Consider the following 144,179-nt stretch of genomic DNA (forward strand, 5'->3'; position numbering starts at 1 on the left):
AACAAGTTGTAGATTCATTTTATAGAGGTACAGATAAGATTTCTACTTCTAAGACAGTATAGAAATAACTTAATAGGAATGGATGACTAAACATTCTTTTGTAAAGACTTCTCATTAAAAAGTTTTAGTCTTTTCAACCAGAAGAGGCTGCAGAGTAGAGGTTAAAAGCTTGGGCTCTGGAGTCATGGAGCTTAGGTTCAAACCCCAGTTCCATCATTCAGTGGGACAGTGGACAAGTTACTTATGGCCTCTGTGGTTTAGTCTCCTCACCCATAAAATGAAGGCAATAATATCTTGTGTTGCATAGAATTGTGGTAAGAATTAAATATATTGAGTACTTAGAACAATGCCCAGATATATGCTATCATGATTATAACCATGTAGGAATTTTCCTTAAGGTAGGGGAGCTATTTTATTTACTTCTCTTCAGTGCTTACTACTATCCCTTGCACATAGAAAATATCAATAAATCATTATAGAATGAATGACAGGATTAATTAATCTGAGGAAAGAAATTAAAATGAGAACTACATAGTAACTAACACAAAAATTAGAAGATTTTGTGGACTGCCACATGTGAACTCTCAAATATGAACTCTGTCAATATTTCTCTTTGGTTCATTACCAAGAGCTTTGGGAAGAGGAACCCACTTCTAATTTTTCACTGTAAACTCTAGAGATTTTACTGAGGGTACACAGATAAGAAACAAATTTAGAATGTTTATTAGCCAGGTCTCTCTATGAAAGTAACAGAACTCCAATTCTAATTAGTACATGTAAAAGGAAAAAAGATATAAGTGGCTTATTTAGGCATAACATAAGAAAAGAGGTGCTGAAGCTGGCCTTTGGGATACCTACAATAGATGGGTTGGTCGGTCTGCCCAGCTGTTTCCAGATGCATTCTCTCTCTTGTTCTCACTCTTCGCCACTTGTTCTGTATCTCTGTTCCATGTTAGCTTTGTTCTCTCTCAGTGCAGGCACTTTTAGGCAACATGGCTGCCAGCAGCCCTAAACTCACATCCTTAGATCTTCTCAAGCAGAGAAGAAAGAAATCTTGCCCCTTATCTCCTTTTGCAAAACATGCCAGGGAAGGCTGTCATGGGCCCTGTGAAAAAGGCCGTCGTGGCCCCTGCGTGGGCCCTTTTGTCCATCCCTGGACCAATCATTTCTAGGGAGGAGGGTTACATAAAAAAGGTACTGGCAATGGAGGAGCCAAGAAGGTGGCATGAGTAGAGCAGCAGAAATCTCCTCCCAGAAACATATATATTTTTGAAAATACAACAAATACGACTATTCCAAAAAGAGAGACCAGAAGATACAGGACAACAGCCAGACTACATCTACACCTGTGAGAACCCAGTGCCTGGTGAAGGAGGTAATATACAAGCTGTGGCCCAGAGGAACCTGAGTGACCCTCACCCAAGCTCCTGGTGGGAGGTGAAGGGGTTGGAGCGGGGAGGGAGAGGAGGCCCAGGACTGCTAAATACCCAGCCCTAGTCATCCACACTGGGAGCACAGACACACAGTATGTGTGTGGGGTGCTGTAAACTAGGGAAACAGGAAAGTAAGACCTGTGAGTGGGTCCCCAGAGCCAGCGCCCCTGGAACAAAGAAAAGCGAGCATTTTTTCAAAGTCTTTAAGGGACAGGGACCCTACTGCTGGATGGAGGCGTCCCGGCAAATCAGCTCAGCAGCTGGGAACCTGGGGAACTCTGGGTGCCCTAACCCCCTGGGCAGCAGCGCAGCTCCAAGGCCCCTCACGGCAATAAACAGCCTCCTGCCCTTTCCTGCTCCTGTGCAGCCCCACCATAGCTGAGCAGCAGGCTGAGAGCAGCCATGCCCACAGCAACTGCGCACAGAGTTTCCTTCACAGCAGCTGGGCAAGAATCAGAAACCTCGTCTGTGTGCAACTGCCCAGCACAAGCCGCTAGAGGTTGCCATTCTTCCAGGAGAGGAAGGCCACAAACTAGCAAGAAGGGATGTTCTCCCAGCTGACATGTGCCAACTGCCCACAACTATCTCTATCGCCATGAAAAGGCAGAATATTTTGATACACACCAGATTAACCCAGACAGTCTCCCCTGAAAACGAATCTGAGGAGATAGACCTAACCAATCTTCCTGAAAAATAATGTATAATATAAAATTAAAGTCATAACCATGCTGATGGACTTGCAGAGAAATATGCAAGAGCTAAGGAGGGAGAATACAGAAATAAAACAACCTCTGGAAGGATTAAAAAGCAGAATGGATGAGATGCAAGAGGCCATTGATGGATTAGAAACCAGAGAACAGGAACGCATAGAAGCTGACGCAGAGAGAGATAAAAGGATCTCCAGGAATGAAGCAATATTAAGAGAACTGTGCGATCAATCTAAAAGGAACAATATCTGCATTATAGGGGTACCAGAAGAAGAAGAGAGAGAAAAAGGGATAGAAAGTATATTTGAAGAAATAATTGCTGAAAACTTCCCCAAACTGGGGGAGGAAACAGTCGCTCAGACCACAGAAGCACACAGAACTCCCAACACAAGAGACCCAAAGAGGACAACACCAAGACACATAATAGTTAAAATGGTAAAGCTCAAGGACAAGCACAGGATTTTAAAGGCAGCTACAGAGAGGAAAAAGGTCACCTACAAAGGAAAACCCATCAGGCTATCATCAGACTTCTCAACAGAAACCTTACAGGCCAGAAGAGAATGGCATGATATATTTAATGCAATGAACCAGAAGGGCCTTGAACCAAGGATACTGTATCCAGCATGATTATCATTTAAATATGAAGGAGGGATTAAACAATTCCCAGACAAGCAAAACTTGAGGGAATTTGTCTCCCACAAACCACCTCTACAGGGTATTCTAGAGGGACTGTTCTAGACGGGAGCACTCCTAAGACTAAACAGATGTCACCAGAGAAAATAAAATCACAGCAAAGAAAGCAGACCAACCAAATACTAACTAAAGGCAAAAAATAAAATCAACTGCCCACTAAAAGCAGTTAAAAGGAACACGAAAGAGCACAGAATAAAACAACCAACATATAAAGAATGGAGGAGGAGGAATAAGAAGGGAGAGAAAAAAAGAATCTCCAGACAGTGTATATAACAGCTCAATAAGTGAGCTAAGTTAGGCAGTAAGATACTAAAGAAGCTAACCTTGAACCTTTGGTAACCACGAATCTAAAGCCTGCAATGGCAATAAGTACATATCTTTCAATAATCACCCTAAGTGTAAATGGACTGAATGTACCAGTCAAAAGACACAGAGTAATAGAATGGATAAAAAAGCAAGACCCATCTGTATGCTGCTTACAAGAAACTCACCTCAAACCCAAAGACATGCACAGACTAAAAGTCAAGAGATGGAAAAACATATTTCAGGCAAACAACAGAGACAAGAAAGCAGGGGTTGCAGTACTAGTATCAGACAAAATAGACTTCAAAACAAAGAAAGTAACAAGAGACAAAGAAGGACATTACATAATGATAAAAGGCTCAGTCCAACAAGAGGATATAACCATTCTAAGTATATATGCACCCAACACAGGAGCACCAGCATATGTGAAACAAATACTAACAGAACTAAAGGGAGAAATAGAATGCAATGCATTCATTTTAGGAGACTTCAACACGTCACTTACCCCAAATGATAGCTCCACTGGGCAGAAAATAAGTAAGGACACATAGGCACTGAACAACACACTAGAACAGATGGACCTAATAGACATCTATAGAACTCTACATCCAAAAGCAACAGGATATACATTCTTCTCATGTGCACATGGAACATTCTCCAGAATAGACCACATACCAGCTCACAAAAAGAGCCTCAGTAAATTCCAAAAGATTGAAATTCTACCAACCAACTTTTCAGACCACAAAGGTATAAAACTAGAAATAAACTGTACAAAGAAAGTAAAAAGGCCCACAAACACATGGAGGCTTAACAACATGCTCCTAAATAATCAATGGATCAACCACCAAATCAAAATAGAGATCAAGCAATATATGGAAACAAATGACAACAACAACACAAAGTACCAACTTCTGTGGGACACAGGCAAAGCAGTCTTAAGAGGAAAGTATATAGCAATTCAGGCATATTTAAAGAAGGAAGAACAATCCCAAATGAATAGTCTAATGTCACAATTATCGAAATTGGAAAAAGAAGAACAAATGAGGCCTAAGGTCAGCAGAAGGAGGGACATAATAAAGATCAGAGAAGAAATAAATAAAATTGAGAAGAATAAAATAGAAAAAATCAATGAAAGCAAGAGCTGATTCTTTGAGCAAATAAACAAAATAGGTAAGCCTCTACCCAGACTTATTAAGAGAAAAAGAGAATAACACACATCAACAGAATCAGAAATGAGAAAGGAAAAATCACGATGGACCCCACAGAAATACAAAGAATTATTAGAGACTACTTTGAAAACCTATATGCTAACAAGCTGGAAAACCTAGAAGAAATGGACAACTTCCTAGAAAAATACAACCTGCCAAGACCAACCAAGGAAGAAACAGAAAATCTAAACAAACCAATTACCAGCAAAGAAATTGAAGCGGTAATCAAAAAACTACCCAAGAACAAAACCCCCAGGCCAGATGGATTTACCTCAGAATTTTATCAGACATACAGAGAAGACATAATACCCATTCTCCTTAAAGTTTTCCAAAAAACAGAAGAGGAGGGAATACTACCAAACTCATTCTATGAAGCCGACATCACCCTAATACCAAAACCAGGCAAAGACAACACCAAAAAAGAAAACTACAGACCAATATCCCTGATGAACATAGATGTAAAAATACTCAACAAAATATTAGCAAACCAAATTCAAAAATCCATCAAAAAGATCATACACCACGACCAAGTGGGATTCATCCCAGGGATGCAAGGATGGTACAACATTCGAAAATCCATCAACATCATCCACCACATCAACAAAAAGAAGGACAAAAACCACATGATCATCTCCATAGATGCTGAAAAAGCATTCGACAAAATTCAACATCCATTCATGATAAAAACTCTCAACAAAATGGGTATAGAGGGCAAGTACCTCAACATAATATAGGCCATATATGATAAGCCCACAGCCAACATCATACTGAACAGCTAGAAGCTGAAAGCTGGTCCTCTGAGATCAGGTACACTCTCCCCACTGTTATTCAACACAGTACTGGAGGTCATAGCCACGGCAATTAGACAAAACAAAGAAATACAAGGAATCCAGATTGGTAAAGAAGTTAAACTGTCACTATTTGCAGATGACATGATATTGTACATAAAAAACCCTAAAAGCTCCACTCCAAAACTACTAGAACTAATACTGGAATTCAGCAAAGTTGCAGGATACAAAATTAACACACAGAAATCTGTGGCTTTCCTATACACTAACAAAGAACTACTAGAAAGAGAAATCAGGAAAACAATTCCATTCACAATAGCATCAAAAAGAATTAAATAGCTAGGAATAAACCTAACCAAGGCAATTGAAAGACCTGTATCCTGAAAACTATAAGACACTCTTAAGAGAAATTAAAGAGGACACTAACAAATGGAAACTCATCCCATGCTCTTGGCTAGGAAGAATATCATCAAAATGGCCATCCTGCCCAAAGCAATATACAGATTTGATGCAATCCCTATCAAATTACCAACAGCATTCTTCAACAACCTGGAACAAATAGTTCAAAAATTCATATGGAAACACCAAAGACCCCAAATAGCCAAAGCAATCCTGAGAAGGAAGAATAAAGTGGGGGGGATCTCGCTCCCCAACTTCAAGCTCTACTACAAAGCCACAGTAATCAAGACAATTTGGTACTGGCACAAGAACAGAGCCACAGACCAGTGGAACAGAATAGAGACTCCAGACATTAACCCAAACATATATGGTCCATTAATATACAATAAAGGAGTCATAGACATACAATGGGGAAATGACAGTCTCTGCAACAGATGGTGCTGGCAAAACTGGACAGCTACATGTAACAGAATGAAACTGGATCACTGTCTAACCCCATACACAAAAGTAAATTCGAAATGGGTCAAAGACCTGAATGTAAGTCATGAAACCATAAAATTCTTAGAAATAAACATAGGCAAAAATCTCTTGGACATAAACATGATTGACTTCTTCATGAACATATCTCCCCAGGCAAGGGAAAATTAAGCAAAAATGAACAAGTGGGACTATATCCAGCTGAAAAGCTTCTGTACAGCAAAGGAAATGTATGCTACAGTATAGGAGAATATATTCATAAATGACAGATCCGATAAAGGGTTGACATCCAAAATATATAAAGAGCTCACACACCTCAGCAAACAAAAAGCAAATAATCCAGTTAAAAAATGGGCAGAGGAGATGAACAGACAGTTCTCCAAAGAAGAAATTCAGATGGCCAACAGACATATGAAAAGATGCTCCACGTTGCTAGTCATCAGAGAAATGCAAATTAAAACCACAATGAGATATCATCTCACAACAGTAAGGATCGCCACCATCCAAAAGACAAACAACAACAAAAGTTGGTGAGGATGCAGAGAAAAGGGAACCCTCCTACACTGCTGGTGGGAATGTAAATTAGTTCAACCATTGTGGGAAGCAGTATAGAGGTTCCTCAAAAAGCCCAAAATAGAAATACCATTTCACCCAGGAATTCCACATCTAGGAATTTACCCTAAAAATGCAGCAGCTCAGTTTGTAAAAGACAGATGCACCCCTATGTTTATCGCAGCACTATTTACAATAGTCAAAAAATCGAAGCAACCTAAGTATCCATCAGTAGATGAATGGATAAAGAAGATGTGGTACATATACACATGAAATATTATTCAGCCATAAGAAGAAAACAAATCCTACCATTTGCGACAACATGGATGGAGCTAGAGGGTATTATGCTCAGTGAAATAAGCCAGGAGGAGAAAGACAAGTATCAAATGATTTCACTCATATGTGGAGTATAAAAACAAAGAAAAACTGAAGGAACAAAACAGCAGCAGAATCACAGAACCCAAGAATGAACTAACAGTTACCAAAGGGAAAGGGACTGTGCAGGATGGGTGGGAAGGGAGGGATAAGAGCAGGAAAAAAGAAAGGGGGCATTATGATTAGCATGTATAATGTGGAGGGGGGCATGGGGAGAGCTGTACAACACAGAGAAGACAAGTAGTGATTCTACAGCATCTTACTATGCTGATGGACAGTGACTGTAATAGGGATTGTGGGGGGGACTTGGTGAAGGGGGGAGCCTAGTAAACATAATGTTCTGCATGTAACTGTAAATTAATGATGACAAAATAAATATAGTCAGTCAAAGCTTTACCCAGAGGTGAAGTAATAGCCTTAAATATTTCACTTCTTTGGGGAAATAAAGAATAACTACAAATGAATTAAAAGTAAAAGTCTGGAAATTAAGCAAATAATAAAACCATAAGGAGTAAGTAATAGAGATAAAAACACTGAAAGAATCTGAAACCTAAAAGTGGTAAAAGTAATCAATCATCTCTAGACATCATAAAAAACTTTATCATATAAATTATATTTATATATTATCTAATGTGTTTATATAACAATAAATCATTAATTAATTTTAAAAAAAGGTACTGGCCTCCTGATTTTGGGACTTACAATGTTATTTGCTCATTTATGTGAACTGGTTGGATTATTTTAGTGAATTCTATATTCCTCAAGTGTTAAGCCTCTGATGTTGTGCCTCATGGAACACATGTCAAGAGGGAATGCCTATGCTTACTCTTTCCATGACCACATCCATCTGTTAGGACTCACTAATGACAAGAGGTGGAGAAGTGACTCCTCCACAGCCTGGTAGACAGGTAGCCCAGACAAACTGCTAAAGGAATGCCAGATACCAGACAACTATCTCAATTTGTATCTACCATATGAAATAGCTTAAGAGATTTAAGTGACTATATTAAATTTTGGAATGCATTACTAAAGTAGGATATAGACCTTTAACTGAAAATATTCCAAAGTAGGAATGTCTCAGCTCTCTGTGAGGGTTAGGTACAGGATTAATACGATCAGTTAAGCTTTCCCACTTCTTTAAGTTCAATGGTTACAGTTACAGTACACTATATGGAAAGGACTTAAAGCCCAACAATATTGCAAAGATCATTTATTATTCCTTATTTTCTACTAAAGCATAATATATATTATTTTTCCATCAATGCAAAACATAGAAATAAGTGCTTTTAATCTCTCTCTGGTTCTTATGAGTCTTCTTGTATTAGGTGGGGAAGCATAAAGAAGGCTTGGAATAATTATTATGTGAAGCATGGTAAGAAGCAATGTACTAAAAAATTTCTAAGTCACGATGAAGACCAATTGAAACTGGGTAGCTTAAACTGGAGGCAATCCAAGACTAATAGCCTTTTCATTCTTTATTTAAATTCACAATAGTAAAGGTTCAGTACTATTAATGCATATATACATATTTCTGTGTACACCAGAACTCTTTATGTATATAATGTTTGAATTCACACCAGAACTCTTTCACATAAAGGTTTAAAATAATGGCCCCAGAAGCTTAGATATTCACAGTGTACTAGCATGTACTGTACATTGCATAGATCCTGTTTATACTGAAAACTTCATGGCTACAGAAGCTACCTGTTTACTAATCAGATAATAGTTGATCAATTTCCTAGTTAGATGGATAGGTCTAGTTTTATCCACAATTTAGTATTTTAAACTAAACTCTTGACTTTTACTTTAAACTCTGTCAATGATTAAAATCCAACATCTAGATGGAAAATAATAGTTTCATACCAAAGATATTTTTCTTATTTATGAAAATTATCTTAAAATCTGTAGCTTTAATTAAAATTGCCAATGTTCTTTGGTCCATCATTTCCACTACCAGGAATAAGCAAATTATCATGGACTTAGAAAAAAATCTAGCTCCAAGAGTATTCATTACAGTGTGGTTTACAGCAGCAAAAAAATTGGAAATAAGCTAACTGTAAAATGAAAGTAAGTTTAAAAATATAGTATAGCATATCCATGCACCAGAATATTATACATTCAGTAAAAATTATGTTATAGAAGAAACATATGATAATATAAAAAGATATTCTAAGTATATCATGTTTTAAAGGGCAGTTACAGAATAGTATAATCCCATTATTTAAAATGTATATGTACATTTCATATGTATGTAAATGAAGAAGGAATGAAGAATAAACATGATATGCACCAAAATATTAATAATGTTGTCTGAGTCTAGGTAGTAAATATGGATTATTTTCTGTTTTGTATCTTATGTTTCCTAAATTTTCTGTTATAAATATTATATTTATGTGCCAAAAAATAATAAAAATTATTATCCACTACTGAGGCTTTATGTATTAAAACACTTTAATATTAGTAGTGAGTATTATAAGGAAACAAATGCCATTAACAAATTACCTGTACTCCTTTGCAGTGATTTCTCAGCAAATTTTCACACAATTTCTTAGTGTTGTCCCGGCTGTTATCAAAATCCATGGACACACTTGATCTAAATGAAAATTAACAGAAATCTTCAAAAGAGCAATGGGGCACAAAAGAGCACACTGCTTTTGTGAATAGTGGGCCAGCACCCTGGGGACAGACACTACTTCCTCTTTCTCATTTTAGATTTCACTGCTGGGCTTAATGGTGATCTGCTCTAACCAGTGCTCAGTCATTGATTGACTCAATGTTGAATAAATGTTAAACTTCTTGAAGTCCTTCCTAGTTGCTGAAAGCACCCCACAGGGTTTGCTATGAGTTGTACATAAATTGTAACCTGGCAAAATGAGAACTCAGAGCTGATCTGGGGGTATAATTAAGGACAGCTACCTTCTTTGTTGCTCTGAATTAGATTTAAAATAAACAGTGTTGATCCAAAAATGTAATGTGTGTAAAGAGTTCACATTTGTCCTATCTTATTTGGTATTTTGCAGTAAGATTGTAATAAGGCCCTCCATTTTTATCTCATTTGCTATGATCCAATGCAACTACAGTAATAATAGGTTGGATAAACTATAATTCTCTTTGAAGAATGGAGCAGTGCAGAACAACTGTCATGTGTTTAAAGTGAATCCTTTTGCCCAGCCCTCTGTCCAAACGTATTTCAACTGCAGACATACTTCTAAATCAAATTTATGTTTGATCTGTTTGCTGTGCACAGGAGTCCTTATCTTTAGGCATGCTTTTGCCTACCACTGCAGTAATTTAAATCACCCACACAAGTTTAAAGAAAGTACTGTGAACATAACAAGTCCTTAACCAAGTCCAGTGCATATTGTTCATCTAGTTTACTGCCTTACCATCTGCCCTTCACATCTGAAGGACTTGCAATAAAGCAGGAGCCAAAGTAAATGCAGATACCCCACTGCTATCTATTTAACTTTCATTAAGTGAGTTGGTGCAGTGCTCAGGCGCCTTCTCAAAACCAGCCCATCATCTAAGAGTATTTACATAAGACTCTTTGCATTATATGCCGACCTCTGCAACATTAGTATTAACTACTGACATCTGCCAAGTCTGACTGGTAAGTGCTTTACAGTATCAATTCATCCCAAGCAAAAAGCATTTCTGAGTGCTGCAGTGCTCTTGTTAATGCCAATAAGAAGTATCAAGGCTCATATGACACCTAGCAGAAATTAGTACCCACATTCAGAGAAAAGTCTTTGTTATTTCCTAGAGTATTATGTGGACTTTATTGAGATGACTGCATCTGACACCTGCTGTAATATAAAATGCAGCTATAATTAGCCAACTGATGCTCACTGCAGTTTAGGTCGAATCCCTTCTGTGGGAATTATGCTTTAAAATATTCAGAACTCCAAGTGGCTCTCATTACACTTAATTTTAACTTAGAATTAGGTGGTCTAGAAAAAAATTTAGGATTGTAATAGCCCCCTGCTGAATGCCACACAGCAACGTGAAAACCCATAGGAGTTTTTTTCCCCTCCAAATTAAAAAAAAAAAAAAATAGAACAGCAGACTACACTAGAGCCTTCAATTGAAGTCTGGCTTTGCTTAATTGTACTTTTTGCACTCATCAGTCTCTCCTCTTCAGAGCAAGCTACAAAAATTGCCTGAATAGCCAAAGAAAAGTTTCCCACAGTCACTGGCCAGAGAAAAACACTATTGTCCTTCCTCACAGTTTGATGGACAACATTTCTATAAATGGGTAGCCAGGCTGTCAATGGTACCCTTGCTGAAAAGGCAAAAGAAGAGAACAGATTCTGCCAATATCTGACAAAGCATGTTAACACATAATCAGGCATTCACTAGTCAGGCAGCTGCCCCTGGGACCTTCATCACACAGGTGCCTTTAAGCCATTTCCTATTCATAGATAAAGGAAAAAGCAGGAGATACCTGGGAAAGGAGCATTCTATTATGGATTGCCAAATGTCCATCTTCTGGGCTGTGAGTGTGAAAGTATAAAAAAAATAAATTATACTTGTAACTGAAAAAAATTATAAAACAGCATTTACTGTCATTTAAGTTGTGGTATTATTTTCCTTTCCTTTTCTCTTTACTTTTTTTGCAGGGTTGGATTTTTTGTTTGCATGACACAGCAGCATTCATGTCTAATAACAAAGGTGTTTTTTCCTCAGTGGCTTATCAAATGCATTTACCCAAAAGCCCCTTTTGCTGAAATACTTACCTGGTCCAACTAAGTCACAAAGAATTTACTTTGACACCTTAAGCGGTATTTTCCTACATATATATACAGACACATAGACATGCAATCCATTTCAAAATCTATGATCAGTAATGCCAAAATGGTGATGGGGTGGATGATTCTACACTGAAGGAGAAACTCTGGACCATCTCTAGAGGAACCACCAAAATAAATACTTCAGGAGAATGATAACCATTGTTCATTTCTTCACATTTGTTTCAACTAAGAATGTTAGTTCCACACTGTGCTGATTCACCTAGTCAGAGTATCAAACCTCAATACTCGATTAAGTCAGTGGTCCCATTAGTATATAGGACAGTTTCAATTAAAGAAATTAAAATTTCATGAACACTACCTTAAGGTTATTAAATATTAATTTCTATTTTATTTCTTCATATTTGTTGTACTTATTACCATACTTTCAGATCTCCTACAGTCAAAGTATGAAGCAAATATGAAGAAAGAACCAGGAATACAACTGATGTGATTAATTCCTCAGGGACCTTAGATTGTTTAAATATGGTCCTTGGGATACAATCTGAAGATGGACACACTCATAACCATAACTTTTCCTCTTAACAGGAAAGCTACATAAAAGTACTGAGGAACAACAAAATCAACACAGTGATATGAACCAAATGCGATGAATTAAAGTGTTACTTTTTCAGCTCACTTCTTCAGTGCTTCCTATTTGGTGTAGCTTCCTCATCTGTAAAAAAGGAGTGCACTGCTCACTGCAAACAGTTCTGGGGAATGGTCACCGCTAAAAGTTACTGCACGTGAGGTGGGAAGAGAGAACATCTGCCCAGTGGAACAAAACCAACCAAGGATCAGAAACACTTTAGAAATATCGCATTCTCTGACTTCAACTTTATTTTCTTCTTTATTTCTTTTTAAAATTTTATTTCTTATTATTTATTTTTATTTATTCCTAGAATAAAAATAAAATTATGGGGTTGGCTTTACTTAGTATTCCATTAATAAATTAGGACCTATTCATTTCATAATTCTTATAAAGATAGGAAATTTTCCTTAAATTTAATTCAATTGAGTAATACTTAGTAATTGCTTATACATGATCATTACTATTATTGCTACCATGCTTATTATATGCTAGGTACTTTATCTACATTTTATTGTTTAATCTTCATAACAACTCTCTGACGCAAATATAATTATTATTGCCATTTCATAGGTGAGGACACTGAAGATTTAGAAGATTGTTTAATCTTCCCTACTTCTCTACTAAGTTACAGAGCTTGTGTTTGAACCCAAATCTCCTACAGACTATACTTTTCCTATGAAACTAATGTTCATGTTTCAATTAATAGAACCAAATTTTTATTTATGATTTGGAAACATGCTCTTTTGTTAGGTAGCATATATATATATTTATACATTATATGTGTGGGATTTTTTTTATTTTTTGTTTTTACACAAGTTAAATCAACCTCTTGTCTCCAGGTAGAATAATCAAAAGTTTCTTGGATAGTTGAATTAAAGTTTTATTTTTCTTGCTATTTCTAGGGAAAGAGTTTCCATCACTGACCACACTTACATTTGAAAAATTTAACCAAAGACTGCTTTTACCTCAAAGGCATGGCCCATCTCCCCAACAAATTGAAACTCCTTAAAATCTAGGAGGAACCCTCTCTTCAGCTTTCTCAAGATTTTTTGGTGACAAAACATAATCTCAGGAATTTCTTCTTTAGGTGTATCCTAAAAACTACTACAACTAAACATTCTTTTATTCTGACTTTGGTTGAATTGACAGTTTCTTACTGTTGCCCAACAAGTCAAATATAAATGTTTTAGCCTGGCGTTTAAGTTCATAGAAAACTGATCCTAAAATGTCACTTCAACCTCTGTCATCCTTTACACTAGCTGAAATCTCATCTCTGCTTCTTCCTTGCTCACTACCATTTTTAGCCTCTTAGTTGCAGTGTTTCTTATAAATACCCTCATTCTTTCTTTCTGTCAAACTGAACCTAATATTTTATGTCCATTTAATGGACCTTCAGGGAAATTTCCTTAATTCACTCCACTCAGCATGACTCTTTCACTTAATTTCATTTGACCTTCTTTATTACATAACCTATCACCATTCACTTGAATGATATGATAGTCGGCCTCACCCTCCAAACGTTTCATGGAGCCTACACTTAGGCTCCGCACCAAATTATAGCCAACTTAGGTGCAAAAGAGACTGTGTCTTTGCAGGTACAGCTACAAAATGATATGCATATTTTTGGCATTATTTTGCTATTGATATTGTCTGGGAAGTCAAAATAAGAAATCACTGATCTCGCTTTATTTCTATACTTAAGAGTTGCTTTTACCTAATATATGCCTATATATTATGGCATAAATACATATTTTTAGAAAATTTTACTCATTATTTTACTTATTAAGGCATAAATATACATTTAAAATTGTATGTTGTTTTCTTATATTTGTTTCAGAAAAGAACATAAAGGTCTGAATATGAAATATGAGAATCTACTGAGTATACTTATTTTGTTTTTACTTTTATTTTTTTATACACCACTATGCTGACAGATACATTCCCTTATGTCTACATTCTTCACCACACCCAAGTACTATATAGTTATGAGTAATGAAATGATTAAAAAGCATAATGAAAGAATGGCACAACTGTTTTTTATTTCTCACTCTTGAGGACTCACTGCAATATTTCCTGCTCTATATTAAATTTGAGAGCTTCTAAGTATTCTTAGAATTCCAGTCTTTTGGAAAGAATAATGATTCAATTAGGGTTTTTTTTAATCATGATGATTACTTTATGATAATGGTCTTACACAGCTAAGATGTTGCACTTATGTCGCACTTAGATGCAGCATTTCATTTTAGCAAATTCCAAGAACCATCCATAAGTATTATTGTACCTGATTTTTACAGGTTCTTTATCCAAGAACCTCTTCATTCTCAGTTGAAATGAGGATGCTATTTGATAAACCACAGTGATAACTAGTACCAGCTAAAAAACATGACAAAATGAAGAATATCAGAACAATGTGGAAGTAAACCAAAAATTGCCATTTGTAGTCCTTAGTAATCCACTCTGGAATTGGTTTTGAAACCAGTCTCTCAGAGGTGTCTTGCAATTCCCTTGAAGTTTCATTGGAGGCATCGAGACTTCAGTAACACATACGATATTATGGCAGTAGTTTCCTCCCGCAATAGAGGCAGAGAACTAAGGCTATATCACCATCACCATTTCTAATAATATCCTGCTAGCTACAGACTGAAGCTAACCAAATTGCCGGTAACTTCATTCATGCAAGTGGCAAGACATGAATAGAGATAGCATTTAAAATGAATTATTAGAGTGATTATGGAAAAAAGTTTATTTTGTAAAACCATTTTTTTTCTTGTGCCATCCCCATCTGTAAATTAAATTAATCAATTTATTAATGCTCATTCAACCAATATTTACTGAACCCAGACAATGTTAGGGAAATTAAACCTGTGGCATTGCATAGAAGTAGAATGCAGTTTAAGATGAATGTCCTAGGAGCAGCAGACAATGTTGGCTCTTTCAAGGAAGCTTCTCCAGTTACAAGGCCCAGAGAAGGCTTCGTGGGAGAGGTAAGTCTTAAGCTGAGTATTAAAAAAATAGGTGAGATTTAAGTTGGTGTAGATGAGAATAAAAAAACCGACAAAATGAATACAAAGGAGCAATACGGGTGGCAAGGAAATGAGTATACTGCAGCAACTGCAGACCACTTATGCAAAAGTAAGTATGCAAATAGGATGTTTATAGTCAGCAGAGTCAGAACTTTAGTTGTTGTTGATGATGGTGATGGATTTTGGTATAGTAAAGTTGTCCTCCTGTGAGAGAGTCAAATCAAGTTCCTGGAGGAAGCAAAAAGGAACGGTAGAGGGTGGTTAGCCTCAGAAACAAAAAACACCTCTTCCTTTGAGACAGAAACCATCCTTCTTCACTACGAAAGAACATCTTAGGTCACAATATATATTGAGTGCTTCCTTATTTACCTCCTCCTCTACCTACAGTATCTCAGCCTCTAGACCCAGCTTTTCATCAATACATACTGTCATTTAAACATTTATTGAGCACCTACTATGTGCCAGGAACTGTGCTGATGTGGTGCCTACAAAGATCAATCAGCTACACCACTTTTGGCATATTATTGCCTAAGTACATTGCTTGGCACTTAGTTGATAATAAATAAAAGTGTGCTACTTTAAGGCAGAGAGAAGGAAAAATGAGAAAGTGCAACTAGCTATATGAGAATTTCTCCGTAACGTAGGATGGATATTATCTGGTGAGTAGGGAATTAGATGTGTGAGCAGAGAGATATGAAGCACCTGCTAAGGGAAGTGTGCTGGAGAATTGTCAAGCAGCAATGAGAACCCAATTGCAGTAGGACAGATTTTGCCATAGACCAGGGGTATACATAGTGGTATGACTTTCTCTAAGATTAACAAACTTCTTTATAGTACAGGAAGAGGAGGAGACACACTTAGGGTATGGTGGTGATTGAAGGTGAGGATAGGCATGGCAGCAAGAGGCTTAATAAATGCAAAGTGATGCTTCTCATTTCACTAATAGCAAGCTTTCTCTCCCTCAAATAAGTTGGTGTGTTACTTGATTTTTCCCTTACATTCTTAACCCATAAAAAATGAATTATTATATTCTAAACTGTCCTATTTTAAAATCACACTCCATCATGACTTCTGAAATAGTTGTATCATGAGGAAATCTGTTTTAGAATTGTTTTATTTGTATGCTCACAGAAGCGTCCTTTTATGACAAACACCTACTTTAAACTTTCATAAAACTATTCAAAGGTTAAGTGCAAGATGTTATAAAATTAATATTAAATAATGTTTACTTTTCCATTGTGAGATTTTGGAAATCCCATAGTACAAACCCTATAAATTCTCTTTTTGGATAGGTGGGAGGACCCTTTCAGAGGACATTAAATCTACACAGGTTAAAGAACAGCGTCTACTAATTTAGCTACTATCATGTCATTTATGCTGCCCATCATCTAGTCAGAATTTACATATCCCATGTGTTTGCATATTTGAAATTACTATAACAAAACACGGCAACACAGCATTAGCTTATTCAGAAATGATATGATCAAATACATCACGATTCTAAAATTCTATGGCAGAATTAGTATCTTTTATTTTAAATTAATTTTCTGACACCTGAGTTTTCCTCAGTTTAGATAGGTTCCTAGTCTTAGATGGAAAGCAGCAGACTGACTTAATTCCTTTTTTTTTGTAAGCCAAGTAGGTGATCCAATATAAGCTGTGATGTAGTGGTCAGGAAAATACCATTCAAGAAGATAAGAACTCAAAAACTCTTCAAGCATATGAAGTGTCTTTTCCTTTGGGAATCCTAACATTCTCAGGTTAGGGCTAGGCTCACACAGACAACTAGAATACTTGTGTGACTGGAATACATAAAACCCAAGGATGGGTCTGTATCTGGCTTGTTCACAGCTGCATCTTCATTGCCTACCAAAGCATCAGACACATAATTAGTGTTGAGGAGGAAGGAAGCCAGGAGGCCCCCAAACAGCTACCTTGGACTATAAGAAATAACATTCTTCTAGGCAGTATCTTGAAAGGGTCAGGCACTGAACAAAACATCTGCACTTTAACAACCATCTTAATAACAGCACATGTTATTAAACACCACAGAACTTTTGGAACTACTCACATTAAAAAAATTTAGAAAATTGCATTCAAATTATAGATAATCTACATATGAGATCACTTGCATTTAACATGCTGCTTAATACACATATATTTGTTGGTGTAAATTTGGTATTTTTCTTTGCCCAAGATTTAACTAATTCATCTTTTAGAGAAAATTGTTGTAAAACTGTATTATAAATCTCAACAGTTTTATCTTTTTCTCTTTGAGGGAAATGATGCTGCTGTTTGGGTGTAAGGATAGGAGGTAAAACCAGCTTAAGAGGCTTTGTTTATTATCATCAATAGTTTTATCATGTAATTATCATGTAGTAGTTCAAAGCAAGAACAAAACAGATAATGCAGCTTATTATCTTCAGGGCTATTTTCCAAGTGTTTTGGAACCCCATTTATATTGACAAAAATACATTAGATGAAATTGATCAAAAAGAGAGCTCTCCATATGAGAGTTCAAAAGATGATTTATATTACCCTTCAGTTATTGATAATAACAATAATTTACCTTACTACTTCAGTTTATAGTTTACAATATGCTTTCATACTGTATCTCAATTGATGTGAGTGACTTGTAAGTTAAGTCATGCAGCTAGTATTAGCCCATTGACTTTTTTCTATTCTATTTTTCAAGCAATTTATAGTCATTGTAGAAAATTTAAATATAGGAAAATATACAGAAGAAGATCACACTAAGCCAATCACACTTAGTATTTTGGTGAATTTCCTTTTAGTCTTTTCTCTGCTCATTTTTTCCAGTATTTGAGTTAACACTTTATACAATTTATTATCTCACCTTTTTCTTCTGACATTACAACAAGCATTTTCCCATTTTATCTGAGCCTTTAAATATCATTTGGATAACTGCATAATATGTTTCCGGCTTTTAAATATATATAAACAGAAAGATATTTTCTGAATCTTCACGTGTGTCTGTATATTTCAGAATACTTTCTTAGGATAGATAACAAGATTACATTTATCAAATACTAGAAGCAGCCACAGGATCAGAAGGGAGTTGATTTTATGTAGTCAATCTTACTGCCTTGAGAACAATCTTATTTTTACAATCCTTAAAAAGCTATAGCATCTCTCTTAAATGTTAAAGACATAAGCTCTCAAATCAGTTTTTACATTTTCTCTTCTCATTATGTTCTCTGATGAAGAAAGAAAATGTCTCATTGCTATCTTAATATTTTAAAAATATTATCAATTTAAATTAACATTTCTTTAAAAAATGTACATGCTAATAATAATGATAGCAGTCAACTCTACTGAGAACTCACTATGTATATGGATGGCACTGTGTGCTAGCATTTTATATGCATTAATTTAATAAAAATAATTTGTTTATGATTGAGAAAAGAGATGAAGAGTAATTACCTAGGAATTGTGAACCAATTTATCAACACAGGAAGTAGATTTAGGATTCCCTGAAATAAATGTAGAATGTAAGAAAAACTGCTGCTAGCTAACCAGGAGATATACCAGGAGGTACTTTCTGATCTTCACGGATGTTGCACAGTCTCTAGAGACCACTAATAATGGGAGAGGAAAATGACTGGGAGAAGGAATGAGTGACATGTGCACTTTTCATTTTTTTTTTAAGTAATAGATGGCTGAAAATAGAAGGAGTAAGGAAGGGAATGTCAATGAAAATCCAAGAAAGGATATAGTTAAATGACTTGAGAAGTGGTAAAAAAAAAAAATAGTAGGCTTATTGTATGTGTTAAACACTGTTCTGAAAATTTTTTTATATGAATTTCATACTCACAACTTTATTAAGTGAGTGGAAATATCACCATAGAAGCCAAGAGTGAAATTGACCAGCAAATACTTGACAGAATATAGAAGTCTAGATTCGAAACATTAAATGAATACATTTAATGTTTTCAAAGAAATAAAGGAGGAAATCAATAGGCACAAAAATAGGTGAGGAAACACACATTAACCTAGTAGTTAAGAAAAACACCCAATTAGACATCTCAGAAAAACTATATTTGAAATAAAAAAAATTCAGAAGATGGGCTAAATAGTGAACAAAATAAAGATGAAAAGCAAATTAATGAGCAGGAAGATGGAACTGAGGAAATCTCCCTGCACCAAGACATGAAAAGATGCAAAATATAAAAGAAATGTTAAGAGACACTTAGGATATATATTTTCAGGAGGGAAGAAGATGAATGGATAAAGATATGGTACATATACATAATGGAATATTATTCAGCCATAAGAAGAAAACAAATCCTACCATATGCAACGACATGGATGGAGCGAGAGGGTATTACGCTCAGTGAAATAAGTCAGGCGGAGAAAGACAAGTACCACATGATTTCACTCATATGTGGAGTATAAAAACAAAGAAAAACTGAAGGAACAAAACAGCAGCAGAATCACAGAACCCAAGAATGGACTAACAGTTACCAAAGGGAAAGGGACTGTGCAGGATGGGTGGGAAGGGAGGGATAAGGGGGAAAAGGGGCATTACGATTAGCACACATAATGTGGGGGGGTGCATGGGGAAGGCAGTATAGCACAGAGAAGACAAGTAGTGATTCTACAGCATCTTACTAGGCTGATGAACAGTTACTGTAATGGGGTGTGTGATGGGGACTTGATAATGGAGGCAATCTTAGTAACCATAATGTTGCTCATGTAAGTGTATATTAAAGATACCAAAATAAATAAATGAAATTCTTTTCTGAAAAAATAGGAAAGAATGGAGAGAATGATGGGTGGGTAATATCTTAAGAGAAAATCACTAACAGTTTCATAGTAAAAAACTTTAAAGACCAAAATCATCAGATTTTAAAAGTTTATCAAATGCTGATCAAAATTAATTTTAAAAACTCATATCTAAACTTACGATAGAGAAGACACAAAATACTGTATGGAATAAGAAAATGTCATTAGATTTCTCATCAGTAACATTAGTTCTAGAAAAAAAAACAGAAAAATACTTTCAAAATACTGAGGAAAAATAAAAGAAACTAAACCTAGAAACTATGACAAGTCCAACTATCATTCAAAAGTAGTCATAAAATAGGGACATTTTCAGACACATGAGAATATAGAACATTTACAGATCTTTGCTTTAAGATGTTTGGAGAATTGGACTTGTAATTGTAGTTCTTGAAGCAAACTTGGTATCAAAACCACTTTTTGAAATGAGGGTATTATGCTAAGTAAAATAAGCTAGGCAGAGAAAGACAAATATCATATGATTTCATTTATTTGTGGAACCTTAAAACAAAACAAAAAATTAACAAAACAACAGCAGACTCATAGACACTAAGAAGTGACTGGTGGTTACCATGGTGGAGGGGTTGGAGTGGGAGGCTGGAGTGGGTGGAGGGGAAAAAGGGACCCAGAATTCTCAATTATAATATAAGTTGGTCATGGGGATGGAAGTGCAGCATGGAGAATATAGCCAATGGTTCTGTTACATCTTTCTATGTTGACAGATAGTAAGTTGCACTAGTTGGGGTGAGGATTTAATAATGTGTGCAACTGTTGAACCACTGTGTTGGATACTTAAAACCAATATAATATTGTGTATCAACTATACTTCAATAAAAAAAAATACACCAAAAAAATAACATAAAAAATAAGTGATGCTAAGTCAGTTAAGGAATGAAGTTTTCAGAACAGTAGAAAATGAGAAGTAGAGCCACTCTCAGGGATATCTTGGAACTTTCTGTGCTTTGCTCAACACCCTTTTCTTACTCTTATGAAAATGTAGTCCTGCTGGTACTAATGGCTTAGCACAAATTTAGCTTTCTCAGTTCTGGAGGATGTTACCTAAGGAGAATGTCATAATCACTGCATGACCCATAAGATAATCAAAGGCCTACTAAAGGCAGTGATAGACCTCTACTTCAAACCAAGATGAGTAACAGGGTCCAAATGGATCCTCCCACTTAAACAACTAGCTAAAAAAAAAGCAAAAACAGAAAAAAGAAGCAACTGTTTTCAGACATTGAACAAAAAGAAGCATAGGGTTTGATTCCTGAGAGAAAAGGAACAGGTTGAGCCCCACAATTACATCAGTTTACAAACTGCCTATATTTGGTTTTCAGTCTGCAGCTCAGTGAGGTGGAATGTATAAGATTTGGTTGTCTCACTAGGTAGAGGAGACAATGATTAGAGTTTGCCAGGCAGCTAGTTTGTGAGATACAGTACCAGAGGAAAGGGAGTTCTGTAGAGAAAGACAGTTCTGCAGATCTGCAGAAGAGTCCCCTTGAGTCTGACTGAGTATTGATCCAGGTACATGGGAGAGAAAACTACCCAAGGCTACAAATGGGCAGAACAGTTTGCATTCTCACCAGTAAGAGTAAGAAACTCTTGCAGTACAAGGGGCATTGATTAGAATACTCAGAATGTGTATGACCTTAGTTGTGGGGCTAAATTAGCCCTGGCCTAAGGCTGCTATGTTTATACCAAACCAAAGCTTAAAAACAAGCCTAAAAGTATCTAGTTCATTATATGTAACGTAATTGCACATAAAAATAAAACCCTATTTATATGAATGATTCAAAATCCAGAAACTAACAATGTAAAATTTACAATGTCTGGCAATCAAACTGTCAAAGACCCATGACCACAAGAAAAATCATTCGGAAGAAAGAGACCCAAAAACAAGAATGATGTCACTAACAAAGATATTTAAATAGTTAATATAGCTCTATATTAACATAGATAAGTTAATATAGTTCAAGAAAATATGAGGAAACACACTATGATGAGGAAAGAAATAGAGGATATAATGAAGATTCAAATGGAACTTTTGGAGAAGTACAATATAAGAACTGAAAATGCAATGGATGGAATTTTAACAGATTAAACACTTCATAAGATAATACCAGTGAACTTAAAGACACAACAAAAACTACCCAAAATGAAGCACCAAGAGAAAAAAAATGAATAAATATCTGGGATAACATCAAGTGGCCTAACATATGTGCAACTGTGGTCCCAAAAGGAAATGGGAGATTTAAAAAATATTTAAAGAAATAAAAGTTAAAATTTTCTGAAACCCAAAGATCCATGAATTTCAAAACTTGCCAAAATTATAAACCCATAGATCCAGGAATCTCAATGAACCCCAAATGAATAAAAAATATAGAAGACTATGCCAAGGCACAGCATAATCAGGATTGCTGAAAACCAGTTAAAAAGAGAGAAATACTAAAGGCAGCCAGAGGAAAAGACACACATACATATATACACAGGACCAAAGATAAGAATTACAGCAGACTTCTCAAGAAACTGTCCAGGCCAAAAGAAAATAGAGACACACTTGATTTACAAGATTTCCCCCCAAAATATTTTTAATATAAGGTAAGCATTTATAAAAATAAATAAGGTGGTTAAAAACTATAATAAAATGAAAGAAGAAATGTAAAATGGGCCTTCTTCCCTTGAATGAACCAGTTTTCCTTTAGTTGGTCTAGATATTCTCTATTAAGATTAGCAATTCACATACTATTTTTCTGTTTTCAGAAAAGAGTGTTGAAGTCTCCAAATTGTGGATTAATATGCTGCTCCTTTTAGTTCTATCAGTTTTTGCTTGAAATATATTGAAGATCTTTGCTGGTGCACAAAGAATATTAAGTCTTTTGGCAAACTGACCCTTTCAACATTACCTACCGTTCTTATGATACCTACATAGTCTCATGATTGAAACAGTCACTCTGGCCGTATTTTTATTGGTACTTGCATAGTGTATTTTTTCCATCTTTAACTTAAGCTATCTCTCTCTGTATTTATATTTAAAGTGGGTTTTCTTTAGTCAGCATATAGGTAGGTCTTTTAATCAATCTGACAATCTGTGTTTAGATCTTCACATTAATATAATTATTGATATGGTTGGATTAAAATCTATTACCTTGTTAGTTATTTTCTGTTTGCCCAAAGAATACAAGCATATTCTTTTTCTTGTTTTCTTTTTACCTCCACAACCCCACCCCTTTTTCTGACTTTTTGAAATTACTTTTATGATTTCTTCATATCCTCATTATTATACTTCTTTTAAAAATATTTTCATAGTTGCCCTAGGGCTTATATTTTACATCTTTATCACAGTATACCTTCAAATAACATTATATTGCTTTATATGCAAGGTAGAAAAACCTTACAGCTATTTACTTTTAATTCCTCCCACCCAATTTTTGTGCTATCGTCACACATTCCTTTTCTATATACTATAAACCTACAATAATTTGCCACTATTTTTACTTTAGACAGGTAATTATCTCTGGAACAAATTAACTAAGAAAAAATATTTTTTTTGAGAAGGCATCTCTCATATTTATTGATCAAATGGTTGTTAACAACAATAAAATTCTGTATAGGGGAGTCAATGCTCAATGCACAATCATTAATCCATCTCAAGCCTAATTCTTGTCAGTCTCCAATCTTCTGAAGCATAACGAACAAGTTCTTATATGGTGAACGAATTCTTACATAGTGAACAAGTTCTTACATGGTGAACAGTACAAGGGCAGTCATCATAGAAACTTTCGGTTTTGATCACGCATTATGAACTATAAACAATCAGGTCAAATATGAATATTCGTTTGATTTTTATACTTGATTTATATGTGGATCCCACATTTCTCCTTTTATTATTATGATTATTTTTAATAAAATGCTGAGGTGGTAGGTAGATGCAAGGTAAAGGTAGAAAACATAGTTTAGTGTTGTAAGAGAGCAACTGTAGATGATCAGGTGTGTGCCTGTAGACTATGTGCTAATGCGAGCTAGACAAGGGCAATAAAACATCCATGGATGCAGAAGCTTTCTCTCAAAACAGGGGGGGTGAGGTTCTAAGCTTCACCACTGTTGTTCCCCAGTTTCTCACCTGATGGCCCCCCTGCGACTGTGCCTGTCTTAGGTTGTTCCTCCCTTGAGGAATCTTACCCGTCTCTGGCTAACCAGTCATCTTCCGGGGCCATACAGGGAGATGTAAAGTTGGTAAGTGAGAGAGAAGCCATATTGTTTGAAAAGGTTAGCTTTTTACTTCTTTGCAGATTTATGCCCTGTGGCTTCTATGCCCAGCACGTGTCTCGAGGTATCTTTACCACCTGGAGGAATTATGATACTCGGTAAATTCGATATGAGGCACGAATTCTATTTAAGGGTTGTAATTAGGAAGGAAGAAGAAAAGCTATAGAGGTAGCAAATGGAAGGAAACATGGAAGGATTGATTATTTCTTTGACATATCTTCTTGTAGAGTAACGTAAGTAAGCATGTATAGGTTTTAAACTACTAACTAAATTGCGCACACATATTAACATAATAGGAATACGGTGACATAAACAAAGCAAATCTATAAGTACCTGCCATCTCCAGTGAAGCCAAGAAAACCAGTTAGGCACCCTAGGCATTTGTGAGAATTTGTCTATGATATGATGGATATTGTCCAACTGTACTTGAACAGTCTGAGAGAAATCAGACAAATTAAAGCAACCCATTTCTGGGATCTGTTCACATCCCATATGTTCTTTTAACCGTAGATAGTCTATAGTCGTAAGATTTTGGAGCGCTATAACTTGCCCCCCTCCCAACTCCTGGTTGAGTTCCAACAGTACAGATCCAGTCAAATTCGTTGTCTCACTGTATGCACATGCCAGCCTAGACATCTCCCTCCTCATTCCAATGGCAAGTCCAGGAAACGGTGGGCTGGATGCAGCCACAACCGCAGCATCGCCCGGATCCCTGTGGAGGCTTTTTGATGATCTTCCCCCGGCACAAGTCCTCCAGAGAGTGCTGATGCCGGAAGCTCCTCCTCATATCGTATCTTAGTTCATTTTCTGGGTAGCCAAGCTTGGCCTTGATATTCTGCATAAAAACAAACAGACCCTTTGCCCACACTTTGACATGCTCTCTATACAACTGTGTAGAACTCATTGGAGGTCAGCACACAGGAACTGCTTTTTTTTTTTTTTTTTTTTATTAAGAGAAAGGAATATTATCAGAAAAGAGTACCTCCATAGCCGATCATCTGACACCCTTTAAGTGATCAAAATTAAGGATATTTAAAGCATGCGTTAATCTTTGATTTACCAATAGTTTTATCCTATCAAGGAGTAATCCCCCTTTTCTTTCTTTCTTTCTTTTTTTTTTAATCTTTCATCTACACTTACATGAAGAATACTATGTTTACTATGCTCTCCCCTATACCAGGTCCCCCCTAAAAACCACATTACAGTCACTGTCCATCAGCATAGCAAAATGTTGTAGAATCACTACTTGTCCTCTCTGTGTTGTACAGCCCTCCCCTTTCTCCCTCCCCCCAATGCATGCTAATCTTAATATCCCCTTTCTTCTTCCCCCCTTTATCCCTCCCTGCCCACCATCCTCCCCAGTTCCTTTCCCTTTGGTACCTGTTAGTCCATTTTTGGGTTCTGTAATTCCGCTGCTGTTTTGTTCCTTCAGTTAGAAAAAATATTTTTTATGTATCACTTAAACCATTTCATAAGATCTTCATTTTGTTATGTTATCTTTCTGGTACCATAGTTCTTTTGTCTGAAAAAACTCCTTTAGCATTTCTTACAGGGTTGGTCCTGCTGGTGAAGAATTATCTTTATTTTATTTTCCTAAAAAAAATTTATCTTCATTTCTCCTTCATATTTGAAATGGAGATATGGAGCCTTATTTACCTCCTCTTGAGTGTGGGCCAGACATAGTAACTTGCTACTAACACACAGAATCAGATGGAAGTGACAATGTGTGATTTGAGAGACTAAGTCCTAAAAGGCACTGTCCTTCTGTCTTGCTGGCTTTTTCCACAGCAGGTGATAGAACCATCAAGCAAAGCCAACCTACAGAAAGGAAATAGTTGGTTTTTTTGAGCCACTACATTTTGGGGTGATTTGTTATCCAGCAGAATATACTGGAGTTCTCCGGGTTTCTTGGATGCTTTCATTATTTTTGTTAATATCTTGATCATCTCTTGAAATGCTGCTTCTCCCCCAATCTCTATTCTCTTTAAGGTATTCCAGTTACATGTTAGACTATATGGGGTTGTCCTACAGTGCTTGGATGCTTTATTTGCAGTTTTAAACACTTGGCAAATCATCCTTATCAGGTTCGCCTTAAAACAACAATCCCAGCTGAACAGAACCCCCTTCTCTGGTGGGATTCCATCAGGATGTTCTTCTAAGCTCCTAACTCTTCCCTTCATTTTCCCCAGCCTTAGAGGGGTTAGGTGTTTTCTGAATTTGCTGTCATATACTGCTATTTTCTTATCTTTTCAGTTAGGTAACAAGTTATCCTAATTAACAATTTTTATTAAAATTTTCTCTGTTCATATAACAGGTATAGTTTCTGTTTCCTGACTAAACCTTGACTGACTCGGAAATTGATACAGTGAGTCCCGGAAGATCCCTCAAAGATGGGAATTAGATCAGTTTAGTTGTGTCCCTGGACTTGACTGTAGTGCTAAGCTTCTTGCTAATATAAAGTGGAATGTTGTGATCTGTTGTAATGACATGGCAAAACTTTTAGTCAATATTACTTCAACTTACTTGATCACAGAAACTTCTGTTGAAAGAATCATCTTACAGGGCTAGCATTCCACAGAACAACCTTTGGGAAATGCTGGTTTAGCCATACTTTTCTATTCACTGTGTCCTCCTGAAACACATAAAGCACATTTGAGTTACCGCTTATGTTTTATCCAAACTGAGAATCTGTACTCATCATTTGAGCCTCAATCCACGTTTTATATCAAGTATTTGGGGCTTTTCCTGACACTGAACCCAAACACCTGCCCAAAGGAACTAGTTGGTTGTATTACTTTGTACATACCTCTAATATGATCATTGCAACATTGTATCATAGTTGTTTACTTACATGCTTAGCCCGCTAGAATTGGAGCTCTTTGGGAAAGAGTCCTTGTCCAATTCATCTTTGTACCTCCAAAGTTGATCAAGGAGTCTGGCATATAGCAGGTACAATTAATTTGTATGGGTATAATTCAGTGAGAATGATTATGGAGGAGAGCTATAGTTATTTACTCATTAAGAAAAATCTGAGCACTTAGAATTTGCTATTACAGAAGAGGATAAACAGACATGCTACATTATTTGGAATGAATTGTAATAACATTATTACTGTGTGTTACAATTTCCCCTCAAGAATAGAAATCTGTTTCTTTTTTTCCATTTTGCAAATCTGTTCACCTTAGATAAGCAAATAAGTACAGCTCAACAAACTTAATACTGAGCAATTACTCTGTGCCAGGAACTATGCTAAACCTTAAGTACATGAACATGATACATATGAATGCTTATAGTTTAATGGATAGACAGATTCACAGTCAAGTAAATTTCAGTATCAACTTGATAAATACAATAATGAAAGTATATATGACTTGTTGGAGTAGTTTAGCAGAAAAGATAAACTCTTTATGCAAAAGGTTGTGAGGTAAGATTTGCTACAGATTTCTGAGCTGGAGTTTGAAGGTGAAATATGAGTTTTCTAAGCAGAGAAGAGGTAGGGGCATAAATGAAAACATGATGGCAAGAAAATAGTAAAGTTTTGAAGAAGTAAAAGCAGTTTCAGGAGTATTAAGCAGGACATAGTTTGTGGCAGAAAAGGAGACTGGGTATTTAGGCAAAGGCCAGAACATGGCAAGAGCCTCAGATGCCATTGTGAGAAACTTGGATTTATCTATCAGGCAATGGGGAGCCAGAGAAGGTAAATGGTATTTATTTTTCCTTTCCTGCATTAGGAAATTTGTACTACCACTCATTGAACAAATGTCTTTTGAGCATACAGAGTAACTCAGGCATTTTGCTGGGCACTGGATTATTTAATAGAGGTGTACTTTTAAAGCTCTTCATAAAGGACATTTCGGTTAGAACAATAATAGATAATAAAAGAAAAATAATAAAATAAGGTAAATAGCCCAGGTTTCATTTATAGTTTCTATCTTCCCTACTGATTCTTAGCATAACTTGCAGGACAGTATTTCTAACTCTGTTGCCAATGCCAAGACCAACACTTTGAATCATTTCTGCTAGGCAGCAGATTTTCCAGCAATCCATTTTATAAACTGTAATTAGTCTTCCATAAAGGGCAAATTATTTCCTTTATTCCCTTCCTAAATTTCATAGCTTTCATATTTTTGTTTTACATTACTATCTCTATATTTCTATTTAAAGTTAGCCCAAGGAAATTCACATCTTTTCAGCCTACTAACTCTTGTTATTTAAAATACACAAAAGAAAACAAGAAAATCTTCCAAAATGAAGGTAATAGGCTTCAGGAAGGATTAAGACAGATCCTGTAAAGAAGAAATAATGCAACAAAAGAGTTAAATTTCAAGTATTATCTAAGTAAGCAATACCAAGATATACATGGAAGTCTGGATACTGAAACACAGAATTACATGGAGAACTTATATATAATCAAATGAACAGCAGTTAATGCTATATTAGGGTTTCAAAACAAAATCTGAAATTTCAGAATCAGTGATGGGTATGAAAGGAATGAGCAGTACTTTATTAAAGACAGTATTCTTATAATATAAAAAACATGTTCTCAAATGTTTCCTAATTTGTCCTGAATATTTTAAAACAAAACTTTACACCTACATGAAAACAATGATCTGAAACTGGTTGTTAATTTGTTACAAAACAAAAACTTCTAGTCACCCCATTATAATTATTCTCTTCTAACAAGAGAACCAGAGGCAAAGAAAATATGCTGACACTACAAAGAATCAAAAAAATTATTTTTTGTTTTACATTTACTATCTCTATATTTCATGATTCTGAAATTTCAGAATCAGTGAAATTTAGGGTTAAATATGGGGATGAGCGCCTTGAAGGTTGTTCAATTTGGGATTAGATATTATGAAATATCTTCCTGGAGGTCTTTAGACATAGGCTGGATTACAAACTGTATGTCTTGCTGTGAACAAGGGAACAGACAAGATTTCTCAAGATCCTGTCAAGTCATTTTCTTTGAAAATGAAAGCCTAATTAAGAGGCTCCCTAGGGACAGGTCAAAGGAATTCTTTTATCCCTACTGCCCTTATCCCAGTTTATCCACGCTTTATTACTCCCCTTTCATTCAGCCTACTTTAAAACTGAAGATACACATTGTGCAAATTTCCACCTTTGCTGCTTCTACGATAAATCCATTATCTATCAGAATTAATTTTAAATCTCTTGTCCCTTATCTCTAAACTGATGCTTATTAGGTGTTTTTTAATAAAGCTTAACACTAAACATTCCTCTAAAACTTGTTTTTTCAATTGGACAAAATTTTTTAATGTTAAACTCTAGGATTACAAAGTCCTTCAAATCTTTTAGTATATCTATTTGCGTTAAATTCCTATTGGAATAATTTAAGGGTGAACATCTTCTTGGAATATTTTAAGGGTGAACATCTCTACCGTAGCAACCTAAAAGCAAGTGATGCACGGTTTAACACTTGACATAATTATTTCCCCGATTTAACGTAATTAATACATCCCTGTGGTAGTAAATGAGGCATGATAGAACATTTTTTGTATCCTCCGCTCTCTAGCTTTAAAAATTAGTGACGTTAATTTGTGTAAGTTTTAAACCACCTTGTAGAGATGAAAATGTTCTATCCAATGATAACAATTGTGTGAAAGAATTTTCCAGTGTTTTAAAACACGAGTGGGCACCACGGCATTCCCAGCAGCGATCTTTCTCCAGACCACGACACAGCGCCACGTTAAAACTTCAAACTTTTGATTTGGGACTAATACTCTAACATTCAGCTGTAAGTTTCCTCTTACCAACATTCATAAGCAACATCTAGGAGGGCAGGCCTCACGATGTCAACCCTCGGACGACCACGACTCCAATCACCATCCCAAACGCTGTACCCAGCCTAGCTCCCGCGGTAATTATCCGTGGCCAGGCCTTGGCGTAACACTATGGTTGCACCTGATTGGTGCACTCCTTGTCAGTCACACGGAGAGGGTGGGTCCTCAAAGCCCGCTCTAAATGAGACGCTATGTTCTTGCGTAATCGCTGAGCGACGAATGCAGGAGAGGGGAGGGGGTGACGTTTGGGGAGTATCTCGGAGTGGCGGGGGCGGCCTGCAAAGGTGTCATGGCTGCTGTCGCTGAGCTTAGTCTCCCGAGCATCGGTGACAGTAGCCTGGAGCGGAGCTGCAGCCCCAACCTCTCCCAAGAGGTGCTCTGTGAAATCTTTCGTTCTCTGCATACCCTGGCTGGACAAGTGAGTGGTGGTTTGTGGGAGTAGGGGTATGGGAGCCATCCGGCCCCTCCCCCCGTTTTCCTCTAGCTGTGGCGGGGAGCCACGGAGGCCTGTGGGGTGTGGGCCCCGGCTGGAGTAGCTGAGGCCAGGGGAGGAGCCCGGACTGAGCAAGCTGCGGCGGAAGTGAGGATGGCCGCACGGGCTTGGTTGAAGACTGGTTGCAGATTAGATTTCCGTGCAGCTCTTCTACCTGAGAGTGAGCGAGCATAGCTGTGAGTGAAAACCCGGCCCTGAGAGGAACAGGCTTGGAGAGAGTGAAAGCGGAAGAGCTCTGAGGGTTTGGGAGGCATCTGGCGATCAGGATCCCTTTTCCTCCATTCATTATAAAAACTCATAGGTTAGTACGGCCCGAGATCTGGGAACGCTCTCTCTCCGCCTTTTTTGGATGATTTGCTGTTATGAGTCACTTAGTTTTGCTTATTTCTTTTTCCTCCCCCACCCCCACCCCCATCCCCCCGTTGTGTGCATCTTTTACCTTTCAAACGGGGAGGGAACTAAAAGAAATTAACCTAAAATACTACTAGCATAAGGTTGGTTGTTATCCATGGTTAATACTCTTCGCATCAGAACTGTTGAACTGGTTATCAATTAGTTTAACTGGCTGATAAATAGCTTTTGCGGAAATGTCATACATAATAAAATTGGGTTTAAATAAAAGTGCCACTTACAATCTGTCGAGTCACTATTTCATTATGTAAAATAAAATACAAAGCAAATTTCAAATGAGAAACAACTTGAAAATAAGTTTTGTCTGCTTTTAAAAAGGAAATCTTTTCTGGTATCTTAAACGGAATATTTTCTAGCTATAAAAGTTTGTTACGGGGCTGGGATTGGTGCAGGTAGTAGGCACAGCAGGCTTTATTGTGTCGAAGGTAATGGTAATTCCTTTATGAAAACAGCATTTGCCTCATTTGTGATATAAACACCTTGGCTAGATGGAGAATCAACTTTTAAAAAGGTTTTTAATATTTTAAAAATCCTAATATGTTTTGTTGTGATTTACAAAGAGCATTACTAAGTTAAACAGTTTGGTGGAGTGGAACAACTGTTAATGTAAGCCTGCTAAAAGTTACAAGATTTAAACTCAGTTGTTAGCCAAGGACTTATTACTAAAAAAAATTTCTTTAAAGGTAAGACTAAGACCCAAGACCTGTAAATGGTTGAAAGGCTTTATGAACTTTTTATGGTATGGACCTTAGAACTTTAAGTCATATGTATAGTCTAATGTCAGGGTGAAAAAACTATGCTTATCTATAATTTACATTATTTCTTTTTTCAGTTATGAGTTTTTTTTTAAGTAACATTAAAAAATAGCGTAAACATTTCTTTTGGAATATTTTGCATCCTGAATTTTCAAAACTCATTTAAAAAATTTTAAACATTCAGATATTCTGTAGATACAGGTTACGATTAAAATTTATTTATGTCACCTGTCAAAAATGTTCAGAGTAAATATTTGGCAAGTTTATATGACACAGTGAAGGTACTGTTTACCAATGTCAAAAAATAACGTTGTCTGATCAATTACATGCTAACCATTTTGATAATACTCCTTATATTTTGAGATGTATTGTTTAAAAATAAGAATGAAAACCAGAGTTCTTTACTTATAAAATTGCCCTGGGAGGAAATCACTATTTCCTTTTGCAACAAGTTTGAAGGATGTTTTTAAAAATGTAAGTTGTAATATACCTAAGTAGACTCTGTATAGTATCACCATGTTACTAGCTCTCCTCAATAGGAAACATAAAATTGAATTTTAAAAAGTATTTTATATCCTTGTGTCAAATTTACTGATTTTAATCTAATTGCTTTCCTCTGGATGCCCCATTTACCAAGCTGAAGTATTATTTATTGTTAGCTTGGATTTTCATAATAATTTAATAAAGTTTTTACTGAGAGTGCATATTTAAATAGTCCATATTAATGGCAGACTAATATATTTTTGGGTAAGTGGTTTACCAGTTTCAAAGAGTGAAAAAGCATAGAATTCATATTACTAATGGAATTTGTTGAATAAATAGTTGAATATATTGAGATAGTTTTAATTATGTGGTTTTCTTAAAATACCAAGTATCTTTAAGTGCTCTTGAAGACTTATATAATTCTGCTGAATTGAAATGAGAATATGATCCAAACATTAAGATTTATTTCCTGCAAGTTATTTTTTCCAGAAAATATGATGCTTTGCTTTGGTTGAGGATTTGAATGTTATCCCCAAACTCTATTCAGAAATTTGTTATAATTGACTATCTATGCCTTTGAGGACTGTAAAAGTATAGTAATAGTTTACATCCATACATAACATAAGCTGTTTTCTAATGAAGTCTTTATAGACATTAAATAATGTAAATTAAGATTAATGCAGTAATCTTGAGACCTTAGTTAAATTAATGTGAACTAATCTTTGCCCTTGCAGCCTATACAAAACTTCCTATTTCTTTTACAGTTGTCTAATATGGACTTTAAATGTTTCTGGTTGCATGTTCAGAAGGTGGTAAATTTCTGTCATACAGTATTCATTAAGCATAGTGCCTTTTTTGGGTAACTTTGGAACTCTTTGGTTCTTTGTACAGTGATTCTTCTTTTTGTTTTATTACAATCACAGCTTGTAAGATCAGTATGTGAACTAATGTAACACTTGTCTTTATTTTGTAGAAAACATGACTAATTTTTAATGAATGATTTCTGAAAAAAACAATAATTTAATTCCACTATGCAGTACATCCTTACAGTATGCTTTAAACACATGTCCCTAGAAAAATTTATTGTGGTTCGCTTTTATTCAAAGACTAGAGATGCAGTCTTTATCTCTAAAATTTTCACTGATTTTGATATCAATTTATATCCAGGTTGTTGGTAGTTTTCTGTATGTAATCTTACCTAACAGGTTACACATAGCTAACTTACAAGAAATGGACATACAATGAGCCCTTATGCTACAGTAGAAAGTGCTGTTCTGCAAAAGATCTGGCCATTCCATCCAGTCTCTGACCATTTATTTCACCATTGTGGAAAAGTATTTTTCAATTTTAGATTTCCAGTTACTTAATGGTTTAATTTTCCTTTGAAGTAGACAAACATGTTGACATTTATCCTTAGACTTTATAATATGTATGAAGTCTTGATCTTTAAATTATTTTTAAAATTGGTTAGTTGAAAACAGTAAAAATGTGACTCAAAAGATACCAGAGTAATGATATATTGCAATTAAGTATTTATGTACATATTTAATAACAAGAAATGTATACATCAGAACTTTCATAAATGTGCCTGCCCCTTCTACTTAATGCCCTGAACTAGAAGTTGAAGATTCTGAGTAGGGCAAGACTATCTTGGCCCCCATCCAAAGATTTTTAGGTACTAGCATACTAAAAAAGCCTCATCTTTTCATCTTTTTTGGATAGTTTCTCTCACCTCTTAAGGTGGTCCCTTTACACAGACCCAAGAATAGAATTAGAATAAGATGTCAGTTTGTTCTTTTTTAATGAAAATTGCCCCTTTCTTGGCCTTTTAAAATGATAACTAAGTAGAGCATTTTAATGTGTCATTAAAAACTTGATAACGAGCTAAATTGGCATGTTGCTCTATTGAAATCTTGTTTTTGTGACAATCCCATATGTACAACTTAATTGTGTAATTTTTGTGATGTTGCTGGTTTGCCCCTTTGAAGCTTAACCTCAGAGATGATGTGGTGAAAATTACTATCGATTGGAACAAGCTCCAGAGCCTCCCTGCATTCCAGCCCTCTTTGCTCTGTAGTGCACTTGAGCAACACGTTTTATATTTACAGGTAAATTTCTTGCTAAAAATGTTAACTAGATATTGGAAGTAGAAGTTAATTGTACTTAAATTATAAACTGGAGTATTTGTCAGTTCCTCTTAACACCATATTAATAGTGTTATTAATAAAAGGTTACTTCAATCAGGTTTGATCCAAGTCTGTTCATTTACTTGGTGATCAGGACAGTTACAGGCGTATAGCCCAGTAGGCCTATGTGGGTGTGAAGACTGAATGAATTCAATTCTGTTCAATTCTAGACTGGCACCGAAAATTCAATACAGTAGCATCTATGGTGGGTTATAATTAAGCAATAAGACACGGCAGGTGTGTGTCATGCTATGATAATGATTCCAGGCCTTGGGTGAGTTTGGAGGCTCATGGAGTGCTTTCAGTGGTTCAAGAAGTGGCATTATCCCAGCATGACACATCCTGGAGTGTCTACTGCAATTAAACAGTTTCAGCATAGTTTTTAAAAAGAAAATAATTTCTGTGACATTAATGTCTCATCTTAGTAAGTAGCCAGTCACTATCTTATCTTTTTTCTTTAATAGTTTGAAATAATTGATATTTTACATTAGAAATTAACACTGAATTGTTAGTTTATAAAACTATTGCTAAATTTTTTAACATTTCAGTTCATTAACTAAACAGTGTTATGTTCTTGCTGGTTTCCAGTTGAATATCTCTGCAATTATAATTGATGTAAGTTTCTAGTTTATCTCTATTGGAACTAAAAAACATGAATTGCCGAAAGGGAAGTGGAAGAACTGTTTGGATTGGTCAGTTTAGGGCTTATTAAGATGTTACAAGGTTTCAAAAGAGTATTTGGTACAGCAAACAAGGGAATCAAAAAATAGAACATTGACAAGTGTTGTGTTTAGATTAATGGGATAGACGTCAATTTTCAGCCTCTTCAATGACTTTATGGGAATTTTAACTCCATTTCATGTTAACAGTATAGTTAACCCTAGTTTTAAAGGGCAGAAGCAATGAGCTATAGTACTCAATTGAGGCTTAAGTTTGGAGGGGAAATGGGTAGTTTATATTATACCACAGGGGTTTTTCCCCTCCTCTAGTGTAGCGATAGGCATCTGTCTCTTTTCAGCCATGGATCTTGGCAGGGTTTTATTTTCCTTGTTCATTGTCTTCTTAAAAATTGAATTTCATGACCCAAGAAGATAACTTGCCATGTCACGAAAAGCCTAGTGTTCACTCAGCATAATACCTATATATTTCATGTCTATGCTTTCTCATTCACTTTGGCCAACTGTAGTTTCAAGTGGAGAATCTCCAGTGATATAGTGATAATGCAGGGCTTTGCTGAGTGAGAGCACTGGCTCTCATGTTAAGGAGGAAAAATACTAAGCCTCAGTGTTCTGAGGAGGCATTTGAATGACATGTTAATTAAGTGGCATTGGTGCCAGAGGCTGAGGCTTGGATGTGGCACAAAATAAAAGATGAGTGACAGAGTGATTCCCTCAAAGAAAATTTAAAATTTCCTCAGGTTTTCTTTTTTTTTTTTAAACAGATTTATAGCAAATATAATGGTCACAATAGCAGAGACCAGCAAACTCATGTAGTCAGATCTGTGTATCCTGATATGCCAACTTTTTATATTTAGTTAATTGATATTAAAGATCATATTCACTTAGAATAAATTTATATAAATTTAAATGTCTAATTAATTTTGATCAGTTTGAACCTTAGCAGATGAAATTGTGTTCTTTTCAGCCTTTTTTAGCAAAACTTCAGCCTCTGATTAAAGAGGAGAATACAACTATTGTTGAAGAGATAGGAAAAACAGAAACAGGGGACAAGAATGAAATAAATGACAAATTTCCCAATGGTGACCTACAAGAGGAAGAAAAGCACAAAGATCGTGATTTAGGAGATGTGAAAAAGGCACATATCCATTTTGATCCAGAAGTAGTTCAAATAAAGGCTGGAAAAGCAGAAGTAAGAAAACTGGTGGCAGGGCGAGTATTATTTTTTTAGATCTTATGTTTGAATTGTTAAAACACACATACTTATTATTTGTAGATTGACAGAAGAATATCTGCATTTATTGAAAGAAAGCAAGCTGAAATCAATGAAAACAACGTCAGAGAATTTTGCAATGTTATTGATTGTAATCAAGGTAACTGCCTAGGAGTTAATTTTCTTAGGATTTTAAGGACAGTTTTTACAGTTGCTCTGATCTTTCATTTGTTTTTAAAATGAACAGCATTAAAACCACAATTTAATATATTTCACATATATTTAGAAACTAAGGCAGCGGAATTCCCTTCTAATAAGACGACTGTATTGCAAAACAGCTTTCATTCTGGTTATGCAAAAATCAAATGCTAACATTAAAAGGCTAATGTTTACCACAGGTGAAAAGATTGTTTTATAAAGTTTCTTTATGAAATGAAGGTGAAGTGCATGTGGCAGGGTTGCTTGGTCTCGCTAGCAAGAAGGAACTAAGCTATATAAAATTTAAGCCTTGTAAATGTACTTACAAAATTATGATGACGTGAACTTTGGGAAGTTACTCCTCCTCAAGAGGGAGCAGTTTTCTCACTACTACTAAGCCGAAATATTTTATGTCACGATAAAACCAGTTTGTCCTGAAGACTATGGTGCCTTAACGCTTTTTTCCTTTTTCTCAAACTGCACACATTTGCTGTTTTCCATCAGATTCTCCTTTTCCTCTCCACTTGCTATTATATTTACAGATCTGCAGGTAAGGCTGCAGAATACAAAATACTGCAGAACACTGGCATAGATCATACTCAGGCAGCATAGTAATAATCAGAACAAGTACTTCTTAGAAAAAATTACAGGGAAGAGTGGCTAATTGGAATGAACATTTTTCTTGTTGCCTCTAATATCTCTTGGCTAATTATTACGAGCACAGAATTGTCAGAGGAACCTAGAATTGACTCTTAGCACTTTGGTATACTGATTCTCTTAACAATGAAATAACGCAGACTCAAGTTGGGTCCTAAATTCAGCTTTTTCTATTCACGTTATATGTACATATCTCCAGATTTGGCATTTTCCTGCTAGCTTTTCAGAGCAGGTGCAACAGTGGCAAAATCCCAGGTACTACAATCCATCTGCAAGTAACCCATGAGAAAGGTTTTGTTGAGGGAGCAAGCATATGTGTCACTAATGTTATTCCTCTGTTCTCCCTGCTAACTCTATTATTATAAACCACCAGGGGATAGAAATTGACAAGAATTGAAATGCTCAGCAGGATTCCTTGGCCCATTCAATCCCTTGCTGGCTCAAAACAGTGCTAGCAAAATTGCTGTGGGGAGTGACTAGCATTCGCACACGCAGTACCTTCACACCACGCTGAATTTCTCCCTGATGGGTCACTTCATCTATGTACTTGGGATATAGCTCTGGAATGGGTGACAGCTTCTTTTTTTAACCCTTAGCCCCATGTAATGGTATAAAGAGAAGGGAGAAGTGATGGCTCTTTAAATGAATGTATTTTGAGGTGTCCTTAAAAAAGAAAGAGAAAATGAAAATGACTCTGTTTAGTATCTATATATAAAAGATAAGTGCAGTTTGAATTTTTTTCACAATTTGATTTATCAGCAGAGTAAGGAAACAGACTGAAATAATACACATGTAATGTGTTAGTGTGTTCCTTTTAACACCTTCGAAGTTCACTTAAATATAAACAATGGAGTTTTTTAAAAAAATCAAATTCCATAGGGAAAAAAATAATTTTATCTCTTATTATCCTTTTTTTTATTATAGAATAATCAAGGGGAATTTTTCAGGAAACATATTGTATCTTTTAAATGCATTGTTTGAGAAGGGCAATCTGGAAAGGGATTTTGTGATAAAGTTTTTTTCTTAATGAGCATTGGGAATCTAGGTAAAGTGGAAAAGGGTGTGTTATAATTGAGATTGCAAGGTCTTTTTGTGTGGAGTGCTGAAATAAAAGTGTGCTAAATGTGTGATTAATCTTTTTTCTTAGATGTTCCCTAATTTGATCAGTCAGTAATAGGAAAAAATCTATTTTTTATAAAAGATGTTTCAGTAAAAATAATTCCATTTGTTTTCATGATGAAATAAAGTGAAAAATTGCTCTATGGCTTAGAATTGAAGTACTCTTTCTAGTGTATGAATTATTTTCTCCAAAGGCCCAGATGTTTTTTAGAGATACTGGTATTCATTAAATATATAACATTGGATATTGAGGACTTTTCTATATATAAGTGTTGATTAGATATAAACTTCAGAGCATAAAAATCACTAAATTTTATTCTGCATGTAATAATAATTACTACTACTTAAAATGTATTCTTTTTTGAGCAATATGTTAATATGAATTATTTGAAGTTCATCAAAATCTTACACATTTGAAGTTAAGAATATATTTAACCTTATACTCACCTAAACTCTCCTTAGAAAATAGTTGTGCAAGAACAGATGCCATTTTTACCCCTTACCCTGGATTTAAAAGTCACGTAAAAGGTAAGTATCCATTAGATAATATCTTTATCACTTACAGATACTTTTTCTAGATCATAAGCAAAATGGAATAGAAATCCCTTTCCTATCTAAATTTTGCTTATTTTAAAGCAAACAAAAAACCTTGCCTTTCTTTATACTTGGGCTTATGGTTAGATGGTCTTTATGAAAAGAATGTAAAGTATTGTTTATATTGTTAGGAAGAGAGAATTTTGAAATGTAAATTTAATAGGCTCAGAAATTTCTTAACTTAGTTTCTAGAGTTGTGAATACATATGGACCACAGACCAGACCAGAAGGAATTCAAGGGTCAGGTCATAAGCCTAACAGCATGCTCCGAGACTGTGGTAATCAAGCTGTAGAAGAACGACTACAAAATATTGAGGCTCACTTGCGATTGCAGACAGGTAAGCAGAGTGCTGGGCAGTGCCCTGTAATGTACCTTGCAAGTGACTAAATTCCAATTCATTTAGTCACCAAATTTTCACTGAGCACCTGTCAAGTACAAAACAGTGTTCTGGTTGGTACAAAAGTGAATAAAGCATAATTCTTGCTTTCAAGGAGTTTATAGTCATGTATTTAGGCTCTTCCTCTTCTTACTCTTCTCACCAATTAGAGGGAGGGTTAGTAGCATGAAAACAGGTTTCAAACAGATCCTGACACTCTCAGTTTATTAAAGTCACAGCTGAAAACTAATCTTTTTCCTCCCATCAGTTTCATAACAGCCATGACCACCTCATTCTTATCACCCACTGTACTAGGTACAAAGTATTGATAAGTGTGATCCTTGTCTTCAAGGATATTTCAGTGAAGATAAGCATATAAATAAATTAATGCCATAGGGGAAGTGAACTAGCATGTATTGAATAATACTAAGTGCCAGTCACTTTGAAATATATTTAACAGTACACTTATAAGGTGGTGTTATCACTGTCAGATAAACTGAAGTTTGAAGAGCTCAAGTAATACACCGCAACAGTAAGTAGTAACTAGACAGCAAATCTAGGTTTTACCTGGATGCAAAGCCTGAGTCTCCCAGTTATCTGATCAGTTGACTCTGTCATCTAAATCTCTCTCAAATCTACCTACTTCTGCCTACCTCCACAGCTACTACTTTAGTTGAAGTCACTGTGTTCTCTGCCTTGGACTAATGGAAGGATGTAAACTGATCACTTTGCCACTGAACTTCCTCCTTGAGACCAATTCTGTACCTTATGGCCAAATTGCTTTTTCTAAAGCTCACATCTGATCTTGTTATCCCCCAACTGAAAATTATTTTTAATGGTTTTCTGTTTTTCTTATATTCGTACTAAACTTAGTCCTTATTCATTAATTCCACAAATAGGTATTAAGTTCCTACTGTAAGCCAGGTACTGTTCTAGGCTGAGAGTATATGTGAATGAAGATTCTAGTACACAAATTATATGCTACAGTAGAAGAAAAGGGCTATGGATAAAAGCTGCTTGACTAAGAGAAGGGAAGGGAGATTGTGATAGGGAGGAGTTGTAATTTTAAATATAATCTACATCTATAGTTTAGCCACATCTCCAGGCTTCCCAACTCTCCACTGATTGACTTTGCTCTGCTAGGTTCTTTACCCAGGCTTTTTTCTTCTGCCATGCTTTTCCCTCCTGACTCCAGACAGGTGTGGATTTCCCATTTCTGTAGTCTCAGTATCACCTGGTGCTTCCTCCACTGCTTTTTAGCAGTTAACACAGTTCTCTTCGTTCCATATGTCTCCACTGCTGGGTAGTAACATCTGTGAGAGCAAACTGTCATGCTCATTACTTTGTACCTAGTGCAGTGCCTGGCGCAAAGCAGGTATTCAAGCATTTACTGAAAGAACAAGTGCTCATTTCACCTTTTCAGATACCTGCACAGTACAGTGGGGACACAAAGTTAGTATTCTGCATTCTCAGGGAAGGATAAGGAATGATATGCCTGGTGAAGTGATGTTTGTACCCTTGAAGGGTTAGTAGGAATTTGTCAGCAGGCAGGAGCAGACCATTCCAAAATTAGAGAATAGGAGCTGCAGAAAGTCTAGAGGGACAAAGGAAGGTTAAGGGAATTTCTGAGTCCAGTCAAGCTAAAATAAGAGTTGGATGGAGGTAGAAGAAGAAAAGAAAATGAGTAAATCTTTGAAGGTAATAGGATATTAACATTAAAAATGAATCTTCTGCCCCAGAACTAGATTTAAAATACAATTGTATAAAAAAGGACTGACTGGTTTATTAAGTCTAATAGTATCAAGTAGTTAATTTTGAAAAATACCTGTTGAATGCCTTCTATGTGCTAAGGGCTATGTTAGACACAAGAGATACTGAGATGATATAGTCACAGTCGCTGGCTCAAGGACTTTGTAATCTGGGAGAAAGATTGATAGTGAAGTGGAATGTTAAAGAGGCAGTGAAGGAAGGGTACAGTGAGGACACAGGAGCCTCTATGTGAAGAGATTCAGGCAATGTTTCATTGACCTAGTAAGCTTGACTGCCTCTTGAAAGGTCCAGAGGTAAGGCAGAGGAGATTGTAGGTAAAGGGAACGGTAAGAGCAAAGTCAAATGAATAAGTTATTCATTCAGTTTACCTTATTCAAGAGCAAGAACAACTAAGATCCTAATATAAAAAAAAATTTTCTAGAGTTTATATTTAAGAAGTCGATACGTTTGATATGAAAATTTGCCCATAATTGGTAATAATTATGCATAATTGCATAATTGTCTAATCATGTATTCTTTAATTGCATAATAATTGTCTAATCATGTATTCAGTCAGTAAATATTGAGGTACCTGTGTAGTCTACAAACCACTGTTTCTTAGGTTTGTGCAGTGTTCAAACTGCATAGCCATACCCAATGACCAAACGTAAAATTCTGCCCTCTTATAGCTTAGAATGGAGAAACAAGCAAAAAATAAAATAATACAGAATGTTGGATGGTAGTAACGGTTTGGAGAAAAATAAAGGAAAAAAGTAGGTGCCAGGTAAGGGGAGGTGGAGCACTGAGCTTTTTTAAAGGGTGGTCAGAGAAGGCCTGGAGTCCAAGGAGTCAAGACCTGAAGTTGGTGAAAGCATGCTTTGTAAATGTGAAGGGAAAGGGAACCACAAGTGTTAAACCTGTGAGGGTACTTGGCCTAGTTGAATAACAAAACAAAAGGAATCAGGTGGATGGAATGATATGAGTATGGGGAGAATATCCAAATTGTGTAAAACCTTGTAGATTATTGTAAAGGCATTTGTTTTTAATCTGAGAGAGATTTGAAGGTTTTGGAAGGTTTTGAGCAGAATAGTGACACTGAGTTACATGTTAAAAGGCTCACTGGCTGCTGTGTTCACAGATTCTATGGGAGCAAGGCATAAATAAGGAGATCAATTTGTAGGTTATGAAAATCCAGGGGGAGTCTGGAGCAGAATGGTCCCACTAAGGTGCTGAGAGATGAAAGGGTTTGGGATGTAATTATAGTCTTGAAATTTGGGTGACCTTAATTTACCATCCCCCTCCCTAGGAAGTTTATGTAAGAATTATGCTTAAGCTCCTCTTCAAAGTTCTTCAAGGTTAAAAGTGAAAATGAAAATATGGCGTGTAGGGAGAAATATAAATTGAAGAAAATGATACGACATTGCAACTACTGGATTGAATTGTCAGTTGTCACTATGCATTTTCTCTCACAACTATCAAAGTCTATTAGAAATACAAGAAATACATTGAATACAGAAACTATTCAGTATCTTCTAAAATGAATTTAATATGAAACAAAACTGGCAATATAGGAAGCATACATGGGGCTTGGGAGAGGTGTAATAGAATATATCCCATAGAGTATAATGTGAAAATGTGAGTTAAGGATTTCATTGTTTTACTTTTGCTTGTTTATTTTCTTAAGCTTAAATATTTCCTTTTCTTTTGTGTAACTACCTTTGCATGGTATTTTAAGAATAAAAATTATAAGAAGAATTATTCAACAGTATCTCATAAATTTTTTTAATGTATTTTAGGTGGTCCAGTGCCAAGAGACATTTATAAGAGAATTAAAAAACTTGAGGATAAAATTCTTGAATTGGAAGGCATGTCTCCTGAATATTTTCAGTCTGTAGTAAGTATAGTATCTTTAAAACATAAATACGTGTTTTATTTTAGGATTCTTCATCATAACGACAGTTCACTCATTGATATGTTATCTGTGAGACACTTTCTGTCCTATGTAGGGGAGTACCTAGTTTTTTAAAAATTGTGGTTCTGAATAATGCATTACAGATTCATAATTTTTTTTAAAGGGGATACTTTTATTGTACCTTACCCAAATTGTCACACTTAAGCCATTTTCATGGCATAATAAGCTTGAGCGTAGTTAGTCCTGTCAGTCTGCACTTGCTATCTTGTAAAACAAAGGCTTCCCTAGGACCTTGTTCTGTCAGTTACCCCTATGTGTCTGACCCCTCACTCTCCACAGACTCTTGCCCTCAGCTCATGCATGTTTACATTTCTCCCTCATACTAAACAAACACCTAAATCTGCCACCCTTTTACGTTACCTTAACCGCAAGGCTTTTTAAAAGACTAGTCTATCTATAGTTGTCTAATTCCTCAACTCTAGCATTTATTTATTCATTCATACTTCTTTTTCCAATGACATTAAGAAACAGTGTTGTGCTGATAAGTATCTTGTCATATCAGCAGGTTTCAGACAAGCCATCCTGAGCTCATTGTGTTATTTTTTCCTCCTCCTTCTAGGGTCATTATATGTAACACATGCCCTTTCCGAGGTTTGGTTGGTTGGTTGGTTGTTGGTTTTAACCAATACTATATATTAGAACTAGAATAATGTAAAATTGAACAAAAATTTTAAGTTTGTTAAGTTTTCAGTCAAACTTTTATTAAAACTTCTGTGCCTATAAAATTTATGTAGAATAGCTTATATTAGCATGGTTCATTATAAGTCACTGGTAAAAAAATATTTTAAGTTATTTTAAATATAATAGCAGTCTTCCCAGAGTTTTAAATTGGATGTCAGAGTTAGGTACAGAAAAGAAGTATTTCCAGATGAAGAAGGCCAGTCACATAACAAAAGTGAACAGTGAATCCTAAAGATCAAAAATTTAGAGGAAGAGTTTTAGTGATTTCCTTCCCTCACATGTAAAATGGGGTTTATTAAAGTAGTAAGGGTTGAACAAGGATTAAATGAGATTATCAGTCAAGCACTTAGCTCACTGCCTGGCACATGGTAAAATCTCAGTAAGTATTAAATTTATTTAGTCTCAAATCATGTAAAAAGTAGCTGTATAAATGAGGATTAACTCACAATTCTTCTGGTTTGCAGTTATCTAATTTTATCAGATTTGTTGATTATACTACATAATTACAAAGGTCTTTCCTCTTTTGCGGATTATTCTTTGAATGTACCTTAAATTCATTTAAAGACTTTATGTCTTTTCCTGTAACAATCTACCATAAATTTTTCTCATTCAAGTTTCCTTCATTAATCCCTAAGCAGGTTGTTTTTCTAGTTCAGTTTCATACCTTGTTAATATAACTCTTGTTAACAATAGAACTGATCTTGTAAGAGAGTATCATAGTATTAGATGCCTCCAGTGAGACCTTACTCCATCATTTATCTCTTAGTTCTAATTCTGATTGATTTATAACAGCTTAATATACACCTATTACTAAACTTGGCTAACAAAAGAATAAGCCCTTCAAACCATAATCTTTTTGTGGGGCATCTGTTATACACAAGATCAAACGTTTAGAGTGTCTAAGAGGTAGAAGTAGTCAGATTGTAGAGGATCTTAAATGCTATAACTGGAAGTCTCATGTATTTAAAGCTGAAATGCTATTAAAAGCATTTGAGCAGGGAACGGACTTGTGCAAATGACATTTAGGAGATTTATCTAATACTCTTCCAGGTGGTAAATGAAAAGGGAGAAACTAAGACTAAGGAGATAGTATCACACTAGCTTAGATGTGAAGTGAGATTGTAAACTAAAGACATGACAGAATAGAAAAGATTAATCCAAGAGACACTAGGAAAGAAAAGTTAACAAATATTTATGATTGGATATGGAAAGAGACACATAGCAAGAGAAGTCCAGTTTCTGGTTGGAAAAATGATACCATCATTGATAGAAATAAGAAAATCTGGAGGGGGAGTTGTTTTGGGGGGAAATGTGAATTTGAAGTCACAGCAGGATATGCAGATAGAAATATCAGGTAAGCTTTTTCAAGATGTAGGACTACACTTGAGACAGCTGGGGGAGTCTACGTAGAGGTGATAGTGTAGGTAAGAACACTAAGACTGTCAAAGGCCTGAGGTCTGAAACTTAGTCACTACCTAACTTGAGGGGCAGGAAGCATTATAAATGTAAACAGGAGTATTGGCCTAGATGTATTATATTGCCATACTTGTGATAAAACTAATGCTTTTGAAAAATATTTACAAATTTATTAAACTGTATTTGATTAGAAGGATCACTTCTTGATAAATATTAGAAATGACATATCCAAATGAATAGTGAGCTACAAGGAAGCACAAAACACTGAGAAGGTTTAAACATCCAGTTTGACTGTTCTCAAGGCCTAAACACATATATATGGCACAGGCCAAAGGGGAAGAAGACTACATACTCACCCTTGCAGAAGAGAATGAATGTGCCATCGCTAGGAGCCACACCCCTCACTTGGAATAGAGCCGTGATCGTCCTTGCATGAGAGGAGTTGAACACACACCCTACAGAGGACAGAGCATGTTATTCATCACTCAGTCTTTATTCTGGGAGTACAAACATGGCAGCTGCATGATTATAGATCCCTTTATAGTGTACATATGTTACAGTTTTGTAGCTTCTAAAGTTTCAGAGTAAGGGGAAGTTGTGCCTATTAAATTTCCTCAGGATTGAACTTTTGTTAGAAATTGAACTTCTGAATTCTGAAAAGACTTTAATTGAAATTTGTTTAATTTAGATTCACATGCAGATGAACTCTAAACGAAGGGAAGCCCGTATAGTTGGACAGAAATTATTATGGTTTAACACTGAAGCACAGCATGTGAAAAGGGGAATATTAACAAAAAAACATATATAAATTATTCAGTTCATAAAACAAAACAAGATTATGTAAAGTCCTTTTCATTTATGAAACAGACATAACACTCCAAAAAAGTTAATGTATATAAAGCAGGAATTATGCCAAAGGCTAGTGTTTGTTGCACCTTTTAATGTATAGTTCTAAAGATCTTTAACTTTTACATTCAACATGGAAAGATGTGAATGTTGTAATTAAAAAAAAATGTTAGGTGCATTGCTTATAAAACACCATTTAATAGGTATAATCCTTGAGTATTCCAAAGAGTTACTTACCGATTTTAAATTATGACTCTTGAAAACAGTAAATATAACATGCATCACAAGTATATTTTCACAATACTTTGTTCATTTTATAGCCCTATTACAGTGATATGTTTACATATACCTATTTTTCACACTATATTCTGAACTTCTGAAGAGCAGGAACTATGTCTTGTTCATCTTTGAATACATAGAATGTAGCATATATCAAATAAATGATATAGCATGACTTATATTTAATGTTATTTGACTTTCAGAGGTGTGTTCACTTTAGTCCAAAGCACTTACTAGGCAGAATCTTAACTCTAGTCTGCAATGCTGATTCTTGGTTCTATAGGAAAGTATCAAGAGGTATGGGCACTGAAGGCCAAGGCCATGCACATGTGAATGTTACTGTGGCCCAGAAGCATGAAGTGAACAACTGGATCCGACTGGAAAAGTAAATTCAAACACATTCTGGAGGGTCTTAAAGGTCACCCTAACCAGTTTGCAATTCCAGTGTCACTGGAGCACAATTATGTTTTGAGAAAGAGAAACCTGTAATTTAGGTTCCTGGCTGGTGGCATTATGAAGTCTTGAGTCGGAGACACTGGAGTCAAGGGAAATAATTTAGGAAATATACTATTGTCTACTCCAGGGAGAAATGAAGGCATGAATTAGGGTAGTGGGACTAAAAGGGAAAAAACATTTAAGACACTATCCTTGTAAAGTCGGTAGTCCTTTACAGCTGATTAGAAGTAATGAAGGGGTTGGTCATGGAAGAGGCCTTCTTACCACTGAGTCTCCTTAGGGTACAGATTCCCTGAACCTGTGTGTGGGTGTTGAATCACCTTTTCTTTAGGACACAGGCATTTTAAATTATCTACTAAGGTAAAACAATGGGAAGGAAGAGATAACTTTGAATTATCTCTGTCCATATGTTTATTTTGTGTGCTGTGCTCAGATATTTTGTCAGATACCAAAGCTTCTTAAAATTTTACACAGACGTTTTACACTGAAACTTTGTATCTAAAAATATATATTTTAAAGCTAGTCTAGCATATCCACAACAGATGTGTTTCTAAGTGTTCTACCTGTCAAAGTATGCTTATCAGACCTAAAATAAGCCCCTAAAGATCACATTTTACTGTTTTTCAGTCACTGAATCACTGATGGCCTTATTCTTTTCTGATACTTCCCACTTTGGTTTCATGATAGAATAATAATCTGATTACTTAATAACATGGAAACTATTGGTATTTTGTGAACAGTTAGGAGAACAGTGGGAAGCACATTTTCATCAGGTACATAAAAAGCCACCTCTTGGGGAGGTAGGAGACTGAGTAGTAACCAAATTAAACATTAAGGCCTTACTTGCCCATAGACCCTAACACAGGTATGCAGCTCAGTTTGGCAAAAGGAGCATGTTTATATAAGCACTCCCCCCCATATTTAATAATTCCAACACTTAATAATTGTCCACTTCTAACTACTGGTAAGAGGCATACCTCAATATTCTTTGAAATAGCTTTTTACACAAAGGAAAATGTGAACTTCTACCTTCTCTTCTGAATCTCAGTTGTTAGGTTTCACGAGAAATGCCGCCTGTGTTGGCAGTTTCTTTGTCAAATGTACTAATACAGGCATACCTCGTTATTGCTTTGTTTTATTGTGCTTTATAGAGCCTGCGTTTTTTACAAATTGAAGGTTTGTGGCAACCCTGCATTGAGCAAGTCTCAGAACCATTTTCTAACAGCATTTGCTCACTTTGTATCTTTATCACATTTTGATAATTCTTGCAATATTTCACACTTCTTCATTATTATATTTGTTATGGTGGTGATCATTTATTGTGACTTACTACAAGTTCAAATGATAGTTAACATTTTTTAGCAATAATTAAGGTGTGTACATTGTTTTTTGAGACACAATGCCGTTGCACACTTTAAAAGACTACAGTATAGTATAAACAAGTTTTATATCCCTGGGAAATCGGAAAATGCCTTTGACTTGCTTTATTGCAGTATCTCCTTTATGATGGCAGTCTAGAGCAGATCTGCAGTACTCTCATGCCTGTATATTCATTTGCCCTTCAGAAGCTTGTGGTTTTGTGAAACTAAGAACAGTCGAAAAAATAAATTAGGTAAAGGTTTAAAAGGCTCAGCATGTCAGTGTGAATGCTGTCAGCTTCACATAATAGAAATTTAAATTCAAACTGGCTTAAACAGTATGGAAATTATCTTAGAAAATAAAAAGTTCAATAGTATTGCAGTCTTTGGGGATTAATTGAATTAATAGCTAAATCATATTTGTTCAAGAACGAGGCTCTTTCCCTTCTCCACTCTGCTTGGTATTGGCTTTTTTTCCCAGGCAGATGGCAATGATACAGCTACAGCCTTTGAGGTATCCTATCTAGATACACCAGTGTCCATAGGAACTGCCCCCTCTGAAGGTTTTCTCTTAGAAGTGAGAAAGTTTCTTCCAGAAGCTCTCCCCCTTATTCCCAACAAACCTTTCCTTACTCATTGACCAGAATTGGGCCCCAAGCCCATTCTGGCCACTGACAAGACCAGTGGGCTGGAATCAGCATTTCCCTGAGTCACACAGGGGAGCAACAGATAGCTACTCACAGAGCCACAGTGTCTACTATTGTCAGAGGTGTGTTTATGTGTGTGTTTCACCCCTTGGCCTGGTATTGTAAATTCTGCTTTTCTTTGTCTACTACTGCTTCATTTGTTCAATATCCTGCTATGGAAAGATTATTAAAAACGAAACTGAAGTAGAAAATTCCCAGAGTACCTCTTACACAATCGTTCAGCCTCATTAGAAGCTGGGAATTAATGGAAAAGTGTATAGCCCAGGACAAGCATGTTGCTGCGGTGTTATAACTATACACTTTTAATAACATCTTTGGAGGGTAACTTCTAAAATACAAGAAGGTGGGTGTCAGTTGCAGATAGTGCTTGGTGAGTTTCTGGGCTTTGTTTCTGCCAGAGTTCCCCGTTTTGTCCAGTGTTCTGTATAGGAAAATTGTTCAGATTTTCTGAGCACTGATCACATTTTTTTAACTTTTACTCTAGAACTTTTCTGGAAAAAGAAGAAAAGTTCAACCACCTCAAGTAAGTTACATTTTCATTTTGGCTTCTGAAATAATTTCATTAGTTTTATAGGTTTTTATTAGTAAAGGTTTCTACTGTGGTTGCTTTTAGGTCATACTCTGGGATTTAGAACTGGGGGGAAAAAGCATAATTTAATGTACTTGAATTAGAGGAATCATTTTATTTCAAGGGCATGGAATGGCTCAAATGGACCAAATAACTACAAAAGTCTTTAGCTGTTAATTGTAGAAGAAGGTATCATTATAAAATGCTGGAAAAAAAAAGTTCTCAAGTAATTTAAATCTCACTCCCTCACTCTTTTGCAGACGCCACTAATTAATCAGCAGCATCTAAATTAAAAAAGGGTGTTTGGCCCAGGTTGACTTTAGCCCACCCCTGTCCATAGTACTATTATATTAGTTAATTGAATCTTAATTAGTAAGGTTCTGCTAGACTTTAATAGTGGTAATGTAAATTTGAAGTTGAGGAAAACTGTTACAAAGTTTTTTGGTTTTTTTTTTCAAGTGTAGCATATTACTTATTTTTTTATTGTAAAACTTTGAATAAATTTCTGAGTGCATCCATTTTTTCCAGGAGAGGTAGTTGATTACAGTTGATCCATCCAGAAAGAATTTATAGGTATTTTAAGCAGTTGAATTAATCCTAAGTTTAATTTTTTGTTTTTTAGAGTATAAGAATAGTCAGTTTGAAAGAAAGTTTTTACAGTCCTTTCAAAGTATAAAAAGTCCAGGAAAACTTACTCACTAGCAAAGAGGAAAAAAAGTAAGAAATACTTGGGATTTGTTAATTAATGCCTTTAAATGTATTATATAGTCAACATATATAGTTCAGTTCAAAAATTATTCTGAGAAAAAGACACAACATGCTTTTGGATATTTTAAATATAGTTCACTTAGCACTTTATCTGCATTAAAATACTTCTGAGTCTTATTCAGCAATTTGTGTTCTTACTGTTTACAGCAGAACTATTCACTGGCTGAACTTGATGAGAAAATTAGTGCCCTCAAACAAGCCCTGCTCAGAAAATCAAGAGAAGCAGAATCCATAGCAACTCATCACCTTCCCTGAAATACTCTGGTCCTTATCATTTTAGATTTTTATGTACATATGTAACTACACTGCAGTTAATTAAATGGATATGAATGTATTAATCCATGTAGACTTCCCTCTGGAGTCAAGGTTTATTTTCATGTGAGTCCAGCTTACACCAAGTATTCTTCAAATATTTCAGTGAATTTTGAAATAGTTAATGCATTAAAAATAGCATTGTCAGAATTTATTGCCTTCTTTTTTAAAGGAGGTATTTGGGAAATGAAAAAGTTAATTTGAAAGTACATCGTTGTGTGTGTGTGTGTGTGTGTACCCCACAGAAAGGAAGATTTATTCTAAATAGTGATATTTAAAAGGACTTTGTAACATCAGAGTTAACCAGTTTGTTAGTTTAAATCAGTACTTTGTGCATAAGATATTCAAGAATTGACTGAAATGAATTTTAAATGAATTCATACTTTTTTAATGTCAGTTTTAATATAGACAGAAGATCCCACTTTTATCTCCTTATTGACTGTGTGACTTTGAGCAAGTTACTTAAAACTCTCTTTGTGCCTTAATTTCTTTACCTGTAAAATGGGAATGATAATAATAGGACCTATAGTTGTCATGAAGAATAGGTGAAGTAATACATACACAGCTTTTGAGACTCTGGCCCAAGGGAAATGCTCAGTTTATGTCAGCTATTACTGCATAAAACCAATTCTGTCTCTGGAAAGTAGTTAAGATGTTACATACAAATTATAGTCCCTCTCCTATAAGAGCCTCACCATTTTGCAATGCCACAGTTATGTTAGGCAGTACATATATAGTTGAAAATTAAACATTTAAAAGATGCAGTTGTTTAGGTCAAGAATTGTTTGGTTGCAAGAATCAGAAATCTACTGTAGTTTGTAAAAGGGGAGTTGTTAAAAAGGATCAGAAATCTGGAATTTGATTGCAAGAAATATAGATGTTGTGGATATTGTGTTACTAGACAGTCCCCAGCAGGTCATCTCTCTCTGTGTCTAGCTGCCTCTGGCTATTTTCTCATCTAGTTCTGCCTGTCCCCTATCCTCCTTGTTTTCTGTTCTCCCCTCCGTTTCCTTCCGTCTCCCTCTTCCGCATTCCTTTTCTCTTACCCATAATCATCAGCGCATCTGCTTTATTCTCTGTCATCTGGAGGCCTCATTTCGGCTTGCTCACATGGGATGATATGTTAGTACTGTCTTCATTAGTCTTAGCTTGTTCATGCCTTTGAGCTGCCATGGTGCAAACTCTGAACCCAACTCTGTAGAAACTTACAGATCCATTGACCCCTGCTTACTTGTCTTTGTAGCTCTCAGTTCAAGTCCTTCAGAGACTGACTCTTACTCAGTGTGCTCCGGGGTCTTGATCAGTTACAGCCAGGGTGATGGGGTAGGTCCTCTTCACAGGAATTTGCAGTGTACACACAAACTTGCACAACCATTTGTGGAAGCCTTGAAAATAGCGTCACCTGGTAAAAAAAAAATGGAGGTTTTGGGATCATTCCCAACAAGTGGATGGAAATTGGGTCAGTCCCACTAATGGCTAACCACTATATTTCTCTGCAGAGCAAACTCATCCTTCAAGATAGTCTTGCCTAATGCGATTCAGTATTGTAGGTACAGCTTAAATGCCTGCTCCTCAGTCTCCATCTTCCCTTGTAAAAAAAATCATCCTTTTATTGGCACATTATAATACCAACAATATGATAGGAAAAATATCAATAAAAATGGTAATTAGGAAAAGAGGTTGACTTAGAGGTGGGGAAGACACCTAGGAAACAGGATCATACACTGGTCACTAGTCTGCCCCTAAATAAATCCCTTGAGTCTGTTTCTTGACTCCCTTGGCAGTAGAATAAGTTCCTAAGTCATGTCTGATAGTCCTAGGATTTGGCCATTAGAAGAATTTCGCTTTTTCCACTGTCCTTCACGCCTGCTCTTCTGAAGGACATTACAGAGTCCTCCTCTCTCCACTTTAGCTGTCTGGTGTCAGCATCCTCTTCTACTTGAATTGGAGCCTCCAGAAGAAGCCAGGACTTAACACCATGTTGGATGACTTGGTTTAGGTAAGGTTCTAATGATCACTACTCCAGAATTTTAGTGGGCTTTCACTCACTCTGGAGTACATCATTAACTAGAAGGCAGATGCCAGGAATTTCTGTAGGGGTAAGCTTGCTCCCTTAATTACCAGGCTATCTAGTGACCATTACTCCAGGATTTTTGTTACTTAGCTGTTAGACCCATTGTTCTTAATGGTTCTGCCCTTGATAATAAAGGAGAAAAAGTGACTGAAAAGAAGTCTGCATAACAGGAAGCACTTCTTTCCTAGCCTGCCCCCAACAATCCCTCCCCAGGTTACATTCCAAGCTAGGGAAATGTTTTACTAGGGGTTGGGAGTGATTTTTTTTTTTTTTGAAGGTCAGGGGGGTAGGTGGGCAGTGATAAGCATCAACATGTTTATCCTGTGGAAAAGGACTGGGCTTCCTAAACTATTCTCACTCAGAACTGCTAAAATATTCTTTCAATTGTTAGGCTTTTCCAAATTCATGAATGATACCTGGACCTGATCTTCCACAATCTGAGCAGAAAAGAATGTCCTTTATAGAACACGGATATGTAATTTCCTGCTTTTCTCTATCTGTTTTTAGCCAAACTCATAGAAAATGCTCTTTGCCCCTGAAATTTAATTATACAGGGAATTAATGATACATTGCGGTTTCAACATGTGTCAACTTTTAAATTTGAAACTTTGCCTTTAATGACATGTGGTTTGGGTTCCAAGAGCTTTAGGCAATTGTTTAATGAGGTATTTTGCCATCTCTTACCGTGGTACTACCAGTTTTCCATGGAAGAGCAAACCCCCTCACCCTGCTTTTGCCCATCCCTCTGCCTTGATGCCACAGCTAGTTCCACATTTTCACTCAGCCTGTTGCTACAATCCCATTCCTGGCACTAATTTCTGTTTTAGGGATTTGTCATTTTCACAAAACAGAAACCCAATTCTAACTTAAGGGGGCAGGGGTAGGGGTAGAATGTTTTATAAAGAATGTGAGTTACTCAAACTGCAGGAGGTTCAGCTATGTTTTGTCACCCTCTCCGCCTCACTGGGCCATGCTGTCTGCATCCTGCACAGCGGCTTCACTCCATGTGGAGCTCTGTTTCCCTGAAGGTGTCTTCTTCCCTGCTTTGCAGTTTGCCTTCCTTGAGACTTGAAACTTAAGGCTCCATGCTGCTGCTAGCTCTGACCTAGCCCTTTGGCTCCAGTGTCCCATGTTTTTTCTTACGGTTCAAAATCTGGAAAAACAAGAAATCATATTCTCAATTTGGATCATGTATCCACCCCCGGACCAATTATCTATGGCTTGAATGTTAGGATCTCCAAGAATAAAAAGAACCACACTTGCCAGTCCTGTGAAGAACGATGAGCACTTCCAGCAAAGAAAGCATGGGCTGGGAACACTGCCTCTATGATCTAGACTGATGAACAGCTGGACTTCATAAAGTTTTTAGTTCTCTAAGAAATGCCTTTTCTTCACTGTGACCTTAACTGAAAATGTATTATGATCCTTTAATCCCAGAGATACACATCTGGATTTCTGGGGCAAAATTTAAGTTTTGGGTTTCTTTTTGAGCAGTTCTATTTATATAGATTGCTCTTTCATGACTTGTAGTCTTTCTTACATTCTCCAAGGGATAGAGAGGAAATTCACTTTTTAAAAATAGACTGAAACTCACAATATCTTCCAATTTCCATACAGGTCCATTGGAACCTTTTATAATTCTATAATATACATTATGAGATACCAGTGATTTAATTTTTCCTACGTCTTTTGAAATATTTTGCTATTTCATCATCCAAGGAATTATTTAATCACTATCAATTATTTCCAACTATGCTTAAAAATCTAAAATAATAAGGAAATGGAACAATGATGGAATCACCTAGAAGAATGTAAGAGTGATCACTATTACATCATCCTTCAGTTTTCATATAGCTGCTCAAAGTATTGCATCATCTTTCAAAAAGTCTGGACAGACACCACCTTTAGAGTCTCTTTTTTTAAGGCTTTCAATGAATACAATTGAGAGTATAGAATTTTTAATTTTGACCATAATGGCAAGTAGAAGAAAATTAACAGATTTTCACAGCTGTTAAAGGAATCAGAAGGAATGCAAAGAGACAGAGGGCAGTATTCCAGATCCTACTGATGTTGGTGCAACAGACCATGTAAGCAAAATCTCAGATGCTTATTCCAAATGAGTTTTCTCAAACTCAAGCCTGGATGAATAAACCATATACTTCTAAGGACAAGAAGAAAATATGGTATTCTGATACACCTACTCAACAAGAGGGGCTTCATGGTGGAATATTTCACCATCTAATTTTGCTAAACAGTGTTGTCAGTATTCTCTCACTTTATGAAGCTTATCCACCAAAATTTACTTGATACAGTTCCTAAGTTGAAAAACACTGAAGATAGCTTTGTACACAAAGGTGACTGAAAGGAAATAAATGATGTAGAAAGGAAAAAAATTATTGGATGGTTTTTAACTGGTGCTTATAAATCTAAAAATTAAAGTATTTTCCAATAATCACCATCCTTCAACAAAATCATGTCATTGAAGTTCTTTAAAGTACTGCATTTGGCAATGCAAATGCAAGAAGAACCAGAAGTTAAACAATAAGCCAGAACCAAATAGAAGTGTATTTGTAATCTGGAGTTACTACTTGTAAGATGGATATGTCCCAAGTTCACGCATGTCAGGTGATGAGCAGTTAGTTACATTCAATCAACATTGCCCATTTTAAGTATTTATCCTTAAAAAGCAAAAAAAGAAAACAAAAGAAAAAAGTTTTTACTTAAATTTTTAGTTAAGTTTTATAAACTACCCCTTTATATTTCTGTGAATTATTCATAAAATGACTAAAATGTATATTTAAAAAATTTTAAGATTCATTAGATCCAGAAGGTAAATGGTGATGATTGTTTTTCCTGGTATACTGAGAGTTAAATGCATTTTTTAATTCTGCAGATCTTTGTAAAATTCATGTGCTTAACAATATTTTGTAACAGTACCTAAGTAAAAAAAATTATCATATTTTAGGCATAAAACTTAGGATAAAATCACTTCCAAAGATTTATTTTTAAAAAATGATTCCAAGAAATTTAAAAACATATATCACTTTCTCCACACATTTTCTCTAGGAAACTTCAGTCAAGAGGATGAATAAAACTTGGAGAAAACCCTTGGATTGCAAATGTTCACATGCTTCTGCTTTTTAAAAAAAGTAAACATTTAAGTAGCTGGCAAACTGCTTTCTCTGTGTAAAACAAGCCATCCTTCTAGGACAAAATATTTTAAATATTCTTACTTATTCTAAGTTGCGGTTGTGATAAGCATGCCTCAGCAACTTATTCTAAGAACTATTTTCTTGTTTTTAAATGGTCTTTACAGGGTGGCTTACCTACACTGCTATAAATCAGGAAACTTTTTTTTTCAAGTTATCTTAAAATCAAAAGTTTGAATATTGATGTAACTTTAGATTATCAAAGAGGTTGTTAATAGATTTTTGCCATTCTATAATTGTAGTATTAGCCCTTTTTTAAAAAGTATGAACTATTTCAAACATTCAGAAAAGCATGGACAATAATATATCACACAACTATCCAACTTTAACAGATGCTAACATTTGCCATATTTACTTCGTTTTTATTTTTAAAGAAATAGGCCAAGTACAGATACAGAGAAAATCAGCTGTTCCCCTCACATCACTCTCTCCAGAGAACCACAATCCTGACGTTTGTATACATCTTTCTCATGCATTTTTTTAGTTTTTAACATTTAATTGTAACATACTTGAAACTTGCTACTTTTCACTGAACATTGTCCTCGACTTTCACTCATATTAAGTTTAGATCTATGTTACCTCTTTTAATTGCTATTTAATATTTCAAATGTATGAATAAATTAGAGTTTATTTGTTCGTTTCCCAACTGAGGGACTCCTAAATTGTTTGTACTCTTTTCATTGCTTGGATGGCACCCTGAACTATATGCGGTATCCTCTGGAGTGGGATGCTTTCCAAGCACATTGCTTCCAACCTCGAAAGACAAACGACTCCAGCGTATGAATAAATGGAAATAAGTCTTCTTTTAAATCTTACCTTCTCCAACCTACCCCCAGCCTATAGGTCACTGAAATCTAAGGCCCTTAGATATATTAGGTTCAAAACGTTCCTCTTCCAAATGTTCCTATCACCTTCCTCTATTAGGAATTGCTACATATTCCATATAAACTCCGAATTCAGCAAGCCTGGGCCTGGACATTTATGTTTGGATTCTGAAAGAGTCAAAAGTCAAAAAAGAACAAGATTACCTAGAATTGAACTTCCAAAGACAAATTTTAGAACAATTTTGCTAGAAGAGGCCTTGTGTAGGAAAAAAGATTCTTCCCCTTTTAATCTGTCACCTTCTCACCCCTTCTTTCAAAAGTGATAGATAGATAGGTGATAGGAAACCAAACAAAGCAACAGGTTCAAAGAGACATATTTTCTAACTAAAACTAGAAGGAAGGAGCAAAAAGTTCCTTAGGAGAATTGTGACAAGCCATTTTACTTTGGAAATGCTGATACAAATGGAGATTATGGACACAAGATTTACATCTCCTGCCTGGACCGGACTCCTCTGCAGTGGCTCACCTGCAGTTGCGGCTGGATGTCCTGAGCGCACCAACTCAGCACTTCCAAAGCTAAACTGATCTCGTCTTCTCACCCGTTAGTCACATCTTTCCCATCTCAATGGATGGCAACTCCTTTCTTTCCAGGACCCCAGATCAAAAGCCACCTTTAACTCAAATCTTTAATTCTTATCTTTCTTTCATACATCACATTTTGTTTATCAGAAAATTCTGTTGTCTCTTCAAAATATATTCAAAATCTAACCATTTCTCTTCACTTTGCTACTACCACCTCAGTCTGAGCCACCATCACACTTACCCACTAGGTCACTACAAAATATCCCTTGGGCCTCTGTCTCCACCTCTGCCCTTGCTCCTCTATTCTCTATCTTCAACACAGCAGCCAGACTGATCCCTTAAAATTGGGTCAGTTCAGGGCACTTCTGTGCTGAAAACCCTGGGGTGGATTCTTAGCTCACCCAAGACAAAAAACAAAATTCCCCTGAAGACCTATAGGACCCTACATGATCAGCCTACCGCCCCCTTTCTTCTCTGACAAATCTTTACTCCTCAGCCCTGATCATACAGCCATACCCATAACCCATTCTCACAGCCTCCCTGCGGCCGGCAATGTACCCACCATACTCCCACTGCTGGGCCTGGAACACCTCCCCTAGATTTCTGTCCCACAGCCCCTACATATCTTTGCTCAAATCTCACTTTCAATGTGGTGTGGATGCCAGAAATAAACAAGCCACCAGCTAAATATATATTTCAAATAAGCAATGAGTAGCATCTTAGTGTAAGTCTGTCCCAAATACTGTGTGGGACACACCTATTTAAAATTGTATTATGTATCAAACTCACATTTATCTGGGTGTCCTATTATTTTGTTTTTTGTTTCTTTTTCTCTACATCTGGCAACTGTACATCCTGCCTTTCCTTTACCCCAACTCCAAATTCCCCTCACCTGCTCTGTTTTTTTCCTTTACTCATAACACTCAGTTTTTCCTAACAACAACATAAATTACTTAAATATCACATTTATTGTCTATCTCCCTCCTCTGGAAAAATCTCATGTGAGCAGTTCCAGCATAAAAGCAAGATTTAATTTGTGGTCAAAGAAGTTTATTTTTCAGCATGCTTCTTTTCTACTGTTCTGAAGAGTTGAAAAGTTTTTCATGAAAACACTTGGAAAAACATAAGGCTCTTCTCTCCATCCTTACTATTCTTTACACTCTGAAACATATGCACATATGGTAATATAACTGATTGCCACTTAAAGCTAACCATTTGGAGTAAACTGTAGAAAAAAAAATTTGTCTTCCAATAAATACACCAGACACATAACAAAAAAGAAAATTCCCATGAAAGAAAAAATTACCTTAAAAAAATTCAAACACTGAATTTTCCAATTATGTCCCTTCTTTGATTGTAGCCACAGATATATACTTAAAATTAATAAATGCACTTTTTTCTGCAGTAAGAAAGCCATCTGTTGAATTCTATAGTTCAATAAAAGCTATTGAATATGTAACCACTCTGATCTTTGTTGATTCCTTTGTTTACTTACTAATTCAACAAATTGTCTTTGTTAGCTGCCAGCACCCAGGAGCACTCAGGCCTTCGGGGAGAGCGGGAGGACCCTCAGGAGGGAAGAAGGGTCCAAGTCCCAGGGTTGGTAAGTCGGCTGAAGGAGTAGTGGGAGGAGCAGTGGATGCCCAGGTCAGACTCATGCTTCAGAAAAATCATTCTGGCTTCTGGCTACAGTGTGGCGAAGACTTTACTCTGCTTAGGGACACTACTTAACCTATGAACCTCAAAAGTAAAAATTTCAAGAAAGGGCCCCTTTGAAGAAACCACAGCAGATCTGTTTTAAATAATTTTTTGTGGTCTGTTTATAGTTTTAAAAGTTATATGTATAGCAAACATCTGCAATTTTATTCAATTCTGTGAATTTCTACTAACAAGCAAGAGTTTGAAATGGAGAAAAAGGAAGCGCTAGCAAGAACTAACAATTGTGAGTACTTAACTCAAACCGGACAATGCATGAAGGCCTTCCTAAGCATTATCTCATTTAATCCTTATAATAAACTAAGAGATTACTGGATTGTTAACCTTATTTGCAGATAAGGGATTTGAGTCCCAAGGGTGAGTCCTGCCCTCTGTAGCAGGGATGGTTGGTTAATCTGCCCTCAGTCTCTCTGAAGCCCATGCTTTTACCTCTATAAAAAGCTGCAGATTCATTTACAATACAGCCAAGTTAGGCAAGCAGATGGGTAGGGGAAAAGCTGAAGTAACCTTGAAAAAAAACAGAATAAAGGGAGAAAAAGATCAGCTGAGCAAAGGCCAAAAATAAACTGGAAAAATAAAATGAGGAATTACCCTTTTGTAAGAGGGGAGAAAAGGCAATTGCTTCTCAAATGAAGAGAAATGGAGCTATGGAGATTATCAGCTTTGAAATTTTTGGAATACCAAAAATATACCCATAAACATAGTTTGTAATGAACTACAGAACTCAAGAAATGGCCTTCTTACTGAGGTACTAATATTAAAGATGAAATGCTACAGAAAAAAAACACACTTACTAACTTATGTAATACAACCCCTCTCACCTAGCCTGGCAGTTGTCATTGGCCTGGTCAGCATTCACATCCTTTGGAAGCCAGCTGTTTTCAGTAGACTTGGCTGCCTGGCAGGGTAATGTTCCTTTCTACAGGGAACAGTCTCCTTTCCCCAAAAGGAACTTTCATCCAGGTTTGTGCGAAAAATTTTTAAATACAGACTCTCTTTGGAGGGAGATGCAGTCACTTCAAAGGATCATTTCATGCCTCTTTAAAGACACAGACTAATCTGGGACCAGTTGGGCAGCCAATGGCCTCCCACATATTGAGATTTGAGGAGCACAGGAAATGTCTGCTTTCAAAACCATCCTCCCCTACTACCAGGTAGAGATCTTGAATAATGTGCAAGGTTGAGTCATTACCCTCTCACCTCATTAACTGGCAGATCACCTACCAAAAACTCCAGAAAATGAACAGATTTGGTGAACTTTGACATGGTGGGTGTGAGGGGAGAATGCTGGCCCAGAGTAACCTGTCTCAAAGAGAAGGCCAGCTAGCCAGGACACAGCTGAATCTACTTAGGTAAAGAGGACAGAGGCTGTATATCCCACATACAGTGGAATGTTGTCTACACAGTGCTCAATATTTCTTGAATCACTGTTGAGGTGGTACGGTAAGTAGAGAATTGGGGTTGGCTCCCAAACTAGTGCTTATTTAACAAGTTTCCCACTAGCTATATCTGAACAGGCAGATGACTGCTCAATTGAGCAAAGTAATGGTGAAGTGAAATTTATTTACATACATGTAGTCTCCATCGGGCATGGTGTGAGCCATGTGTAAGCTTTCCTTTATTAAAAAAAAAAAAGGCCCAAATGGAGTCAGTAGTGCTAAGCCCCTTGATATGTTACATAAGTCCAGTATTAGCCCCTCCCAGGAATGAATTTCCTGGTCAGCACTGAAGTAATCCACCTGTCAGATGCCTCTCATCTCCTAAAAGAAGGTGATCTTGCTTGAAACAATGCACACTTTACCCAATCCTGTTCATAAAAGCCTTCAACTTTGTATGGCTTCTCAGGGCAACTTTCTATTTGCTAGATGGGATGCTGCCCAATTCAAGAACTGCTGAATAAAACCAATTAGATCTTTAAATTAACTCCATAGAATTTTGTTTTTTAACACTTTTAAATATGGGTTATTGTTTTTGTGCCTCTCTACTTAATATTAACAAAGCCAGAAGAAAAAACATGGAAGAGAAGGAGGAGGAGAAAGGCAAGGCCAGACTTCGTAATTCTCTTAGCCCCTGTGGGGAAGAGCCAATTTGGGGCTTGTAGACAGCATCACTTGGGCAGGCAGGTCATCTGTAAACAGTACACCTTTGTCCCTGTGGCGGCTTTTATTGAGGAATATAATTTTTTCTATGAGACTTTAAGTCTAACTGGCATTAGCTCCCTAGAATTAGACCTGGGGGTAGGGGAAGGTGGTAAGGGGTTTCATTGAAAATTCTGATTCAGTAAACTGGCAGCCAGTACACTGAATGAGAACAGGAGGAGAGAGAAACATCCCACTGCCAGAGCATTTTGCAGATAATTAAAGCAAAGACTTCAACTCGCAGCAGGACAATTTTAACATACCTGACACAGGGCTTGACTACAGCTCTCTCAACATCTCTTCCAGTGCAGTTATGCTATTAGCTTTCAGAATTATCCTATGTGGGGGAAACACTTTTCTTTGAGCTATTCCATTTTTCAATTACTAAAGAGCTTCGAGTTTAAAAGTTCACTGAGAACCCCGTCATGCTCCCATCTCAGACATACCCCTTGTCTAATGGGTAGTAACTCTTTCAGATGCTAATGTCCACATTACTCAAGCATTCAGCTGCCCTATTTGGAATAGGTTATGCAATAAACCTATTTGATCTTTTCATTATTGTCTGCCCAGGAAGGTATGCAGGTTTTTCTTCTTTGCTATAGGAACAGATTTCTTCTTTCCAGTGTAGGAAGTGATTCACCTCTAGGAGGCTAATTTCTTATAGTTGAGTGCAGGATCTTAATAAATAAACCAAAAAGTGAAGTGGTATTTTGAACAGCCCTCACACCAGCAGGAAGAATCACTGAATGAGGAACCGTGGAAAACTGTTCACTACATACCCATTTATTCCAAAATATTATTTGGATCAGCACTGGATATTTTTTAATAAATTATAAGTGATTCTTTTTCTGTACTAATTAAGAACGTATACGACTCAAGCGTTTTAACTCCTCCAGTGCCATGCTTAAGTCCTCTGGATTAATCCCAATGTATGAAGAGCTTTGAAAACATAACAATGGCAAGCAACAACCCAGAGTGATTAAGAAATCAAAACGTGTGCAGGTGCTGGTTAAAAAAAATATGCAGAGAGATGGCAAATGGAAATTAGAAAGATTGCCCAGACATACTGTCAGAATAGGCAAAAAATTTATGGCTTTGAATATGCTAGATTTTTATTATCTCTCTTTAGAAGAAACTACGGTAGTGAGCAGAGTAAGAATATGAAAGATGCAAAGCTTTTAGCAGAGGACCTAGCACAGAGTAAGTTCTAAAAAAAAGTTGGTGTGAAACAAGTGAAAAACAGTGACAAGAGATAGGGATGGAAAGAAAGTAATTTTTTTCCATGTGTAGCACAGAAAGGGGACTTAAGGCATCTTTTGCCCAGGCTGGTAACATCTGAGGAGATATCTTAGGTATTTGTGTGTGTATTAGTCAGGGTTCTCCAAAGAAGAGAACCAAGAGGACAGTTAGATAAACTGACAGATAAAGACAGACAGACACACAGGTAAACAGGACCCAGAGGGACTTAGGAGGGACTGGCTCACACAATTATGGAAAATGAAGCCCATTTGTCTGCTGTCTACAAGCTAGAGGCCTAAGAAAGCCTAGGAAAGTGTAGTTACATTCCCAGCCCAAAGGACTGAGAACCAGGAGCACTGAAGTTCAAGGGCAGGAGAAGATGCACGTCCCAGTTTAACAGAGAACAAATTTGCCCTTCCTCCACCTTTCTGTTATATCCAGACCCTCAACAGTTTGGATGATGCCAACCTGCAATGGTGAAGGCAGTCTCCTTTATTCAGTTTACTGATTCAAATGCCATCTGGAAAGATCCTCACAGACACACCCAAAAATAATGTTCACCAGCCGTCTGGGCATCCTGTAGCCCAGTCAGGTTGATACATAAATTAACTATCACAGTACAAGTGTATTTCAGTTTCATCAGTCAAGCAATCAAAGCAATCTTCCTCTGCCAACATAATACTCTCTTCCTGTAATACAAGCCTATTTTCTTAAATATACTGTATTAATTGAAGTATCACTGATATACAATCTTATATTGGTTTCAAATATACAGCACAGTGATTCAACAGCTACCTGTATTATTAAATCCTCACCCTAACTAGTGTAGTTACTATCTGTCAACATAAATAGATATTACAGAATCACTGGCCTTATTCTCCCTGCTGTACTGCCATCCCCATGACCAATTTATATTATGAATGAGAATTTTTGTGCCCCTTTATCCCCTTCATCCTCCCCACCACCCACCCTAATCCCTCCTCCATAGTAACCACCAGTCACTTCTCAGTGTCTGTGAGTCTACAGTTATTTTGTTTGTTTTGCCTTGTTTTTATATTCCACAAATAAGTGAAATCATCTGGTATTGGTCTTTCTCTGCCTGACTTATTTCACTGAGCATAATACCCTGTAGGTCCATCCATGTTGTCACAACGGCAGGATGTGTGTATGTACCACGCCTTCTTAATCCATTCATCTATTGATGGACACTTAGGTTGCTTCCATATCTTGGCTACTGTAAGTAATACAGCAATAAACATAGGGGTGCATATATCTTTTCAAATCAGAGATTTTGTTTTCTTCAGGTAAATTCATAGGAGTGGGTCAAATGGTATTTCTATTTTTAGTCTTTTGAGGAACGTCCACACTGCTTTCCACAGTGGCTGCACCAAATGACATTCTCACCAACAGTCTAGGAGGGTTCCTATTTCTCCACAACCTTGTCAACACTTATTTCTTGTCTTTTGGATAACGGTCATTCTAACTGGTGTGAAGCCATGTCTCATTTGATTTCCATTTCCCTAATGATTAGTGATGTGGAGCATCTTTTCATGTGCCTATTGGCCATCTGTATTTCTTCTTCGAAGAAATGTTTGTTCAGGTCCTCCATCCATTTTTTAATTGGATTATTTGGGTTTTTTGGTGTTGAGGTATATGAGTTCTTTATGTATTTTGAACGTTAACCCCTTATCAAATGAGTCATTTACAAATATATTCTCCCATACTGTAGGCTGCCTTTTTGTTCTGCTGATGGTGTCCTTTGCTGTATAGAAGCTTTTTAGTTTGATGAAGTCCCACGTGTTCATTTTTTATTTTATTTCCTCTGCCCAAGGTGATATGTCCAAGAAAAAATTATTCATACTTATGTTCAAGAGATTTTTGCCTATGTTTTCTTCTGAGAGTTTTATGGTCTCATGTCTCACATTCAGGTTTTTTGTTCATTTTGAGCTGACTTTTGTGTATGGCATTAGACAGTAATTCAGTTTTTCATTCTCTTGCATGTAGCTGTCCAGTTTTCCCAACACCAATTATTGAAGAAGCTGTCTTTTCTCCTTTGTATATTCCTGGCTCCTTTATCGTATATTAATTTGACCACATGTGCATGGATTTGTATCTGGGCTCTCTATTTTGTTCCACTGACCTATGGGTCTGTTCTTGTGTCTGTACCATACTATTTTGATTACCATAGCTTTGTAGTATAGCTTGAAGTCAGGAAGTGTAATACCCCCATCTCTGTTCTTCTTTCTCAGGACTGCTTTGGTTATTTGGGGTCTTTCATTGTGCCATAAAAATTTTGGAATTGTTTGTTCTAGTTCATTGAAAAATGATGAGCCTGCTTCTTAATGCATAAGCTTTTCTCAGTTTGAAGAGCTTGTGCCCAATGGCTTCCTCCAAAGCTCTTCTGAGGATGGCCACTGGAATTTTCAGCCTGGACCATGTAAACTGTTTCCTAACAGGGAAGAGAGCAACCAACATGTAGTGATATTGAAGTGTTTCATCTTATCAGAAACAGAAAACCAGGATCTGAAAACCATCCCTCAAGGCTCCCCAGTAATGGTCCCTCCAACAGTCTCATTGCTAGAAAGGGGAGAACAGGCTCAGAAGAGCTAAATGTTTCAGATTTTGCTTTATTCCAACATGCAAGTTTTCTTCACTGATAGTTTTTTATGGCAGTGATAAATAATTTAGGACTTTTTTGACAAATACCCAATAGAAAGCGTAAACAATGTTTTCTTTGGCCTCTCTTGAGGTAAGCCCCTACCCACAGGTTCATTACTGATTTCTTTAAACACATACCCACTATACTCGTAGGATAGTCAATGCTCACTTTTATCCAAGTATAACTGAGTGGATTTTTTAGTTTGAGTTATAGAGCGAAAACAAATATAATCCCTCTAGAAAGGAACAAACCACATCAGAAACAATCCCCTTTGTAGACCTTCAGGTAAACTATGCTGTATGATGGACAAAAGATCCATCATAACCAGGAATAGAAAAGTATTGTTTCAAACCTATTATGTACAAATCACCTAGTTTTTCAAGGTTAATGAGTGTAATTTACTCATCTTTGGTTACTGAAAGATATATGATGAACAAAACTTAAGAGTTCATTCATTTCATTTCTGTTTTTGATTCACCCACATTTGTTTGGCTTTTATGTCCATGTAATTTATTTGTATAATTCTGTCCAAAGCAGATGGGCAATTGCTCATGACCACTTGCAAACCATTTAGATTATTATTGTACTGATGTTTATTCAAGGCCAGATGGAGATAATATAAAAGGTGTGATGTTCAACTTAGCATAACAATATCATGAAAAATCTATTTGGTCTCAGCAATAAAATAGATTCTCTCTACCTATCAGTTTCATAAGAGCAAGTAAATTGCCTCTGTCCATGTGGCTGGACTAGCTACCCAAATTAATTATGGCATAGTTTACTGTTTGACAAACTCTCCAACAGCATAATAAGAGGACAGTCATCTCCAATGCTATTTGATGTCAAATTTCACATTGAAGACTTACACTTCTCCTCACACTTTAAAGTCACAGGATAAAAAATTATAATCATCTGTTAAAAATAAGTAAATAGATATATGTTTAATAATCCAGAGCCATACTCTACTCAAATGGTTCACAGATGGCACAGATCCTAATTTTTTTCAATGAATAGATTTTTTTTTTTGCTTCAGTAATATATTATGTTGAACCTCACACTTTACAGTCTTGCTTTGAATTATTAGTACGACTGAAATACCATAATGTCTATACAGAACTTCTCGGTTTTCTTTTCTGGAAATTTACTACACACATTTATATATTTTTTCCTGTGTTTACATTTGACCTTTAGATAAATTTAGTAAGTTTAGAGCCAGTGTTTATTAGGTAAATAGCAGGGTACTTTTTCTTTATGCCACCAGAAGCTAATTTAAGTGCTTCCCTAAAATCTAGATCAGTTAAAAATGCTTTTGAAAGACTGGAAGGGTGTTATTAGTTTTTCTTCTCAAGTGCTAATGGTCAGCTCAGCCTACAAAGCAGACTAGAGATGTCAAGACACTTAATATGTGTGCACCAAGAGGGCCAAGCTTACAAACATGTATTACCTAAGTGATTGGGAACAGAAGCAAATGGTCTCTAATCTTTTGCTAAAAATCACAGTGGCTGACATCTTCATCAATACCATTTTCCTTCTCTGGGCATAAGGGAAGACTACACTTATCAGACTCTTTTGCACTTGTAACTGAGTTCCAGGCAGTTGGAATGTAAGTGGAGCGACATACCATGGACATAAGGTAAGCCTGCCTGGTCATGATTCCCCCCCCGATCTCTTAACAAATCGTCTTTGAGACCTGTCCAAATTTACATGAGGAAACTTAGGTCTACTTTTAAAGTCAGAATTTCAAGTTGAAATTCTCTAACCCACAAAGCTTTAGCATGCTTGAAGAATGAAAGTTGTTTAGGCCAGTCTGATAAAAGCTATGAGCATCACAATAAACTCCATTTTTAAAAGACTGTATGTCTTGGAAACTGAAAGTTCAACTTATAATACACATATCACTTAATGTCAAGGAATAAGATGCAATCATATAAAGAGGTTTTAGAAACTCTACCAGATGTAATGCAGTTTTTGTTTTGGTGATTATGCAGACAAGTCAGAATTCTACATGCTTCAGGTTCATCATTTGGAATATCAGTGTACAGTGAGCATCTTTTGACATTATGCTTGATACAGAAAGTAGGGGTGGCTTTGCTGAATCTGGAGCAGCCCATGACATTCCCTAGGTTGTATTTTTTTTTAAAAACCCTAAAATGCAAGATGTTTTATTGCTTCTTTCTTTCTATGACACTATGTAGGTAAAACAGTTATTTTAACTTTCCTATTTATTTATTGCAGAAGGATGGGAATTTATAATATGTACATTAATTCAATTTATTCATATCATTAAATCTGTATTTATGCACTTCTCACAAACACCTATCACTAGCCTCTTTCTCTAAGTGAGGGATTATTTAGCTTTAAACAAATACAAACAATGCCATGCTTTGTACATATTAATCTTTAAAATCTCAATTTAAAAAACTACAGATTTTACAATGAAGAATAAGATGTTCAACAACCTCCTTTAAGGTGTACTCTAAGTCTTATATTTAAATATAAAAGTTATTTTCTTTATTTCCTTTTATTCACTTGAGTATTTATAAATTCAAATTCCCTTAAATGTTTTCCTTTTTAAATTTAATGCAGCCTAATCTTTTGGTTAGAAAAATATATAGCCATATTCATCAATTTTCTGAGTTCTTTAAACAACTTTACCTTATAAAATGCTAAAAGCACAGCGTAATGGTAACTCTACAGTGAAATTATATGTTTTTGTAACTCTTCTTCCCAAAATGAATAATGATTGGTTAAAGAATAGTTTCTTCCTAAGAAAGCTTTTGAATGGTATGGTCCATAATGCCACACGATAACCTTAGAGAGTGAATGAGCTTGTCACTAGGGCATATAATCCTCTAGGCAAAGAAGAAAATGTGTTAGGACATAATGACATACTTTAGGGGGAAATATAGGAAAAGAAACTTCATCTTTTGTCAAACACACTTTTGTTAACCCAGACTTTGCCAGATACGCAGTGCGTCAAAACTAGTCCTTTACTTAGCCATTTAAGTACCAAGAATGCACAGTCATTGTTCACAACTAGTTTCCGCTTGCATGTGACAAAACAGCTAGTTGGAGAGTCAGCTTCAGTCAGTGTCTATTTAGGGCAAAATGTCAAAAAAGAATGTCCTGCATTTGAGGCTCAACAATAATGAACATGGCTAAATCTGAAAATTAACAAAAGAAAGTGAACAGCCTTTTAAATTCTGAAGAACATTAGATTCTGGTGTCTTTTTTGTTCTGATTGTTGTGGTTTAACACTCTGAAAAGACCACCTGTTGGGCAGCCATTTTTGTGATTGAATTAAATGCATTGATTGCATAAAAGAACACTTTCCAAAATAACCTGGCATTATTATTCACTTACTTTATAGTAAATCTGCATTCAAAACGTGCATTAAAACTTGAGGCTTTTCTCCTAAGTGAAATTTAAAGCTATAAGTTTGATGTAAATGCATACTCAGCTGCAAATGCATGATTTGATGGTCAAATGCCTTATTCTTTAAAAATGAGCTCAAGTAAACCTTTGATATGGCAATTAGAGACTATGGTGAATGAAGTGAAACAGTCAAAAGTGGTGCCTAGTAGACAGGGAATCCCAGAGGAAATGACAAAACTGATAGCATATAATTATTAGGCTGACACAGAGCGACATGTAGTTGGAGAAAATTACTGTTGCTTATTAAAAGAATATGATATCCTCAGCAATCCTGAAAGCATATTTTACTGGAACAATACCTCCAAATTCATGAATAAAAGAAAATCCACATCCCAAACTCACAGGTTTTGCAATTCATTTATACTAAATATCCCCCCTAGAACACAGTGGACATAAAAATATTATTGTTTTAAGTCCAACTGAGGATAATGAAACTTTATGCTGTGGCAACTAAGAAATGCAGGAAGAGAGTACGCAAAGGAAAGAGAAATGGTTCATAGGACAAAAAGATAGTGTGCCATAACTACCTTTCTAGTAAGGTTTTGAAAAGAAGTATTTTGACGTTAAATATGACACATATCAAAAAAATCATCTGTGGTGCATGAACAAATATTTTGGACGCATGACTGTTTTTAGCTTTGTGACTACTTTAGAAGGGTGTGGTGAAGATCAATTCTGTACTCCAAGATTTTTAGGGGTACATGAACCTGTGGAGTTACTGCATTTTCTGAAGGTGGAAAACAAAACTTTCAAAATATTTTTTAAAATATTACATTAAATAGTTTCTAAGATGTCCTAAATGTTTCACATTTGAATTTAATTCTGATTATAGTCTTTTCCTCAGGATGATTTGTGTCATTTATTTCAAATTTGCTCTCCTTAATGGCCTAAAATAAGAAGGGTGGAATGAATGGCTATATATTGTCACAAAAATAGCATTCCTTTGTCACTGAGAAACATTTTAAAAGTTTTGCCCTAAGTTTTCAAAGTTTCCATTCACTCAAGGTATTACTTCTATGTTTTAAAAAGTAAAATTTGTGTTTATGTTGTATTAAAAGCAAATCTTCCTTAGAAGAGAAGAAATGTGTTCCTTAAAAATTATTTCAAGTAAAAAAGACTTCAAAAAGATTAATTTTCCAAGTTGATTTTGTAAGAAATTACATTTTTGATTCATGCAAAATATACTATCACATTCATCAATTTTCCAACAAATTCCTTAACTTACAGATACTCTTGTATGGTATAAATGCTGAATATTTAGTCAAAGTGTGAGTTAAAGAAATATCCCTCTCTGAATAGACTTAAAGGAAGACTTCTTTTCTGGTAAGTAAGCACATTTGGATTTTAAATCTTTTCTGATTTTATTTAAAGAAATGCTTACATTTCCTATAAGCAAACATAATCCCTAGCATTTAAGAACATGTTCTTGAAACTTGTCATATGCAAATCATGTCATAATCTAGTGCAGACTCCGGCCATTTTAAATTTTAGTTCATCTCTTATAAGTTTAGCTTCTTAAAGATCTGTTTTCCTGACATAAATGCTACCCAGTGGAATACATATCACTCTTCCACAGAAAAAAAAAATGAAAAAATGACAAAAGGCATCATGTCATGTTCAAGTCATGTCATCCATCTAGTCAGTGATTCAGCAAGTTAATACAATATAAAGCTATTGGTGGAATTGTTCTATGCCAGACTAAAATACACTTATTATCCTAAGGAAAATAACATCTTATAAACACCCTCAAAACAAAGGCAAAATTATATAATATATAATATATAATAAATTAATATAAGAGTTTGTTGTTTGCTAAAAAATCTAGTCCATGAATTGAGTTAGATAGAATCATGGACAGAGCCTTGGGTTTACACAGAAAAACAGGTCAGGCTTCAGAAAAAAAGGGAAGTGTGTCTTTATGAGAGTCACAACATGCCTGGACCTGCAAGGGTTAAGAAGAGGTAAGGAGGAGGTAAGGGAAAGGGAAGATGAAGGAAATAAGAGAAACTGAGCAGATACAAGAAAGGATTCAATGGGAGGTATTGTTGGTCACAGCTAGGTGTCAGAAACAAAACTAGAAAAATGGAAACTGCTTCAACATTGGAAAGAAGATAAAAAAAAAATGAAAGTATACCACATAGTAAAAAGAAAAAGAAAATAAGAAATAATAAAAAGGCTTTCAGGTGTTCCACAGAACATATCTGTGAAAAAAATAAAGCAAGCAAGAAAGAAAAGAAACAGTGAAATTGAAATTTCTTCAAAGATATCTCATCTAGAAGGCTTCATTGTGCCTTCCCTTTCACATCAAGAATTTAATTTTGCATTCCCTTTGTCTGTCTTGAGGAACATTTCTAGTTTATTCCATGGATTTCTTTTTCTTTAAAAGTTCTTAAAGAAAGAAAAGGCTAAAAGAAAGAAATAAAAATCAGATCTCTGCCTTGTCTCTTTTGACTCAAGTTTGGGAAAGATGGGAATGTCTTATTCATCAAGGTTTCAGTATTTGCTCATTTTCTCTGCTGTACCTGAATAGCCACCATTTTCATAGTCTTTAAAATATTCTTCTTATGATGCTAAAACTAACAAATTGTTTATTATGAATTTACCATTAATAAAGCTCCTTCTACATGTTCATGGAATGGAGTCCAGTAAGTTGATTAGCTCTTTTCAACTCCAGGGTTGTGTTTCTAAACTGAGGACACACTTGATTTCTGGATCTGTGGGGTCGATCCAGGTTGCTGTCCAGGTGGGAGGTCCCAACCATCAGGAGGGGTAATTTGTTTGGATTACTCTAAACTTCTGCTTGAATAAACTCAAATTCCAGATTTGACTCTAGAAGGGATTAAGTCCTTCCTAGACCCTTTTGCTTGTTTTGGCCCAGGGCCACGTGAACTTACCAAACTCTGTCCATATTTGCAGCTGGATTAATTCTGATCTGAGCTAACGTGACATCAGAAAGGATTCCTAGCTAGTCACTTCTCTAAACTATATAGCACCCAGAAGCAAGACTGGAACTTGGGCAACTGCATCTGGTCACTGAAGAATTCTTATAGCACCTGGTCAAAGAACTGTAGTTTATAAATTCAAGGGTATCAATTAATTCTCACTTCACAAGTGTATCACAACTGTACATACTTATTCTTTAACCAATAGTACACAGCATTTGTTGAGATCCCATGAAATGAAGACACTACTACTCAGCTGATGATGCCAGGCCCCACGGATTGTGCCTCCTCCTTGTGCCTATCCCCCCACAAGTAACCTTATTCCCAGGCAGCAGTCCTTTCCCTGAGCTTCTCTCTGGTGCCATGGAAACCCCATCTATTGAAGCAGAAATGTTACTGCAGGGTTTGGATTTTTTCCCACCTCTCAAGAACCTTTTTGAAATGAACTGTTGATGCTGCAGTTTTTGCACATCCTTCAACTTGTGCAGAATTCACAGCCATAACTTACCTGCCTGAATCCAATCACAATTGCTATGACATACCATCTAAAAGCTAATTTAGGCATACTAGCTGATTAAACCTGCCATTTAACAAAAGCTTTTTGCATTTCAGAATTCATTCTCCTCCTTTCACTGTTTTCTCTTAATTGTTATAGCAGAAAACTACTTTTGGGAGCAAACTCTTGCAAACCCTTACTTTAGATTTACATGAACAAACACAAAGTGTGTGTGTGTACATGCAATACTTCAGGAAATATGCCTTTACAGTTCATATATTCTATATCTTGAAAGTTCTATGTAGTGTCTTTTCAACTTACTACTTCTCTGGGCTAGCATAATAACTGGTTTGATATCAGGGAAGTACCTTAAAAACCTCCTTTGTACCAGAATACCTTGTAAATAGTTTATTATTTGCTTACTTACAAATTCTTTAGTTTCTGGAAAATAATGACACAAACATCAGTTTCCATGAAGACACCTGTTAATGTCCAGGTGTCGGGAGAGTGGAGATTACCATGGCCAGGATCCTCACCAGACCCTTGTCTGCTTGCCTGCCGCACATGTGTAATGCTCGCAGGGCAGGCTTGCACACGCGTTGTCAATGAACTATTACTGACTCCATAAAGAGAGTGCTGCCCAGTGCTCTGAGGCTGCAGCCTGTGGAGAGGCCCTGGGGCAGAGACAGACTTGCAGCTTGCAGTCTTGCCCTGAGGTGGATGTGATTTTAGCGCTTGACAGGCCATCACTAGAATGAAGCTTGGTGTAAGACCTTTCACTCCCCAAATGTTCAGCGGTCCTTATCCGGTCTCACCAAATCCAGAGTGAACTTGCCCAGGGCTGAAATCCTCAGGTTTCAGACATGTGGTAACATTTGATACATTTGAATTTTAGAACACTGCTTTATTTAACTTCCCCCTCCCTGTGGCACCCTTAGGGTATTCTCACTTTCACTAGAAGTTGTGTGTTTACTCAGTTAATCCATTTATTATATCCAATTATTCTTTTAGCTTTACAGAAACCATTTTAAAATTGTATTCATTTAATATGTCTGTCTTTAAGAAATTAAATATCCTACTATTCCTTTATTTTTATGTTACATGTTAAGGGAACCTCTTTTATATACTGTGATAGAATGCCAAGTTTGTTAGAAGAGCCAGAACTCTATCCTGGATTTACCCGCCTATGAAATTCAGCCACCTCTTGGTTAAAAGCAATAGCTGTAGAACGTGCAGCACTGCTAACATTGCACACCTGGGTAAGGAGGAAACAGAGCCTTTACCTGAATTTGCAGGGATGGAGGATGTTTAACAGCTGGACTATAATGACCCCACGTGGGAATCTGAACCAAAACTCAGGGTTAAATCTTGCCTTATAGTAAGAGAAGGATAAGGTCATTTAAAGAAAGGGTCTGTGCAGTGACTGTAATGGGATATATGGTGGGGACTTAATAATAGGGGGGATTGTAGTAGCCACAATGTTGTTCATGTGAAATCTGAGCATAAGACTGTATATCAATGATACCTTAATTAAAAAAAAAAGAAAGAAAGCGTCTGTGGAGCACCAGGCTAGGGCATGTCCTTGGGATGGAGGAAAAGGCTGCCTCCTATAGCATTACTGAGGGCACCAGCCACAGGTAATTCTGTTCTTTTCTGTGTTGACCCAAGCTGAACCTACTGGAAATGTGGGAAAGACCTGGTGCACTGCAGCATTTGTAGGAAAGCAGTTAGTCACTCCACATGAAGAGGAAATTTCTGGCTGCTTTTAGGAAAGACTGACACAGGTAGGAAGAAGTGAAACCTGACAGGTCTGCTAAGGGCCTAGGTAGTTACAGTAAGAGATGGTCTTTGCCTGTGAAGTACTCTATTAATTATCCACGTGGGCAGGGATTGTTTTTCTTGAGCAGTTACTGATACAGATATTCAAATAGTGAATGAAACTCCATCTGTATAGGGGCTTCCAAGTGGGAGTGCAAGCTGAATTCATTAGTTTCAGATGTGAGGCTTTTTTTTAAGCAAAGAGAAAACCTACAATCCAAACAAATAGCATTTGTAAAGTTCTGAAAAGACACTGCTACTGGAAACAGGGAGAGAAAAGAAGAATAAATGCTTTAGAGCAAACCCTACTTTCTTTAAATGAAAATCAATAGTAAAGATTCCCATATGTAATTAAAATCATTCTGAAGTTACCATTGCCACTGGCTTCCAAAGGACTCAATTAACAAGAAACTGCGAAGAATATGGTATTTTCTTTGAGATGCTTTAAGAGATGCTCCTAGGTAGACAATAGGTTGGAGAGTAGATTTTACCTCCAAATGATAGGCAATTATGGTTTATTCTGGGGTAGAAGAAAAGGGGGTCATGCTAAGAAAAGTATGTTTGTAATATGTAAATTAGATTTTCAAGTGTGTATAGTTATCATTAGACCTATACTGAAATTCAGACTGAAAATGTTTGCATAGTCTAACTTAAGAAAATTATCTTATTTTTTTAAAAATAGACTACAATTCCTCCCCTCTCCGCTCATTTAACATAGTTCACCTGAGAAAGGAAAGGTGCTCAGTCCATGCACACCTGACTAAGGTCTGCTTTCTCAGACAGAGGCTTTCTTACAATAGAGTAAAACACACACTCCTGGTGAATCCTCTAACCCTCTGTGAGCTGGTTTCTAAGGGGCCCCCAACGCTATCAGGTTAAATTTCAAAATACTGTATGAGGCCTCCATAGGTGTGTGGAGACAGTAGAAAGAACAGAAGACAATATATGTCACTCTGCATGTTAGCCAGATGTTGACAACCTGGGTAATTTGACTGAGCACTGATTCAGGTGTCCATTCCTTTGAGTTGCAAAAACTGGATCTTAGAAATTTAGTATCTTAGAAATTTAGAATCCACTGCATAGCCAGGACACTGACAGACTGGGAGCTTGCCAACAGCTAAAGAAAGTGGACCATGTCCACACCTGGGAAAGGCAGCAGCCGTGCACACCATTAGAGCTAATGAGCCAAAGCAGAGACACCTGTGATAGAAAAGAAATTAAATTATAAATAAATAAGTACCAGAAAACTACCTGTTAGTCTGTACCTGTGAGCACCTTAATTTCTGGACTTTCCCTTTGGTCACAGAAGTAGACCCCTGGGAATTTTTAAACTCCTTTTCTTGTAGGTTTTTTTTTTTCTTTCTTTTTTTTGGGGGGGGGGTTCTTAATGGAGATCTTGAACTGCAGAGCTGCCGTGTCAGAACTCAGATGGTTAACATTCACTTCTTGCTGTTTTATTGCATATTACTGTGCGCGCCTGAGCAGCGGGAGCAGATTCGGGCAATTACAATCAAGTCAGGGCACACGCCGCGGCGGAGCAACACGAGCATGATGAGGATACTGATGAGGCACTTATCGAAAACCCCACATCATCCACACTCATCAGCCACAACATGTCACCCCAAATGAGGCATCAGCTGCCTTCAAAAGGCTCATTGCACAGTGTTTACCGCTTCCCTCGGACCCACTTTTGATTTTACGGTCAGAGCTGGGTTCAAACAGCAGCTGTCTGGCAAAGACAGGTCTGTGGCTTCTAGCAGCTTCCCCCAGAGTCCTGGGTCTTTGTCTAGGGAGCTTTGGGGAGCAGGGCCTGGCAAGGCAAAGGGATGAGGGAAGGCAGCGAGAATGTCCAGTTCTGTTTCTCTCAAAGAGGAATCCCTTTCTCAGAAGGGGCCCTTGATTAATTTCAAGCACCAGCACACAGTGGTGGCATAATAGGGGTGGGGAGGGAAGCAAAGGAAGGAGCATTTCATAGATCTCCTTAGTCACAAGATGGGTGGGACCTCTCATGCAGAAAGAAGTTCTAGAAAGGTCAATTCCTTTGGAAAAGACAGATCCAACCAGGAGCGCCGTTCAGGTGATAATTTTTAATTCCTTTATCATCAAGTCATTCTTGGGTGTTTCGGAGGGAGGGATTTATATGAAAAACCCTGTGTTTTTTGCTCTAGGAGAAAGTAGATCTACTCCTAGTAATATTACTTAAAACTATTATTTGTTGCTTTGGGTGAATATCACTTCCAGCTAAACACCTGGTGGAATCTATTTGTTTACACTGAATAAAAAGAATATGAAAAGCCACTGCCATTATTTTTCAGTTTATGTCATTCCTGGTAGGGAGAGGGCATCCAGCTGATACTTTTTGCACTTTCTTTTATGGTTAGATTAGTCAATGCCATTTATTTTAAAGCTAAATGCTCTTAATTTTGTAAAAACTCATCCTACCATGAAACATTTTCCAGTTAAACCTAGACCTCTTGATCCAAAACTAATAAAAGCCACACAGACTTTCAATTTTTCACTCTTTTGGAGCATTTTTGGTGCCCTGCCCCCCAAGCCCTAGTGAATGAATGGTAGCACATAAAATCAAGCCTGGCATAAGGCAGTCCTGGAATAAAGGTCCACTTCCTCTCATCAAACAAACTGTCCTGGAGACAGTGCCACATGTAGAACATTGTTCAGCAAGCAGCTAGGGCACATACATTGAGAGAGACAGTGCGGGCATGGGACAAGCAGAGCACAGACCCTGACAACTGTCCAGGATCCTGGGACCTAGAAACAACTCTGTATCTGTCACAAATCTGAAGTGCTGCTTTCCAGATTAAGCACTGGGTGTCTTTCCTTCTAGGTTCCTTTCCCTTCTAAACCTTCTGAAACTCCTTTCATATCCTTTACCTGGTGACATTCCAGATTGGCCTTTCTACCCAAACTCCATTACAGTTTCTGTGGGTCCTTCCTACATTTAAGCCCATGGGTTTGTATTCCATATTTAGAGTCAAGGGAAAGCCCCTGCCGTGGCTGAGGATGGTGACCACAGAGGTCAGACCCAGGCAAACACATGCTTTCATGTCCCTTTGTCACCTTAGACCCTTCAGGGCTTCCAGTGGGAAAAGGAAGCTTGGTGTCCTAAGAACCTATGTTTCTTGGATTATGCTAAGTGAATATGAAAGGAATTACAAAACATGAATGCAGAGAAAAATGGTGGATACCACAGGAGAGTGGAGAATTTTGGAAGGTTAGATTAAAAATTAACTCAAGAATCTAAGATTCATCTTGGTCCTTTCAAGTTTTGTCTGTGAGAATGATTTTCATTAAATCATGTCTTATCAATCTTTCATTTAGCATTTCTTTTTAGAGCCCTTTAAGTAGGTAACATCTATCAATACAAAGAGAGAGAAAATGAGTATTTAGAGTTCAGCAGTAGATTATGGAGAGAATTCATTCATCGATCATATGCATTTGTATGGACTTGAGCCACTTGTAACCATCAACAGTGCCTGCCTTGGTTGTTGTTCCCAGGAGTTGCAAACATCACCTAATAATTCTTTAGGAGATTTTAATATCACTGCGTGTGTGTTTAACATTTTTATGTATTAGATACCTTTCTGTGTCTTGTTACTGATGGACTGGGTTGGGAAAAGCAGGAGGAGGACTGCAAATGCATGACAAACTCTAGGCAATTATTCAAACCAAATGAAAAGGAAATAGTCATGTATTCAGAGGAACTCACTGGTCAGATGGCTATTGAGTCTCCTAGTTTTCCACCTCCGGTTTGGGAATCAAGAGGAAAACTGTCCTGCAGGATCCTTGCTTGGAGCTTCACAGAAGATCAGCAAGAAAGAGGCAGTTTGCATGTGTGTATCCGCATGCAGCATGCACGTCTGGAGTGTGTGAGTATGTGTGTGTATGTGTGTTATCTGTGGGGTCATCATCGAACGCTCTTTGTGATGCACATTCTAAATTAGGCGAAAGGGATGCATCTTTCAAATGCAGATCATGTTTGCATTAGAAGAGCAATGAGAACACTTGTCAGTTTCAGAACATTTATGTGCTAGAAGTACTGTTAGCAGAAGAGCAGTTTAGATAAATTCAAGACTTTTTTTGCTGATCACAAACATTAAGCTTCACACCTGAAGCCCTCAACCCCCTGCTGTGCTCTAATCCTAGCACCATTCACCCTTAGAGACTCAGAGTGCTGTGCCTCAGCTCTCAAACCTTTGATTGCCCTTACTTTGAATGCCACCACCTGCAAAAATGCCTTTTTATTCCCTTTGAGCCTCTTGAGAAGGAAGTAAAAATGATAATTCATGACAAACATTAATTAATTGTTTACAAGATGATCTTTTCTTTTTCCAACTTCTGTTCAGCAGACATGCTGAACTGCAAGATTCCACTCGCAATGCCAGAATTCGTCAAGAGGCTACATTGTTGTTTCTCACTGAGGCATAGGACCGACTGCAGGCCATTGTTTCTCCAGCTCAAGTGGGCCTGTCTGGTTCATGTTGGAAGAATGGGGGTGACATGCGTGAGTTCCTGAGTATAAAAGAACTACCAGTTCTAGGAAGGAACGGGAGTTTAGCCACTAATGCAGAGTAAATAAACATTTTTCACCACCTCTTGCTCCATGTGATTTTTTTAAAGGTCAAGAGCTGCCATTACAGTATTTTAAAAGCTTCAAATGATGTTTAAAGAACGTATCACTAAACTCACAGAAACCTTATCAGAATTTAGGAACCTACTGTGATTGTTTGGCCCTTGAGTTTATCATCACTGGAAGGTGGATTGTAAAAGGAATGCAGATGCCCTGTTGTTCCGACATCCTGCAATTTGCTCAGAGTGAATGTTGCTCAACTTCTTTCAAATTTTCTTCAAAATATGGAAAGTGTTGAAGACATTCCAACTTCAAAATTTCACACAGCCCACACTGCAGGTCACACATTCTGAACTGACAAAGAAAAAGGCTCTGGAAGCCTTTCATGATAAACACATTCAAATGCAAAGAACGGGTCATGTTCCTGTGAAGCCTCCAGAGGTGTGTGTGAAAGAAAGAAGAGGGAAAGGCAGAGGGAGATGTCTCCTTAAATTAAAGAATAAAAAGCTTACTTAAAGGAAGTGTAGAGTCAGAGCAGAAAGACTTCCTCAGCAACTGGGCTTTTCAGATTTCAAATTAGGAGCCCTTAGATCACGGCTGCTAGGCTAAAAATCAATTCTATATTTTCTGAGTTAATACTAAGAACTGCACTTAGCAGACATGGAGACTAATAAGGTATGCAGAAGGAGGAAAAGCAGCACACACACACACGAATTTAGGCCTTAGTTTTGGCCATGATCCAGCACAATGATGTTTCAACCAGATTTGAAAAAAAATCAATAACATCTGTGGTATAATGGTTAATTAAAGCAGCTCTTCAGCAGAGCTCAGGAGGAGAGGCTCGGCCTGAAATTCAGACAGCTGAAGCTTGATTATCAGGAAAGAATGCTTTTTTAGCTATGAGTGGATAGGCCAAAAGCTGCGATGTGCCGAAATGGGGAGAAAAATTGCTTTTATTTTAACTTTCTTTAAGTAATCAATACATGCTTTTCACCTGTATTAGGACACAGCTCAGCTCCAAAGCCTGTTACTCCACTTCAGTATAAATTCTAGCTACTGTCTTTTGAAACTTAGGTTTAAAAGGAGCCCCCATCCCCTGTAAAGCGAAAGAAAAGAACACGCCGGTGTGGCTGCATATCCTTGAGACCAGTTAAAGCTCAGGCTCTAGGAGGGTCCAAAGGGTTTAATCCCTAAACTCTGAGCAGAGCTGATCTGACTTTGGGGTACACATACAGAGGTCACAGCCAAAGTACTAAGCTGGCACAATAAAACTACTAAAAATGCCCAAGGACACTGTGAAGAGCAGGGTCAAATTTCCCTTCTCTTTGTTTTCTTATTGGTTTGAGTACCTTGCTGGGGATGTTTTCTTTACCTTTTCAAGGACAAAGGTCAAAGAATCAACAATGTTGTCTGCTGGCCCTAGATGGAAAGGTTAGCAGTACCTTCTCTAAAGAAAAACAACCAAGAACATCCCATCTGACTATTTTCTTGGCATCTTGTTTTGGCTTCTATCCAAAAAAGAAGCGTCTATGAGAGCTACGAATTTCAAAACACCCTCTAGTCAACTGCACTCCGGAAGGAGGAAAGGTGCAGAGTGAGGGTCTGGGGGCTTCATGGGGGAGCAGCACTGGGGCAGAATCTTGGAGATGAGGGAGAGTTTCCAGCAGAGAAGGCATTCAGAATTTACATATATTTATGTGTGAATTGTAAGGATTAGTTCCAAAGAGCATATATGGAAGAAGTGATATGAATGTTTTATAAAATCTTCATTGTTAATCTTTATATTTTACATCAGCTCCCCTTGTTTTAAGAACCAGCAGGATCAGAGATTCCAATGCCTTCCTTTGTAGTTACTACTACAAACATCAACTAGTTCTTTGTTTCACTTGACTGCACTCTCTCATTGGAGGTTGGAATATACATTGGTATCTTCTCCTCTGTAAATTTAAGGCATTCAATGCCTTTGGCTTCTCTTTGGGGTCCAGTTTATCATCCTATGGCTTTTCTTTTTAACCTTTCTCTGACCCCTTTCCAGATTCCCTTCCTTTCTCCACAGTTTCAAAATGTGAACTAGATTTAAAGGTGCCAAGAGGCTGGTCTTCCCACCAATACACTGCATGCTGCAGTGTCTTCAGAAGAACTAATAATGATGCCTAACACTTTTCACCTGGTCTCTGGGCAAAATCCTGTTCTTGCATTTACTGTGTCATCTTGGATGAGAAACACAAACTCTATGAAAAATGAACATATAACAGTAACTATCTTGTAAGGTTGTAATGTGCATTTCGTGATTAATGACTGTAAAGAATAGCCTGGCACGAAATTGCTAAATCAGCACTTATTAAATAAATATTACCAGCATTTATTTAGCACATGGTTCTCTAACAGAGCTCTTTTTGGTCATAATTTTGCTTGTTCATTTTATTGCCTCAAATGTTTCTCACCAGTTCTGCAACCTAACCTTTCGCTGCTTTGACCGGGATCAATTTGCCTCTATCATTTTGAATTTGATTTTTGTCCTTTAACTCCCTATGTAAAGCCAATTATTTTCTCCTAATTTTTAAATAATGTTAAAATTATGTTGCCAGATTTGCTTCCCAACAAAGGGGTGACATTTGCTTTTACAGTTCTCTTGGTACCTTCTAGAATTTATATCTTAAGAACTGACTTTCCATTCTTACATTTGTTTTCTGGATTTGGCCTTTATGCTCTACTTTGGTAAACTGGTATAACTTGAATTTTTGCAGCCATTTAGCACCTCATCTTTAATTCTGTTTGGAATAGGCAGGTATCAGCAGTTAAATAAAATTTAAAGTGCATATGTCTTCAGCACCTACAGATTTAAGCACATACTCTCTGTTGTAAATACAGAAATATGATGGGTATTGTTAGGATTTGATTTAGCTGATATTAACAGGACCTTAACTATGTGGCTTAACCAAACTCAGATCTGTTGTCTTGTGTAAGTTAAGAAAGGACTTAGCCCAAAGGAAGAGAGCTAAAAAAATCACCAGAGACCAAGTCTTTTTCCCTGTTTTGGTTTTCACCCTCAATGTCATCTTCTGGTCCAAGACAGTTGCTGAAATGTCAGCTGCATCTGTATCCCAGGCAGCAGGATGAAAGATGGAAGCAGAGGCAGAGAAGGTACACACCTCTGCCCTTTAAGGAGTCTTCCCAGAACTCCCACTTAACAATCCTATGCACCAGAATTTAGTTATATACCTAAAGCATGGAAGGCTGGGAGATGTAGACTTTGTCCAGTATCACTTGTTCAGCCAAAAAGTCATGTTAAAGCAACCAGATTAGGCCCAAGATGGAGTCACTCATGTAAGCCCCACATCAGCAAGCCAAAACTTAACTCAGTTTTATGCTCAGCTCTCTCAGAAAAGGAAAGTCTAGGTCAATCAGTGCTTGCCTCTCAGCACAAGTTACCGGACCTGGCTTCAAGACTTCCCTTTCCTCCATATAAGGAAGGTAACCTTTCAGTAGAACCAGTCTGTTTTTGCCTCCTATGGCTTCCCTGTTCCTGCTCCCCTCTGCCCAGAAAAGCCTTTCATTTTGTTCTGCTCCCTGGAGCTCCTTTCCATCTGGTAGATTGGATGCTGCTCAATTCATGAATCACTGAATAAAGTCAATAAGATCTTTAAAATTTACTCAGTTGAATTTTGTTCTTTAACCATCAGGATTCTGACTGTTATGATACTGTTATGATACGTAGGATCCTGATGCCTTGGAAGAAGGGGGGAAAGAATTTTAGTGTTCAATTAGCATTCTTGTCACAAAATGGTTATGGCAATAAGGGTTCAGAGTTCAGTGACAATGATAAACATGCAAATAATCATGATATAGTGAAAGTTTTTATTAGTTTTATGTAGAGCTATAATATCTTTTATTTCCATTCACTGATATGATTTACTCTTCTGTAAAGTATTCCTTACTCCTTTTCACTGTCTGCTTTCCCCTGCCATCTTCCATGCTGAGCCAGGCACAGTGAAATGTGGCTTTCTCTGATTTCCCAAAGATGAGTTTCCATTGATTTGCAAGGGTTTCTGTAAATGTATGTCTCACCTACAAATCACAAAGTGGCTTAAGGGTAGGGAGTAGGCCTTGGTTTTCTTTATAGAGAGTGCTTAGCTTGGGAGGTGCTTAATAGTTGCTGGTAGGATTGCTTATGGTTGAAAAAAAGGCTTTTTGAAAGATTAAGCAGCTGCTCCAGGATCACCAAAGAAGAATATCCACCTCAGGTAATTTCTACCAATGTAAAATGACTTTCCCAAAGTTCAGGTCCCACACCATTAACCAAATAACCTGTAACTTTGGTTATTCTTTAACCTCTCTGGTCTGTGTTCTCTCCTAATAGTCCTATCTTGAAATTTCATGCATGGACAGAAATGAAAGTGATACATAAATGAAAATGTAATATGATTAAAATGTTAATTTTTTTAATGAAGACTTTATAAACCATGAATTGATTGTAGGTTTCTTTTTCATTTTGCAAGGAAAAATGCTATAAATATATAAGATACAGATATTTTTTACAGGAAAAAATAATACAGACGCACCCCAATGAAAATTAAAGGAACTAATAGATAGGACAATTGCTTTGAAAAAGGTATGATTATGTAAACATAAACATAAAGGGCTGTATTATGTTTGTTATATTATTTTCATTAGGATTTGCAAAGAAAGTAAGGAGGTAGCTTCTGTTCTTATAGTTAGGGAGAAAACACACAGACATATGAAACCACTGAGGAAAATTTCAATGAGAAAATAAGGACTGGCATTATAAAGGGGTGTATATTGTGTGGAGATGCAGCTCATAAATGCTGAGGAAGCATTTAGTTGAAAAATTACACAATACATATGATGAAGTATAACTCATTTATTCAACAATGGTTATTTTTCTGTAGGAAATAATGGGAAAACAGTAAGAAGGAGTATTAAGTTAGGATGAATTGAATAATACAGCATAAATAATACTGACTGACACAAAATCTTGCTTCAGTATTCAAAGTCTGCAGGTCAATTAAACTGTCACTAAATTCAGTTAACTTCTCAGTGAAACTCATTTAATTTTTATTTTCTGGATTCATTTCACTTTGGTGAATACTAAAATAAACTCATAATCATTTAGCTAGTAACATCATAAGCTTCGTGTTACCTATTACTGAGAATTTCAACTTTTTATCAGGGTTTTGTTTGTTTCTTGAGGCTTAACCATGGTGCCCTAAATACACCATTAGAAAAACTAATATTAATGCCTATCATTTTTCATCTTAAAAAGCCTTTTATACACATTAACAAATTAATTCAAATAACATTTAGTAAGGCAAGTACTATATAAAATAGTTCCTATTTTACAAATAGGAGAAGAAAGCAAAACTGCTTAGCTCAAGGCAATATTCACCAGAGAAAGAAAGGCAGGAGTTGAGGTGGTTAAAGCTGCAATGAAATGAAAGAAATTCTTGGATTCCCAAAATGTGTTCTCAAACAATATGTCTTTTACTTCTGAAATGCTCTTTTACCATTAGACTAGGGTCTAGCTCAGAGTTATCCTTGGGCATCATAAATATGTCCTAATTTAGGACTACCTAACTTCTTTATCTTTTAGTCTCTCAATCTCATCATATGTAAAATTTGCAGAACAGTTTCATGCTTATTAATCATATATACTTACTTCACATGCTTATGAAGATAAAGGATGTGAATGTCTCAAAATTCAAGTGACTTCATGTCAACTGTCTTCTGCATGGCACACTTTGATGCATCCACTCCCAGCTCCCCTAAATACAAATTCATATGACTCAAGAACTAATTACTCATCGCCAGCATCCTAAAGAGGTTTTTTACTAACTATAAGACTGAGGAACCCATAATAAGAAAAATAATACTCAGCTTGTGATATTTCTCAACAAAGAGAGCAGCCCCTTCTCACCTATGGCCAACATTTCTGGGTGGCATATACAAAGGCTATTCCTAAGCCCCTTCTCCCTCATCTAGAAAGACTTGCTTTCCAGACATGCCAATGCAGCCCCCTCCTCCTTCCTCATGCCTTGAACGTGAATGTAAGAGAGTGGTCATCTTAAGACTTCATGGGGACATAAATTGCCAACACTCTAAGGATGGCAGAGCAGAAAGGCAGAAGGGTGATAGCAGTCCAACTTCCAGGCCAATCCTGAGACTGCCTACCTCGGGACATAATGGATAAACAAATGCTGAGTTTATTCAACTGATAGACTTTCTGTTACTTGTAGCTGAAAGCATTCCTAACTGAAATACCACACAGAAATGGTGGGAAGGAACATGGCCTCACCATGGCTTCTCTGGCTCAGGTCAAAGACATAATTGGGCAGCTTTCTGTTACCATGCAGATGATATATTTTATATTTTAAAATAAATTATTTTTATTTCTCTGATGACAGAAGTATGCATTGTAGAAAATACATAAAGTCCAGAAATACACAAAGATGAAATCAGCTATAATCTCACTATCTAGACATAATAACCATTAGTATTTTACTATATAAGCTTCTCTTTTTATTGCTAAAAATTAAAATCATGTATTTCTAGCTTGCCTCTATGAAACTACAGGTGGATAAAACCATGCACAAATATGTACACATTATTTCAAAAAATGGAATCATCATAATATAATCTGTGCTGAACCTTCAGAGAGTGAGTGCTAATGAAGGGGAACCTGAGGAGATTGAAAACTCAGCCCTCAACTACCTTGTAAAGTACTTCAATGCTCCAACTGAGTGCCAAATTCTTTTTCAAGGATGTGGCACTGCTATATAACACTTTCATTGAGGACAGGTGGCCTTGGGACTCTTTGCAACTTCATATAGCATATACTTGATAAATATTAAATGGCTGAGTGACTGGTTGACTGGTTGGATATATGGATAGATGGATGGATGGATGGATGGATGGATGAATGGACAAATGGAAATGCTAAGGACCAGAAGCCATCTTCAGATGCCTGAACTCTTAAAGAGAGGGGTCAGAAAAATGTTTCTGAGTCACATAAGTAAATATTTTAGGCTTTGTGGGACAATTGGCCTCTGTTGTAACTACTCAGTTCTACTGTTGCAGCATTAAAGCAACCATAGACAATATGTAAATGAATAGATGTGGCTGCATTCCAATGAAACTTAATGGACACTGAAATTTGAACTTCATGTAATATTACTGTGTCACAGAATATTCTTTTTCTTTTGATTTTTGTTAACTATTTAAAAATTGAAGAAACATTCTTATCTGACAGGCTATACAAAAACAGGGTGGGCCAGAATTGGCCTATGGACTACAGATTGTGGACCTTTGACCTTAACTGTAGAATGGGGCTGACCATGAAAGACTTGCTCCAAATGAAAAAGGCCACAGTTGCTAGTGAGGAAACAGTCATTGGAATTGCCCTGCCCATCACTCTGATTGGGCTTTGGCATGTTATCCAAACTTTCCCAGTGCCTGGACCACTGAATCAAGCTTTAAACTCTTCCCTACCAAGGTTAAAACTTGTTTTGTCCATCATTCTATAGATTCCTGCTCTTTTCACAAAGCTTCTAATCTTTGTCATTCCAAGAATCCTGACCCCATCAGACCAATTAGATTTGATGTTCTGCCAATCATTTCAAACTCAGCATTTTTAAAATGAAATCCATTACCTTTCTTCAACATGAGCTTCTCATATTTTCTAAGCCAACCAGGTTCAAACCCTTAGACATCTCTGAATCAGTTTTCATCCCCCAGATCAGTTTTCCCTGCAAGCTACAAATCTGACCACCCATACCCCAGATCTAAGGCAGGATCTGGTGAAAGAGAACAGTCCTGGGTTTTAGGCCTAACTGTTCCATGAACTGGTCAAATGATCATTGAGGTGTCTCTGAGTTCAGGATCACATTAAAGATGCTTTAGGAATTCAGAAAAGGGCTGTATCCTTGTGAACTAAGAGTGTTCAGGAAACGTCATATACACTTGCATGGATCTTGAAGAAATGTAGCATCTAAATTGGTAACTGCTGAATGGCACATATCTATAGGATGGTCAGCTTTCCAATTATCTGATTTATTGCTCTTACTCTTCTTCAGTGCCTTTTGTCAATATTAAGTCTCCTTATGTTAGATCTTGACATTACCTATGTATTCTAAGCAGCAAGCCACTTTTTAAAAAATGAAGCCATTCCTTTTAGCACCAGTTATTCACTAAATATCTGATGTAAAAAGTGTTCCTTTTCATTGAAAAGGAATATACAGTTCTCTTGATATTATAGGCTGTCTGAAATGAAAGAGAACAGGCTGGCAGCAAGAAGAGGTAATTTAGCCAGAATTCCTGTGCTCTGTACTTGAGCTATAAACAGGGTCTTCATAAGGGCCCTGTGCACTTTAAAACTTTAATAACTCAGGTTGTGGGTGTTAGAGAAACAATCTGTAAACGGTACTCAAAAGTAAATGTATTAAAGTTTAAGACAACTATATTACACAATTGTACACAATATGTACTCATTTCAGATCCTGTGGTAAATGAAATATGGCTAGCAGAATTGAAGTTCATGACAGCTCTAAGAAGAAAATTGAATTTGCCTTTAAATTCCATTTACAGTTTACTATCATGTCTACCTCATATGCTTTTGAAGTTAAAAGTTTAATAATGGCCCAGAGATGTTATAAAGATCTTGTACTTGAATTCCATGCTAAGTATTGTTAGAGAGAACATCATGCCATCTCTTAGGAAAGATAATATACCTGCTTACTTTGGTTGCTTTTAAAACAGCTTCAGAAACAAAGTATAGTGAGTCCCCACAGTTAGTACAACTCAGTAAACAAGAATAAAACAAAATAACTGACACCAGAGTCTAGTTCTAAACTTTGCCAATAGCTTGGCTGAGGGATTCAGGAAAATCAGTTCTCTCTCCTGTCCTTTAGGTTTTCTCATCCTATGCTAAAAATAAGGATACATGGACCACCAATTCACAGTAACATGGTTTTTATAAGCCTGTGTGTATGTGTATTTGCACAAGGAAGGAGATACCTTCTATATTTTCCTAGTTAAAAGACTATTTCAATTATCTTAATATGAGAACAAAACCCTAAGAAAAAGCATAAAACTAGTGGAATGTTATTATTTTCTGCTTGTTCTGCAAACTGGAGATTGCAAAACCAAAGCCCACAAGTCTACCAAAAAAAATCTGGGCATGTGCATTTGAGAGAGAGAACAAGAATGAGGTTTCTCTTGAAGTTCTTGCTGAATACACAGAGAGACAAGAGTTGGGACAGAGTTACATAATTTGCAGATTGCTTTGGCTGGTCTCTGTGTGCTTTTGAAAAGTGATTCATTTCCTGTATTTGGTCAAGATAGAGAAAAATTGGGCACACACAAATTTGATGTGGCTTTGGATTGGAACAGTTTATCAGATAAGTAGGTAAGATTTCATGATAGAGATGGAAAACATTTTAACACTTAAGACCAAGGCAGATGGAAAAAATGGTGTAATGTTTTATTCCCAGCCTGCCCTTTGGGAAACCTTTTCTCTTCCTCATTGCTTTCCTGCTTTCATGGAGGGCATGAATTAGAGAAGGTCATCTCGGCTGGTCCTGGCTTTAAATATTTTGTGAAAGGTTCTCCAAGCTTTGGTGTAGAACCTCTTTTTAAAGTAAAGATTTTGGACTACTGAAATATGTTGTTACCTCCATCCCATTCTAGTTTTTCATTAGGCACTTTCCAAAAGATGTTATTTATTATATTTTTTGATTTGTGGTAACAGATTTGCATACTCTAAACTCTCTTGCCTAGCCTATCTTAGATGTAAACTGCCTCCTCTTTATGAACATGGCAGGTGCCAGTGTGTCTCACACATGCACACACACACACACACACACACACACACACACACACACACACACACACAAAGTCCCAGTTTAAATGGAGCATCAGTTAAAAGTGAAAAAGCCAAAAAGCCAAAGTTCTTCCTTCAAGTTCCCTGTTGTCATTTGGAGAAAAGAGAATGCCTAACGTATCGGCTTGGATGCTCTCATAGGAAAAAGCTTTTAGAATGATCAGGGTGGTATTTACAGCACTCAGAATTTTTTTAAAGTTTAAGTAAATTCAGAGTACTTCTGAGTGCTCTTTTGGTTTGTTTCTCATATTTTCTAGCAAACCTAAAGGATTTTATAGGTTTGACTGGGAACCCATTCAAATAATGCTTAGAAAATTTTGCTTTTATTGTTCCACCGACACCACTGACATCACACAGTCTAGTCCTGGTTCTTCTGCCTAACTTCTCTGAACTTCCATTCCCTTGTCTCCAAAAAAATAAATTAAACAAAGGTAGAAAAACAGAGATAATAGTATCATTGTGCATCACTGAAGACAAATTCCAAGTTGGCAGGAAAAGCCCTACACACTGCCCCACACGCCTGCTATCATGTAGCCATGGATGAGCAGCTCTCACCCAGAGCCGAGTAAAGGCAGCGCATCTCTGCCCAGTTTTGCCTTTATCCCTGGGTTCCTCGAGGGGGCATTCAGCTGACACCTACTTCTGGACAGAGGGCTGCAGGGGCTGAGGAAGAACCAACTTTTATACTACTAAGCCAGAAAAACATACTTGAACTAAACTTTGTGCATCTCCTTAAGGAAATTTTTACAAATGTCAGGCTCTCTTCGTTCTTGAAAACCAAATGCAATATCAACAAGGACCATCCACACAGGAGGGAAGCCGAGTCAGTGTCCAGGTATCCTGAACAATCTTGCTGTCTCCAGCTTCGAAAATCTCATGTTCCTCTAACTTGTCCCAGGGTTGTTACAGATTTAGGTAAGATCATGTATGTTGAAGTGCTCCGCTCACTCTCAAACACCTTGCAAACAAGAAGTATTGTTGTTACTCCCGCATACCTACACAGCTAAGATGTTAAAAAAAAAAAAACCAAAACCCCTCTGATTTGGTGCCTAGGATGACTTTCCTGTTATATGTTGAACCCAGTTGTGTGTATGATGGTATGGGAAGTCTTGGGTTAGCATTTTTATTTTCATGGAGTAGTATTGAGTTTGGAATAGATTAGGAAAACTCAAGAAGTCTTTTCATTTTCATAGCAATTTCTGTTTCACATCTAGGTCTCAGGATTTGAGGACACCTTCAAACCCGCACACTTGTTAAGCCCTCTCTAAAATATTTCTACCTGTGATCTTCCAGCCTAGACAGGAGTCCTTGGGGGATAGGAAACCTTCCTGACATCTCAGAGGTCCATTCCATCTGTGTGTAGTTCTGACTGACAGAATTCCTCTGTGGTTTAAGTTAAAATCTGCCTCCTTGAAACTATTTTTAAGAATATTAGGTGATAAAATATAATTTTTCTGATAATAGTCATTTCATACTTGTAGAAAGTTCAGAAAATGTAAAGAAACTATAAAAAAAGAAAATAAGAATTACCCATTATCACAACACCCCAAGATAACCACTTTACTTTTCTCTATTTTAATACTCTCTTTCACACCCTCTCTAAACTACTTATATTACATATGCAACATTCTACCCTGCTTTTGGTTATGCTGACAAGGTGTCTGAAATAATTTCCGTGAAAACATTATTTTTCTGACATATAATTATAAAAACTTTCAAACCTGCACTATAAAGTTGAAAAAATTTATGGTGAATGGCCATATACCCACTACAGAGATTCTACTATTAACATTTTATTATGTTTGCTTTATCATGTTTAATCATCCATTCACCCTTCTATCCATCCATTAATCCAACTTATCTTTTTGATGTATTTCAAACATTACAGACATCACTACATGGAATTCCTTCTAAATAGTTCAGCATTCATATTTCTAACTAGAGCTCAAAATTGGGTAACACTTTTCTTTCAAGGTACATCTTACATACAGTGAAATACACAAATCTTAAGTGTACATGCACTAACTTTTGCAAAATTCAACACCGGTGTAACTCAACCCCTTTTCAAGAAGTAGAACATTACTGTTACCCCAGTAGGTCCCCTTATCAATCCCTGCCTGCACCACCAACCCCTAGTTTTGCCTAGTGTTGAATTTCATATCATTGCAATCATACACTATGTATTCTTCTGTGTAAGGCTTATTTCTTTCAGCTTATGTTTTTGAGATTTAGCCATTTTGCTGTGTTCATACACACACAAGCAGGTTTTCTGTCCCTCATTACTATTTCATTGTACAAATATACTAGTTTACCCATTTTCCTATTGGGTACCTGGCTGAGTCCAGTTTTCTTACCATTATGAATACATCTGCTATAAATATTCTTCTACAAGTCATTTTGTGAATATAAGACTTCATTTCTCACTAAGAGTGGAATTTCTGGATCTAGAGTGGGTAAAGATTTAATATTTAAGAAACTACCAAAATTTGTCCAAACTGGTTGTACCATTTTACATTTCCAGAAGCAATGCATGAGAGTTCCATTTGTTCTACATCCTTGATATCATTTAATGTTGTAATCTTTTTAATTACAGAGACACTGGTAAGTACAAAGTGGTACTTCCTCAAGATTTTAATTTTAATTTACATTGCTCTGTCACTAATAATGATGAGCACTTTTCCATGTGTTTATTGCTATTCATATTTTTCTTTTTGTGAAGTGTCTTCTAAAATCTTTTGCCCATTTTTAATGGGGTTGTCTGTCTTTTTATTGTTGCATCTAGGAGTTCTTTATATATCCTGGTTACCAGTCCTTTGTCAGGCATATGTTTTGTGAATATCCTGATCTGTGGTCTCATTTCCTTAATGGAGTTGGTAACATAATTGTTTAGTAGTTGCAAAAAAAATTAATTCTATGAATTTGTAAAATTCATTTCACCATTTCTCTACTGTTGGGTACTTAGGATTTTTCCATTTTACTTACAAATGAACATTTTTGTACATCCTTGTATATTTTAAACAAATCCTTCGTCACATTTATTGAAACTCTTCCCATAGTTTACCAACTGTACTTCAACTTCACATTTTTTAGAGTCTTACAACCCCAGCACACTACCTTATCAATGGGGAACAACTATCCAGTGAGGTTTGCAGGGTATGCAAAGCAGTCAGGTTCTACATGGTTTAAAATTCTGCTTGTTTGGGTTATTTTAAAAATAATTGGATGTGTAAACATTTGAGTTTGGCGCCAGTGAGCTTTTGAGCTAACAGATCTCGGCCTGTAGTGAAAAAATAAACAACCTAGGGGCCAATATACAGAGGTCATCTCTGGTTCATTTATAACATTTTTAATGATTTTCCTCTACTAGTTTTGTAAAGCCTGTATCCTTTGTCATGTGTGGACACGGAGGTCTCTGCTCAGCTGCTCAGCAGTCAGCTAATGACTGGGCAAAGATCTCCTTCAGTGTCTAAAACCAATAAATGTCCAGGTTTTGTTTTATTTACATTCTTCTGTTTGGTTCTTGATGTTGTGCTTCACGACTGTGTTTTTTCTCCTGCTTCCTTTCCCACCCCTCTGTCTCCTTTGGTGATTATCTTTCATCTCTCTAACCTCTAAATATGCCAGTCCTTGGACTTCTCTACTTTTAGAGATATCTAGTTTTTACGGCTTCAAATATCATCTACATGCTGACAACTTCCCAATTTATAGCTCCAGCCTAGACCTCTCCCCTCAGCTTGACACTTGTATATCCAGCTGCCTACTTGGCATGTCTATCTGGATCTCTAATAAGTAACTCACATTCAACATAAATGCTCAAAACCAAACTCTTGATCTCTCTCCTAACCCTCACCCATATTCATTCCTCACTGACTTCCCCACTGTGAATGTGAGCTCTATTCTTCCAGTTACTCAAACCAAACATTTGAAGTCCTTGACTCCTCTCTTTCCTTATATCATATTCAATCTGTTAGCATCATGCTGGCTCTACCTTCACAATTTATTTAAAATCTTGTCACTTTTCACCACTTCCATTGTTACTTCCCTGGTTCAAACCACTGCTACTTTTTGTCTTGACTATTTCAATAGCCTCCTAACTAATCAACCTGCCTCTGTTCCTGCTTTCTGCTCCAAAATCTATTCTCAGCAAAAAAGCCAGACTGGTCCTTCAAAAATCCTATCAAGTCACATCCCTATCCCAAACTTTTGATGGCTTTTTCCCCCCTCAGGAAAAAACAAAATTCTTTGAATGGTCTACAAGGTCTATGTGATCTACTACACCACTGACCTCAGTTCCCAGATCCCACCGCCTCATGCTCTGCTCCAGCCATGCCTGTCTTCTGGCTGATTCTGGGACACATTAGGCTGGCATGCTTGCACTGCCTGTTTCCTCTGCCTGGAACTGTTGCCCAGACATCACCATGGCTATTTTAGGTCTTAGCTTAATATCACCTCATCAGTAACGTTTTCTCTGGCCATCCTTTTAGGAAGTGACATCCCTCTTCTCTTTCAAGGCACTCTTAATCCTTTTACCTCCTCTTTATTTTTCTTTCTTGTTCTTGTCACCATCTAAAACATTAGTTATGTTTCTGTGTTTATGCTCAGTCTCCTCAATCTAAAATATAAACTCCAAGAGAGCAAAAATCTCTATTTTATTTACTGCTTTAACTTTACTGTGTAGAACAGTAATTGGCATATCATAGGTACTTATTAAATATTTCTCTTAAAGCTGGCTTTAAAAACACATGTCTGCAAGAAACTTGTATCTTAGAAAATAAAACCTTCAATCCAGCCTAACCTATGTCAGTCAGCCCACTTTTCTTATTTGCTTGCCAGGCAACATATTTTTTCAATACATGCCAGTCAGTCCTTGATTTCAGCTAAGAGCAGGTGCCTAGCCTCTATACTGCCTCGTCTCTGTGACAAGGATATATACAGATAGCTTTAAGATATACTATTTCATTTATATTTATATACACATAATCATTCTTTTAAGTTCACTGGCACTATCTTCCTTTTTCCTACTTTTTGAATAGCATTTTAAAATAGTTTTTTTTTAAAGTAAAGGATTTATTTCAGCAAACTGAAAAAAACAAAAATCACCCAGAATCTCATGCAAGTGCAACCATTGCTAACATTTCATATTTCCTTATAGTCTTTTGTCTATTCACCGGATTTCTTCCACATAATAATAATTATACTGTTCCTATATTTTTCATTTGACTATGTCAAGGGTGAAGGTTACATTTTCTAAGTACCATAAGTAGCTACAATGATTTGGGGGGACTTGAACACTGGATTGGCAAACATTCGGTTAACCATTCTTTAGGAGGAAATCTGGATTGAGCAAATTGCTCTTCCAGAGGCTGTCTCTTTAGGACAGCTGCTTAAGCCAAAGAGGCTAATAAATACACTGAAACCTGTATTGCATTAACCTCATGCTGCCAGGAGCTGGAACACTAAGGCTGACCTTTCCCTTTCCCTCCTCATGCTCACCTGTAACTGGGACTTTGCGCAGAGGGCCCATCTTTTGGAGGTAGGTTAAAAGGAGACTCTCCAGCTGGCAGGAGTGGAATTAACACTTTAATTACACATTGTCTTCAATGGGCTGGATGTTGTTAAAAGTGATTTTGTCTGTCATTTCTCCTGAACATTTGTGATCAGTTTGGTTACTAGTCCCTACTCCACAGTCCTTGCTTATAGGACTGACCCCAGAGAAGAGATCCTCAGATGGTCTTCCAGAATTGGGTTGCTGGCATGTTTGAGCTCAAATATGTTGGGTCTTTTTGAACGTGGAACCCACGGCATGTTGGGGCACCAAGGGGTCTCTCGGGTGTGGTTGCTTGGGACAAAGCGCTGGCTGACTGACTAGTCAAGCGTCTGGGCAAAAGGACTACAAAGACTATAGGGTGGAATAAAAATAAATAAATAAATAAAAAATTTGGTTAGTACTTAGGATATTAATAGTCTCTTTCTTGGCTCTAATTAAGTTATTATTACCTAAACAAAATATGCACTAAGAGCTATGGAAATATAATTGCTCCACCAACTGGTCAGCCATAATATTTGATAACAGCAACAGAAATGAAAACAATATTGTTTACCCATGGGAGAATTTATAAAAAAATAATTAAAAATAAAAATAGGAAAATGTTTTTAAGAATAAGTTATTCTTTGAAACCAATAATTGTGAAGTCAATTGCTCTTTTCTCATGCTAATGGATATATTTTTTAAAACTTATTTTCCTTTCTAAGTTCTATCCCTAATTCTTGTATGCTTACTAAATCCATGTCCTTGTTCCCTGTGTGAGCTAGTGACTAACATAGACTTAACACAGATGAACACATTTACTAAGAGAACCCTTAATTAACCCCGACAAATACCAAATTATTAATTCATCTAAAAGGCAAAACAAAACACACCTGTTTAGAGATAAGTGTAGTCTTCACAGATAGTGCTCCTGGCAAATATCCTTGATTATAATTGAAAAGTAAAAATATTTCTGGTAATTGTCTTTTTATCTTTTTATTTATTTTTTCTCAGTCCTTTAAGTCAGTAAGTCCTCTTGTCCACAGATTATCCTCTTTCCCAGGTGGACTGCTGTCAGCAGTGTGACAACACCCCATAATGGGTGAGTGGCTCCAAGATGGCTGGACTGGTGTGGGAATCCACAAGTCTGGCTTCTCTTTTGCATTTGGCCTCCTTTGTGGATTTAGGAGTCCATAGATGTTTACTGGGCCTGAGCTTCCTTATCCATAACTTGAGGGCCTACTAGAGATCACCCTACTTCCAGACCTAAACAATCCATGAACACATCTTGTCCACGAGTTGCAATTATACTCATGAATGAAAAGGCATTCAATTCTTCATGAAACATGGATGCTGTATATTGATTATAAGAGAATCTGTGTTAAATATCAAGTAATGTGAGGTATGGTTAGATTTATGCGTGTGTATGTGGTGGAACACACACACACACTTACATATACCATCTATCTACATATACCCACAACTCACTTCCCACGATGCTGACAGTGGATTACAGTATCACTTTTTTGAAAGTTCTCTGAATGCACGTCTTAAAGGGTCAAGGCCTACCAACTAAAGGGACTTGAGAAAAGCCATCTATCTGCATGCCTTTAGAAGCATGGTGGTTAAAGATTTCTGTTATCAAGTGACAATTGTTTCATGGCACATTTATCAAGCACTTAATGTCCACCAGCCTCTGTGCAAGGAACAATATCCTCAAGGAAAGGGAAAGAATAAGGAAAAGGAGAATTCCCTTGAAAAGGGTGGCAGGAATAGGGCAAATTACTTTGGCGTTTATACACTAAAATTTTGGTGTTTTAAATGCAATGACTTTGCTGACCCTGCAAAGAAAAAAAAAATTGAGCATTAGAATTTCTTTTACAAATTTTTGGTTACAAGAGGATGCGGCAGTAAATAGATGATGGTGGTGGTGTTTCAAGGTATCTAGGATGCCATGATATTTGTCTGAAAAATAGAAGGTGATAAGATGTCACTTAAACATGAGGCACTAAATAAATTGCTGTGTCTGAAGAGGCAGATGGGAAACAGTCACTAACGGAGAAGAATAAACCTGGAGAAATCAAAAATAAAAATAAATGTAAGTGCCCAAACACAAGGCAATTAGACCCTGAGAAATGTTATTTCATAACAGTGGAGTGTCTTAGATAGCAGGGGAGAATTCATGAGGGCTCAAGGCCCCTGATTTCCTCCTATTCTCTTGTTACCTGACATATTACCCACAGAACACGAGTTCTGCCTCTCCCCACCCACCGGCCCTCACGCCCTCTTGTATTTTCAATGTGCTGGCCGTGACTCATCCTACACATCGTTTTGCTCTCAAGCCTCCCTGCGCAATACACTCCTGCCACTACTTCAGGCTTCGGTTTAGCACAGATGATTCAGGCTGATTCCATTTTCCACATTTATCTCTCAGCACCTGAGAACCATTGCCAGCCTGCTTTTCTGCAGCAGCTGGATCTGGGAGAATACCTGGGCCACAGGGTGAATGGTTGCTTTCTTTCTTGCTTAATTCTGGGGCATTTCTAATATTCCCACAGGGCTCAGCTTGCCTCCCCCGGAGCTCTTCCACAAGGTAAATGTGAAGCAGCCACATTTGAGGAACTGCTTTTGTAGAAACTGGAACTAAGGAAGGCATGGAACCCACTGCAAACTGCCTCAGAAGGCAGTGCTTTAGAGAGGACAATGGGGTTGTAGGTACAGTTATCACTGCTTCTCTGAGTCCATGTTGGCCAGTGGGGAGATGCGCTTATGCTTTTTATGCTTCTAGTGTGGCTATATTTCTGTCTAAGCTTTGCACTTTAAAGTAGTCACCACAGGAGAATATATATATAAAAAAATATGTATTCTGGTGATGCTAACCCTGTTTTTAAGATTCTTCTTTGGTAATTTGGAAAACAAATTTCTATCAAGGAAATCAGGATCAGTTTACAGCTGTACACCTTGCCAAAATTAGTCCTACTCAATTTGCTGACCTCTGCATAAATTTCTTAGTTCAGAAATTAAATTTTCTCTAAAGATATTCAAAAGAAAGTGCTGTAGGCTTTGAATACCATTCCAAGAAAGGGGTCCCAAAAGTTTGCCAAGGCTTCCAGCACCAAGGTCTCCCCAGGATACCACTTTATTTGGGTGGATTAAATATGAAATATTTATTTTAAGAAAATCAAGCAAACTACAATATTTAGTTTACTGATAGAGGGTCTCATTTCTCCAAGGACCATCACATATCTTGGAAAAACCTCCAAGGTTTCTCACTGTTTCAGAATTCCTTACACTGAAATTTGATCACCAAGTAAATGAGTTTGTTTCTAATCAGGTTAGTGCATTTTCAATTTATTTAGGAACTTGACCTTTGAACTTTTGTAATTTGGACTAAACATTCACTCCACATTTACTCTGCTGGGTATTATGGGAGATACATAAATGAAACTGGCCATTCTCTTTTCCTCTTTTGATGCTGGTTGAACACCTGTTCATCCCTCAAGGCCTAGTTCAAATGTCACTTCCTTTAAATTTTTTCGTATTATATAGGAGAAAAATCACAGAAATATCTTAAAAATATAAAATTATACATGATTAATAGAGATAATTAATAGAGATAATTTCTTATATACATTATAAGAAAATGTATGTCAGTATTGTGGACGATTAAATGTTGCTTTCCCCCACCTCAAACTAGTGTTTTCTATCAATGTATGTATAATGGAAGAAAGGCACCATTTCCATAAAGAATTATTTTATCTAGAGGCTACACAGGGCCAGGTGATGTTTCTTAAACACAACATTAAAAATGTTTCTTAAATACAGCATTAATAAGCTGTATAATAATGTTAGTTTGTTCATTAATCAGAATAACTTGGATATTCCGAAATGAGAGCAGTTGGCTAATGGATGCTGTAAAGTTATTTCAACAATTTTTCCAACATTACTAAAATGTTCAAATATAAAACAAAGTCTAAAAAATTTTTTAATGGACACTCATTTATACACCATCCAGATTTTACCACTAACATATTTTTATTCTTTCCTTATCATGCATCAATTTATTATCCATTCTTCAATCCAGTTTATCTTTTTGAGGCATTTATTTTTAAGTTAAAGTATCATTGATATACAATCTTATGATGGTTTCACATCCATAAAACAGTGGTTCAACATTGACCCATACTATCAAGACCTCACCCCCTCCACTACGGTCACTGTCTATCAACGTGGTAAGATTTTTATGGAGTCATTAATTGTATTCTCCGTGCTGTACTACTGTCCCAGTGACCTACCTATGTTGTGACTGTGAATTATAGTGCCCCTAATAACCTTCTTCCTCCCCATGCACCCTCCCCAACGGTAACCACTAGTCCCTTCTCAGTGTCTATGAGTCTACTGCACTTTTTTTTTCCTTTTTGAAGCATTTCAAAGTAAACTGCAGGTACTAGTACACTTCCATCTAAATACTTCCGCATGCATTCAATATTTATGTTTTTTCCTTTTGAAGTAAAATTTATATTCCATGAAATGCAAAAATCTTAAATGTACATGCACCAAGTTCTAACAAATGCAGACATCTGTGTAATTCAAACCCGTATCAAGAAATAAGTACCCTTACTGCAGAAATTTTCCTCATGTTCCTTCCTAATTAATCCCTGCCCCAATCCCCACAGATTAGTTTTCAACCTGAAGTTCTTAAAAAAATTCAGTAATTTTAATGACAATATATTCCTCTCCTCTTAATGTACCTAAAAAATTTACAGCAAACACGATGGGGCATGCTTAGAATTTATTAAAAGTGAGCAACTTAAGTTTTACTTTCTATATTGTTTGTGCATGTCAAAGATGAACAAGGTTAGCTTTGTGGCTAATGCCATTTCTTTTCAAGATTACCAAGTAAATATTGCACCATCCCCATAGATTTTATTTGAAATAACGATTAACCATGGATCTTTGCAGTATAGTTCTTTAGGGGGTGGGGAGCTTAGTTACATTCTGCATTGCTTGAAGGCCATAAGGGTAAAGTGAGGCTGTCACATCCCTTAGCCCTTAACTCCCTGGGGTGCCCCACCTCACCTCTGTTAGCACCGGGTTTTGCCTTCTCCCCTCAGTCTTGGAAGGGAAGGAGGGGACAACCCCAGAAGAACTGCCTGTCAGTTGGGTCATATGAAGGATTCTAGGAAAGGGAAGTGTTAATATTGAGAACACTCCTCTAGCTGAAATGGAATGAGGGCAGGAGACATGAGTGTGTGCATTGGCATGGTTTGGAGCCAGTGAAACAAAGGTGAGGAGGGTGACGTTGGCAGTGGACAGAAGAGCAGAAAACCAAAAGGAAAGAAAGGAAAAAGGACACTGAGAAAACATTTCAGATAGATTTTCTACTTCTCTTTATAAAGTCATAGAGAAGAAGAAAGGAATGAAAAAGATGAACACCAAGAAAGCATTTCAAAGAGATTGTCTACTTCACTCTTTATAAAGTTATCTTCCAGTAGCTGATGTTCAGCCCTGAGGGTTGCTGACTGCTCAGCTCTGACTACTAAGACACCTCCCAGTGATCTCTGTGTTTGTCCCCTTTGTTGAGGAGAAACCCAATGAAGCCCAGGAACTCTGGCCCCTCCTGTCACTCTCAGGTGGATGAGGTAATCTGACTGTTCTAGCCACAGAGCAGGACAAATCAACAATGAGCTGAAACTGCCGCAGTGATTGGCACTCTACTACTAGGATGGTTTGCCTTTATGGTTGCAGGAAAAAATTGTTTAGAATAAGCAAAAATACAGAATTCTGTTATACTCCCATTTTCTATAGCTTGGTCTTAACATATATACAAGCTCCAGGGCATATAAATAACTTCTAACCAAGATTTGAATTGTTTGCCTTTATAACCATTCTATACAATGTCATAAATACAGACTTGCATGGACAATGTCAATGTCTATATATAGTGTTATAATTGTTCAAGGAACTTACTTTTAATTTATGAATTGTTTAGGTTCACTAATGTGTCAATTCTAATACCTACTTTTTAAAAAATGAGAGAGATCAGGAACAGAGATGCTACTCGAAGTTATCAAACTCCCAAGTCAGATGAATTCAGAAAGCGACTCTTTAGATTTCTATTACTTACTTACTTCTGCCTATACAATGGGTCTGCCTCTGCTTTAGGCAAAACTGTTGCCAGTGAGCCCTTTCCTTAATATTTGCTAAAAGGACCCCTGATAGGAAATGTTATGCAGAGTTCAACTCAACTTCCTCAACAAGATTCCCCTTACTTGATCCTCTCACTACAAAAACGCTTATTTCCCAGAAAGCCTCTTCTTCTCTCTTTTCCTGCCCTATATTTCAGACTTCCCGAACAAGTGAAAGGAAGGAATTTACAACTACCCACACTGAGTCCAAAGCTCCAGATTAGAAGGCTCTTGGGCAGTGCAGGGCTTATGAAAGCAACCACGCTTCTCTGGAGAGCAACAAGGAAGGAGCACTGCCTGGAGTATATGAAGTGCTGATGAAACTATGAGGAATGAATGTTGAAAAATGAGGTTCAGAGGGCATGCAGCAAAAGAAACAAAGACAATCTCTGCTCTCAAAGAGCTTGTGGTCTGTTTGGAGAGACAGAAAACCCTGATTGAATGGCTGAAGAATATTTATACAGAGTGACTTTTCAACATATATAAACTAATTTAGTATTAACTTTGTCCAGTTAGGCCAATAAGCAATACCAGAGTTAGATGAAATCAATCATGAAATATTGCCTTGGGGAAGGGGATTAAGAGTTGGATTTGAAGGTAGAGAATTGTAGTATATGATGAGCAGAAGAGGTTAAAAAAAAAAGAGAAGCAGGAGTAAATGTGTAAAGGCTTGGGAAAAGGAGGTTTGCTTATTGGAGCGAAAATTTCATTAAGGAATAATGAAAAGTAAGACTGGTGAGATGAGGGACAGAAAAAAAATGGGATTATGTTCTGATAAATCTAGAATATACCTCTGTAAACTCACAAGTTGGGGAGAATCATGTGAAGACATTATTTGAAGAAAGATAAAGTTGCTACTTTGTTGGTTATGATTAGGGAAGAAAGCCTCTGGGATAAAGTCAGCACCAGGGGTGAGGACCAGAGAAAAGCTGGGAATGGAAATGATGTTCTGCTTCTGGTCCCTGACTACACATAGACAGCACAGGTCATACTTAAGCCAGACCTGAAAATTACCTCTGCCAGTTTTTATTGCTTCAAAACAGCAAGCTTACAGGTACAGAGTTTGCATGGGAGATGAACACAATGACGCTGAGTGTTCCTCTAATGATGCTGAGTGTTCCTCTCTGCTAGCCAGACCTTTCTCATACCCATCAAGAAAAATACTTGGCTTAGGCTCGTGTCTGATCTTAACCAATCTACTTTCATCTTCCATGGGAAATTTTCTTCCAGAGTCAACCTGTTCAAATTCTTTTGGGATTCCTCTATGCTTCTTGATCAAGATTTTCAAACCGTCATTTTATAAACTCTTAAATAATTTCAGATTCTGATGTACTGAAACTTCATGAAATAACCATTTAAAATGTGTCTCTATGAGTAGTTACTTAAACCAAACCAATGTGGTCAAAAATGTTTCAAGCTATCTGAAGATTGACTTATGCCAACATTCCCAGGCCTTTGATTGTGGGCTTAGAAGAATGTTTGATTACCTAGTGGTTTTGGGCCAACTGACTTGGATTTGGATCCTGGCTGCACAACTTACTGGTCATGTGACCTTACTTACCTCTCTAAGCCTCAGTTTCTCTATCAGTAAAATGGGGAATGACAATACTTATCTCATGGAGTAGAGAAGTTCTTAGAAAGTGTTCCCTGGACCAGCAGCATCATATTCATACCTTGCAACTTGCTAAAAATGCAAATTCTCAGGCCCCACACCAAATTTACACAATCAGAATATCTGTGGGCAGGGTTCACCAATCTGTGTCTTAAAGCCCTCCAGCTGACTCTGACACTAGTTAAAATCTGAGAACCATCATTATAGGGTAGGCATTACATATTTACAGGATTGCAATAACACACCTGAAGTGTTTGCTTCAGGCTTGCTACGTAATTGCCAGAGATGATAGCGGAGGTGGCGGCTATAACAACTGTCACAAGGCAGGTCAGGAAGAACCTGTGATATTGTGCCACCAACGGGAACACTATTCTCAGGAAAGGAAAAACGCATCCAGGACTTCACAGATAACCAAGCAAATGTTTGATTGTGTTCGAAAATTGCTCAAATGTGAATCTGGCCATACGTAATTCCCATATGACACACAGTTGTATCAATTTACATCTGCCAGTGGTTTAGCATAGATCCCCTGAACACAAGCTAATCTGAAATCCCAAAAAACAAGACAAGAATAAATCAGTTACAGTAACTTTTAATGGAATTCCAGCTTACCACTCTATCCTTGACTTCCTTTAAAATTTTTGTCAGTTTGGGATGTTTATTGTGGTTAGGATTTTGAGAAATTATGATTTGCCTGTTTCCCTGATAGTGGGAAAAGCTTAGCCTCTCTCTCTCTTTTTTTTTTCTTTTCCAACGAAACTTCTATTGGTCCATTGTGGACAGCATTCCTGCAGCAAGGGTGGGATGCAACCCATTAAGTACTCAGCCTAGATGTTAGAATTTCTCTTATTTATGCATAAGAGATCAAGGCAACAAAGTAAAAAGAGCTTCCATGGCTTGTCTGTCCATTCATTTAACAATAGTTTTGAGCTTCTCCAATGTTTAATCCTGGTGCTACAGTGAACAAACAGCCCTTCATGAGGCTGACAAATGGGGGAGATAGATATTAATCAAATAGTAATATAACTAAGTTAAAATTATAATTATGATAAATATTATGAGGAACAGGTATACAATGTATGAGAGCCTGTACAAATGGAACTAGACCCAGTTCTTGGGTTGGGGCAGGTTTTCCTGAGGAAGTGAGTTAGAATTGAGATCTACGATAAGCAGAATTCTAAGATGGCTCCATAACCTTGGTTCCTTGGTGCTGTGCCTTTAATCTATTGCCCTTCAGTGTGGGCAGGACCTGTGATTTGCTTCTTGCCAATAAGATGGCAAGGTGATGAGAAGCTACTCCTGGATTAACTTGTAACATATTAGAGAGGTGACTGTAGAAATGAAGAAAAACAAATGAATCTGAGAATTCAGAAGGTAAAATTGATAGGACTCTGTTTAGATTGACAGAATTGATGGTTTAGAGGTGAGGGTATGGAAGACGGAATTATCAAAAGTAACTCCTTACTTTTTGTCTTGGTCATTCCTAGGTATGCAGAAACACTGAAAAATGGTCAGATCTGAGGCAATAGGTCAAAGATCATGAGTTTTGTTTGGGCAAGTTGAGTGTGAGGTAACTTTGAGATGTACAAAAGATATCAACTAGTTGTATGTAGCAATCCAGTGCTCAGAAGAAAGCTCTGAGCAGAAGATCTATATTTGGGGATCTTGTTAGTAACTGAAGTATTAGTGGTTATGGACTTCATTGCCCAGGGAGATAAAAGGAGAAGAAAAGAGGTCTCTGCTCAAATCTGTGGAACACCTCCAGTTAATGACTGATAGAGGAGTTAGAGGCCTGGTAAATAAACCAGGAAGGAGCTGCCAGAGAAAAGGGAAAATCAGCAGTATATAGCCACACTTATTTGGGTGTCTCTCCAGGTCTCTCTCTTGGGTAACGCAGTTGTCTTTGACACAAGGATTGTTTTATACAATCTCCCTCCTTGATTAACCTGGAAGCACTTGTAGTCTTTGCCTTTCACTTTTGTTGTAACCCACCTAGTTCCAATAATGTCCAGGGCACATAGTAGGCACTGGCCAAATATTTCTTGAATTGAATCATTTCCTTGTTGATCAATAAAGGGTGGAATGAATAGATGTAGAAGCCCAGTTCCTTTAAGCACAAAAACAAATGAGCAGAGTACAGGATACTATTTCATTGCATAGATGGTAAATATACAGCTACATGACTAAAATATTTCAAAGTCATTTCAGTAATTTCTTTTGCTGAAATATGTTTAATCAAATGTTTAATCTCTTAGAGATTTGGAGAACTGATAACAGGACTTCTTGGCTGTACATTGCAATCAGGAGTTAATTATTGTTCACACCTTTGGTGTCCCTTGTTTCAGGTTCTTTAAGAAATTGAACTCCCAGTGAACAGGTCTTAGGAACTATTTGTTTACTTATTTAAAAAATGCATAAAGAATGTATTGCATTCATAATCAATCCTTTACCAAAAAAATGCCAACTGCATAACTTTGGGTCTTCTCCAGAGTGGATTAAAAAATACTTATGTTTCCTCAGGTGCCAACATAATATGATATAACCCTAGCAGACCAATTAAATCCAGACCCCTCAGAAAATGATGCTACGTGATAGACACTTACAAATCATTCTGCCACCCTTTTGAATGCTTGTGGTCATTAACTTCAAAGCATGTACCTGCATTAGTTTCCTAGGGCTGCCCTAACAAACTACCACAAGCTGTGTGGCTTCAAACAACAGAAATTTATTTACTCAATGATTTCTGGAGGCCAGAAACCTGAAATCAAGGTATGAGCAGGGCTGGGCTTCCTATGAAGGAACCAGGGGAGAATTCTTCCTTGCCTCTATCAGTTTCTAGTGGCTCCAGGCATTCCTTGGCTTGCCACAACAAAACTCCAATCTCTTGTCTCTGTCTTCACATGCATCCTCTGTGTTGCTGTTTTCCCCTCTTCTGTCTTTTATAAGGACACTTGTCATTGAGTTTAGGGCTCACCTGGATAACCCAGAACAATCTTATTTTGAGGTCCCTACCATAACTCTGCAAAGACATTTATTCCAAGTAAGGTCACATTCTGAAGTTCTGAGTAGATAAAACCTTTGGGGGATCACCTTCAACTCATCACACTACCAAAACTTCCAAAGAGCCTATGAAGTAACCAAACTCAATTATTCCCATAATAGAAGAAAAAAACACTTTCTAGAATGTATTTTAAAGTTATCTGAAGTAACAAGGGGCTTGACTCTGGACTTTTTGAAGGCCTGCCTGAAAAGATGATTTCCTGATGTCAGGCAAGAAGCTATATTAGGAAGTCCCTGCTAGGATGAGAATTAGTGCCTCCCAAAATACCTTCTGACCAAAGATACCTTCAGGGACTTGGAAGTCCACTTTCAGCATCACTCCTTGATGATCTAATGATAACTTAGAAACAGGCACAAGCTAACTAAGCAAAAGCATGCTCCTGGGAAAGATGATACATTAGTTGGCTCACGTATTAGCAGAGACTTATTTGATTAACTTATCTCCCCCTACTGCCTTACTGCCAAATAATAAACTGTATGTTTGGGAGAATCTAGTTCATGCTACCACTAATAATTATTTTAAAAGAGATATATAAAATCCAGTTGAGACTAACTCAGTCAATAAATTCCTCATACCTGTTAGACCCACTTACTTCTTCCCAAACTGGGGTACTGCCTTCTCAACAGTTAGTTCTGGTCAAAGAAAGCCTTGTGGTGGCCCAAGAGGGTGAGCCTGTGCCTGTGATCTCCAAAAAGACAAATAACCTACTGGCCTGTCATTGAGCCTGCACGAGGGGCACACTTGTGTAGATCCAAATGAGACTGCCCACTTTTCAAAATAACCTGTGGGGTTAAAAGGGGAAGAATTGACTTGAACTCATTCTTCAGTGACTCATAACCTTTAAAGCAACATCTCAGTCCACTCTGGCAGCAAAAGAACTTAGAGTCTACAAAACACACCTTCATGTCCCATATAATTATGAAGAGATAAGAGTATGTAGATCATTGCTGAAAACAACCAGTTATGAGACAGTCAGTCACAAAGGAGGAAAAGAAGAAGAATGCCATTAATGTATGACATTGCTTGTAAACTAAATATTTACTTAGGCATCCTGGCTCTGAGCGATGGTATAGAAGGTTAGACTATAGGAGAGCAGAGTATGGTACCTTAAACCTGGGTTCAAATGCATCATCTTTCTGACCCCTGTCCAGTGGGATTGGTCATGCTAGCCCCCTAACTGGAAGGCTGAATGCAACAGCAGCTTCAAAGAGCTGAGAGCTCCATGAAAGAGTGACATAATTTGAACTACAAAGGCTTACTAACTGTGGTCTGCTCAATGCACGGGAAGAGGAGAGCAAGGACGATGCTGTATTCCACCATCACTCAGAATTTCTGGAGGCTCCAGTTCTCATCATGTCACCTTTTTGGGTCTAGAAACACCAAACTCCTCTACCCCATAAGTATATAGTCCAAAGATCTTTTCTTGATAATCTCAATTGCTTTAATATTACTAACCCACCAAATTCTAAAAGCACAAAGAAAAGTATCACCTCTAAACCCCAGTATCCAGAGAAAACCATTGTTCCACATTACATTTTGGCATATGTTTTACTGGTCCTTTTGAAATCCAGAAATGTATCCATTTTAAAGCAACAAACAAATAAATGGAACTTTTGTAGTCACTTTTCATTTATTCCATAATATTTAATGAGCACTTACTGTAGGCTAAGCATTATGACAGACACTAAGATGATGAAAATGAGTTAAATCATGTCATTTCCTTGATGTATTCACCAGTCTAAAGCAGAAGATGGACATAGATAGAGGGCCGTAATTCACTCCCGTGAGTCTTGGGAATCAAGAGATGCTGAAACTCAAGCACTCAGAGTCCTTCTATTAGGGCTTCTCTTCCTGATAATATTATATCAGGTCATACATGTGCTCCTGAGCACTGAGACATTTCTCTATCTTTGTCCTTGTAGAACCCTAGTGTAAACAGCAAATTACGACAAGTGTCACCTTAGGTCAGAACAAAAACTCTGACAGGCCATCCGTCAAAGCCAGTCACGGAAAGAAGGGAAGAGACTTTAATTCTAGGTGAAAGCAAACAGCTCCAGAGGTTGCTCTGTAAAAGAAAGCCATAGTAAAGGTGATAATCATATTTTACATTTACTGAGCACTTATTATGTACTGGTACAGTGCTGAAGACTTTATACACAAAATCTCCTTTAAGCTTCAGAGTATAATTATGGGATTGGTATTAGAATTCCTGTTTTACAGATAAAGTTGTTGAGGCTAGAGAGGTTAAATAATTTCCCCAAGATCATCCTTCTAAAATGTGGCCAGCTTTGCCTTGAGCTCCAAATCAATGTACTTAACCTCAGGAAACCCACAAATTAGAAGACAGGAGCTAGTTAAGTGAAGCAGCATGGTGTGGAGGAAATGACAAGAGCTTCAGAGTTATACAAATGGCTTCACATCCTGGTTCTACTCCTCCCTCAGCAAGGTCCCTTTTTTTTTTTTTTACTGGTTTTCCCATTTCTGTGCAGGGAGAATATCTTATCTATTGCTGGGTCCTCAACATCTACAACTAAGTCTGCCAGCCTGTAGCATAGGTCCTACAAAACTGTGTTGAATGAGTGCCAGATCAATACATGAATTCAGGCAGGACAAAAATACTTGATTTGATAGAGCTGCAGTGAGGGTTGGCAATGATGTGAGTGAAGTGACTCACCTGGTGCCTGCACAGTGTAGACACCACATAAGTGCAGGCCTCATTATCCTGCAATAGAGGCATGGGATAGAGGAAGGTGAACTAAGCCAGTGGGCTGCTTTTTCCCTAAATCTGAAATCGCAGTGAATTCCTCTCCTTAGGACCTATTCCAGACTGTCTGAAGCCCCTGAAGGAAAATAAAAGAGGGAGAACTAGAAGGAACAAACCACATTCAGGAGCCCTGCACAAATTGTCATGCTGTGATGAATTTCCTAGAATATAAAGACTCTTGCTTTGATGCATGTGCACGGCACCACTGGTTCCCTAAAGCATTTTCAGAGCTTAATGCAATGCCAGGCTCCGTGTTTGCATGCCCATATTGTTCTCCTGAGGCAGAGTGAAAGTCCTTTTTGATTCCTGATTCATCCATAGGAAAAAAAAATACATACTAGAGAAGTCCTCAGTGGAAATGGCATTGTCACCAAGCAAAATAGAAACATTTTAAAGATAAATTTATTCCGATTGCTGTGGCCTTTTATCTGGCAACTCAGAGAAGGGTGTTAAAACAGATAAGCAGATTTTCTTTGCAGTATAGTAAATATCAGAGACTGTATAAAAAGAATGATCATGCTTACATTGTCTAAAATAAGATCTAGCTTTTGTAAAGTGTGATCTACTCAAGATATCACTGTTTATATCCTACAAAGCCAATTTAGTTGTTTTCTCACCTTTTCACAATAATCTCATAGAAAATCCTCATTTTTCATGTGAATTTGGCATGAAATCTGGCAGCAGCTCAACTTGGCCTTCTTCACGGGAGCTGTACCATAGCTGATGAGACTCTGCTGAACACCCAGTCACTCACTGGCTGTTTTCTTTACTTTTAAAGCAAGAAGGATTTGGCCAAAAAACCTCTTTAGCAAATTCAAGTCCACCTCTACATGCTGGTTTCCAGATAAGCTGTTTGGACTTACTTTCAGGGAATGTGGATCTTTTCTTTAGGCCCAGAAGAGTTTCTTTTCCCTTTCCTCTTTCCTGATCCCTCCCTGATTACAGAGGAAAAAGAATGACTCTACTTTGCTCCTGGCTCAGAATGCGCATCAGCCAGAGGCAGGAGGACCAACCCTCCTCTAGAGGGGCTGTCCCCAATTCTGCAAAGCCAGCTTCTCCGTGACAACGCACGGGCTGCCTCCCATACGCCACTGCCCAGGACACATTCCACCTACAGGAGTTCAGGGACAGAAAAAGGTTATTTGTCTTGAAGAACTAACATGAGTTTAATGATTAGCCAAGGAGGATCTGTAATTTGTAGTTTCTTTCTTTGCCTGTTGGAAAGCACAGATCTAGAAATGGGACACCTTTTTTGTGTGAGGATTTATTGATATAAATTTTTCTTCAGCTATCATTGCATATTTGTTTGTAACTTTCAGCTTCTCTTAATGAGACCGTTTTATTGAGCTGCACTTCTTCGGTAATTTGTCTCAAATTCTTTTTGAGAAGTAAACTATGACTAAATGAACACTTTGAAAGTGGCTAAAATCATTCTAACTATGCTATTCCTCCTACCTGAGCAACAGGAAAATTAACCCAGGAAAAACAATCTACAATCATCTTTCCAATGAACATTTTCTACCTAGACACTTCGGCTTCACAAAGACCAAAATAAAGAGAATAACTCCTGCATTGGTATAGAAAATTCTCATCATTAATAAGCGTTTACTTATAGGCTCAAAGTAAACTCAATACACTGCCTCCTCTCTTCTCAGCCAGCTACTTAAAAAAAAAAATAGTACAGAGTAAAAAAAAAGGCAGCCCATTTTAGATATGTAAATTGAGTCCCAGAAGAAAATATACTAAGAAATAGACTAAGTAAATACACTAACACTAAATAAATAGACTAAGAAAATATACCAAGTTATAGAATAGGTAACAGGAGATGTTATAGTCTATAAAGACTGTAAAGAAGTTCTAGCTCAAAATCTGTAGCCTGGAGCCTTACAATCCCAGCCCAACACAAATAATTTAAGCGGGACAACTTCAAAAGTTAGGTTTTCTTCCTCCTCACCTCCAATTTCTCTTCAAAATGACAATGTTTCAAACCTTTTTTTTTTGAAAGGGGGTTATTGGTTCCTGTTTATGATTTAATAAAATACTTCTAATTAAAATTCTTCTGTTTAGAGGAAGAGTAGTAAAACTTGCCTTTGATAAATTGAAACCAGAAAATTGATTCATTAAAAATATTTACCAAATTAAGCACAGCACATAGAGAAGTACAAAAATTATGAGAAAAATCTAACCAGAGAAACTGAGGCAGAGGTCAGTACGTAAAACCTATTTACAACCCAACAACTCTATCTGCAATCAAGAGGTGATGCCCATCTAAATGCCACTTAAAAATACACATACACATTATGTGAACCTCTTCAAGGATGGAGAGAATTCTGAAGGGGTAACCTGAGACAGTTGTGAGGCAGGAAGGGAGCAGATATGCTCCCATCCTCCTGTTATCTAACCCACAGAACTATCATGCCCGTTTTAGCTACATTTGATCTGGACATCAGAACTGATACTGCAAAAATCATGGTGCTTGATTTTGACAGTAGGAATCAATATGCCCCAGAAGGATGTTAAGACAGTGAGTCATATATGTTCCTGATAAGAAGGATTGAAGATAGTGTCGACCACTAACCCAGCAGCATTCTCCCTTTATTTGTGCCTATATATTTGAAAAAAGGTGGGGGAACATGTCCAAGTTTACTTTTTTAAACTAAATAATGTTGCCTTGTGGCACTCATATTGTATCTATTACACATTTCACTTCAAAACCTCATCTCCCCTAAACCCTCTTCAATGCGCTTGAAGTAGCACAGCCAAAGGAAAGGAATTTTCTATTTAACTAGAGCACTGACATTCTGTTACACAATTCGATCTTGTCTATTTACCTGCTCTCAAAACCAGAAGACACTAAACACAGAATGCCGACTGCGGTAAGCCTGCGGTGCCGTAGGTCCCGGGCTGCATCTGCGGCTTCCCTCTCACTCATCAGCGTAATTGTTGCCATGTTATTCCATTTTTTGATTAGTCTAGTCCCTCAAGCTCAGTGCTTTTTTCTGGCCCAACGTTCTTCTGCTGGTTGTCATGGTGACTGAATTGTTAGAGAGGAGAAAGGCTCTGTTGTCTGTCATTGTTCTGTTGTGGTTTAGGTAACGCAGGAGGCAACACAAGTGAAGTGGATGGACCTTTTTTGCTCTGCATCATTTCATAGCATTGAAAAATCTCACATAAAAAAGGAGCAAATAGGCCCAACCAAAGAAATAACCAAGCTCTTTCTAAAGGAAAGTGCACATTATTATGAAGAGGCAAAATGGCACTAATGATGAACTGAGTAATCTACGAAAAATGCTGCTGAATATTACATTTATTACTAGAACAATTGCTGCAACTTAAACATTACATACAATACCTACCATTTTGCAATTTAGAATAAATATAGTTTTTAACTATACAATTGTAGCATCAACTCTTTGATTCTCAAAGCTTTGCTACTTTAACCTGATGTTCTGTTTAACCCAAAGATAGCACATCTGAAGTTAGAACTGAAGCAGAATAAAGAGTCGGCCTATTTTCTTTTGGTGATAAGACAGTGTTAGGGCCAGTTTCTACTCTGGGAATGTGGAACTGATTTTTTAAAGATTAGAGCTGACTACAAAGGAGGACTTTTTGTTCAAGTGGTAAAAAATGTTTTTGAAGCTAACCAAAATATCTCTGATCATTCTTCAATTTTTAATTTTCCAGATCTTTTAGTCAGAAATGGAGAGATACAGCATAGCTATATGAAAAATGAAGGGATATACCACAAACATGGACCAAATTAATAACAGTTCCTATAAAACGCTGCTCTTAATCTTCTTTCCTCATTGCATTGGTAGCATACCAGCCCTAATCAGCAATTACTCTCAGTACTGGTATAATTTTTTTCCACTCTCAACTTTTTCATTTGTTTGTTTTAGTTGGTTTTGTAATTATTTAATTTAATTTTTATTTAACTGTTTCATTTAATTATTTTCTTTGAAAAGTTTCCCTTCTAACCCTGAAATCTATCTACCTACTTCTTTTTAATTCTCCCCAAATAACCACTATTGTTAGGTTCTGTTGTAGTTTTCCAGAATTTCTTTATGCAAATATTAGACAACACTTACAGAGATTCTTACATTACCTCTTGCATACCCAAATGGGTAGCATGCTATTCACACTGTTCTACATTTTTCACTTAACACTATATTTGGATATCTTTCCATTTCAGAACAGAGATCTTCCCCCTCCTTCTTTTTTTAAAATAGTATAGTATTTCATCATATGCATATACCATAATTTATTTAATCAATTGCTATGGATGAACATTTAAGTTGTTATAACAAATAGCCTTGTATATTTGTCATTTTTTGTGTAGGTAAACATATATGAAAAATACAGTCTCAGAAGTGAAATTTCTAGATTTAAAGTTATATTTGCATTTATAAATTTAGTGAAAATTGTCAAATTGCCCTCTGTAGGACCTGCTCCAATCAACACTCTATCAACAGTGTACAAAAGTACCTGTTTCCCCATACCCTGCCAACACAGGTAATATATGAAATTCTGCTAATCTGATAGGTAAAAATAGTACCACTGTACAATTTTAATTTAAATTTCTGTTATAAATGAGGTCACATTTTTTTCATGTTTTCGAGTCTGCTGTATTTTTATCCTATTAATCTTCTCTTTAGATACTTTGCCCATATTTCTTTTAGGGTGTTGATTTTTTTTTCTTATTGATTTCTATGAGCTTTTTATGTATTGGGGAAATTTACCCTGTGTTGTTATGAGTTGCAAATATCTTTCCCAACTTGTCATCTATCTTTCCTCTTTGCATATGAAGTTTTTCTCTTTTCATGCAGAAGTTCTGATGTTTACATAGTCATACAAATCTCTTGTGACTGCTGTCTTTTTTCTCCCATCCCCATAAGGATGTAAAGAAACCCTCCCATACTTTTTTGTAGTACTTGTTTTGTTTCCCTTTTTTATATTTAATATTAATATTTAAAATTTTATCCATGAGTAGGGTATGAGCTACAGATCCAACTTTAGATTTTTCCAGATGGCCACCCAGTTATCCTATTACCAGTTATAGAATAAGCCATCTTTTTCCCTCACTGAGTTGAGATGCTCCCTTTACCAGATGCTAAGGTCTATTATGTTTCTGGTCTATTTCTGCACTTCCAATTCTGCTACCCTGGCCTATGTCTGTTTATAAAATGGAGTACTATTAAATTTAACATAACAAATACAAACACAACCAGCAGAATACTGTAAGAACTGTACTTAGTCTATAAATGCTCCTAATATATTTTCACACTGCAAGTATTTTGTTGTATTTAGCCACTGCTCCCTCTAACTCACCAGTCCAAATGTATATTCCTTCCCTGGTTGACCCAGAAGGTATACCCAATATTAAGTTGAGCCAGATGTTGATTGTCACTCAAATTCTGGGAAAATACATCTGAGATGTCACCAATTTTTCAATTAAAACTACAAATTCAAGAGTATATGTGGCAGAGAGCTGTTTTCCCTTGCTGAATATGCCTTTAAGGGTACAGAGCGTTGGGAGTCCTTAAATCTCAGTGTGCTTTCATTCAGCACCTCATGGTGGTTTACAGCCACAGAAATCTGCGAAACATGCTGCTCTCACTTTCTGAGGGTACTCCATGATGACTTTAAAGCCTAGCCATTAAAGAGCATTTGAAAGGGCACTTACTATTTAGTACCCTGTAAACATATATTTTGATTTTCTTTCATACTGTTTAATGGCATAATATTCAGCAACGATCTGGGGAAACCAGCTAGCAATCACAAATCACAACAGACACACTCCAAGGAGGAGTACCAGCACATCCTAGATTGTGTTTCTCTCCTTTCCCACAGAAAGGACTGCGGCCGATTTCATCATCGCGCTAAATATTCACAAGCCTATTGTCTGTTACTGGTTTAATGTAGTACATTTGCACAGATTGAAGTTGATTTTCAGTAAAGGTCTATAAATAATGCCCTTTGGCTGTGATCTTGAGGCTTTTGAGATCAGTTTTCCCACTTCCACCTCTTTCTCACCAAGCATTGCAACACTGGGAAGAAGATTCATGGCCTCACAACAAAAGATGACTTTTGGAGCAGAACCTATCTGATAATCAGAAGTGGCAAGTAAAAGAGAGAAGGTGGTGACCTCTCTCAGTGACATGAACAAGAAGCAACTGGAGGAGGAGCCTTTCTCTTTGCTTAGAAAGTGCCTCAACCACTCATTGTAGGAAGCGTTTGGCTACCAATCACTTCTCTGAGACCCATTATAAAAGGTGAGCAAATCTGAAAGCTCTCTCCCTCCCTCCCCAATTAATTCAGATTGCAGTTGACTTCAAAGATATCCATTGCAAGGGTGTTTTTCTGGTGATGATGCTGTGAAAATAATTTTCTTTTTGAAGGGCTTTCTTTCTATTCTCTCCCCATGGCAACTTTTGACAAATTTGTTAAAACATGAGCGCACAAACCTCTCAGGCTAACCCCAAGCTCTCTAGGTGAGTAGTAACAAATGCAGCCTATCAGAGAAGTGCACCCAGGACAACTGCCCAGTTCTGATCATTTACAGATCTCACCCAGAGTCTGCCTGCAGCCCCCACTGCACCATTAGGATTTTTTTTAAGTATACACTGAGACAAGGTAGGTTGAGACCAAGTTGCTTGTTTGCTTGTTTAAGCAAAAAGAAGTTTGGTCCCACTTTTCCAAATCAACAAGAGCTATTTTTACTGTGCCACTGTCTGCATAGCAATGGAAGAAAAGAAGCCAGAGCACCTATATCTGCAGGGCATCTATCTGCACATTTATTATATGGCTGAATTCAGTAGCTGATACTAGAAAACAACAGGAGAGGGTTTGAGGGAACCATGGGTGATTCAGGACTGTTGGCATATGCTGGTATTGTATTAGTCGTAGCCCCCAAGTCATGGTAAGACACATTATATCAACAGTAACCTCTCCCAAATAGATGTACATCTAACCACATAGTGAAAGAAATCATGGTGAGCATTTGCCCCATTTCAGGCATCGTAACTTCCCGTTGAGGTCCTTTTTCTTGGGACCCTTATTTAAACATGTTCTTTAAACTAGGTATAACTGAGGACAAAGCAAAAGCTACAGTGCATTTCAGTAGAGTACAGTTTCTGGGAGATAAAGAGTGGCTGTTTCTGTTTTATCTTTTCTGCCTCAACACAAGAGTGCCATGCTGAGAATTATGCTGGGGTAGGATTTAATGCCCATGCCAGGAATTGGAAGCAGCACCTGTGGACTAGAATTTAAATCCCATCGATGGTTTTTCTTGATGCTTTTATGGAGCATGAATGAGGATATAATTTAAAAATAAGCCCTGCATCCTATTTAAAAAGATAAGAAGGAGCTGGATGTGTGTAAATGTTTGGATTAAATATGACCAAAGACTGTACTGTATTTAAATGGCTTGGTACTTTGAAATGATGGAATCAGGCTTCATAATGGTGCAAGCATCTACCTAATGGAACTAAATTTGCAATATAGGTGCATAGTGGAAAAGAAGGACAGACAAGTGGTACTGAGAATCTAAGTGAGACGGCACCAAAGAATGAAACATATTGAGTTTAATGATTGACCTTATCAGAGGCTTTCTGCTCTGACAATGAAGATGTGAATTATCCTATTATTATAAGCAGATGGATCATCTTATTGATGCATCCCAGCCTTTCACATTTTTATTTAACTTTAAATTAAACTGAACAATTTCAATAACATCCTTAAAGGAAACAGAAGCTAATGCCTAGAAAATATTTTTTGCTTAGCTTTCTATATTTTTTTTCTTTCCTGAGATACACTTTTAGCTCTGCCACACTATAATGCTTTGGCTTTCATTTGGATATAGCTGAGATGTCCTGGAAGTTTCTCTGTAAATTCCTTCAAATCCAGAGGAGCTGAAAGAGATTCTAAGAGGCTGTCTTTCTCTTATGACTCCACATGGAACAGCATCTTTGGAATTCTGATTTTGACATTGTCGGCCCACTTGATACCCACTACTACAGGGAGAAGATGAGCCATAATCAAATGTTTTCTGAATTCATCCCAGTACAACTCTCCCCTTAAGCCAAAATTAGGCAGTGAAGTAATATTTGTTTAGAAACATTTACCAGGCACCTGTTTAATACCATAAATGCTATCCTGGCAAAGCCTTCGTACAGAAAGGAAATATTTCACTGGAGGGTCAATATCTACACTACTGAAAGGAATGGAGCTGTTTCAAACTCACCGACAAAGGCTACTGTCTGAACCCCCATTCCACTCTTTTTTTTTTTTGGTTTTGTTTCCTTTCAGCATATTTTAGGAACTAATCAGCTTTATAAAAGGTACCACTGTTAATCTACTGTTTGTCTTGGTCTTCACTGCAGCTCCTTAAAAGATAGAGTGCAAACAAAGAGAGACTTAAGGTCATTCCATTTAAATCCTTCAGAGAGGAAGACAAGGGCTAAGTTATTGCTGAGGACTATACAGAGAAGAGCTAGAGGAATCCAGGACAAAAACAAAAAACAAAAAAACCCTCATCGTTATTATTTGCCAGCCTCAGAGCAGCCCTCATTCCTGTATTTGTGAAAGGATTACCCTCCCACCTTCAGAGATTAATGGGAAGCCCAAAAAGTCCCTGGCCCACAGTCCACCCTGCAGCCAAGCACACTCCCCAGGAAGGTGGACCTTGATGGCACTCACTCAGGGGATGTAGACTGGCACAGGGCTCACACCCCACAGCCAGATGTGATTCTTCCTCCAGCTGCGAGAGGTACACAAGCAAACAGAGCTGTCAAGGGGATTCCATGCTTGTACAGAAACAAAACTGCATCTTAGCAGGTGGCAGCTATGTATATGAAAATCTTAGTATGTAATGAGATTTAAAAGGGGGAGTGAGCAAAAGTAAAAAAAATGATTCATGCAAAAGTATCTCAGCGGTACACAACACTGGCCCCTTTCTTTCTTCTATAGTCCTGTCTGCAGCCCTACTACCCATGCGCTATTTGACACAGAAGCCAGTCGAAGTGTACTTGCATTTTTTTGTTGCTGCTGTAATTGTTCATCAAACATCACTAAAATATATTAGTCTTAAGAATTTTTTTAATGGGGCAATGGATTGATCTGTTTAAATGAATGGGTCACAGTAAAGTTGTGTCTTTAAAGAAGTAATATCAGGAAGCAGAAATCTCTCTCCAGCCAACAGGAATGCAGATTATTAATTCCCAGTATTTAGTACTACTTGACACATAGTAAATGCACAATGTATTGGTTGCATAAAGAAAGTTGGGGTGATTTTGACTACTTTAATAATAATGGCAATAATATTAATAATTGCTAATTTTTATTGAGCATTTACAGTGTAAGTACATGCTAAGCACTTCAGTTATTATTAGTTCACTTAATACTAATGTGGTTATCATCCCATTTTACAGATGAGAAAAACCAAAGAACAGTGAAATTAAGTCACTTGCCCAAAGCCAGTGATAAATAATCAGTAGCAAAGCCAGCCTACTGGGCCATACTATCTTGCTCTGGACCCTCTGTTCTTAATGCTATACTGCTGCCCATCAAAGCAGCACATCCTAGATTGAGTTTAGAAAATACTCAAGTGATTGTAGGGTCAATGCCACTTTGTTAGATGAAAATTTTATCCTTAGGAAAATAAGGGTTCCAAGGTATGAGGTAAGAAGGGGCTGCCTTTATTTGGGCTTCAAATTTTGTCCTGTTTCCAGAATTTAACTACTCACACAATACAGTGACAACTTTGGTGATGCTTTGTTGAAAGTCATATGAACAGACCTCCTGGAAAAAGTAATGCTCCTTCCTTAAGGGATTCTTTACCTTCCCCAGTTACCATTTACATACACATACATGCACTAGATAGACACAGACACACATGTCCAATGTGCACGTGCACAAACATACACACACACACACACACACACACACACACACACACACACACACACACACACACACACACACACACACAGAATGCCGAGTTTCCCCAGGCAAGAGATCTGTTGCAAAGCCCCTGGCATATGGTGGGTCTGCCTGGCTTTCTGCAGTGTTTGATTATGATTGGCCTATCTAATTCATTTCATTGTATGTTCACCCCTCTTTGGAAACTGAGCAGGATTAAATTGCATTTTTAAAGCTTTAGCAAATCACTGTGTGATTTAAATTAGAATAAAGGCAAACACTGAGATCTTTTTTTTTTTTTAGAGGTAATTCTGAGACCATTTCTGGTCCAGCAAGAGTATTTGCCAGAGACTTTCACAGTCTCTGTTGGCCATTGGGATATACAGTTCTAAATATACTGACCACTTAGTAATAAATTAAGAAAACATAATCAAAGACTAACCAGAGTAAAAAGCCATACATGAAATTAGTGTTTCCAGTTGGGGGGTGAGGGGAACACTGAGAGATACTGAATTAGCACTTCAGGGTATCAACATTCATTTCTTCAAAGTAAGACCTACAAAATGCATCATTATACATCTGAGTAACAGTGTTTTTATTATTGAAAGATTTCCAGAGTGCAGAATGGTTACTTAATGATCAATCAACACAAAGCAATATTTCGTTTGCTTTGTGAAGGACAACCAATTGGTCACATGTAATGCTTTTATAAGTATTCCTCCTGGAAAGTATGGATCAAGATGGAAGACCAAACACACGCATCCACTCCTGGCTGCAACCTTTGAAAAGACAGACATTTTAACAAAGTAGATTCATAAGCACACAAAAAAATAAAAGAAATTTTCATCTGCAGACAAAAAATTTTAAAGTATCCTAAAAAACAGGAAACCAAGGGGGATGTTATTGATGGAGAATAAGACTAGAGGTAACAAAACAGCCCAAACCAGGAGCAGGAGACAAGTGCAGATTCAGTCTCCCTTTTAGGAGCAGGCCCTGGGTGAGTCTTGAGGGTTCACTAAAGAGCTGCCATTGGAACAGCAAATGCTAGAAGGTGCCCCCTTTCCCCTGGTCTACAAAGAGCTGCTGGCAGGAGCTGCTATTAGCCTCTGGCTAAACCCTCAGAACATCTCTCTTAAGAAATATCTTGTCTGTGGGGTCCCCTTGTGTGTGTGCAAGGTGCTGAAAGGGGAGGGAGGTAGACCGAAAGTAACTCTAGACCTTTAGAACAGATAGGGAAGGATGAAGTGTGCTGAGGAAGTGCCTCTGCCTGGGAGGCAAATGCAGCTACCTGTACCAGCATCAGAACTAAACCTTCCAGTGGTGGCAATGGGGAGTGGTTAAAGGGCTTTGTTCATAGCCTGCTGCTCTAAACCCAGGCACCTCAAAGGAAGCCTGCCAGCATCACTCAGCCTTCCCAGGCAGGGGAGAGGCCTATTTGTAGGGGAAATGGGTAAATACTGCTTCAGAGGAGACCTTTATTGGCTGCCTTGATTAAGACCCTATTCTTTCAATCATTCATTATGTTAAATGAACAACTAAAGTTTACCAGATATTGAAGGAAAATTAACAGCATTTTACAACAACAGAACAAGATGAAAAGCTTCCCTGAGAATTAAAAATAATTAAAGGAATGAAAGAACACTGAAAAAAATAAATTCTGATTAATATCTTCAAAAGACTTAAGAGGCTACTGCATCCATTAGACAAAAATAGGCTACAGATCTAGTGCAGTAAGACCAAAAACAAAAATACAAAAAGAGAGAGAGAAAGAAAGGAGGTTCCTGTACCTGAAAGGAAGTGATAGACTGTCAGCTGTTGGCAATTTTCTACCTAGGTAATGCAATAGAGTCAACTGAAACATTACTAAAATTTATGAGTGTTCATAAGGCAGCTGATACATCAATAGCCTGACAACAAGCCAAGTAGGGAGACACTGGCTTGGCTGACCTAACTCTCATTTTTGAACCACTTCCCCCTTGCTGCCTCCCTTGCCCCTTGGAGGAGGCAACGTGACATAGTTCTGGGTTGGGAGAAGTGGGCCAAGCCTCCTGAGGAGCTTCCCATATTCCTGATACAGGTATCACAACTCTCCCTTCCCCTTCTCCTTGTCAGAATGCTGACTTGGGGCTACAAGCTGCACTGGGCATCTTTCCAAAGGGGAGACAAAATAAGAGACACATTCTGTGCTATCATCAAAGCTGCTGAACTAACATTGGCAGCTCTAACCCTAACCTTTGGACTTTTGGTTATGGGAGTAAAACAAACTCCTGTTTCTGTAAGCTACAGTAGGGTGTTCTTTTGTTCTTGGCCAAACACATTCCTGACTGATACATATGTAATAACCAGTGCAGTGGAAAAAGAATTTCATGCACAGAAGCAGAAAAAATTGTAACATTAGAAACAAACGCAAGAAAAATGCAAAACCATATGAAGATAATGGTAACAAAAAAAAAGCTTCAAGAAAATAGATGGGCCAGTTTCTGACTGGGAAGACTTCCTATGATAAAGATTTTAATTATTAAGTAATGTAATATCAACTGAAATTCTAATAGGATCTTTAATGGAGTGTGACAAGCTGATTCTAAAATTAATCTGAAGAAGAAAATAAGCAAAAACAGACCTTCAAATTTTTTGAAAAAAGAGGGAAAATGAATATTTGTTCTATCAGATATCAAATGTATTATGAAGTTCTACAGTTTAAACAGTGTATATTTAGTGCAGGAATAGGCAAATATACTAATGGAACAATTAGAAAATCTGAAAACATTCTGTGGAATTGTTCTGTGTATATGTGGAATTTGGTACATATATATAAATTTCAAATGGAATAAAGAACCATATGTAATAAACAAAATTTAAAGCATTGGAATAAAATCAGTGAAATGACAAATTCAATAGGAAAATGGACAAAGATTACAAATAAATAAAACAAGGATGAATAAATTCAAATAGCTAAAAAAGTATGTATGGGAAGATGTGTAACTTCATTAAGAAACCGGAAGTTGCAAATTAAAAAGGTTTTGCTATCAGACTAGCAAAAGTTGGAAAGCATATTAACATACAATTGTCAATGGGCAGAAAATTGTATGTTTTCATATACAATGGCGGAAGTGAATGGATATACCCATTTTGGGGGAGGCAATCAGATATATCTATCCATACTGAAAATGCACATGACTTCTGATCTAGCAATACTAAAAATTCTCTTTTGGCTCTGTCACTCATCTTACCATTATAGTCACTGTCCTTAAGAGCTTTTTACAGCCGCTTTCTCAACTTGAAGCAGTGTGGCTTGTTACCTGCCCCCATGCCCAACTCCACTGGAACTCTTCTGCTGGGAGCCATAAATAACTACCTAACTGGCATATACAATGAAATCTTTTCAGTACTTGTTCTATTAGTCCTTGAAATATCTAAGGCTGAGGACCATTTTTCCTTGGTATTATTTCTTCTGTTGGCTTCTAATACTCTTCACTCTGGTTTTTCCTTCTATCTCCTTTGCTAACTCCTCTTTCTTTGATCCTTCAAGGCTTGTGTTCCCCAAGGATTGCTGTCTGGCCTTCTCTTTCCTACCCTACATGATCTCCTTGGGTGAGCTCAATCTAGGGGTTTAATTTCTATTTAGACTGGATATTCTGAAGTAGTCAATGTCTTCTTTCCAAACCTCCTTACTGAATTCTAGATCCTTATTTACACCTCTCTGCTAACATGTCCCCCAGGCTATTCCATAGGTATCCAACAATCTCAATAAGATGCTTCTCTCTATACATTCTTTGCCTTATTTAAACCTGTCCACCCAGTCGCCACAGCCAGAATCCTGGGGGATCACCTGAGACTCTTTGCCATCCCTCACTCTTATATTCAATCTCTCAAACAAGTCTTACAACATCTTAGTTATACCTCTCATATCCACCTATTTCTCTCTATTTTCATTGCCACTGCATTAGTTTATTCCCGCAATCTATTCAAGGTCTTAACCCAGAATTCATGGACTTACATGAATCCAAGAATGGAGTTCAGGACATCTATGAGCCACCTGGTATTATATGTAAAGTGTGTGGATATGCATACATGATTCTAATAAGGGATCTGAGGCCCCAAAAAGGTTAAGAGCAATTAGCTTAGTCTAATTGTTGTTACAGTCTCCTAGTTACTCTTCTTGCTTCCAGCCTCACCCTTCTGACCGTCCTCTATACTCTGCCATAATGCCTTTCCATATGGCCCTGCTATTTAAAAATGCTGTAATGTCTTACCATTTTAAGATAAAACCCAAACTCATTTGTAAGATTCCCCCTAAGTTATTATCTTGATTTTTTTTTTGCCAATTGCATCCCAATCCCAACTCAAAATAAATTTTTAATAAATTGTCCCTAAATACCTAAATTGTCCTGGTTGTTCCCTACTTTTTTTACCTTTGCTCATACTGCTTTCTTTTCCCTGAAGTTCTTCAGAAAGCCTTTCCTGTGCTCCCTTTGCCTCCAAGCCCATCAGACCATCCATCCCAGGCAGAACTGACCACTTCTCCCACTTTACCCAGAGTACACATTATACAGAGCTTTATTATAATCCCTGTGTTCTTTCAGGCTACTTACTTGAGGTAACAGATCAACCCATGTACTGAAATGTACACTCTGAAACCAGGAAGGATGTCTTGTTTTTGTTCTCTACAGCAAATAACACAGAGCTAGGCTCATAAGGCTACTCTGTAAATGTTAATAACTTCAAAGGGGTGCCAGTCTGGTTGGTTTGTCACCATCATCTCCCTTTCATATGTTAAAAAAAAAAGAAGTGGAAAGAGTGATGGAGAAAGAGCATCTTAGATAATAGAATGCAACCAGAAAAATGTGCTAGATATAAACAGAATCTTATGAATATCAAATCCTCATCGCAAAATCTAAGAGTTATAAAATAATGGGAAACAAGGAAGATGGTAGAGAAATTTTCAACTTTTGCTAGAAGCTCAACACAGCTTTCTATTGCTTCCATTCCAATATTAATTTTGTAAGATTCATTTCTTATACCTTTGACTAATGTTAAAAGATACACCAGTCCAAGCTCTATAGTAGAAAGTAGACACAAGACATCAGTTTGAGTTCACAAAACTTTTTAATTTAAGGTATAAAATAAAACAGCTAATTGTTTTTTGAATTAGAGTTTCAAAATTCTAAGATTTTGATGTGTTGCAGGCAAAATCTTAACTTTATCAAAAATTACCTATAAATCTTGAAAGAAGACTCTTTAAGAATATGTATCATGCTGCACTTTATGTGTAGTCAAATGTTGAAGGCAGGAAAGGAAATGGAGAAGATGAAAGAATATACCATATATGTACTGGGGGGGATTTCTTAAAAAAAAATACATCAAGTTCTTAAAAAAGGAAGTTTCCTACTTGCTTCAGTGAAATAACAATCTAACATAAAGAAGGCATTATCATTGCATCATGCAAATATTGACTGACTTAGCTAATCAGGGCTGTGTATCCACAGCCTCTTTTTTCTCTGGAGTCTGCAGCGACAGCTTTGTGTACTCTGCAGTCTCTCGTGCCTGAGCCAACAACTGATAGAGTATTAGATCAAAGCCTTGATACACAGATGCCAGGCAATTTGGTATTAAACAAGCGATAAGAGTACAAAAGAAGTCTCAATGTACTTTCACCACAATTTGAACAGCAAATAGTTAATTAGGTTGATAATAGATGTCAACATTTCATATGATGTCATGGTTCTACAAGGTATAAACTTCTTCTTCCCTAAGATGGAAAACTGAATTATTTTACTTTTGAAAAGAAGCAAAGATGAATATCATTTCATTATTTATGGTTTCTCTCATCTGAAGCATTTGCTAAACATAGTTTTAATTTTCTTCAAGGTTTTTACAAATAAAAGTACAGAATATAATTTGTATCTGCATAATTTAAGTGAGGTGTTTAAAGGTGATATGAGCCAGTAAAGTTTGCATTCAATGCAAATAATCAAGGCCTGAATTCATTAAGGATTATGGAGATGCTGCTATTTCCAGATTTTTTGAGATTTCTTATGTGTATGATTTATAAAATATCTTACCTACTCACTCTAGAAAAACAAAAAATGATGTAGTGATATAAGAAACATTTATATCTTCCTGATTTTTTAAATCTAACTGAAAATAATCAACTACCTGGTTGCTCTAAACACTTAACCCAAACATCATAAAAACTGAATACATTAAAAAATTTTTCCTATGTAAGCAGCACATGAACAGGTCAAAGGTATGCAATGCTCTAAATATATTTCTCTAGCTAAAAAACATATAAAGGTTATTAGAGAGATCATATATCTTCCCAAGTCTCCTGTGTCAAGTGTGAGGTAAGTAATAAATGCATTCCCAATGCCAAATGACTTACTAAACACTTGGAGCAAAGTCTACAAGTTATTTGTATGTGTCAAAAAAACCCAAAAACTCAAAACCAAACCAAAACAACCCAAAATCTCCACAGCCAAACACAGAGATGAAAATAAACATCAAAGAGATCACAGAGTTGATAGGATTTTGCCAAATAAGTGAAATGTCACTAACTTTAGTTGGAACAACCACATAGTAAAACTCTGGAATACTACTTCCCTTTTCCAGATTTTGCAACAAAACCAATATATATTAACAGTGCCATCTACTGCTTAGTAGTAACACTACAGTGACTCATAAGGCCCAATGAATCCAAGGTGGTATTTTTTTTATTAGGGTCATGATCATCACTGGAATTAGTCCATGTACTATTCTGAGAACGCTATAAAATATGTTAAGTGTATACAGTCATTGGCTAAATGCCTTATTATTTTTTGAAAAGCCAGATTTGCTTCCAAATACTGATTCATGGGACCAATAATATAGTAAAAAGGTACTGGAGTAAAGGTCAGGGGAGCTGGGTTCATATTTTCTTGTTCTACCAGTGTTTGACCCCATTTTCTGAGCCTTCACAATCCTGCATGGCATAATGTTAGTGAGGGGAGGTGATCTTTAGGATTTCTCTCTTTCAGGAAAAAAATATGTATCATATAGGGTCCAAAATGAAGGCATCTGAATCCTCCTCAAAACACTTCCCAAATACTTTCAACCTTACTGAGTTCTTTAGTTGCAAATGGAAATAGTTATTTTAAGGCTAACATGCAAATAAAATTATTCAGATGAAAACTAAAATATAGAGGCAAGCAGCTTACTTAATCTAGATAATTCCAGTATCTGGGTAATTTGTTAATATTTCATTTGTCTATAGACCTGTAGATAGAGCCCAAATCCAATGAGAATGGAAAAAATTGCCTCAATTAAATTCACATCTTAAATTTTTTTTTAATTTCATGGTATCATGTACCTTCTGATGTGATATACTGAGAAGGACACTGTATTACCTAATATAATATTCCTACATGATACATGACTGGAATCAAACCATGAGGAAACATCAGACAAACTCAAATTAAGAGATATTCTACACAAAAAACCCTGGCCTGTAATTTTTCAAAATGTCAGTCTTGCAAGACACAGAAAGACAGAACTGTTCCAGGGACTAAAGAGACATGGCAACTAAATGCAGTGTGTGGTCCTGCATTGGGTCCTAGAGTAGGAGGAAAACTGACACAGAGAATATTTTGGGTACAACTGGGAAATTTAAATATGGTCTATTTATTAGATAATAATATTGAATTAATGTCAACTTTCTTGAATTTGATAACTAAATCAGTGGTTATGTAAGAAAACATCATTGTACTAAGGAAATACATTCTGAAACAGGCACAACGCCTGCAAGTAGCTCAAATGTTTCTGAATAGCTATGTTACACATGTGTACGGGAAGGCCAATGAGGCAAAATGGCAACAAGCAGGCAATCGGACTGAAGGCAAACAAGAGTTGTTTTGTACTAATCTGGCAACTTTTCTGTTAAGTTTAGAATTATTTCAAAGCCAGAAGAAGCTGAAGAAAAAAACTAGCCCAAGTGTTTTACTTTAGCTCTGAGGAAAATGTAGCCTAAAATGCCAAGAACTTCTTAAGGTGGCAGAAGCCCACGGAAGAGCTCTTACTACCCAAGTGTCCATCCAGTAGCCTTTCCAGCAAACCATGCTGGCTCTATAAAAAGATGACACATCACAGGTGTCAAAGAGTCATTTCGCTAGCTTCGACATTGATGCCCAAACCTCCCAAGTTCCTCACAGCACAAATAATTCATCCTCCGATAGTCTGTGCCAGCAGCTGGCTGGGCATGAGGAGAGGGTGATGAAAAAAGACCTGAGCTTTCCTTAGGGAACTCAGGTGGTGGGGGAGGTCACAGTGCATACAAAACCCAAACTGTGGCCTTTGATCTTATTTTAAACCTGAAATTACGTGGAAAGGGGTCAACTCTTGGGTTAACAAAACAGTTATAGGTATTTTCTACAGATAGCACATTTTGTTGGTTTTTATGTCTTTTGTTAGATGATAAAAGATGAGAGTCAAAAGTACAAATGCTGGGCCTCTTAGAATCCAACATTAACACCCCTCTCCAGACTATAGGTTTTCTTACACTGTACAATCAAACCTCATTAGAAGATAAGATGAATGAGCCAATTTTCTACATTAAAGAGCCAGCAGTTACAGACAAAGAAAAGAGAGAGGAGAAGGGGGAAAAAAATACATCAAGCAGAGTCCCTGTGAGTAATCCACATACTTTAATTTTTTAAAATTTACTGACTGAACAGTGAATTGTAAATAAATGAATAAAATATTTTTTATGTGTAAATTAGTCATTCTTTTTCACTGTACCATAACATATGTATTTATGTTACCTCTCACAGCCCCTAGTGAGGTCTCACGTGTTAGTTTCAAATCAGTATACCCTTTTAAAAGTCAATAATTCACTGTTAAAGGAAAAGGACTTTCCTTTACATAATGTGCAGATGTCTCATTAATTTTGTCAATCAACAAATTCAGCAGCACTAACATTTGGAACCACCTAATACCCCAAAATTGAACAATAATCCCCCACTCCCAAGTTGTATTTTTTTCTCCTGAATTGGCTAAAACTTTGATCAACATATAAATCAAAGAATGTAAAAGTATTAGACTGGAACAGGCCTGTGTTTCAGCCTGTGGGGGTTGGCCGACAACCAATACATGTACAATGTGTTGTGGGAGTGCCTGTTAGTGTCTGCCAGGCCCCCACACCCCAACTTTGTTTCATATTCATTGAGGACTTCCCATCTAAAACTGTATTTAAACCTGAATAATATCAGAGACAACAGTGCTAGGTAGAACTACCAGAAGCACCAAGTTATCACTTCTGGAGTATTGACTGAGAGCCAAGTAACAATGGGAGAGGCAGGCTAACATGTGGTCAAGAGAGCGGCCAGTGCATCACACCACCTTGTGTTCTGTCCTGCTCTGCTGTATATTACTCTATGCTCAGTTTCCTCATCTGGTAAATGGGGTAACAGATGAATTAGATCATGGGTGCAGGGCACAGAATCTGGTGACTGACTGTCTGTTATTACTATGCAAAGCTTAACAATTTAAATTTTTCTTTTGCACATGTCTTACAACCTTTTCATGCACACCAAATATTCTCAAATTAAGATCCAAGGACCTTCTGCATCAGGTGCTTGGATTGGTTAAAATACAGATTCCTGTGCCTTACCCCAGACTGAATAAGGATCTTGGGGGGTGGTAGGGCCCTGGACACTGCGTTTAATATTTTACCCAGGAGTTTGAGAACCAGAATGTTATTCACTTTCCACTGACTTTTCTCATTTCTAATTTAAATTTACTGCCTCACAAACAACAATGCATTATGATAAGACAAAATGTAGATAAATCATCCCTGCCAGGGAATATGTGTAACATACCCAAACCTAAAAATGGTACCCTGGCTGGCAAACATTTGGATGGTAGACAGATTAAAAGGACATCTGTTCCCTAGGTTTCTGAGGAACTGTGCATCAGGCTCTATTAGTAGCTGGTGTTTAGTGCCAAAAATGGGATTCCTCTTCAAATAAGTTAGTTGTTACCCACAAAATGGCAAAGCGTGTCTAAGAAATGCAAGGTTCTCTATTCCTACTGGAAATTAACAGAGTAACATGAGTTGCAGAAACCCAGAAGCCTAGTCTTTGGTTCCTCTGGGGCACTTTTCATGTATCCTGCAAATAGGGTTCATTCATTCATTCATTCATTCAGTGTTTCTTGAGCACATCTTTTATGCAAGGCACCAGTGTTGTGGATGATGGATGCCCTAAAACTACTGGTCCAGTCTTTCTGCCACCATGTTTGTAAATTCAACTTCAGTTTTATAGGAGAAGTTTGTGGAAGTAGGTGGGTGGTGAGTAGAAAAGCAGATAGAATATTTTAAAACAAAGCATTCAGAACTGAAATAAACTAGCATTAAGATCGGTGGTAATAAAATGTACTCTGGTAGACTCTCCCCCTTTCTCTGTAAACATGAAATAAAGAACAGAGATATCTGGTGCACACCTGCCACCTCAGAGGCTGTGGTGAATTCTGCGGACAGTATTCTTGGGCAGGAATGAAGAGAGAACTCCAACCAGGTATGCCACTATGTCTTTCTTTCCCCAATTTTGACCATATTCTCCTGCTGGATTTCCTTCAGGAAAAACAAGGACTCATGAGACCATTCTTATTAGTCTAGTCTATCCAGCCCTCAAATTCTGACTCTGACAGCGGCACCAAGGGGTGTTGACCTCAAACATGAAGAATAGACCCCAAGTGCCCTATCTAAGTTCTTGTTAAGGGCAAGTTTAACTTGTTTTTAGAGAACAGTTTGCTCAGTCTACAAGAAATAAACAGTATCAGGCTCTGCTGTCTGCTTGTGATTTTCCCTAGAGAAGCTCCTCTGTCTGGGCTCAGAGGGAACTGTGTTTGTTCCTTCAGAAACATGAAATTGTGTTGGTGTCATTGAAAGGATGCTTTAGATTCCATTTACCACAACATTAAGTACTTTTCCTATTTATTGCTTTTAGCTGTATTTTTGGCTGTCACTGCAAATCATCAGTGTTGTCAAATAGACTGTCTATGCCTTGCAGTAAAAAACAGAAGGCACAGTTCAGACAACTCAAGTTTCCATGAGTTTCAGAAAACAGATTGAAGAGGTCCCGTTTCCCTTCTGTCTCAATTTCTGAATTCTTCTGACAAATTTGTTCTGGAATTAATAGCAAAATTCCGGAAGGGCATGTTACCCTAACTCTTGTTGGAAATAAGAGGGTTAAAGATTATGTAAGAAAAGCCAGTCTCTTCCAAATAATTCTGTCAGGTAGTATTTGTAACCCAGACTACCCTGGTGCTCTTAATTAAACCCACAGTTTGTTAGCCCTTCCAAATTCATAGGTCAATCTTCATTTAACATCAATTTCATGCTCTCTTCTGTAAAACGTGGTGGCCAGTACTTAACTCCCATCACCAAATGGGTGTCACAGGATCATTCTCCACACAGGGCAGCTTCAGCTCTTTTGTTCCCCTTATTTCATTAATTTTCTTTAGGGGATATATTTCACTTTCATACCATCTCAGTTTGCTCATCTCTTTATTGGCAACTCTAAGGCATTTAATTGGATTTTCATTTGTACATGGTCAGTATACTGGTTTTGTGAGAAGAGCAAAGGAAAAAATATTACATATCCAATAAAATTACAGAATTGTGTCCTCCACATTTGTTTTTCTCATCATATTAACAAAATGAGATTTTCTAAAAATTATATTTGAAAAGTAAAAGAAGCTGAAAACTAAATCAACTTATTAAACACATGATTAAAACTCTTCAATAAACTCCAGGGGCTCTTCACATACATAGTTGGGAAGACATAGATACATAGAGACTTGGTTTTAGGTGATCACTGCCAGTGTGGAGAATATAATTCTTCCTCAGTATTCATACCTGTCAAATCATACCTGTTTGCTTAGAGACAACTCAAATCCTCCTTTGCCGTGAAACTTTCCTCCATCATCCCAAGCAACGTTTGCACTTAGTTATACTGGCACCGATTTGTAAAGGGTTCACATATTTGGGGAGGCCTATAGGAGATCAACATCAAAGAATTTGTGAGGAATCATGTCAGAAAGAAAGACAGCTATGTAGAGACCCCCACTTTCATCAAAACTGCCTCAAGATATATAGTCACTTTCAGCCCCAGGAGTAAAGCCTCCACTATGGAGAACAGAAAATTGTGGTAATGGACTTGTTTACAAGGCATACATTTCTGAATCCAAGATAACTATGGTTTGGCTATGGATCTACATAGCTTACTTGGTTTCTTTTCCTCTCCTCTATCCTGTGTATTTGGAAATCTTTTTCTGGTCTATTTGGGAATCTTTCTTCCTTATCATGCCCTTCTCCCATTTCTTTTCTGAGGAAGAAGACAAAGAATGGGCTACCAGCACCTATTCTTACTCTCCTGACCCGTAGAGTTCAGGATTATTTTGCCATGTATTTTGTGCTCAGGGAGTTCTTGGAGAACTGACTGATAGATGGCATCTGGTCCTTCATATCCTCATGTATTTTTCTGTTGGGACCAGATACAACAGAGGCATGCACCATGGACTGTAAAAGCAATGGGGAGAAGTGTGAAAAGACTGATAACAGAAACAGACTTTCTAGCCTGGGGAATGGAAGATCAAATGGTTATTTAATAATACATTTTAAACAGTAAGGCAAGACCAAAAGAAAATGAGCTGAAATAGTGGAATAATAAGAAATAAAAGTTAGATGTAATTTTCATAGCTGGAATAGAAATAAATTACCCAAAAAGGTAGAACATTCTTCATTGTTGGTGTTTAACAGGGATTTTTATCTGCTAGAAGTAGTTTAAATAGAGCAATGTGTAAGACAAAATTTTGAGATTAAAATCTATGATTCTCTAATGACAGACTAATCAGAACTTTGACATCTAGTTCAACAATCATGACCACAACATTAATTCTAAAACTGAGATTAAGAATAAAAGTGTAATTACTTCCCTCCCAAACAGAGTTAGTATGTGTGTCAAGACTGTGACTTTGATACAGCTGGGAGTGTCAACTGAGTCTATCTTTATCAAGTTAAATACTAGTTTCTTCTACTATCTATTACCTAGTAACTCTTTTTTTAAAATTCTTCACACAAGATTGAATGCAAAGAAGACTCCTTTTGAAATACTGATGTGCAATTCTTTCGGACATCAACCAAATACCTATTTTTCATATACCAATTAAATGTATGGTAGCATGGTATTATCAAGCACATTTTGTGAAATGCAAGCAATAAATCAGTATAGAAGACAAATGATGGTTGCTATAACACTAGCAGACAAAAAGTTCCAAATGATGGCTTTAGACTAAGATGGGCCTATAGTTGGACTCAACATTTAAAAAATTATTATCATTACAATTTAGCAAATAATTTGTCTAAATAAAATCTCTGGCATTTACTTTTATTTCCTTCTGGTTACATAAGTAATAAGCTTTATCATTAAACTTGGAGAATAGAATAAAGTATAAAAATGAAATAAAAACATTTCCTATTCCTGTTGTCCAGGGGTAACTACTGTTAACATTTTGAAGTCAATTTTTTCCCAGTCTTTGAGACTGTGTTTTAAAGGCAGGGTTTCTTTTCTTTTCTTTTTATATCTCTTGCTTCTTTTTATTTTCTCCATGAGATAAACATCTATATCATTACATTTCCCTCCAAAGCATTATTTTTAATGTCTGCAAGATCGATCATCTATCACAGGAATTTACTAGAAGATATTTAACCTTTCATTACTACTGGAGATTTTAGCCAATCCTAATCAAGATTCAAGAGATAGAAGCCACTCATTAGACAGAAAGGCATTTAAAACAGGGAATTGGGAGGTTACAAAATGAGAGATGGGCTGAAAGAGAATGCTCTAGATTGGGTCTTCAGAATGATTCCTTCGACACCAGGACAGAGCTGATGCCTGTGGGGGTTCAAGAGGCCACTTCCAGGATTGCTGACTTCAAGAACACACTGTCAGAACTGTGATCCGAGAACCAGGACCATTGCCACCACTGTTACAACCTCTCCTGATACTCCCCAAATGAGTGGCAGATGCTGAAATGCTCATTCAGGAAAACACAGCAGTTCCACCACATTTGCTAATAGAAAAGAAAAAAGTTAACACCTGAATCAACAAAAAGATGTCCTCTGCTTTACTTTCACCCTCTACATATCATGTGAGTGTATGTACTTGGGGGAAATCTAATTTCCATATGAATCTTATGTGTAATGAATATTGGTCTGTATAAGCTTTAGCTTTCCAGTCTCTGCAGAGCAGAGGGGCCAACAAGAACAAGGTTGGAAGGATGCTGAGCCTTAACCCTTCATGCCTACCCCAACTAATGACAAAAAGACTGAGAGGAATGTCTTTGATGTGAATATTTATCTGCACCAATGTTCCCTTCTTCAGGGTAGATTCCTGGAAATGAAATTATTAAGCCAGAGAATAGAAACTTTTTAGACTCTTGATGTATATATTGCTAGATTGCTTTCCAAAAGAGATGCTGTATATCTAACTTAGCAGATGTGGAAGTGCCCATCTCACCATACCCTCACCAGTACCGACTAATGAACCTCTTTTAAAAATCTTCAAGATCACCATTAAGGGTGGAAATCTCATCATTAACAGTCTGGTTATCCTTGTGTTACTAAGAAAAACCAAGAATCTCTCTAGGATATCCAAGGGACTTATCAGATCATATATGTCCCTAAAGATTCATTACAAATGAATTCAGCAACAACATGGCTAATCATATTGTTTGCCTCCAGAAGAGGCACTTCACAGAGAACCTGTGCAGGCCTCTAAAGTGAAAGGACCTTCGAGTGGGATGGAATCAAAGGCTCTGTAGTAACGATAATTGTTGAGGTAAAACACAAGGGATGAGATAAAGGTATTTAAAGCTGTTTTTCCTACTAGAAACCAATAGCAGTGGCAAGATGTCAACTGGGGCTTCTTTATGCAACTACCTATAATTTCTATCAGCATGTCTAAGTCACACCTATTAAAACAACCTAAATTTAGAGAGTCTTGCTAGGCAAGTACAACTTCATGGCAAGTCCCTCCGGTTGTGTCAGTTCTATTCAGAATATAGCCCCTAAGCCCTCCTTATGTACAAATCATGTAGCTGTGCTCTTGGCACCTATATTATCACTTCTACTGCTTTCATGGTAAGAATAGAAGTAGAAATGATTTCTGAAAGAACCCTCACATTCAGCCCTGGGTAGGTTTCAATAGCTCAATGATATGCAGCACATAAAACTGACACTGATGTCCTGGAAAATGACCATAATCATCACTTCCCTGTAGGGTGGGTTCATTTCACGCAAGCCCCTCAGGAATGCTTGTTCACTTTCTCTCTCACACTCTCTCTCAACCTTTCCCTCAGTTTCTAGCCTCTATTCTCTTCTTGCTAATCACTGGCTAATCACTTCTATCAGAGGTCCACCTCTGGACCAATTAGTGGCTACTCCTTCCCAAAGAAAGATCTACCATTGCTTCTGAGCTAAGGGCTTGTGGGAAGTCTGTTTAGGTAGAACTGTGGTTCTCAAAAGTGTGGTCCTAGACCAGAAGCAGCAGCATATGGGCACTTTTTAGAAAAACAAATTCTCAGGCCCCACAACAGGTGTACTGAATCAAAATAGTTGAGGACCAGCTATCCATGTTTTAATAGGCCATCTAGAAGATTCTTATGCAGGTTAAGTTTGAGAACTACTGGGATAGAAGATACAGGTGTGGGTGGTGCTATGACAGATGTACACAGTGTGGTATGCTAGGGGAAAATAATTTGGCTTGGATTATATGATCAGGGGAGTGGACCTAAGCAAAATTATTTTATAAGAGAAGAACAACACAGAATTGTTGACAGTAACAGTTGACCCCTGAACAATGTGGGGGTTATGGATGCTGATACCCCATGTGGTAAAAAATCTACCTATAACTTTTGAATCCCCCAAAACTTAACTATTAATAGCCTATTGGTGATTTGATGGTAGTAAATGATAAAACAGACTAACTAGTATCTACATATATTTATGTATTCAGGACATACTTAGCATTTTCTTGTTTTTTAAAATATATTTCTAGGCTATGAGGTTCTTCTGTGAGTTTTTTCAAATTGCTGCAACTCTCAAAAAAGTTTTCCAATATATTTATTGAAAAAATTCCACATATAAGTGGACCCATACAGTTAAAACCCTTGTTGTTCAAGGGTCAACTGTAGATGACTCCACGTACTTCTAGTAAACACATTCTTCTCACCAAAAAAGAAAAAATGATTTAACATACAAGAGCCAATACCTGTAGCAGTCCAAAAAAAGAAACAGAGTTCAGGATAAAATTCCATTTTTAAAATTTGTAAAAGGAGATGGTACTGGGATTTCTCAAGGGAAGAGAACAGCTGTCGTTAACACTTTTGGAGCCCATGTTTCTTCTCAAAATAAGGGACATCAAGGTCAAAAAGAAATAACACAAGTCAAGTTTCTAGCATGATTCTTGGCTCAAAGTATCCCGTTTCTTTGCCTCCTATCTGATCCCACAAAACTCCTTTACAATAGCATCAGCCTACCTACACTCATTTTATATCTATCCAATTATCTATTTGACTTAAAACATCAACTTTATTTGTTCCCTGTTTTGGTTTAGATACAAAAAGCACACACATAAATTCATCCTTACTGGTACCATGTAAAGCAATAATGCATACACTGGCTTTTCCTAGCACCAAACTGGCTTGCTGAAGAAAAAATTCATACATCTATCTCATTTTCATCACTGTCCATTATAGGAAGAAATAAATTTTTTATTACTGTTTATTTTTATATCAGTGTTTGAGATAACTTTTTCAAAGGCTGAATTTTCTCAGAGAAGTTTGCCTGGATTAGCAATTCTAAAAAGTTGTTATGCATTTATTTTAATCTCTTGCCTGAGAGAATAATTTCTGCACAGATAAAAGCGTGAGTGAAAAGCAGCTATTGTGTATGCACAGTAGCATATTTTTAAACCCTGTCCTATTAAGAAAGAGAGGATAACAAAATGTGCCATAAGAACCAAGGTCCATACTTTACATTACTGGGAGTTATGCTATTAAATCAGTGCATGCTGGGTGGAAACCCTTCTCCTAGTGTGTGTACAATTTTATAGGTTCCTTGACTACAGGGCAAAATGCACAGGTACTGTGAGGCTTCTTAAGTCTATAATTCTTTAATAGCTTTTGCTTTTAATGTTTCCTTTCCCATTTGTTCAATAAATGGTTCATTTTATATTGAAAATCAAAGATAATTGAGCATGAAAGCACTGACTTGGTATTCTTTCTTAAAGGGTTAATGACCAGTAGACAGAGTTGAAATTAAAGTAGGTGAGATGGAGGAGGAGGAAGTGCTGAGCTGAACCTTAGAAACATTTTCCCTTTTGGGGGAGATTAATTGGCTGTATACCTGGTGACCTCTGAACCAAATCAATGCTAATATATGATGTTAGAAACCTGACCCTATCAAGGGAGGTGTAGTCTTTTTCTAGGCTCTATCTTAAGGGGTCATGAAGAACTGGGAGATGTTCAGTATTAAGCAACAACATGATTAAATGATAGAAAAAAAAAGGAAAGGCCCCCAGAGACTTTGTAATGAAGATAAAGATCCAATATTTCTATTTCTACTTAGGAGAGGAAATAACATGGCTTAGAGCTAACATATTTCCTTAACTTGACTGGCAAACTGGTTAAATTAAAACAATAGAGAAGTATAAATCTGATAGAAGAAAAGGGAAGTGTGATTAAGGAGGCAAAAATTATGGAGATGAGTTAGGAAAAAAAGAGAGCTAGACATTCCTACTGAAAGAAGAGCTGTCAAGGTTTTAAATGGGAGAAAATACCTTCATCTGTTAACCACACATACTTCCCCACCTGCCAAATGGAATTTGCAGAATCATGGCAAACACTTCTACAGATGCCCACAAATACAGCAGATCTGGAAAGTGACATCTTGTCCATACCGAACACCTAAAGAGGTTTCTGTTCTCAAAGATCTATAGATAATTCTTGGTGGAAAGTCTGGTTATAAGCAGTCCAGAGTGGCAGATGTCTGGAAGCTGAAGAGACTCCAAGAAGCACGCTGAGTGCCTTAGCAAAGGCAGTGGTGATGACATTCACCTTCAGGAGCCAGTTATCCACCAGGCCAGACAAATCCTCACAGACACACAGACATGCTCATTTCAGAAGGAAGGGTAAGAAATCCCTGGGGATGAAATGGGGGATTTGAGTGTTGTGATTAAGATATTTATCTGTAAATTCCTGAGAACTGAAATAAGATTGCTTTTGCTTTGCTCTCCTTAAAAAGTACTCTACACTTTAGAGAGCTCATGTAAAGAAAAAGGAAGTATGAACTAGACAATTCCAAAGAGGAATTCTGCCTATCACCATTCTTTAAATACAGACTGATGCTATTGTTCACCTATGCCCAGCTAAACCTGAGAATCCCATCTGTGTGTTCATTGTGATACATATTCTGCAACGCAATTTTCTGGAAATGAATTTACCAAGCAGGGTTTGGAAACTGGAACAGACAAGAGAAGTCTTGAGCACTGGGGCCATCTTTAGTTTCTATTCTTGTCTTTGACTCTTTTCTTTATAGCAATCCTTGTTTTAAAGATTCAACCCCTTATATTCTCCAATGGAAAAAAATGTGGTGTAATTCCCCCACTGCCTAACTTACAGAGATGCTGAGAGATTTAATGAGCCATCACTCATGAAAGCCTTTGAGCTCTTGATAAAAAGGTACTGGATAAATTCAATATTACTGTTACTATTATTTTCATTATTCACACCTTTCCTTTGGCAAAGGCCTGTATGTGACATGTTATTATTGTCTCTTTAGGTTAATAGCAGCTTTGTCCTTTTTTCCCTCCCTCTTAGCACCCAAGGCAGTAGTAATAAAATGCTTGTGTATTTCCAATATTTTTTTTTACAAACTGCTGTTAGGCTGTTTAAGGCTTATATTTCATTCACTAGATCACATACAACAGTATTAGTGTAACACAGAGCTAGCAAATACATTAATCCACTAATGAAAATAAATTGTACTATTCATTTTCTCCATCTCTGATCTCTAAGGTAATTTTTGAGAATGATATGCTAATTATAGATATGATTTATTTTTCTCTTTATGAGCACAGTTTTTCAAAGCATGTTTCTTTTGGAATTTGGTTCACATAATCTAGACTCTCTTAATTCTACATGAGATAATGTGCTCATCACTGAGCTCTCAGTTTCTTAAGATTAAAACTTTAGTAACCAGAATAAATGTTCTATTAAGCATGTAAAGTGCCCAAACACTTTCGTTAGAAGGAATTAAGCCAATTCTAGTTGACAGGGAGAAGTGTATACACATTGATGTCAGATATCAAGTATCAGTTTTGCAGCTACCAGAGGGCCAGATTCTCAAAGCTGGTCTATGAACCCCATTCAGCAGAATCTCTAAGAAGCTTGTTAAGACAGGCAGATACCTGGGCCCCATGCCAGAGACCTGCTGAATTCAAAATTGTTTTGGAGCTCCAGTTGTCAAATTTAACAAATATATAAATCCAAATACAAAAACTATACAAATAAAAATGCCCTAGTTGGGTCTAGGAGTCTATACTCCAGATATGTCTTAAGCACACATAAGTTTGAAAACTACTAGTCTAGGAAATGCAGATTAGAAATCACAATAAAATACCACTAACACCCTCCATAATGGCTAAAATTAAAATGGACTGTCAGCACTAAACGCTCAGTGCATACAGCAACTGGAATTCTCATTTGCTGATTGTGCGAATATAAAACGGTATAAGCACTTTGTAAAAAGGTCTGAGTGTTTCTCATGAAAACTAAATCCCTATCTACCCTTTCACTCAGCAATTCCACCCCTAAGTATCACCCAATAGAAATGAAAACATTGTGCTCCCACAATGACTTTTGCAAGAATACAAACTTTATTCAGAATAGCCAAAACTGAAAACAGCCTTGGTATTTGTCAATAGCAGAACAGACCGAAAAACTGTCATGTATTTATTCACTGACAATGTAATTTGGGAATAAAAGAGAATCAAGTATTGATATATACAACAAGAGGGATGAATCTCAAAAACATGCTAAGAGAAAGAAGCTTTACACAAAAGAATATACTGTGTGATTTCATTTATTTGAGGTTCTAGAACAAATAAAACTATTCTGTGGTGGGAAAGAATGAAAAATTGGTTTCTTCCTATGAAGAGCAGATAGAGGTTAACTGGGAACAGGTATGAGAGAACTTTCTGCAGTGGTTGTAAATGTTCTGTATCTTGCTAAGCATCTGAGTTACAAATATGTATGCAGCTGTCAAAATTCATTCGATAGTACACTTAAGAGTTGTGCATTCATTCTTTGTAAATTTTACCTTAAAAGAAAAAATGTAAACCAATAATCAATTCTAGTTTATGGTATAAATACATGCTGAAGTATTTAGAAGTATGCTGGTGTCTAAATTTATTTTGAAATGCATCCAAAAAAATTAAGATGAATAGAAGGTTTGACACACACACACATGATAAACATAGTAAAATGTTAACAGTAGGACCTAGATGGTGGGAATGTGAGTGTTTAACATAAAATTCTTTTACCTTTTCTCTGTTTGAAATTTTTCAAAATTAAATATTGGAGAAAAAAAATAACCAAACCTAGAGGAATCAGTTTTCTGACTGGGGACACCAGTTTTGAAGAGGCCTCTCCTATCTCCATCTTTAGGCATCCCTCACCAATACTGCTCAGGGGAAAGATGTCACGCTGATCCCCTCAGCACGGCAAGGAGATACACGGATCAGGGAGCCCAGCGTCACCCTCCAGGGGAAGAACTCGGTCCTCATCGTTGTGATCCTCCCTTCACACTCCTGCGAACACCAACTTTGATTCTCCTTTGCTTCATTGCCTTCAACTTCCTGCACTTCCTTTTTGCTGTCTAACAGGCAACTTTTTTTCACTTGCCTAAGTTAGGATGTAGAAAGGTTCAAATGCTTGAACCTTCACCTTTAGCATGGTGAGCAGCTTGTGCTTAACACATATACAAATGCTGCTTGCTTCAAAAGAGACAACCAACAGCTCACAGGCAGCTTAGGGTCCTCTGAGCCTTAACTCTGGGTTCTCAAGTAGCCTCAGAGCCTTGGAGGTAGCGCCATAGCTCTCTCAGATAATCACTCAGGGATTGCTTTGGGGAACCATCCTTTGTACTGACCACCTTGTGATGAACAAAGAATATGAAAGTTTGCTCTTTTTAAGTCCTGTTTGTGATTTGTCTTACCTGGTTTCTCTCTTTCAGGTCAGGCCTAATTAGCTGGCAACTGCTAGCAAAGTACTAGCAATTATCAGTCAGCTACCTTCTTACAGTTAATAAACACACTATGGTGATCCACCAAGAAAAATAAGGTTCCTGAATTCTTAAAAGAATCATTTCTTCCTGAATTGAGACCCAGCCAACTTTGTTTGCTTTCTTAAGGTTCTGACTAAAAGATTATTTTACTGCATGGTAGTAAAAAAAGTATGACTGTACAACAAGAGCTGTTGTAGTTGGTCAAGCGGATGCTTTACATCTTTGGAGGATGCATCTCTGGGTTAAGAGTTTAACCCAGAAAGGAGCGTAGTCTTATTTGAAAGCTTCCTCATTTTCTAATTACATTGGCAACATTTACACTTTATACCTAATTACAAAACTATTGCATGTTCAATGCATAACATTTCGAAAACACGGAAAAGTGCAAAGTAAAGGTAACAGAATTTATCTCTCATTCTATCACTCAAGATAAGCACTATTGTCCTTTTGATATATGATATTTTTTGTTCGTTTTATTTCAGTTACTGCTATACAACACCCACTTCAACACATAAGAATTATTAACTATTTGCTTTTACTATTTCCTATTCCAGGAAGTAGTCAAGGCAGCCACACAAGCTACATATATTTCTTTTTTACTGGATGCTGTTTTTTATTATAAAAATAATAACAAAGTGTAAAATATGCAAATAATTGAAAAATACACTTAGTAGGAAAAACATATCTCCCATAGTCCCACACTCTACAATATCATTAGCAGATGGACATATCTTCTCAGCTATCTTTCTGCTTATGAAACTATATATATGTGAGATTATGCTCTATACATTGTTCTATAATTAGCATATTAGTGGATATTTAGATTATGTTTAATTCCTGGCTATTAAAAATGATACTGTGATGGCTACCTTTCAAAGGAATTAAACTGAGTAGGATACGTGCTATAAAAATAACCTCAACATCTCAGCTGCTTAAGACAAAATAATTTATCACTTGTTCACATCACAGACTAATACAAGTTGGTGAGCAATGGTGGTGATGAGTTTTGCTCCATGGCTCTATCCATATGCAAGTCCAGGTGCATACCAGGAAGGTAGGAAGAGTACAGGTATTGGACAACACTAACAGCTTTCATGATATGTTTACTAAGCTTTCCTTGTAGGATACATTCATAAACATGGACTGCTGAGTCAAAGGTCATGAACACTTTAATGGTGGTAATGTCAAATTATTCTCTATGAAAATCTGAACCAATATACTTTCTACCAATAGTATGTTAAGAGTGTCTCTTACCCCACATTTTGTCAACATAAGGCATTTTCATTGTTTTAAGTACTTGAAAATTTGAGAGATGAAAAGTACTATCTTGGAGTTTTATTTTGCATTTACTTATTTATCACTGAGGATGTTTATCTTTTCAGATGTTTTAAGTCATTTATATTTCTTTTGCTAAATGCTTATTCCAATCCTCTGGCTTTTCTCTTTTGGATTGTTTCATCTGATTTGTTGATTTATAGTAGCTATTTATGAATTAGCTTACCTTTGTCATATATCTTGCAAATAGTTCCACAGCAGTTATTTTTTTGTTAACTTTATGGGACCATTATTGTACTGAATTTTAATACATAGATATGTCTAATATCTACACAACTTTATGGATCATTATCGTATTGAATTTTAATACTGTAGATATGTCTAATTTCCATTTATAGTTTCTGACTTCAGTTTTATACTTAGAAAGACCTTCCCAAATAACAAATTATAAAAATACTCACTAATATTTTCTTTTATAAATATGATATATATACATACTTATATTTCATTTATAGTTTAATAGCTTTATTTTCTACTCTTGAAACTTAGGCAATGTAATAAACTTGGAAAACAATAGAAAGGACAATAGAAAAAAGAAAAATCACTGACAATTTACCACCCAAAGATAACTACTATAAACATCTGATGTATGTCTCTTTGGCTATTTTTCCCCACAGTGAAAGACCACCCAGCTGAAAAGACAATATCCATACACCAATTACATTGTGAGATGCTCCAAAAAAGTCTTGGGGCATCTAGACTAAGTATATGCTATGGATAGACCCTTTAAGAATATTTAAGAGCTTGCTTGGCTTTTATAAAACCTAAAAAATATTTATCACATTAAAGAAATACACAGAAAAATAATAAGGTGACAATGTGTATGAAAAGGAAACTGTAAGTATGAAGTTTTATCAGTAATGTAAGACGTGGGAGAAAGTAAATTCAAAACAAGAACCATGCATCTGACTTCACTCTTTTTGAACCACATGTCCTCACTAAAAGGTTTTCTATTCTGATTCCAAAAACATACTCTAAAACTGAAGTTTTTCTATTCTGATTCCAAAAACATTTTTACAAATCTTTTATTGTAAAGTCATCTTTCATATCAATTTTAAAATGAAGCAATGAATACAAACCACATAGATAGTTGCCATGTGGATTTGCTGGGAGATTAAGACCTAAAGGTAGTCATACATTTTTTATAGATTTGTAATAAGCATATGCCTTCTGGAAGCATCCTTGCAAATTTTTTACAAATTTCTCCAGGTAATCTATTTAATGAAATATTGCCATAGGATACATTGCCCTTTACAACATTCCCAGGAATTCAGAAGCACTTTTAACAAAGTTATTTTAACCAAAGTAATAAACAGATTTTAGCATTGCATAAAATAACATTGAGGATGCAGATGACATGCAGCCAGACCTGCGTCTGTAAAACCCACTCCCCACTAGCCCCCCCAGGGCCATCATTGCCCCGAGTGGAAGTCCTAAGGTGACACTGATTATGTGCCTGCCTCTGAGAGCAGCCTTTCAGCTCACTAGGCGTCAGCTGCATTCCTGGAATATGAGAATTCACCAGGAATTCCTTCCCACCCTCCCTTGCCTCAGGCAAAGCTTCACCTCTTCTTTCTGGAAGCTAGTTCCACAGTGACTGAACTTTGAGATCACTTTATTTTCTGGGTTGTGAGAAGCTACACACAGTTAGACAACTGTTGCTGCCTGTCTAACCTACCCTCTTCCACACATGGCTGAAGTCACTGGAGTAAAGAGAAAGAAATCACAAACTCTTCTACCTCTGAGTTTTCCTGCCTCAACTAGAATCACCTTCCCTGACAACTGGGTCCTTTTTCCTTACTTAACACTTTATTATGTCTTCTGTCAAATCACTTTATTCAAAATATTATGTAAATTTATCTTTAGAGAAATGACTACCACTAAAAAAAAATTTTTTAATCTGACAGCCATTTTCACTGGTTGCCCTAGAAGAGCAGTAGAATTCCTTTTGAAGAGAAAATTGTTCTTTTGTTTGGGAAAGCAACCACTGGGCTTGTATTATGTGAGTGAGGGTAGATTCAGAAGAGTCTGGACAGGAGAGGGTGAGCCAGATCCTCTTGATTATAAAGTTACAGGAGTTTTGGAGTGGGTTCCTCCCACCGCTGCGGGGCTAGGGAGGGCCACACCATGAAATAATGACTGAAAATAAACCTTCCCTAGAGTCTAGAGAGCAGAGAGCAGGCCCCAGGAATGCATCGTCAGAGGGCTAAAAAGGACTCTGTGAGGAGGAGATTGCATATAACTTTAGCAATAGCTCTACTCAGTATTCAAGGTTAAGTGGTCCCTTGTTTTGTGATATTATTTCTGCAGGTTTTGCATTATAAAACAACAAAGTGTAATGAAACACTGCTACTCACAACAGTGTTGTCCAGAAGAAGAGAGTGATGAGTCCATATTTCAAAGAAAAGCAGACCAGAGGGGCCTGGGGCAGCCAGGGGCAGATGGAGAGAAGAACTCGAGAAGCCAGAAGCAAGAGTTAGGAGCAAGAAAAATGGGAAAGAACTAAGTCTCGACTCCAGAATCTACAGAGGAACTGGAGAACATATTGGACTTACCACAGTATACAGGAAGGTTATTAAAGAAAGGTTGCCCTCAGAAGGATAGAGTTAAGGTCTTTGGGTTGTACAGATAATCCTTACATGGAACAGTTTATTTCCTCACCACTTGAAAAACGGTAGGCTTGAGCATTTATTGGCAAATGACCTAGGCCTCACAGAAAGTGAAGAAAGGCTGTGCCCTTGCAGTCTGTCCCATTAAACTATGGCAGTGAAGAGAAAGCCTCACATATAATCACATACAAAAACGACGAGAAAAACCTCAACCAAAAATATTCATGCAACATTCATCATTTATGTAATGCCCAAAGACTGACTGAGTTGGTTCACTTTAATATTGCCATTTGTTCCTTTATGTCTTTGCAGGATATTTGTAGGCGTAGCCATGCTTCATGTCATTTCTTCATTAGTCTAGAACAGCCTTGCCGGCAGTACAGGGACCAGTTCCAGAAATTCCTCTGGCAAAATCTATAATGTACATTCACCTTCAAGCAGGAAGGAATGGTTTTTTTCAGCAGAAATATCAGAGGCCAGGGCTCCAATATAAACTTCCTCTTCAAGCTCTGCAGTACCTAAGATATCTTAGATTTGTGAGGACAGAAGTATAAAATACTGGGGGGCAGGATAAATTAGTAATGGCCCAGAAAAAAAATGAGATTGTATTTTTTTTCTCTAGAGCAAAATACGATTCATACCTGAAAGAGGAATGGGAAAAGAGAAGGAAAGTTATCTGAAAACTGATGAATTTTTTTTTAATCCTATCTCTATTCTGTGTGTGAAAGAAGACTGTTTTTGGAAAAGTCAACTGGAGACCAAGTCAAAGGCTGAGCAGAGCAGGTGTCAGGCTTAAGACTTCACACTGAGAGGGAACACTGGACCATGTTGTAAGCACTCTTTTTAAATCTCGGTTTTCTTTGGATAATGATATTTCAGCTTGTGTTATGGTCTCCTTAACTCACGGTCGCTTCATCTTTGATGTTTCACCCAAAGGTATAATCATATTGCATCAGGATATCATTTTGGTCCACTGAGACCTTAATATTGTTCTCTAGAAAAAGAACAATCTCATCACATGACATTATACATATGTGTATATATTTATATTATTTTAATTGAAAGGCCTCCTCCCACCTCTCTAATACTACCAAACTGCTATTTGCTACTCAGATTTTTCATCTGTCATTGGTCCTTTTCTTTCTAGATGAATTCAGTATAATTACGGGAGTAAACCTCATTCTGAAGGTAGGAAAGCTCTTCAAAGTTACCATCTCAATTGCCAAAATTGAAACCTGTTTAATTCTGTAACAAAACCACAACAATGATGCTTAATCTCAGAAAGTCTCTTTCAGAAGATATAATCATGGACAGTTACAAATATAAATTCAGTATTAGATTTCCTTAGCTTTAAATGAGGTTTCTCCAGTGATCCCAAATAAAGACATGTTAAATAGAGTTGTAGACCCAAGATTATAGAATAAATTGGTAGGTAAGCCTTAACCCTAAGAAATGAGATTTTCTTTCCACTTTCTTTCTGCTCTACTCAGCAAACAATTTAGTAATTCATAAAAGAACATGCTTGTGTCCTGGACACTTTGCTAGGCACAGCCTATGTGATTGTGAGTTTGAAGTGATGTAACAGGAATCTTTAGTTGAGTTTTTGCAGTGGGGTTGGATTACTTAATAACATCTCATAGAAACTATGAATGCCTGTGTTTCTGCCCAATGCAGAATGTGACTTCATGT

The 144,179-nt window shown here is 37.0% G+C and overlaps 1 protein-coding gene and 2 long non-coding RNA genes across 9 annotated transcripts; 1 reads left to right on the top strand and 2 right to left on the bottom strand.

Annotated features, from left to right (window-relative positions):
* Positions 1–14,206: 14,206 nt before the first annotated feature.
* Positions 14,207–30,306, bottom strand: LOC108399410 (uncharacterized). 5 transcript variants are annotated; one of them, XR_012120548.1, is made up of 5 exons: positions 30,181–30,306; positions 26,930–27,038; positions 26,063–26,224; positions 25,787–25,969; positions 14,207–15,565 (listed from the first exon to the last, which is right to left on the bottom strand). It is a non-coding gene; the product is annotated as an uncharacterized lncRNA (long non-coding RNA). The 5 variants fall into 5 exon arrangements; XR_001853645.3 differs by lacking the exon at positions 14,207–15,565 and adding an exon at positions 22,312–25,241; XR_012120549.1 differs by lacking the exons at positions 14,207–15,565; positions 26,063–26,224 and adding an exon at positions 22,312–25,241 and having other exon boundaries at positions 25,787–25,966.
* A 142-nt stretch (positions 30,307–30,448) lies between these two features.
* MBIP (MAP3K12 binding inhibitory protein 1) lies at positions 30,449–50,635 on the top strand. 3 transcript variants are annotated; one of them, XM_017664180.3, is made up of 9 exons: positions 30,449–30,628; positions 34,341–34,460; positions 36,183–36,407; positions 36,492–36,588; positions 38,865–38,930; positions 39,182–39,334; positions 42,919–43,016; positions 49,322–49,360; positions 50,324–50,635. In XM_017664180.3, exons 1-9 carry the CDS (start codon positions 30,500–30,502, stop codon positions 50,426–50,428), a joined length of 1,032 nt encoding a protein of 343 aa, XP_017519669.1. In that variant the 5' UTR covers positions 30,449–30,499; the 3' UTR covers positions 50,429–50,635. The 3 variants fall into 3 exon arrangements, with proteins under 3 accessions (XP_017519669.1, XP_017519670.1, XP_017519668.1); XM_017664179.3 differs by having other exon boundaries at positions 30,450–30,628; positions 50,321–50,635; XM_017664181.3 differs by lacking the exon at positions 38,865–38,930 and having other exon boundaries at positions 50,321–50,635.
* A 42,952-nt stretch (positions 50,636–93,587) lies between these two features.
* On the bottom strand, positions 93,588–110,267 carry LOC140843267 (uncharacterized). The gene is made up of 3 exons (XR_012120881.1): positions 110,084–110,267; positions 94,521–95,468; positions 93,588–93,657 (listed from the first exon to the last, which is right to left on the bottom strand). It is a non-coding gene; the product is annotated as an uncharacterized lncRNA (long non-coding RNA).
* Between the last annotated feature and the right edge of the window lie 33,912 nt (positions 110,268–144,179).

This window comes from Manis javanica, chromosome 8, assembly GCF_040802235.1.
Source record: "Manis javanica isolate MJ-LG chromosome 8, MJ_LKY, whole genome shotgun sequence".
NCBI lineage: Eukaryota > Metazoa > Chordata > Mammalia > Pholidota > Manidae > Manis > Manis javanica.

Coding starts and splice junctions, on each gene's coding strand:
- MBIP (XM_017664179.3), top strand. CDS start 30,500: ATGGCTGCTGTCGCTGAGCTTAGTCTCCCGAGCATCGGTGACAGTAGC. Junction 36,589..38,864: donor TGTTATTGATTGTAATCAAG/GTAACTGCCTAG, acceptor AACTCTCCTTAG/AAAATAGTTGTGCAAGAACA. Junction 39,335..42,918: donor TCACTTGCGATTGCAGACAG/GTAAGCAGAGTG, acceptor AATGTATTTTAG/GTGGTCCAGTGCCAAGAGAC.